This window comes from Talpa occidentalis, unplaced genomic scaffold, assembly GCF_014898055.3.
Source record: "Talpa occidentalis isolate TD23 unplaced genomic scaffold, MPIMG_talOcc4v2.1 talOcc4.7, whole genome shotgun sequence".
NCBI lineage: Eukaryota > Metazoa > Chordata > Mammalia > Eulipotyphla > Talpidae > Talpa > Talpa occidentalis.
In genome coordinates, this window is record NW_023605083.1 from 74,313,936 (window position 1) to 74,458,114 (window position 144,179).

The 144,179-nt window shown below is 40.8% G+C and overlaps 2 protein-coding genes and 1 pseudogene across 3 annotated transcripts; all 3 read right to left on the minus strand.

The window, feature by feature from the left end:
* Positions 1–600: 600 nt before the first annotated feature.
* FBP2 (fructose-bisphosphatase 2) lies at positions 601–67,213 on the minus strand. 2 transcript variants are annotated; one of them, XM_037493841.2, is made up of 7 exons: positions 66,770–67,213; positions 58,289–58,451; positions 55,256–55,348; positions 23,704–23,844; positions 14,312–14,449; positions 2,547–2,666; positions 601–1,016 (listed from the first exon to the last, which is right to left on the minus strand). In XM_037493841.2, the coding sequence occupies exons 1-7, from the start codon at positions 66,937–66,939 to the stop codon at positions 822–824; spliced, it is 1,020 nt and encodes a 339-aa protein (XP_037349738.1). In that variant the 5' UTR covers positions 66,940–67,213; the 3' UTR covers positions 601–821. The 2 variants fall into 2 exon arrangements, with proteins under 2 accessions (XP_037349738.1, XP_054545024.1); XM_054689049.1 differs by lacking the exon at positions 14,312–14,449.
* Positions 67,214–71,100: 3,887 nt separating this feature from the next.
* LOC119231443 (dnaJ homolog subfamily A member 1-like) lies at positions 71,101–72,465 on the minus strand (annotated as a pseudogene).
* Positions 72,466–93,952: 21,487 nt separating this feature from the next.
* On the minus strand, positions 93,953–122,753 carry FBP1 (fructose-bisphosphatase 1). The gene is made up of 7 exons (XM_037492054.2): positions 122,441–122,753; positions 110,609–110,771; positions 109,117–109,209; positions 101,456–101,596; positions 97,684–97,821; positions 96,541–96,660; positions 93,953–94,270 (listed from the first exon to the last, which is right to left on the minus strand). The coding sequence occupies exons 1-7, from the start codon at positions 122,608–122,610 to the stop codon at positions 94,079–94,081; spliced, it is 1,017 nt and encodes a 338-aa protein (XP_037347951.1). The 5' UTR covers positions 122,611–122,753; the 3' UTR covers positions 93,953–94,078.
* Between the last annotated feature and the right edge of the window lie 21,426 nt (positions 122,754–144,179).

Here is a 144,179-nt window from a genome sequence, read left to right on the forward strand (position 1 = left end):
ATATATGGCAATTATTAAAACTAGCTGGATTTCCTAATCCCAAACTTGACATGATTTAGACAAATGAGCAGTCATTTAATCAATGCACTCTGGTTAGGCCCTAAGATCTATTAAAACATTTCCCCCAAAAATGAAAATGCAAAGTTATAAAGTTGAGAGAAGTAAATATTAATATTTAAATATTAACACCATTTAGCATGTAGCTTTGTTAACAGGTGACCACATTTTCCCCCATTCAAACAGTTGTTGGTCATCTAAGTTATTGCCCAAACAAAATGCTCTATGTGAAATTTTAGACTTTAATAGCCCTGAGATTTCTGATTCAAAACTTATCAGGATAAGACAAAACTTCTAAGAAATTAAATCATTTAAATACATAAATTTACATTTAAATATGTATATAAAGTATACACATATAAATACATACATGTATAGTATGTATCAATTTCATGAGAAAAATTGATCACTGCAGGATAAATACTAGTTTCAAATTTTAAGCCAAACAGGATAAATTCTTAACTGATCGCTGTACTTTTTGTCTACAAGCATACAACCGCCTATTACACAGGCTGATAGACTTGGAAATACAACCCTATCTACTGATTCTCATGACAAAAGACAAATCAGCATTTTTCCCCATATGGGTTTTTATTTTCAGCCCTTTACATTGACCACTAGCTTCCAGGCATATCATGAGCAGTTTGCCACTGTTCCTTTGGATGTGATTTGGTGCATTTATCTTTTATTACTCATCACATTGCTTCCAATTATCAGTTTTAATACAATGGAAAAGACAAAGAGGGCTTGTGGGGTCAAACTCACTACCTGCCAGACTGGTTTTTCTGTACACAAGTAAGATATTCTTGCACATCATCTGGGGACCCCAGAATGAGTGGGACTCTTTGGTGAATGGCCTCAGGCTTTACGTCCAGCACAGGTTGTGTGCCTGTGGTTGCCAAGCCTCCCGCCTGCTCAATGATGTAGGCCACAGGATTGCACTCATATAGGAGCCGGAGCTGTGGAGAAACAAAGCCAGGTGGACAAAATTTGCAAATTGTCAAAAATTGCAAATCAAGCACCTAAAGTTCAATGAGGAATTCCAACTACTGACTATCCGTGTGTCTTCTTAGTGTAGGACACTGGCGCACTTCAGCTGAGTGGGCTGCCTGAGATCAAGACCCTCTAGAAGGTTGAATGAATCAGCAGGTGTTCATCACATATGCCTCTGGGGCACCTAGATCAGTCTATCTCTCTTACGAGAACCTGCCTCTTCACTTGGAAATCAAGAGATGTAGGGACTCATTTCTTGCTGGTTCCCCAATGAGATGAACTGATTCTGCAAGCCTGAAGAAGGGCCTCCAATATGTGAGGCCTAATGGCTGATAAGGAGTCAAGGTTGGATGGGATTGGAAGACACCTCAAGATTGCTAGGTGGTCTCTCTGGATTATTGTTGACTTGGGTACATGATTTGCTGGTGTTTAAATGGCCCTTTCTTTTGGCCCCTTAGAAGACGTTAACTCCCATTGCCTGCACCCCCACAGCATCCTCGCAGTTGTTTCCTCTTCCTAATAGCCATGGCACAGAAGTTTGCTTAACATCTGCCTTCCTCCCTAGATGTTCTCGCACTGTGTGTCTTGGCTCATCATGTGGCAGCTCCATTCCCAGTACTGACCAGTAAGTACATGGGGAATTGAAATGAAACAGACTAAACTCATTGTCTTTTTTCAGGTGTACTTCTGTGATGATGTAACTTTCTTCTCCCACCAAACACATACACACACATTAGATTCAGCGTGGTGTTCTAGCTGCATGTTGAATCAATATCATACTATCTTCTTCCTTTCCTCATAGATGCAAAATCCTTAATTAAAAAAAAACATTCCTTTTCTAGGATCAGCTTGCAAAGCATTTACCTAGCTCTGTGTAGCTTTTAACCTTTCTGTTCTCTCTGGAAAATGTATTTTGAAACTATTTTGAAACACTTTGATAAAGAGTCAGATCCTGTGCTGATTTTTAAATTATTGCTATCACAAGGACAGAACAAAATTATCTCTGATCTAGATTGGCAAGCCAATTCTGTGGCAGATTCTCAGGTGGACTTGGGAGCATCTGCGAATCCCCTGAAATTATCTGTAACGTGTATACAGATTACATGTGTAGGTATACATGTTAGTTTTTCTAGGAAATGAGTCCATAAATTTCAATAAATTCTCAAGGTAATCTACGATCAAAAATCATTTATGTTGAAGCTAAAAGACACAGCATATGGAAAGCAGGAAATAAACATAGCTAACTCCTGGTGAATGACAGCTATGAGATCAGTGAAGGACAGAGAAAATCACCAGTAGCAACTATTTCAGTTATTTCTTCTCCAAACCTTCTACTGCAACTTCAAAATTCACTAATGGAAGAAGTACGTTATTTCTCTTCTCCCTGACCACTCACAGACACAAGGACAAGGCAGTAGCCAAAAAGCAGACATGAAGAAAAAGGAAATTCCAACTGGTTCACTGACTTGAGGTACCAGTGGACAAAGGAGAATTACCTTGCCCTTAGGACTTTTCTGGTTCGCTGGGTACAGGAAGATTCCTCCATAGACCAGGGTGCGGTGCACATCAGCCACCATGGAGCCCACGTACCTAGCCCCATAGGGAGCACTACCATCCTAGAGGGCAGAGAGGAGAGGGGTAAGATGCAGTGGTTTTAGCCAGCACCAGCTCCAGCCAGCCAGCACCAACTTTGTTCGCATCTTTTGCCCTCCACCCACCAGTTTAGGGAATGAAAACATTGTGTCATTGAACACTTAAATTCATTAAGAGGCCCCAAAACTCAACCAGTGGTTAAACTCAATAAATATAGGACTACTTAAAGTCAAGGATAATATCCTATAGCAATCTTAAGAAAACATCTGAGGAGAAAAAAAGAATAAAGAAACCACAAACCAAAAAAAAAAAAGAAACATATAGAATATGGGACCTCAAACTGTGCCATTTTGGTAGATTGACTATTTTGAATTAAAGCTAATTGAGAAACATGTAGTGCAAGAAGGACCCTCCTTATTCCCCCTGAAAACAGTAAATAAATCTCCCACGTGAAAGGTACCCTCCATCCATGTACCAGGGGAAAAGAGATATCCTTTTACAACAGAGATGGAATTTAGGGCTGAGATGCATAGATAAACAAGCCTTGTCACCTTCTCACTAATTTACTACCACCAGCTAAAGTTGTTTGTCTTCATCAATCTTTACAGGTTTTTTTTTTTTTTTTTTTTTTAATAAATTTTATTGTTATATTCCCCATACAATTGCAGCCCCCCCATTCTGACCCCAATCCCTCCCCTCCCCCCCCCCCCCTAAAAGTGTCTCTGGTTCATAGTTTTTTGTTGATTTTGATTTTCACTTTCTTATAGTTATTCATTTTCCTGGTCCCTTATTTAAGTTTTCTAGATTCCTGCTATGAGTGAGACCATCCGGTATTTTTCTTTTTCTTTTTGGCTTATTTCGCTGAGCATGATCCCTTCCAGCGCCATCCATGTTGCTGCAAATTGCATGTGTTTATCTTTTTTGAATGCTGAGTAATATTCCATGGTATATATGTACCACATCTTCTTGATCCAGTCATCTATTTTTGGGCATTTGGGTTGTTTCCAAAGCTTAGCTATTGTAAACAGTGCTGCTATAAACATAGGGGTGCAGGTGTTCTTTGGAATTGATGTTTCTGTGTCCTTTGGGTAAATACCTAGGAGTGGAATTGCTGGGTCATATGGAAGCTCTATGTTTAGTAGGTCCAGAAATCTCCATACAGCTTTCCACAGTGGTTGGAACAGTTTGCACTCCCACCAACAGTGCACAAGAGTTCCTTTTTCTCCACATCCTCGCCAACATTTGTTGTTGCTAGTTTTTTTAATATGTGCCATTCTCACTGGTGTAAGATGGTATCTCATGGTAGTTTTGATTTGCATTTCCCTGATGACAAGTGATGTTGAACATTTTTTCATATGCCTTTTGGCCATTTGCATTTCCTCTTCAGAGAAGTTTCTTTTAAGCTCTTCTGCCCATTTTTTGACTGGATTATTTTCTTTGTTGTTGTTGAGTCTCATCAGCTCTTTGCAGATTTTTGTGATCAGTCCTTTATCATTAGTGTTGGGTGCAAAAATGTTCTCCCAGTTGGTGGGGTTTCTCTTTGTTTTTGTTATTGTCTCTTTTGCTGTGCAAAAGCTCTTTAATTTGATGTAGTCCCAGCTGTTTATCTTTGCCTTCACTATCACTGCTTTGGGTGATGTGTCTGTAAAGATGTCTTTGATGTGCAAATCACGTAGTGTTTCGCCTATATTTCCTTCTATGTATTTTATGGTTTCAGGTCTTATGTCTAGTTCTTTAATCCATTTTGAGTTGATTTTTGTGTATGGTGTGAGGTGGTGGTCAAGCTTCATTCTTTTGCATGTAGCGACCCAGTTTTCCCAGCACCATTTATTGAATAAACTTTCTTTGCTCCAATGCATATTCTTTGCTCCTTTGTCAAAGATTAGTTGACCATAAATCTGTGGGTTTATTTCTGGATTTTCTATTTGATTCCATTGGTCTGTATGTCTGTTCTTGTTCCAATACCATGCAGTTTTGATGATTATGGCTTTGTAGTATAGTTTGAAGTCTGGGAGTCTGATGCCTCCATTCCCTTCTTTTTTTTTCAGGAGAGCTTTGGCTATTCGGGGTTTTTGGTGATTCCATATGAATTTCATCAATAATTGTTCTATTTCTTTGAAGAATGACATTGAAATTTTGATTGGAATAGCATTGAATCTGTATATTGCTTTTGGTAGTATGGCCATTTTAATAATGTTTATTCTTCCAATCCATGAGCAGGGGATGTCTCTCCATTTCTTTGTGTCTTCTTCTATTTCTTTTAACAGTGTTTTATAGTTTTCTTTGTATAGGTCCTTTACCTCTTTTGTTAGATTTATTCCCAAATATTTGATTTTTTTTGTTTCAATAACAAAAGGGATGGTCTTTTTGATTTCTTCTTCTTCAGATTTATTGTTTGTGTATAGGAAGGCTACTGACTTTTGCGTGTTGATTTTGTATCCTGCCACTTTACTGAACTGATTGATGAGTTGAATTAGCTTTTCTGTGGAATTTTTGGGGTTCTCTATGTATAATATCATATCGTCTGCAAATAGTGATAGTTTGACTTCTTCTTTTCCTATTTGGATTCCTTGGATGTCTTTCTCTTGTCTTATTGCCCTGGCTAGGACTTCCAGTATTATATTGAAAAGCAGTGGTGAGAGTGGACATCCTTGTCTTGTTCCAGATCTTAATGGAATTGCTTTCAGCTTTTCACCATTGAGAATGATACTGGCTGTTGGCTTGTCATAGATGGCCTTTATGATGTTGAGGTATGTTCCTTGTATCCCCAGAATTTCAAGGGCTTTTATCATGAATGGGTGTTGCACTTTGTCGAAAGCTTTCTCAGCATCTATTGATATTATCATATGGTTTTTATATTTCTTTTTGTTGATGTGTTGGATAACGTTGATTGATTTTCGGATGTTAAACCATCCTTGTGCCCCTGGAATGAATCCAACTTGGTCGTGGTGAATTATCTTATGGATACATTGTTGGATTCTGATAGCTAAAATTTTATTGAGGATTTTTGCATCAGTGTTCATTAGGGAGATTGGCCTGTAGTTTTCCTTTTTTGTGTTGTCCTTGTTCGGTTTTGGTATTAGTGTAATGTTGGCTTCATAAAACGTGTTTGGTATTGTCCCTTCCTTCTCAATTTTTTGGAAGAGTTTGTGAAGGATAGGCACTAATTCGTCTCTGAATGTTTGGTAGAATTCATTTGTAAATCCATCAGGTCCTGGGCTTTTGTTTTTGGGGAGGTTTTTTATTACCATTTCAATTTCGCTAATTGTAATTGGTCTGTTTAGGTGTTCTATTTCTTCTTTATCTAGCTTTGGGTGATTGTAGAGTTGTAGGAATTTGTCCATCTCCTCTAGATTGTTAAACTTGTTTCCATATAACTGTTCATAGTAGTTACTGATTATTCTTTTGATTTCTGCTGTGTCCGTTGTGATTTCTCCTCTTTCATTGATGATCCTGTTTATTTGTGCTTTCTCCCTTTTTTCCTTTGTGAGCCTGGCTAGGGGTTTGTCTATTTTATTGATTTTTTCAAAAAACCAGCTCTTGGTTTCATTGATCTTTTGGATTGTTTTTTTAGTTTCAATTTCATTTATTTCTGCTTTGGTTTTTATTATTTCTTTTCTTCTACTGGTTTTGGGGTTTTTTTGTTGTTCTTTTTCTAGATCTTTGAGCTTCGAGATGAGGTTGTTTCTTTGCGTTCTTTCTTGTTTCTTGATGTGAGCTTCTATTGCTATATATTTTCCTCTTATTACTGCTTTTGCTGCATCCCATACATTTAGGATATTAGTGTCCTCCTTGTCGTTCAATTCAAAAAATTTTTTAATTTCTTCTTTGATCTCCTCATTAGTCCAATGGTCTTCCAGTAGTGTGGTTTTTAATCTCCATGAGGTAGGAAAGTTCCTTGCCTTCTTTTTATGGTTTATTTCTAGTTTGATGCCTTCATGGTCAGAAAAGATGGTTGGCATGATTTCAATCTTGGTGTATCTGTTGATGTTTGTCTTGTGCCCCAGTATGTGATCGATCCTGGAGAATGATCCGTGTGCGCTTGAGAAAAATGTGTACTCCGTTTTTTTGGGGTTTAGTGTTCTATAGATGTCTGTTAAGCCCAATTGCTCTAGGTCCTTATTTAGAGCTTTGGTTTCTTTTTTTTTTTTTTTTTTTTTTTTTTTATAGAGGCATGCTTTATTTATTTGTTTGCTGGTTTGTTTGTTTGTTTTGTTTATACATGCACTGGGTACAGTCAGAAGCGTGGGAGGGCGAGAGAATTCACCAGAGCCAGAGCGGGGAGCAGAGCAGGCAGAAGGACCGAAGCACACTGCTGAGGGGAGCAGTGGGCGGCAGGAGAGGTCTGCGCGCCATGTGGGACCCTCCTCTGGTGGCCGGGGAGCAGCCGGGGATCGAACCGGTGCCGCAGAGGCCGCGCGCAGCTTCGCAACCCAGCGCTCAACCGCTGCGCCACCGGGGAGGCCCTAGAGCTTTGGTTTCTTTACTTATTTTTTGTCTTGTTGATCTATCCATTGTTGATAGTGGTGTGTTGAAGTCTCCCACTACGTATGTGTTTTCTCTGATGTCTGTTTTCAGAGAGGACAACAGTTGTCTGATATATTTTGGTGCTCCTTCGTTTGGTGAGTATATGTTAATGAGTGTTATTTCTTCTTGAAGTATTGTCCCCTTGATCATAATGTAGTGACCATTGGGGTCTCTTTTTATCTTTTTGAGTTTGAAATCTGTTTTATCTGATATAAGTATAGCTGTTCCTGCTTTCTTTTTTGGTCCATTTGCTTGTAGGATTGTTTTCCATCCTTTAACTTTGAGCCTATTTTTATCTTTGGTAGCTAAATGTGTTTCCTGGAGACAGCAAAAGGTTGGGTTTTGTTTCTTAATCCAGGCTGCCACTCTGTGTCTTTTTATTGAAGAGTTTAGTCCGTTTACATTTAGAGTTAATATTGATATGTTAACATCTGTATTTGCCATTGTGTTTGTCTTTCCTTTGATTTTATTTATTTATTCTTTTAATAACTTTTTTTTTTTTTGGCCTTCTTTCATTGTTATTCGTCCCTCTGAGGTTCTGGCTTTAGGACTCCTTGTAGTATTTTTTGGAGTGGGGGTTTAGTTGCAATGAAATTCCGGAGTTTCTGTTTGTCTGGGAAGGTCCATATTCTTTCTTCAAAGAGGAAGGAGAGCTTTGCGGGATAGAGTATTCTTGGTTGGCATCTGTTTTCTTGGAGTCTGTTGGCTATGTCCCTCCACTCTCTCCTTGCCCGTAGTGTTTCTTCGGAGAAGTCTGATGTCAGCCTGATTGGTTTTCCTTTGAATGTTATCTGTTTCTTCCCTCTTGCCAGCTTCATTATTTTTTCCTTGTCCTGGATTCTTGGGAGCTTTACTATTATGTGTCTTGCTGTATTTTTCTTTCGTCGTGGAAGTTTGGTGTTCTTCTTGCTTCTTGTATATCAATTTTCAGCTCCTTCTTCACATTTGGGAAGTTCTCTTCAATTATCTCTTTGAATATTTTCTCTGTTCCTACATCTCTCTCCTCTCCTTCTGGTATTCCTATAACTCTTATATTTCCTTTCCTCATGGAGTCAGATAGTTCCCGAAGTCTTTCTTCGTTCTTTTTCCTTCGTACTTCTCTTTCCTTTTCTGTTTTGGTTCTTTTTATTTCTGTGTCTTCAAGATTACTTATTCGTTCTTCCATTTCATCTATTCTGCTTTCATTGCTTTTCCCAGAATTCTTTAGTTCTTCCATTAATTCTTTGATCTCCTGCATTTCTTTTACTTCCCTCTTTAGGGACTCAATTTGTTTCTTCTGACCATTGTTTTCCCTCTCTAGGGACTCAATTGCATTCTTCTGATCGTTGATTATTTTTCCCTTATCATTGTTTTCCTTTATGACTTCTGTCAGTTTTTTAATCACGGCAATTTTAAATTCTCTTTCTGGAAGGCTCAGAAATTCTTCCAAGTTATTGTCTTTGCAATCTGGGGGCTGGCTTTCTTTTTGTGGTGTGCTTTTTCTCTGGAGAGTTGCTAGGTTGCGTGTGGTTCTTCTCCTCCCTACTGTCTGTTTTCTAATTTGCCGTATGCGTTGGGACACTGTGTTGTTGGGACTGGCCAGCATCTTGGGTGGGCTTCTCTGTTCCCCTCTGGTTCTTCCAGGAGTCATCTGTCAGTTTCAAGCAGCCGGGCGGCCGGGGCTGTGTGCTGGTGCTGGTCTCCTCCTGGGGGGCGGGGCTCTCTTTAATGGCGCCTGGAGCTCACCTCCGCGGCGGATCCTGCAGGGTTCGCCTCAGCTCCCGTTCACGGGGTGTGGTGGCTGCAATAGTTCCTTTCCACTCACAGTCCCGCTTGCTGTGTCCGTTTTTCTTGTTGGCCGTTTTGGTTTGTTGTTTCCCTCCTCTCTGCCGGTGGGAGAGTGCCGACTTTGTGGGCGGGGGAGGGGAGCAGGGTTCTGCGCTTCCCTCCCTTCTCGTCCTCTTTTATGGCAACTTTCTTCTTCGGGCAGTTTGCTGGAGTCGTCCGTTTATCTTCCCTGTCCCAGTTCTCACTGGGACCTGCCGCTTTTCCTCCCTATTAACTTTTTTTAATGGGAGATCTTACTCGCAGCGTCTCCTCGCCGCCATGTTGCTCCGCCCACACAAGCCTCCTCCCTTCTGGCCTCCAGGACTGGTGCAGGCACAGGAAACACCCGCAGGTGAGGACAGTCTGAGCCAGCGCTTCCAGGAGCACGGTGAGCTGCTCGCTGGATGGACGTCAGGTGTTGCTTCCAGACCCAGGCTAATGTAGACCTCGTGGCTCACGCGGCCGGTGTCTGGAGGCGCCTACAACCGCGGCGCCCACGCGTAGCCTCGGCAGCGCCTGCGGGTCCCTGGGCCTGGTGCTCGCGCGGGTTCTGGGGGCTCTGCGGCCGCCTCCACACACCTGGGCGCTGCTTCGGCCACCCCGTGTCCCCGGGGCCGCCTCCCCAGTCACGGAGAGCAGAGGGGCCTCTTTTTTCTTTACAGGTTTATTGTTTGTCTAAAAGGTAGATGGAGTCACCTGCTTTGGTCACTTGTCTGAGTGCATATTTTTAAAAGGGATTTCTGTATGCACAAAAGGAAATTTGCTTTTCTTCTGTTAAGATGGCAAGCATTTTAGTATGACTGAAGAACAGGAGGCAGGAGGGACAAAAGTAGGGAATGAAAGGTCAGGCCCTATGTGCTCTGGCTAGGTGAGGTTAGGAAGTTTATTCTATATCCTCTATAATGTGAGACCTAGAAAGATCCCTATGGAGCCAGTATGGATGCTGAATTGAGAAAATTGGGTATTCACTACTTCCTGTTTTGTCCCACTACACGTTGCATCAAGTTCAATAAGATACATTTATTTTTATAAACATTTTATGCGTTTGTGGCATAACTTTCCACACACTCCCCAACCACCAACACCACAATGGGGTTGATTTACATAACAATCTACAGGCAAATGTCTAAAGAGAATGTAAAAAACCATACCTCAAACCACATGTCTAAAAGAATATTGCTCCTATATAGAACTCCCTAAATTATTTAATGAAATGTCTTCATTTTCATACTTCCCTTCAATCAGTCCTTTGTAAGGCAAATTAATATGAGGAATTTCCATTTTTATTTCATTTCACATTCTTGAAAAATGTCTTTGTTTACAGGGAAGATATATCTATCACATACACTAGAATGTGGGTACATAACAGAATGTCTGGGACGTGGGCATTAAGTACATCCCAGTGATCCCTTCCCAGGCCCCACCCACCACCTCTCCTTCTTCTAGTGCATCTGTGGCTCCTAACCCTGTCCTGACTGTGATGGGAACCAGCTGGGAACACAGAGGCAGATGCTTTGGAAGAAAGAAGGTCAATATTTAACTCCATATACAAAAATTAATTCAAATTGGATTAAAGAGTTGGATATAAGACCCATAAAGTACATGAAATAAACATAGGTGATACACTCCTGAATGCTCACCACAGAAATATATTGGGACTCAACTTTCAGGGCAAAGGAAACAAAAGCAAATATAAGCAAATGGAACTACATCAAACTTAAAAGCTTTAGTATTGCTAAAAAAAAAAAACAAAAACCCACAAAAACAAAATGGCAACCAATGGGTTAGGAGAAGATATTTTCACATTACATGGTGCCAAAGAGGGGTTAATTTCCAAAAACATATAAGAACTCATACAACTCAACAATAAAAAAAAAGAACAATAAAAAAATTGTCAAAATACCTAAATAGACACTTCTCCAAAGAAAACATACATATAACCTACAGGCATATGAAAAATGTTCAAGATCACTTATTATACCACTTGGGGTGGTTTTGATTGGCATTTCCCTGATAACTGATGTTGAACATTTGTATGTCTTCTTTGGATGTGTCAATATTTAACACTTCTGCTCATTTTTGTTTGGGTTTGTTTTCTTTTTATTGAGTTGTATGAATTCTTTGTGGTTGTTGGAATATTAGCCCATTGTTGGATATATGATGTGCAAATATTTTCTCCCATTCTCTAGAATGTCTTAAGTTTCACTATGTAGAAGTTTTTTAATTTGATGTAATATATTTATGTATTTTTGCTTTTATTTTCCTTGCCATTGGAGTAGTGACCCCAAAGACATCAGGGAAGCCAATGTCGTGCGGTGTTTTACCTGTGTTTTCACCTATGTATTTATGGGTTTTGGTCACAATGATATTCTTTGATATCTGGGCAGAAGTACAAAGCAAATTAGTTCTTGGAACGTTGTTCTGGTGACCCATCCCCTTTTATTTGATAGTCAGATAACAGGAAGTTGATGTTCATGTTAGTCTTTCAAAGATTTTAGTGTCTCAGATAATAAACAGCCAGTGACTTAAGCTTCAGATCTCCTAAAGCATTACCACCAAGTGGAAGAACCAGATAATCTTTGGCCGCCTTGAATTCTGCTGCTTTTTCTTCTTTAGAAATGTATTTATTTTAGCATTCATTTTTAAAAAGTGTCTACCTCATCTACATTAAAATTTTGGGCAAAATGTATCCTCCTTCATCAACCTCCCCCCCCCCCCGCCCATAAATCTGAGTAAGCAACTGTGCTTTCTTTGTCAACACTTACAAACTCACCTATTGTTTGGATGTTATACCATTTTGAATGTTACTTAAATACTAAAACTTGTGACAAAGATTTCACTTTCAGCATTAGAAATATTTTTTCTTTAGATATTCAAATAAACTTAAAGCTTTCATTTTTATAGTGATGAGTGAGGACTGATCGCTTCACTGATGGGTGTCCTCCATCCCTATATTAAAATATTTTCCATATTTTCCACTCTGCTGTTTCTATGACAGGTTAATGTTATAGCAACTACAGGTGTTACACTTGGAGCACAAGCTTTGATATTTTTGATGTTATTGCAGACAGTTGTCAGAGGTAACCAACAACTCTTGGAGCATCCATATCTCACTGTCCAAGAGCATACCTCATTAAGACTTCTAGTTACGTTTCTCATACCACACTTCTCTGTTTATTTGTGACTAATAAATAATAATTTGTGACTAATAAATAATAATTTATTTAATAAATAATTATTTATTAATTTGTGACTAATAAATAATTTGTGACTAATAAATAATAATAAAGTGCATGCACTGTGCACTTTAGATATCATTGCAATAGGGTTAAATCAGGGAGTAAGTGAGTGTAAATCAAAAATAATAAGTAGAACCTCCTATCACCAAGCAGTTCAAAAACAATAATAAATATGGCAGGTTCTCTGAGTGCTTTCTTCCCAGTCATTTATTGTTGTACATTACTGTGTACTTCTTAAATTTTTAATTTACAATAATTTGCATTCATTCACTCACTTTCCAATCTACCTCTTCCAATTCAGGTTCATGGATGGTTGGGGCCCATTCCTGTAGCTCAGGATGCAAGGTAGGCACCAGCCCTGGACAGGACAGTCTTCCATTACACACACTCAGACTAGGACAATTTGGACATACCAGTGAACCTCATGTGCAAAAACAGTAACTTTCTTTTGTAAATAAAAGTCTTGACATTGTGTTTTACACAACTGAGAGTTTGGTTAACATTCAGGGTGCCTCTGTGCCTGAACAAAAAGTGTGCTCATCCTTACAAACTGGCATATAATACAGGTGTCATATGACCCTCCTAATAACTCTTGGTCTGTGGGAGGAAACTGGCATACCCACCAAAAACCCATGGAAACATGAGGAGGATATGCAAACTCCACACTCTGTGGCCATGGCCAGTAATTACATTTTTCATCAATATTATAACAAAGCAACATTGAACAAACCACACGTTATTTGAGGACCAGCTACACTATTCGTGTGTGTGCATAAATACATAAACAGAGACACACACACATATATATATTTAAATATGAGATTATATTTAGTTCTGTAACCTATTTATTTCACTATTAATACATTAAGAAGGATTTGCCTTTCCAGTGGATGACTAGATGGGTAGTACGGTATTCCACTGGAATATTATGGATGCCCCACAATATAATAACCAGCCTTTCCTGACATACTTCAGGTGCTCCTTCTGTTGTTATCAACATTGCTGCAAAGACATCTTTTTGCATTTATATTTCTAATTTTTTCTTATTAATTTCTTAGGATAAATTTCTGTGGGACTTCAGGACAAACTGCTGAGTCAAAAGGCATGGATATTTAATATTTGAAATCAGATTGCCAGATTGCCATCTGGGAAAGCTGTAACATCTTTTTTCATTAATAATTTATGAGAGTTCATGTTTTCTCACACCAGTAAGCACTAAATCTTTGCAAATCTCATACGCAGAAAGGATGTTGCATTTTAATTTTTATTTCTCCTTTATAAGCATATTCCCACATTTGTTGATGGGATGTTGATGTTTCCTCTGTGACTTGTATTGTGCCCTACGCCTGATTTTCTATTTGGGTGCTCATCCTCATGTTACGTTTTATAAAGGGTCCTGTGTCACTAGACTATTGACCTTGGTAGTCATGTATGCGATGACTACTTTTCTCAGTTGGCAACTGTCCTTTAACAAGATGTACCATATTTTTTATATAGTTTTATTTTTCACTAGTAAGATAAGTATTCTCCTTTATGAGTTGGTCAACTGTGCTCCCATACCAGTCTTATAAACTCTTTTTGAATGGTAGACATATTTAATGAATTTCTTGGTCTATATTAATCATAACAGGAAGTCCAAAAATCAGTGTTCAAATTTTGAACCAAAGGGCTTATATTTAAAGTTTCCTAAAACTTTAAATATAAATTGGACTTTCCATTATCCCAGCTAGAAGCAAATATAACAAGTGACTAGAATCTCTATAATTAGTAGTTCAGTAAACAAATAATATGAGAATGGTTCTGAACTGAAATTCTGAATTTTGAAAATGAAATCTCCACCTTCTTTAAAAGCAATTTCTCCTGGGAAAACACAAATATAGTATTATCTTTAGTAGGCAAAGTTTGGCTATAAAATAGATACTAATTGCTTAAGAAGAAAGACAGGGTCTACCTTTCTTATACTGACCAAGCCACAAACATGGGCACCAACCTCTTCCAGCCAGGTTCTCAAAGTCACCATTGAAACATGAACCCATGTTCGCAAGGAGAATGGGATACCATTCTCTCTGCTACTGCCTCTGGCTTTCTTCACTCACCTCAGGAAATTTCTTTTTCTGCACATATTCCGTGGTGGCAGCATCAAAGTACTTGGCATAGCCCTCATTGAGGCTGTAAATCTTTCCTTTCTTTTTAATCTTGACATCTTTTTCCACTAGGACAAATTCACCAAGAGCCTAGAGAGATGAAGACAAACAGGAAGAAGAGGGATACCAGAAAACAGAAGCTGATGGCATACTTCCCAACAATCAAAGAACATTAGAGGATATGGGCTTGCTGGAAGGGCCAGGGGTTTGTGAAGTCTTTCTATCTCCCAATCATTGAGGTGCTGATGAGTTGTATAAAGAACAGTGACAATAAAGAATCTGCACAGGAAGCTCAAACAGTACCATAACAAAAGTTAAAATATTTCAAAGGAATAAGGAATCTTTTATAATTTTCACTATCTGAAAAACATTGATTCAAAAGAACAGTAACATTTATTCAAACATTTACTCTTCAGTAAGAAAATGTATTTACTCATCATAAGAAATAGTTGATTGCTATGAAATAAATCCTGAGAATTATTTAAAAAAAAGCTGTGCTCACAGAAACATTTATTCAAAAGAACACCTGTACCCCCACGTTTATTGCAGCACTATCTACAATAGGTAAAACCTGGAAACAACCCAACTGCCCAAAAATAGATGACTGGATCAAGAAGATGTGGTATATATACACCATGGAATATTATTCAGCATTCAAAAAAGATAAACTCATGCCATTTGCAGCAACATGGATGCAACTAGAAGGAATTATGCTCAGTGAAATAAGCCAGAAGGAAAAAGAAAAATATCGGATGGTTTCACTTATAACAGGAATATAGGGAAACCAAATGAGACATCAGTGTAAAAAAATAATAAAAGTACAAAACACAACAAAGCAAAAACAGACAATTATAAATCAGAGACATAATACAGGAGAGGAGGGAGAGGGATCAGAGGGAGGGAGGAAGGAGCACAGCGGACCGAGGTGATGGTGCACGGGTGCATTGGTAAAGGAAACTCCATGGGGACTACACCTGAGGGGGTGGGGGGAAGCAAATATTGTTTAAAAATGAACAATGACGTAAAAAATAAAAAAAAGAAATGGATACTATATAATGATTAATGGTTAACACAAGAAGAAGAAATAACACTCATTAATATAGATGCACCAAAGGATGAAGCATCAAGAAACATGAGCACAGATGGTTCCTCATGTCACTTGTTGCTCCTCTCAGCAGCATATTTCAATAAATCTGCCTTTTCTTTTCTCTAAAAAAAAAACCCAAAAACCAAAACTGTGGGCCTCCCCTGGTGGCGCAGCAGTTGAGAGCTGGGCTGCGAGGCTGCCCGCAGCCTCTGCAGCACCGGTTCGTTCCCTGGCCGCTGGCGAAGGTTACACACACACACACACACAATAAATAAGTAAATGAACTGAAATACTTTAAAAATAAATAAATAAATAAATAAAACCAAAACTGTGCCTAACTCATGTAGCCACTATGGTCTCTATCTGTGTGATGTCCCTCCGATATCTGAGTGCTGGTGATATTGGTCACCATAGACATGATTAAGTAGTTGTAGATGTTACCTTAAAAGACTGAATGTGTCTCTAAGTTGCTAGGAGGAAAATCAGGGCTGAAAATCTATTCAGTTTTGGTGAACTTCAAAGATGGATGAAGTGAAAATCTCCCAGGATGGCAGCTTACAACTGCCAGCAAAACTAGAAGGTTCCTAATGAACACAGACTAATATCCACCCAGAATGGAAAGACATATGACCAAAATGTCTGAAGTAAGACAGTGACAAGGATGCTCAACAACAATAAAATAACAACACTCCTATCCTCTGCTGTACATTACTGGTGACTGCTTCTTTACCAAGGAATCTCTACCCTTCCTTTAAACTTCCCAACTCCTAAATAAAAAATGTTCTATATAATCATCAATTGCAGTCACTTCTTCCCAATCTAGAACTGGCCCTTTCTTTAAGCCTCCTTAGAATCATCAAACAAAAGTCCATGTGATAAAAGTCCATCAAACTCCCTCCTAGCAGGATACTCTAGAGTATATTGTCCTTTTATCAGTATCCAACTTTTGATTATATAGTATGTTCTTGATGGTCTCTGGTCATGAGCTCTAATAACTTGTCGTGACATCTTATGCTGAGGATCAGCACAGCATGCAGTTTTTCTTCCTAAAATTACTCTAAATTCCTGGAAGAATTTGCTCTTTGTGTGGGGTGTGAGTCTAGGAATACTCAAACCTGGGCCTCCTTTAGCCCAACATCAGGCACCTGACTTAGCTTGGCAAATTAGATACTCATGCCTGGCTCTACAATCTGAGCAAGAGGCACCGAATCATAGGTAGTGTCCATACAAGACTGGCCATGAAATGAGACCATTCCTGTGGTTCTTGCTTTCTGATCCTCTAGATCTGCCTACTCCTACCCTTGATCCTCAGCTTTTCTATTAGTGTAGTAATATCCTTTATTTAATTGAACCAGTTTCTCTTCTCCTTAGTATAGCTTGTCTGAAAAATGATATTCACTTTTTTATCCATCGCTGGGCCTGGGGAACTACAGTTCTTTATCCCACGAGAACTGTTTCCTATTGTGGGACAGAGAGGATCATGGAGCTTTACCTCACCCTCAAAAACATATTCCTTTGTTATGATTATGTGAATACTAGCAGCCACTGATTATTTAAGTAAGCTCTCACATGATCTGAGAAAATAACACAGCCATACCTCATTTTATTATGCTTTGCTTTACTGCACTTTGCAAATATTGCCTTTGTTAAAAGATATCCACCAGCAAAAAAGATTATAATTTGTTGAAAGCTAAGATAATGATGAGGATTTTTTTTAAGATTTATTTATTTATGCATAAAAGAGCTGGGGTAGAGGCCAGAGATGTGAGGGGTGAGAAGATCCACCAGAGACAGAGTGGGGAACAGAACAGGCAGACTGACTGAAATACACTGCTGAGGGGAGCAGCTGGTGAGGCAGGAGAGGTCTGCCTCACCATGTGGGTTTCTCCCTGGCCGGGGATTGAACTCATGCTGCAGAGGCTGTGGATTGCTTCATAGTGCGGTGTTTAACCCCTTGTGGCACCAGGGAGGCCCTGATGAGGATTTTTAGCAATGAAATATTTTTAAATTAAGGTATGCACACACACATTGGGGTTCTTTTAGACATAGGCTATTGCACACTTACTAGACTACAGCATATCATAAACATAAATTTTAAATGCACTAGGAAACAAAAAAATTCATATGACTCACTTTGTTGAACTATTAACTTTTCTGTGATAATTGCTAAATTGTGGGCTCTAGAACAGAACCTGAAATATATATGAGGTATGCCTGTACCTAATTATCACACAGCAGATCCCAGAAACAGTAACTACCATTTGTAAATGAAAACCTTGACATTGTTGTTTATACTGCAATAGACAGTTTGGCTATCATAAGCTGGCATCTCTGTGCCTGAAGAAATTGTGTGATTGGACAAAATCAAATTACCAGTTATACAAGCTCACGTATCATACAAATATTGGTTGACCTACCAATAAATCTGTCTTGGGGAGACTCAGCCTAAATATCCTTCAAGCCACCCTCCATTGTATTTCCATCTATAATAACTGCCAGAAGTTTCTTCAAGTCAACCTCACAAACAGGCCCTGAGGTTTTATATACTGAATCTTTGTTCAAATGTCCTAAAGAGTAGGGTGATGTGACCCAAATGGTTTTCTGATGTGTAGACAAATTCAAGCCTACCTACACCCAGAGTGAAGACAGAAAGCATGTGCTGAGTCTGCAGAATTCTTTGTTAGATACCTGAGTCTAAGTTACCTCCCTATTTCCAGAATATTCTTGGGGATATTTAGCTTGTACTTAGAGCAGTTTACTCAAAATTCATGCTGGTATTATATAGTTAAGCATAAGACAGTGTGAGAATAACTACTGGCTCCACCAGTAACCATTGAATTACATATCCTCTCTGTGCTTCCTTTCTTCATTTCAAAGTAGGAATTACAGTAGGACTAACTCCTAGGGTTGTTGTGAGGTGTAAATGTTGCAAATTACTTACAACAGATATCTACCCACCACTTAATAAGTGCCGTCAAGGTGCTAGTTAATATTCTAGAACCATTTTAGAAAGGGCATTGTAGTGCAGGCAGGCAGCAGGGAGGGCCGAGGGTTCTGGGGGGGCCAGGAAGCTGGAAGGTCTCCCAGCCCCTGGTGAATCTTTCCTCTGGTCTTATCTCCGGTGTCCTCTCATGATCTCTTCCTCTCGCAGCAATCCTTGTCCTCTGCCACACACCATCCTCTCTGTGATGCTGCCCTTACATGCTTAGTCTCTCAGCTCAGGTGTGTCCACTTATCCATGCCCACTCCATACTCCAGGTACCCTGAGCCCACGTTCCCAAGCTCCTCTTGCATTCAAGTCCCCAGGTGATAGCCACAGAGGCCAATGGAGCAAAAGCCTGAGCATCTTCATTTACCCCCAAAGGCTTGCTATTGTATGAGAATAATATCTGGAAACTGTAAAATTTCTCCAGTTTTACCTCTTGTTCATAAATATGAAGAAATCAGGGCATCAGCAAACTGACACAGAAATGTATTTTTTTTCCAAATATAATATCTGAAAATTTTTTTATTTTATTATTTTTTAAATATTTTATTTTATATAATTCTTACATCATTTTTCATTTTTGCACAATGTAGGCATTTTCATTTTGGTTATATTTCGCATACAATTGCACCCCCCCCCTTATTTTGACTCTGATCCTTCCTCTCCTTGCCCTCCCCCCCACCCCGTTGTATGTCTCTGGTTTATATTGCTTGTTGATTTTGATTTTTACTTTGTATTAATTAGTCTTTTTCCTGGTCCCTTATTTAGGTTTTCTAAATTACTGCTATGAGTGAGACCATCTGGTATTTTTCTTTTTCTTTCTGGCTTATTTTGCTGAGCATGATCCCTTCCAGCTCCATCCATGTTGCTGCAAACTGCATGTGTTTATCTTTTTTGATTGCTGAGTAATATTCCTTTGTGTATATGTTCCACATCTTCTTGATCCAGTCATCTATTTTTGGGCATTTGGGTTGTTTCCATAGCTTAGCTATTGTAAATAGTGCTGCTATAAACATACGGGTGCAGGTGCCCTTTGGAATTAATGTTTCTGTGTCCTTTGGGTAAATACCTAGGAGTGGAATTGCTGGATCATATGGAAGCTCTATGTTTAGTAGGTCAAGAAATCTCCAACACAGCTCTCCATAGCGGTTGGACCAGTTTGCACTCCAACCAGCAATGCAGGAGAGTTCCTTTTTCTCCACAACCTCGGCAACATTTGTTGTTACTAGTTCTTTTAATATGTGCCATTCTCACTGGTGTAAGATGATATCTCATTGTAGTTTTGATTGGCATTTCCATGATTACAAGTGAAGTTGAACATTTTTTCATATGTCTGTTGGCCATTTGTACTTCCTCTTTGGAAAAGTTTCTTTTTAGCTTTTCTGCCCATTTTTTGACTGGATTATTGTCTTTGTTTTTGTTGAGTCTCATCAGCTCTTTGTAGATTTTTGTGATCAGTCCTTTATCATTAGTGTTGTGTGCAAAACTTTTCTCTCAGTCGGTGGGGTTTCTCTTTGTTTTGGTTATTGTCTCTTTTGCTGTGCAGAAGTTCTTTAATTAGATGCAGTCCCAGCTATTTATCTTTGCCTTCACTCTCACTGCTTTGGGTGATGTGTCTGTAAAGATGTCTTTGAGGTGCATGCCATGTAGTGTTTCGCCTATATTTCCTTCTATGTATTTTATGGTTTCAGGTCTTATGTCTAGTTCTTTAATACATTTTGAGTTGGGTTTTGTGCATGGTGTGAGCTAGTAGTCAAGTTTCATTCTTTTGCATGTAGCGACCCAGTTTTCCCAGCACCATTTATTGGACAAACTTTCTTTGCTCCATAGCGCATATTTTTGCTCCTTTGTCAAAGATTAGTTGACCATAAATCTGTGGGTTTATTTCTGGATTTTCTATTTGGTTCCATTGGTCCGTGTGTCTGTTCTTGTTCTAATACCATACAGTTTTGATGATTATGGCTTTGTAGTATAGTTTGAAGTCTGGGAGTGTGATGCCTCCATTTCCTTCTTTCTCTTTCGAAGAGCTTTAGCTATTTGGGGTTTTTGGTGATTCCATATGAATTTCATCAATAATTGTTCTATTTCTTTTAAGAATGTCATTGAAATTTTGATTGGAATAGCATTGAATCTGTAAATTGCTCTTGGTAGGATGGCCATTTTGATAATGTTAATTCTTCCAATCCATGAGCAGGGGATGTCTTTCCATTTCTTTGTATCTTCTATTTCTTTTAACAGTGTTTTATAGTTTTCTTTGTATAGGTCCTTTACCTCTTTTGTTATGTTTATTCCCAAGTATTTGATTTTTTTTTCAATAATAAAAGGGATGATTTTTTTTTTATTTCTTCTTCAGATTTATTGTTTGTGTATAGGAAGGCTACTGATTTTTGCATGTTGATTTTGTATCTTGCCACTTTACTAAACTGATTGATTAGTTGAATTAGTTTTTCTGTGGAGTTTTTGGGGTTCTCTATGTATATGATCATATCATCTGCAAATAGTGATAGTTTAACTTTTTCCTTCCCTATTTCGATTCCTTGTATGTCTTTCTCTTGTCTTATTGCTCTAGCAAGGACTTCCAGTATTATATGGAAAAGCAGTGGTGAGAGTGGGCATCCTTGTCTTGTTCCAGATCTTAACGGAAATGCTTTCAGCTTTTTGCCATTGAGAATGATACTGGCTATGGGCTTGTCATATATGGCCTTTATGATGTTGAGGGATGTTCCTTGTATGCCAAGAATTTCAAGGTCCTTTATCATAAATGGGTGTTGTACTTTGTCAAATGCTGTCTCAGCATCTACTGATATTATCATATGGTTTTTATATTTCTTTTTGTTGATGTGTTGGATAACATTGATTGATTTTCAGATGTTGAACCATCCTTGTGTCCCTGGAATAAATCCTACTTGATCGTGGTGAATTATCTTATGGATGCATTGTTGGATTCTAATAGCTAAAATTTTATTGAGGAAATTTGCATCTGTGTTCATTAGGTTTATATGTGGAAAAGTTATCATTAAAAAGGCACTAGATTGCATACAGTAAATTAGTTTAACTCTGTTCTGTAAGTTTGTCACCCTGTTCCCTCCACACACACATCAACATTTAGACTCCAAGGGATTGGAATGTTTCTCTGATTAGTGCTATATTTACACTCCTAGGACTGTGATTTGGGGCATACCAGATGCTTAATAAACATATGTACATTGAAATTAAATTGAAATATAAATCATTAAATTTGAATCATTGAACATTGGAAACTTTGATATGGACTTTGGTCAAAATTATTTGAGTTTTTATAAGACCTGACAGTACTTGGCAAAAGGGATAAGCACTCAGCATTTAAAAGAGAAATTCTGTAAGTTACAAATATTTTGTTATTGAAGTACCATTGGTTTAAGACAATAAAAGAGAACACTAGCAATAACAGAAGTATGAACAATTTTATCCCAACAAATTAGATGAACTATATTCAATAGATGATTTCCTAGACACATAATTGATAGAATTCACAAGTGAAGGTATTGAGTGTCCTGAACATTTCTAATGCATACTTACTAGGAAGGCCCTGATGTACTTTTTGAACTCTTGTGACTTTAATCAATTACCTCTTCCTTCAATCACCATTTTGCTATACATTTCTTCTACCCTGGAGTTGTATTCCTTCCCCTTCTACCATTGAGCATTTTCTCATTGTGGAGAGTGAGGCAAATAATGCAGAATCTAACAAAATAATTTTCTACCATTTATTCCTCCCAATGGGGATAACATATATATTAGAAGTCCTCCAAGTCCACACTGTCCAGTAGGTAGCCACTAGTCACAGCTAGCTACAAAATTTAGAGAAAATTAAATAATTTTCATAATCCAAGACTTGGATATAAGATCTGAAATCATCAAGTACTTAGAAGAAAACACAGACAAAACCCGCTACAACATTGACTTCAGTGAAGTCTTTGAGGACTCAACTCAAACAGTAAGGAAAAAAAGCAAAAATAAATAAATGTGACCTCATCAAACAAAAACCTTCTATACAGTAAAAGAAACTATCACTAAAATGAAGACATCCCATGGAGATATGGAAGAATATACTTGCACATCACATAGCTCACAAAGGGCTGATATCTACAATCTACAAAGAACTCATATAACTCAACAACAAATAATAATAAAAAAAAAATAAAAGAAAGATCTACAGAGAAACTTCTCCAAAGAAGTTCATGGCCAGTGGGCACATGAAAAACATTCATCACTTGTCATCAGGTAAACACAAATCAAAACCACAATGAGATACCACCACACACCTGTGAGAATGATCCATATCAAAAAGACCAGAAACAACAAATGTTAGAAAGGATGTGGGAAAAAAGAAACCCTCACTGTTGGGGGAATGTACACTGGTCAAGACCCTATTAAAAACAATATGAAGGGTCTCAAAATATTAAAAATAAGTAAAACGTATGATCCAGTGATCCCACTTATAGGTACCTACCTGAGAAATACAAAAAACACTAACTTTAGGGATATATGCACTCCTATGTTCCTTGCAGACAACTTATGGAAGAAACCTAAGTGCCTAAGAGCAGATGAGTAGATTAAGATATCATATATACACACAATGGAATACTACTCAGCTATTTAAAAAAAAGATGAAATCTTGCCATTTGTAACAACCTGGATGAAACTAGAGGGGAGAGGAGTATACTAAATGAAATAGGTCAAAAGAAGAAAGACAAATACCAAATTATTTAACTCACATGTAGAATATAAGGGAACAAAGCAAAGGAATGAACAAAGCAGAGGTATGATCCTAAATCATACCTAGAAACCCATGTTTTTTGATTCAAAAAATGTTTAAATCCAGTTTCCCAGTCACACTATACACACTGCAAGTAGTAACAGTCACAAGAGTTTAGTGCCTACTATTCTAGACAGCAGAGGACAGATTTTGCTGCTCTGTCAGGATATCAGTGGCATTGGGATTCTTAAATCATTGAATTCCCATAAACCAGTGAGGTTGAATGCATTTTTAGATAATAAATTCTTTAAGGACAAGGCCTAAATGGATACAACTGACCCTTGTAGAATACCACAAATATCATCAACTGAAAAGGTCTTTAACATTTTTGATAATGGTGTTGGCTACCCAACTTAGACTCCTGGCCCTAAAAGCAAATATTAGGGATAATCAGTAAATTCGCCCCAGTACTGGAATTAGAGCACAGTAGTCCATGGAGCCCAAGTGCTGATGCCATCATACTGGATACCTACTGGGTCAAGCATGAAGAGGTCCACTCCTTGCCCTGTGGAAAGAGCCACCAAGGTCGCACTACCATAGAGAGCATAACCTGCGGCCACAATATTGCGGCCAGGCTGTAGGGCATCCTTTTCGGAAGGCTCGTCCTCTGACATCTGTGGAAGAGAGAAGAGTAACAAAATTTATTTTTGCCTCAGAAGACAACACTTTGCCAGAGGTCTGGCCTTCAGCTCTCCTTCAGTCACTGAAGGAAGTGCAATTCTCAGAAGTTCAAACCACAGCAAAGGCATCTGGAGGAAATGAGTAGCTGTGTTAATGAATGGTTGTAGTTGAACCACTGCCAAAGGCCATTCTTGGCCTTTTCTCTACTTTTTGAACACACTTTCCTGCATTCTGACCAAAAAAAAAAAAAAAAGCACCCCAATGTTCTAAAACCGCAGTCCCTCTTAATAGCCATAAGTCATACTCCTTAAACCTTATAAAAGCAACTGAGATTATTGAGCTCTGATTTTGTACAGTATCACATTCTATATATTCAACAGCCTCTGGTGTAGATATTATCATCTAGATTACTCATATGAAGACTCAGAGTCTGAGTCAGCAAATGGATAACTCACCCAATGTCAGGAAGCTGGGGTCAAACCCAGAGAGCTCAGTCCAGTTCCCCACCTTCCCATGAGCTGCTGATTGATGACACTGTCCCTTCTTGCCCACACTCACCTCAAGAGCCCCTGACTACTATCCCAGACATTTTATAGATGAAGTCTTTCCTTTTGGCATAGCAACACTAGCAATGTTAATGTGAGTGGAATTCAGAAACAGGACAAGGCAGGGATGCTGGGAAAGGAACAACAAATCTTCTCAACTAAGGGACAACTGAGATTAGATTTCATATCCTACTTTCCCCATTTTCTCTTGAAGATCCCTCTCCTCCCCACTCATTGGACTCTAAAAGGCCAATGAATCAAACCTTATAAATTTGGAAAAATAAACAGCAAACTTCTGGCCTCTGTTATAAGAACTGAGTAGGGGTGGGGGAGACTAAGGGACAAGGTCACTGGGTACACTCAGTTCTTTCTCCTCCTTAATCTGAAATTTTGGCCAGGCAGCAAACCCTTCAGGGAGCGGCCAGAATCCTGGATAAACAGTCCGGCTCTAGTTGTGCAGCTTAACTTTACTATGGGTGGCAAATGAGAGTTTGATGAGAGTTTTGAAGGAGGACTTCAACCAACTGTATTCAGATCAAAAGATCCAGATAGATAGACTAGCACAAATGGGTATGGCATATGTAATGAGTTGAGGCACCAAACTCCCTTCCTACAGTCCACCACACACCAAAATTGTGGTGCAGGTGTCATTTGATTCTCTATTGTCTTTGTCTAAAACATAGGTCCATAAATACTACATATAACTTTCCTGCTATACAGAAAATTTTAGAGACTTGGGAAGTGATGGAGGAAAAAATATACTTTTAAAATTATGAAGACACATTTAGTGATTATGTAAATAGGAAACAGAACAGCATCAATCCAAATATACACCAATGGGAAATACACCAATTATGCTAATTAACTCTCCTGAAAACTAATTTCTTAAGGATTTCCCATTAAACTTCTGAGAAACAATGTAGAAGTCATCTAACCCCACTTGAAAGAGAGGCAATGGAAGTTAGGAAAGGTGTTCACGCTGACACAACATCTTAAAATCAGTGAGTGACAAGCTGCGATTGGACCCACACCTGGATGTTAAGTCAGCATTCTTCTCAATGCCAACAAGGAATATGGGGCCAGGTTGCCTTATGCTAGGCATATCCTAACAACTTTATTATAAAGCTAAACCTTATCCTTCTCAAAAAAATGGTACATTCCCTTTAATAATTGTCCTTGCTTTCACAATATTTCTTTCTAATTTTTTTTCAGCTATATACATTTTCATTCTTGTAGGGTAATTAATGATTGTCAGGTTTTTCTGTTCTCCCACCATTAGGATAGATGGATCCCTGCAGTCCTGAATGCATGCTTGATGGCGGGCACCTGGAGTAGGGTGTGGGCATGCGCAGGTGGGTTCACCTGGGCTGAGAGACTGAACCCATAAGTGTGGTGTCACGGGATGCCAGAGGAACAGAACCACCAGAAGGAGAACAGAAGACAGTAGAACCAGCAAAAGAGAGAGAATGAGACCATGAGAGAACATCAGAGAGTCCAGAAAGAGGGAAGATTCACCGGGGGCTGGGAGGCCTGCCAGCCTCCTGGCCCCCCCACAATGCTGCCTGCTGAGTACCTGGTAAACTCAATAAAAGCTTGAAAAGGCCACCAAGGGCTCCAGGACTCCTCCTTTACCTGTCTGCTTGGATCACAGAGATCCTGCACTGTCCATTCTTGCCACTACAATCCTACTCATTCCTGTGCTCAATAAATTAGCTTTGTTTCCAGATTCCCATATCTAGTTTCTGAGAACCAGGCCCTAAAGTAGTGATTCTCAATGTGGACCAGCAGCATCAGTATCACCTGGGATCTCACTGGGAAAGCAAACACATGGACCCTTTGTAGGGTAAGGTAAAAAGTATCAGGCTTTTCTGCCCTCCTGCCATTAGGATAGATGACGGAACCCTGCGGTCCTGGAATAGGGTGTGGGCATATGTATCTGGGATTCACCTGGGCTAAGACTGGGCTTTTACGGGTGGCATCACTGGGATGCCAGCAGAAGCAGAGCAGCAGAATGGAGCAGAACCACAAGAGAAGCAGAGAGAAGCACCAGAGAACGCCAGAGAGCCCAGACAGAGTGAAGACTTGCTGGGGGCTGGGAGGCCTACCAGCCTCCTGGCCCCCCAGCACCTCTGTCTGCCATATACCTGGTTAATCCCAATAAAAGTCTGCAAAAGCCACTGAGGGCTCCAGGACTCTCTCCTCCTTTACCCAGTCTGCTGGATCAGAAAACCTGCTCCGTGCCATTCCTGCCCCTAGACCCTTCCCACAGAATCAAAAGCCCAGAAATCTGTGTTTTCATAATCCCTCCAGGTGATTCTGATGCATGTTAAAATTTTGGAACCACTGCTTCTAAGGACGTCTTAGGAACCTTCTTTGGAAAAGTGGAAGGCAAAGGCAGTTATAGCGCCAGCAAGGCACAGAGCAGATTTTCTATGATCTGCGCAGACAGGAAAAGGAGAGTCCTGGAGCCCTCAGTGGCTTTTCAGGATTTTAATGATCTTTCTACACTATTTGTAGTGATGCAACCAGGTGCAGGGCAGCCTCTTAGACTCCGGTAATCTTTACTCTCTCTGGACTCTCTTGTTTTCTCTCCTGGTCTCTTTGCTGGTCTCTACTGCTGGTCCTCTGCTCTCTGCTGCTGCACCACTGTGACTCTGGCCTTATAGGCGGTCTTTAGGCTCAGGTGCACCTACTTACGCACGTGCACACTGCACTCTGCAATATTGGATCCTTGACTGTTGCCTTCTTGAGATTTGTGTCTCCTGAGTTTCTGCTTTTTTTTCTAATTTTCTAGATATGCCTTCTCATTTGCTTTTGCTACTCTTCTTCTTTAACCCCTTAAATGTTATGCTCCCCTTGTGTAGGGTAAATGGAAGTTTTCAGATTTTTTTTTCTCCCTCCTGCCATTAGCATCAATGTGGTCTTACCTGTGGTCTTACATGCAGGCCCGATGGTAGCACCTGGAGTGTGGTGTGCGCCTGCATGAGTGGGTGCACTGAGAGATGGAGCATATAAGGGCAGCAGCAGAGGCCAGGGTGGCAGAGTGCAATGAAGAGCAGTGGAGAACAGGTAAGAGAAAAAAGAGCGTTTGGGATTCACGGGGGTGGGGGGGGTGGCGAGATGGGGGGAGCAAGTTGCTGTCTTCCTGCTGGCTTGTTTCTCCTGACCTGTGGGGATGATGCCAAGGGCTCCAAGGTTCTCTTTCATCTGCATGAACCGATGATGAACCTACACAGCCTGGGATGGTTGCAGAACACCCTGGCTCCTTCCCAACCTTCCAGTATCTAACCAGTGTAAAATGGACTTTCTTAATTACCAACCTATGCAAAGCAGCAACTCTCAGCAGCTCTGTGTTTGTGTTATAAACCTCCCATACCTCCACAAACTTAAGGGTATGAGATAGAGTCTGCATCCAAATTGGCTTGGTCAGTCTCTCCTCCAGAGATTAGGGGTATCACAGAAACATTCTGGTTGATGCCAACATGGGAGAAAACTGAGAGGAAGGAGTGAGGTGGCAATGTGGCAGGAAGGCAGGATGAGAGACTTTGAAGAAAAAAGCTCTTTTGGTCCAACTCTTTTCAGGTCCGACTCTTCAGAGCACTTCTTTGAAGCTGACCATATTGCTGCCTGGGGATTTCCTAATCCATCCCTGCCATCAATACCAATTCTCTTCTCTTTTCATTCTGCACACTCCTGGACAATCTTACTCACAAGAGTTCCAAGCACAAAGATGGCAATGCCTCACAGACCTCCATCTTCATCTCCCCTGAAAGTCTAAACTTGGAGTCACCTATCTACCAGACATTCCCTACCAAGTCTCCCACAGATACCTCTTAACACATCTAGAGTGGAACTCATCTATTCATTTTACCTCCCACAAGACCACAGTCTTTTCCAGTCACTCCCTATCTCAGCAAATGACACCTACAATACCAGAGTCACCCTTCCTTCCCTTACCTTCACCACATTCTTCATCCTCACCCATGACCTCCATTCAGTTACTAACTCAAATCAATTCTAGCACCCATACTTTAAGTTCTATGGCCCTCTTCTAGCCTCACCACTACCACTTGATCTGAGCAACCACCACCACTTCCCGTCTGGCCTCCCACTCTATGCTTGGCCCACTCATATCCATGTCAATTCTCTGTTGAAACCACTTCATTTAAATCATTTTACCAGATCTTCTATGATCTGGCCCTGCTTTGTCTAACACCATTCTCCATCCCCTAGTCCCAGGCCATATATTGCAGCAAGACCAAACTTTTATCTTCTTACAGGTCTGGACACTAGGACTTGTTCTATGCCTTTCTTTCTTTCTTTCTTTCTCTCTCTCTCTCTCTCTCTCTCTCTCTCTCTCTCTTTCTTTCTTTCTTTCTTTCTTTTCTTTCTTTCTTAAAAGATTTATTTATTTATACAATTACTGGGTACAGTCAGAAGCAGGGGAGGGTGAGAGAATTCACCAGAGTCAGAGCAGGGAACAGAACAGGCAGACCAAGGAAATACACTGGTGAGGGGAGCAGTGTGCGCTGCAAAGAGGTCTGCGCGCCATGTGGGACCCTCGCCGGCGGCCGGGGATTGAACTGGCGCTGCAGAGGCTTCAGGCAGCTTCGCAGCCCAGCTGAGCCACCAGGGGAGGCCCTATGCCTTTATTTCTAGCCAGTATGGCCTCCTCCTTTCTCTCTAAACCTTTTGCATGAAAAATGCATAGCTTTCAAGTCTCAGGGGAAATATCAGTTTCTCCACAAAGCCCTTACCTGATCTCATGGTTTGGTCTTGCAGGTATTTGGTGCTTGTCCTCTGAAGCTACCACTCTCATTAGTGTGTTTAATATACTATGAGATCCATAGCAGCAGGTCTTGAATGTCTTGTTCATATTGTACGGTAAGGTATAAGTATCAGACTTTTTCTGCCCTCCCACCATTAGGATAGATGAGGGAACCCTGTGGTACTGAATGCATGCCTGATGGCAGGCTCCTGAAGTGGGTACACCTGGGCTGAGAGACTGAGTTTATAAGGACGGCATCATGGGGACAACCAGCAAAAGCCAAGAATGAACTGAAGTTGAGAGAAGAAGAAGAGAAGCAGAGAGAACACCAGAGAGCCCAGATAGAGTGAGGATTTGCTGGGGGCTGGGAGGACTGCCAGCCTCCCGGCTCCCCAGCACCTCTGCCTGCCATATGCCTGGTAGATCTAAATAAAAGACCTGCAAAAGCCACTGAGATCTCCAGGACCCTGACTCCTCCTTTACCTGGTCTGCATGGGATCACAGAAAACCTGCTCAGTGTCCATCCTACCCCTACAATGTCTAATTTCCTACCACTTAGTATAAACTGGATTATTGTTGTTGCATTAAATTAACACACACACACACATATATACATGAAGACATGTGTTTTCCTTAGCTCCCCCGAATTTAATCTACTCCTATGGTTTAAAACTGTTTTTTTCTAAATGTGAATTTTTAATTTAAAAATATATATTCACAGGAAGCTTCACAGATAGTACAGAGATCCCCTGCATTTTGCACCCAATTTACCCCAATAGTTACATTTCATACATTTTATTATAGTACAATATAAAAACCAGGAAACTAGTCATAGGGTAAGTGAAAAAGTATCAGGCTTCTCTGCCCTCCCGCCATTAGGATTGATGATGGATCCCTGCGGTCCTGAATGCATGCCTGATGGCAGGCACCTGGAGTGGGCTGTGGGCATGTGTAAGTGCACCTGGGCTGAGAGACTGTGCTTATAAGGGCAGCATCATGGGGACGCCAGCAGAAGAGCCATGAGAGCAGAGAGTAGAGCAGAGAAGCAGAGAGAACACGAGAGAAAGCCAGAGAGCCCAGAAAGAGTGAAGACTTGCTGGGGACTGGGAGGGCTGGGAGGCCTGCCAGCTTCCCTGCCCCCCCCAGCACCCCTGCTTGCCATGTGTCTGGTAAATCCCAATAAAATCCTGCAAAAGCCACCGAGGGCTCTAGGACTCTCCTCCTTTACTCCATCTACTTGGGTCATAGAGATCCTGCTCCATGTTCTCCTGCCATCTACACTAGTATAGAGTATGTGCGTTCTGTGCCACTTTCACACATGTAGATTCATGTACCACCAAAATTCAGGATACAGAACCATGCCATCACCACATATACCCTTTTCATGCTACCCCTCCCCAACATTCCTGACTCCTGACAACCACTGATCTCTTCTCCATCTCTATAAATGTCATTTCAAGAATGTTACATAAATGACCTTTGAAATTGACTTTTTTCACTCAATAGCCATGAGATCTCTTCTTTGTTGAATATATCAGTAGTTTTTTTCATTTTGTTGCTATTTCTCCATGGTATAGGTGTATCCCTGTTTTGTGTTTGTCTTCTTGTGGATATACAATTGCTCCCGACTGTTTGCTGAAGGAACTCATTCTTCCATTGGGTTGCTTTCAAAATCCTGTCCAAAATCTGTTAGCCGTAAATTATGTGAAACCTTTTCTGGGTTCTCTATTCAGTACCGTTGATCATATGTCTACCCTTCTGTTCTAACAACTATGGCTATGTAAGTTTTGAAATTGAATAGAGTAAATTCACTCTATTTACACAAAACTAGTTGTTTTAAATATTCTAGTTTCTTTACCTTATATGTATTAGAAATATATCCACCAATCTACAGCTGCATTTTCACTCCGTAGGGTCAGGTCAGGACACGAAGCAAGTTTTCTGATCCAGCAGACCGGGTAAAGAAGGAGTCAGAGTCCTAGAGTCCTCAGTGGGTGTTCAGGCTTTTATTGGGGTTCACCAGGCATATGGCAGGCAGGGGTGCTGGGGGGCCGGGAGGCTGGCAGTCCTCTCAGCCCCCAGCAAATCCACACTCTATCTGGGCTTTCTGGCGTTCTCTCTGCTTCTCTGCTCTTCCGTTCGTTCTGCTGCTTCTTGGCTTCTCTTTTGGCTTCTGCTGGCGTCCCCATGATGCCGCCCTTAAAAGCCCAGTCTCAGCCCAGGTGATGGAGGAAGGGCAGAAAAGCCTGACATTTTTCCTTACTCTACACACTCCTTTAATGTTGTCTTTTGATGAGCAGACTTTCTCTTCCTTGGAAATAATATCAGAAGAACTCTATTGTTATTTGTACTTGTAACTGGTGGCAACCGGTAGCTGAAGCCAAAAGACTGCTACAGGTGGTGCCCCCTGGAGGAGGTTGCTGGTAAAGATAGCCCTAAGGAAAATGCTAAAAGTGGGGTGGAGTGACAGATAAGTAATGATTGAAGAAGGGGCTCGAGAGCAGTCTTTATGGGGCAGTCTTCATAGCATTTGGAGTTAGTGGATTTGGGCCCCCACTATGCCGATCTTTTCAAAAGCTATTGTGGCCTGGCAAAGAAGACAGGAGACCTGGGAGCCAGATGTCTAGTTGAGCTGTGGCCAGGTGGAAGAGACAGCAGACCAGGGAGCCAGGTGTCTCACTGAACTGTGGTCTGGTGGAGAAGATGGAGACCCAGAGCCAGGTCTCTAACTGAGCTGTGGCTTGGTGGTAAAGGTGAAGACCTGAGCCAGGCATCTTGTTAAGATGCATGAGCATGGTGCTTGTCAATTCGTTCAGCTGCTATTGTTTTGAGTGTCGCTTGTCTGGTGCTGTGCTGGGGCATCCCAGCAGCTCATGGAGCATCTCCTGTTGTGTTTTCTGCTGTCTTCATGAGTCGAACCTGGCCTATAGTCTGACTGCAGCATGTCCACAGTGGCAGGAAGATGCCATCTTAGACATATGGCCTATTGTTTGAGACAGGAGTTCTGTATCCTCAGTGGCGGGAAGACACCATTTTAACTGCCTTTGTGCAAAACTGAGTAACACTGCACATGTCTTTGGCAAGGTAAAGGCCATTTTTGGTCATAGTAACCCTTTGTTTTCCCTGGTTTGTTAAATAAATCCCTTTGTTGTTTCCTGAGCCTGAGTAGTCTTACGATTTTGCGCTTGGGTAAAGAACTCTGACAGTGATGGGTAAACTATTTGGGCAGTGTCCTTGGTCCTTGGCTAGTTTAGTGCCCCTTGCTGCCCTGTAGCATTAGCCTCCACAGTCTGTGCTTTATTTAAATTTTTTGTTTAAGATTTATTTATTTATTCATACAAGCACTGGGTACAGTCAGTAGCGCGGGAGGGTGAGAGAATTCACCACAGTCAAAGGGAAGAGCAGAGCAGGCAGACTGACGAAGTACACTGTTGAGGGGAGCAGCAGGCAGCAGGAGAGGTCTGCGCGCCATGTGGGACCCTCACCCTGTGGCTGGGGATCGAACCGGCACTGCAGAGGCTGTGGGCAGCTTCACAACCCAGAGCTTAACCGCTGCAGAGGCCACTGGGGAGGCCCAAAATCTTAAGATAAAAATATCTTTCAAAATCAGTTAAATTCAGGTGTGAATACTATATTTTATGTATAATAATGTTCCTCTTTCTTATTTTAAAAAATGTATTTTTAGGGCCTCCCCTGGTGGCACAGCGGTTGAGCACTGGGCTGTGAGGCTGCTGGCAACCTCTGCAGCACTGGTTCGTTCCCTGGCCGCCGGCGCGAGAGTCTCACAAAAAAAAAAAAAAAAAAAAAGCAACTGTATTTTTAGAGCAGTTTTAAGTTCACACCAAAATTGAGATGAAGATGCAGAGATTTCTTTTATATCTCCTTGCCCCACATGTGCATAGCTCCCCTATTATTCTCCTTTTTCTTTAAACCAGTTGGTCTTAAGAAGACATTAAAAGCATCAACATAATGAAAAGGCAACCCACAGAATAGGAGAAAATATTTGCAAATCATACATGAGTAAGGGACTAATATCCAAACTCTATTTTACAAATTCTTATAACCCCAATAAAAAAAACAAAACAAAATACGATTTTTTGTATGGACAATGGATCTTTATAGAAAATGTTCCAAAAGATATAAATATGGTCAATGGCCAGATGACAAATCATCATCACTAATAATTAGGGAAATGGAAATCAAAACCACAATGAGGGATCACTTCAAATCTATTAGAATGCTATCTTTAAAAAAAAAGAGAGATCTGCTCTTGAGAAATGCATTACAGCCAGCGCTCAGTCACCAGTGCCTCAGGAACAGACACACAACCTAGTCTGGGCCATGCAGGTCCTCACCCTACATCAGGGATTTTCAGAAACCCTCCAGTAAAAACCCATGACCCCAGTCTCAATCATTAGCTCCCCAGATGCAGGCTCATGCCCCTTTCTGGGCATTGCAGGGCCTCACCCTTTACCACCAAACTCCAGGCACTCTCAGAAGTGCAGCCATCGACACACGCAGCCGCCAGCATATTAGGAGTAGACTCATGCCCCACTATGGACATTGCAGGCCTTGCCCAACACCATAAACTCCCAACTGCCATCCAGGAAGCATCGCCAACCATGGGACAACCCACCAGCAACTTGGGAACCTGTATAGGTCCCAGTCTGGGCCACAAGTAACAAACAGAAGATTGGAATTGAAACTTTGAACAACAAAATAACAGAATGGCAGGATGTAAGATCAATGGAGATTTTAAAAAGTCAGGAGAAAGCCATGGAAGTAGAATACCGGGTGGAATTAGTGATCTCAAAGATAAAAATGAGGAAAGAAGCAAGATAGAAAAAGGAAATATACAATGGAAAAAGAATGAAGAAGCAACTTAAGAAGTATCTGACATCATGAGGAAAAGAAACATAAGAATTATAGTAATTACAGAAGGAGAAGAGAAGGAATAGAACTGAAAAAATATTTAAAGAAATAATGGAAGAAAACTTCCTAAACTTGAAGAAGAATCTGAATATTCTTCAATACAAATACAAGAAGCAAAAATAAAAAAAAAAAACAAGTAAACAAGTTATCCAAATAAAAGGGAAGAACACAAGGGAATATGGTGATGGTTTGTGGGTAAAACAGTAGCAGGAGAACCGGAGTCTACACCTGAGGGCAGAAACCAATTACTATACAAAAATGAACAACAATTTAAGATAATTAAAAAACATTAATGATAGATAGATTGATTGATATATTGATAGACGACGCCTACAGCAAGACACATCATACTGAGGCTTCCAGGAATACAAGACAAAGAAAAATAATGAAGCTGATGAGGGGCAAGAAACACATAACCTGGAAAGAAACACCCATTAGATTAACATTGGATTTCTCTAAAGAAACTGGAAAGCCCAGAATGAAAATTGGTAAGAAGAGAATGGAATGACATATTGAAAATACTGCAAGACAAAAAGAACTTTATCCAGCCAAGAATACTTTATTCCACAAAGCTCTCTTTCCTGTATGAGAGAGAAATAAGATACCTTCTCAGACAAAGAAAATCTTAGGAAGTTTGCATCCACTAAGTCCCCCTGTTCAAGAAATATTAAAAGGAGCTTTAGGCTTTAAACCAAAGAGCAAAATTATGGGATTCCCTGGCCCTCTTTGTTATCAGGGCTATTGTCTTGCTGCCCAGGGTTCCTGCTGGTCAAGCTAAAATGCAGAATCAGGCAGGGGACCTCTGACCAGGGCAAAAGTCCTGGTTTAAGGAATATACTGGGAAACCAGTGTCTACTGAAAACAGCAGGCAGACATTATGGCCAGTTTAGTAAGATCAGCTAGAATACCTTACTTGTAAAGATTAGCAGAAAGTTAGGTAAGAAAAGGGACTAAGGATAATATGCTATGATTAACAGGAACTATGGAGCCCCTCAAGCAATAGCCCTGATCACTCCACCCTAGATTACCCCAGATGATAAAGCATCCCTCATAATGCACCCCCATTCATGTATACTCCTTCACATACTTGCCCATCTTCTCTGAACCTAGTTCTAAATAAATATGAAACTACCCATAGATCGGGGCTGCATTTTTTAGCTGAAAGCCCCTCTACACATCTACCTGGATTTTGAGAAGTCTTTTCTTTGTCCCATGCCTCTCCCAACATTGCTGTCCCACAAGGTGGCAAATGGTGACCCCAACATGATCACCTTGGAAGAAAAGTATGGGATATCAACCTCCTATGCCCCAAGAAATGGGGAGCCTGAGAAAATGGTAGAAATGTCCCAAGAAAAGGGGAGCCTGACGAAAGTGTGGAAACACCCTGAGAAAACAAAGGACGTCCGATTTCATTTTAGGGAAGTAAAACAACAGATGGTGGTAGATTTAGCTCTGCTCTTCTGCAGGAGGTCGTTAGGTTTTTTCACCTAGAGGTTTCTTTTTTCCTTCACTCTGTCTCTTCCTCTCTCCTTTACAGAAAGTAGGCTGGAAAAGCCATATGCTGTATGCTTCTTTTAAGTGGGCTGAAAGGTTCACCTGGTGAATGTTTCTTTCTCTTTCTAAACATTTCCTTTATTTCAGAGACAATTAAGAGACCACACACACAAAAAGGGCACGTGTTGGTCACCAATGGAGTGGCCACCATAAGAATCCCATGACAGGATAAACTGGTAACTGGACCAGGTTAGGGATTAGCTCATGCACCAGTTGGAAGACAAAGTCCAGTCATCCTATGAGGGAATTGGGTCTCCAAAGAAAATAGGCACATTTACCATCTATAAACATGTGCAGGGGTTGGCCATAAAGGATTGATCTCCTAGCAGCCTAGGTTATTTTCTCTTACTCTCAGCAGGAGGATTCAATTCTGTGCCATGAATTTGAAAGTGCCAGCCCCAGTGTGACAGATGAGGAATCTGTTTTCTCATCTGAGCACCACACAAAGATCTGATACAAAAAACAAACAAACAGAAACCCACCCCAGGCCCAGATCTTCTCTCAGCTATTTAAATGGCTCCTCTTGTCTCTTTTTGTTTCCTCCCTTTTCTTAGAGACAAATTTAACTTCTTGTAGAATGGGGAATACACCAATGTGTGGTCTAAAAATGACATAGAAAGCAGTTGCCAGATCTCTTAAGGGGCCTTCCTGGTGGTGCAAGGGGTTAAGCATAGCACTATGAAGCTATCCGCAGCCTCTGCAGCATGAGTTCAATCCCTCGCCAGGAAGCAACACACATGGCACAGCAGACCTCTCCTACTCCGCCCGCTGCTCCCCTCAGCGGTATATTTCAGTCTGCCTGTTCTGTTCCCCACTCTATCGCTGGTGAATCCTCTCACCCACCACACCTCTGGCCTGTACCCCAGTTCTTGTATGCATAAATAAATATATTTTTTAAAAAGATCTCTTAAAAGTGGCAGGCTATATAAGGTAACAAGGCAGCAGTTATAAGATCTCTTGATAACCACTAGGAAGAGATGCCTTTGGTATTCTAGTGAAAGAATCTTGGATTTTGCATCCTACTTCTTATTAAATAATTGGGGAAATGTACTGTAATGGCTAAGGCAATCAGCCAGCCCAGTAAAGATTCTCACCTTTCCACATGGAATCTGTATCAATTACCACTAAGACCCATTCAGGGGAATAAAAAGGTATTATATCCAGAAGGCTCAGGGACTTCTGCTCTAACTTGTCCTCCTCTTCCCCTTCCTGTGCTGACATCACAGTATGGGTGTGGCCAAGATGTAAAGGCGGGTCTACCACCGCCAGCAGATTTTGAGCCACTCATAGAAAAATGTTTTCATGAAAAACAATCAAAGGGAGAAAGGCTCGAACTTTTCCAGTTAGTTATTTGAGGAGAAAGCTAGGGTCCCTGACACTAGAGTTTGCCATTTTCTGTTTTTAAGAAATTTAGAAAAGGCATTTCTAAAAATGTCAATCAAAGCGCATTTACAAAATGAATTGTTAAAGTTATAAGAAATGGATATAATATCACTATATGGGACAGGAAGGTTCATATCAAAACAGTACCAACTCATTGCAGCTGGCTGGTAGGGGGGATGCCTCTGGTCTCAACAAGCAGCTGCCTGGACCTTTGCTACAGTGCTGGAAGCATTGCCATGTCTCTGCTGCCTTCTTGCTGTGGTGAAACTGGACTTTCCCTTTGCCCACTTTAACAAACTGTTTTAGTCTGTTCTATGTGTGGAAAATTCTATTTCCCTAAGTTCTCCTTATCTTCAAGTCTAGGCAGTTTAAGGCAAAAGCTGCTAAATTACTTTAGACTTGCTACAAAATGCTCATAGAGTAAAAACTTCTAAATTGCTCACTGAACCTGTGAAAATTAGCTTTCTTATTAAAATTAATTAACATGGTAAAACTATAAAGTGGAAATGTAACTTTCTTTGAACTAAATTCCAAACCTCAGATTTCTAGAGTCTAGAAATAGGCACACAGTAGATAAAGATCTTAATCTATCTCTTCTCCTGTACTCGGGAAAGCGTCTTTTGTCTTTAAAATATGCTTGGTTTCAGTGAGATAGTGACACAGTTAACAAGTTTGTCTTTCCCGTATTTCTTGCAATTGCTCCCTTGTTTGATATAGGTGATGCCCTGTGAGAAACTCACAAGGGCATCAAAGGGGGAAATGTTGTCCAAGGAGAAGGGAGTTAAGCAGCAGAGCAAGCTGGCGCCCACCCATCTCTGTGCCGACCCCTTCCTCTTTGCAGACCCTTGCCCATCTCCCCCTTTTTTTTACTTTGTAAAAGTCTCAGGTTCCACCCTCTTGGTGCATCACTCCAAAGTGAAATGGGCCTACAACCCAGAAAAAGGACATTTCAGCCAGAGGATGGACAGCAGCCCCTGATCCAAAGAATCCCCTTCGCTCTCCTGCGCACAACATGCAAGACTTGCTCCTTTACATCTACTTGACTAAGTACATGAGGGCTCAACTGCAAGCGGTCAAGTTAATGGTCCTTAATATTCATTATCAGCCCATTGATAGTGATGAGTCCATGATTTGACTCAGTTACATAAAACTAGTGGGGAATGTGAAATGGAAGCAATGTGAAATGTAGCAGAACACGCAAGGCTTGAGCTATCTCAGGAGGATAAGTTTGGACTGTGGGAAAATTCCAGTCCAAAACAATAGCGGCTGGGTTCCCATCAGAAAAATAAAATGTATGTACCCTTTGTACCTGGGACCTGGGATGTGGTGAAACACTCCGCTGCTGGTAACAGCACATTTTGGCTTCTGTACTCTTGTTCACTCAGGCAACTGCAAACTCCTGGGTACGGTTTTCTGCTTTAAAAACCCTTATCACCCACTGCTTGGGGCTGCTCCCTGCAAGAGGGACCGTCTCCGGCTGGCTAATAAAGGCTTTTTCTAAATCTGATTCAGACTCAGGTCTGTGTCTAGGGGGAGTCTCTACAACAATAGAACAGAAATAATATGAATACAAAGGATCATTTCTTAAAAATACAAACTCAAAAATGTTTTCTGGTCTTTACAATTGTTGTGGTCATGGGCCCTAGGTCTTTGGTAATGGTTAAAATAGGGCAATTATGCTATGTAAAAATTTTCGCTTCTATTTCATTAGAAATCTCCTTGTTATAAAAAGATATTGAAAAATTGGTTAATTAGGGCTTCCTTGGTGGTGCAGCAGGTTGAGGGCAGTGCTGTGGAGCTGTCTGCAGCTTCTGCAGTGTGGGCTCGATTCCAGGCTGACCAGGGAGATACCCATATGGCACAGCAGACCTCTCCTGTCGCACCCACAGCTCCCCTCAGCAGTGTTTTTGGTCCGTTTGCCTGTTCTACTACCCGCTCTGTCTCTGGTGAATTCTCTAACCCTCCTGTGCCTCCAGCCTGTACCCCAGTTCTTGTATAAATAAATAAATCTTAAAAAAAAAAACAACTTGGTTAAATAGATATGCCAAATGTAAACTAATATCTAAGTTCAAGCCAAAGGGTTACTCTTAATTTGATGTAGTACCAGCTGTTTATCTTTGCCTTCACTGTTTATCTTTGCCTTCGCTATCACTGCTTTGGGTGAGGAGTCTTTAAAGATGTTACTGAGGTGTATGTCATATAGTGTTTCGCCTACATTTCCTTCTATATATTTTATGGTTTCAGGTCTTATGTCTAGTTCTTTAATACATTTTGAATTGGTTTTTGTGCATGGTGTGAGGTAGTAGTCAAGCTTCAAATTGCTTCAACCACCGTGGAAAGCTGTGTGGAGATTCCTCAACCTGCTAAAGATGGAGCTTCCATATCATCCAGCAATTCCACTCCTAGGTATTTACCCAAAGGACACAGAAACATTAATTCAAAAGGGCACCTCCACCCCTATGTTTATAGCAGCACTATTTACAATAGCTAAGCTATGGAAACAACCCAGATGCCCATAAAAGATGACTGGATCAAGAAGATGTGGTACATATACACAATGGAATATTACTCGGCAATCAAAAAAGATAAACTCATGCAATTTGCAGCAACATGGATGGAGCTGGAAGGGATCATGCTCAGTGAAATTTGCCAGAAAGGAAAAGAAAAATACTGGATGGTCTCACTCACGGCAGGAATTTAGAAAACCTAAATAAGGGATCAGAGAAAAGACTAATTATAATAAAGTAAAAATCAAAATCAACAAGCAACTATAAACCAGAGACCCATCACAAGGGGGTAGTGGGGAGGAGGGATTAGGGTCAAAATAAGGGGGGGTGGGAATTGTATGAGGATTATAACCAAGATTAAAATACGTACACTGTGCAAAAATGACAAATTATGTAAAAAAATATATAAAAGAAAAAAAGAGAAAAAAGTAAAAAAGAGTTACTCTTAAAAATACAAAGCTCGTTTTACCTAAAGGAGTTACTAAAAAGCTGAAATTTAATCAATTAAAGTTTCTCAGTGTCTTCACAAATAAAACAACTACTTCTTAAGATTAATACACATGGCCAAGTTTTTAAATGAAAATCAAGAGTTCTCTGTGTCTTTTTTTTTTTTTTTTAACCTCTGGAGGATTAACTACAAATGGCACCTATAAAAAATCCCAAATTTTGAGATCACAATTTAGAACTTTGGTAAACAAGAACTAGTTAAGAATTTGATGGTTTAGTGTGAAGCATGCATGTCTTAAGATTATAATTTTGGGTATCAATACTTCTATGTTTGAATATACTTAAGAAAAGTTCATGGTATTCAACAAAAAAGGAGTAATTAATCTGTTCTATATATTAACAAAGTTAATATCTAAACTTTTCTTGATAAAGTTCCTTTCTAGAAAGATTAAGCCACTTATCTTTGCCTCTTGGAGAAAAAATAATTTTGTTCTCTGGGTAAATGCCCCAATTTGCTTTTTTCTTCCCCCTTGTCCTAGCCAAAAAACTGAAGGTGAAATCTAAAGCCATATGAATGAGCTACTCAGCTATACTGAGACTCTTACAAAAATGCAGGAAATGTACATTCTCTGATTTTTCTTGTTTTTATCGATCTATCTAGTGCTTGCCTAAGAAGAAACTTGGTGTATGGGATTGTTACATATTCAACTCCGCAATTAATTTATAATTCCAGTCCTAAGAAAAAACTAAAGCCACAACTGATATCTTCACTTTAAATTTGTTTTTTAATCATTATTTAAATAGTGGCCAGTGGGCCTCCTCAGTGGTGCGGTGAGTTGCGCTCCACACTGTGAAGCTGTCCGCAGCCTCTGCAGCACAGGTTCAATTCCTGGCCGGCCAGCAAGAAACCCACATGGCGCAGCAGACCTCTCCTGCCTCGCCCGCTGCTCCCCTCAGCAGTGTCTTCCATCTGTCTGCCTGTTCTGCTCCCCACTCTGTCTCCTGTGAATCTTCTCACCCTCCTGCACCTCTGACTGTATCCCAGTTCTTGTATAAATAAATCTTTTTTAAAAAATCTAAAAAAAAGAAATAAAAAAAGAAATAGTGGCCAAATGTCTTATAAAACTAAGGTTTTACTAAATTTAACAATGAAAATTTGTAAAATATATAAAATCATTTAAACTAAAAATTGTTGACTTTTCAGATTTACATTTTGCTCCTTATTGCAGGAAACTAAAATTTAATATCATATCACCTGAAATAAAATTAAAACATGTGTTTATATGTAAGTTGTCTAATCTAAAGGGATGGATAGCTATTACAATATTTTACAATCCAGAGATTAAAAACAATGATGGGGCCTCCCTGGTGGTGCAAGGGGTCAAGTCTCAGCACTGTGAAGCTGTCTGCAGCTACTGCATCATGAGTTCGATCCCCAGCCAGGGAGCTAACCCACATGGCACAGCAGACCTCGCCTGTCTCACCTGCTGCTCCCCTCAGCAGTGTATTTTGGTCAATCCATCTGTTCTGCTCCCTACTCTGTCTCTGGTGAATCTTCTCACCCCACCCCCACACCTCTGGCCTGCACCCCAGATCTTGTATGCATAAATAAATAAAATAAATCTTTAAAAAAATAAAAACAAGGATGTAATAACTTTAAATCCAAGTAAATGAGGTGTGTGTTTTAAATGGAAGGGCTGTAGTGGGAATGTACATTTTAAAGGTCCTGGAAAAAAATTAAATAAAATGGTTACCTTTGAAATGAAATGGTATTTAAAAAAGAAAAAAGAATCTGTTGAAGGTTTGAAAGAGGTATCTTAGGAAAAGAAATTTGATGTGCGCAAATGACTTGGTATTAGAATATTAACTTTAATATCAGCAGTGTACCTATGTAATACCAAACTTTAGTTCCTTTTTACATATGAAAAAATTAAGGTATTCTAAAACTGCTTTCACTAGCTTCCCATAATAAATTAAATACTGTTCAGGTAACCATGGAAAGCCTGGTGTTCTTTTACCCTCAGGTTACCTGAGAAAATTCTTACCCTATCAGCACTGCTGAGCCTTATCATAGAAACAGATCTATTCTTTAAAATCCTTGTCACTATGAGTAATTAAGTATCTTATAAAAATCTGTAAGTTTGTTAGTCCTATGACAGTATTTGCTAGACAATATTTGCTTCCCCTCACCCTCTCAGGTGTAGTCCCCATAAATGACACTGCCCATTGGTTGAACCCACAAAACTGGTTCTCAGGTCTCAAAGCTAGAATTTGGATTTAGGGGTATAGGGATATTATTTTTGTTACTTTTTCTCCTAAAAGACCTACTTTTTCTCCTAAAAGCCCTTTTTTCTAAAAGCCCTATGCCACCTGTTCCAGAAAACTCTTCCTGCTAAAGCTATGCTCACCTTCCTGCAACTCTCCCAATACCAGCCCTTACCTGTCTCTCCACTAAACTCCTATCCAGAACTTAAGTTTGAATAACAAGAAAGGGGAAGATGTGGGATCCTCAGTCCTCTTTGTTATCAGAATTATTGTCTTTGTGCCCAGGGTTCCTGCTGATCAAGCTAAAATGTAGAGTCAGGTAAGGGGCCTCTCACCAGGGCAAAATCCTGGTATGAGGAATATACCAGGAAACCAGTACCTACTGAAAACAGCTGGCAGACACTATGGTCAGATTAGCAAGATCAACTAGAATCTCTTATTGGTAAAGATTAGCAGAAAGTTAGATAAGAATAGGGATTAGAGAGAGTATGCTTTGATTAGCAGGAAGTATGGAGCTCCCCCAAGCAATAGCCCCTGGTCACTCCACCCTAGCTAGCCCCAGACCATAACACATCCCTGATAACACACCACCACACATGTACATTCCTCCATATACTTGCCCATCTTCTCTGAACCTGGTTCTAAATAAATATGAGACTGTCCATAGATCAAAGCTTCACTTTTTTAGGTGTAAGCTCCTCTTTGCTTCTCTCCACTTGGACTTTGAGTTGCCTTTCCTTCACTCTCCCACTGCTCCCAATGCTACCACTCCTCAAGGTGACATATAATGAACTGGATTGAACAAGGAATTAAATGGAACTGTAACAGGGTGGTCCCCAGGAAAGGGGGAGGTTCCCTGCCCCACCCAAGGGAGGGTGGAGCTGAGCAGGAAGAGGAGAAGCTGAAGAAGAGACTGAGGAAGGAAGCAGGATGGAGCCAGGAGACCTGGAGGAGGCGCGTGGAGCCTAGAGACACGTGAAGAAACTGTGCTTGTCTTTTGGTCGTGGACGGGGTGACACAGATGTGGGTGAGACCCATGGGGAGGTGACCATGGCAGCTTTTATCTTGATGTTGATTTTGCTCTTTTCCTTCCGGGCTTGTCTGGTTGTTTCTGACTCTTTTCTGTGGGTCCCCACTGGAAGATGCTTTAGACTTGTGGCAGGCTTTGGGGCCTTGCTCTGGGCCATTCCCATATGGATGGACTTTTACCCACGAGGGGATGGGTAACTTGTGGAACCAAGCTTAGCCGAGGTTTCGCCATTTTGTATATCCTCCACCTTAATATGTTATTCCTTGTCCAGCCGCATTCCGGAGATAGTTTCAGCAGTCACAACCCTCACTCCACTTGGTGACGAAAAAGCAGACCACACCAGCCGCCAATGAGGGCAGTCCTGTCCATAAATGGGACAGCATCTCTAACAGTCCAATCAGTTTGAAACTGTAACCGCGCGCGCCAAAATGCCTTTGTAGTAGCCAGTGAGTAATTGCCAGCTTCTTTCAAAGTCCGCGCCACTCGCGACCCTATAAGATACCCCTGCTTCCTCTGTTCGGGGCTCTCGACCTCTGCTGTTGCATCGGCGCGTGTCGAGGGCCCGGTCTCGAGCCCGTAATAAACTCCCTTTTGCATTTACATCAGCTGTCTTTGGATTCTTGGAGGCTATGCTCGCCGAGTCTGCTGATCTTGGGCACAACAAACTTTGGGTGCTTCATTTAGAAACTAGACTCTTTGCCTTACCTGTATTGTTTCCTAGTTTTATTAAAGTTCCTTCCCATTAAAGTCTCATATGTTTTGTGTTGATGCGGCGGATGGCAGAACCCATTTAGAATAGGCAGGTTTGCGGGGTTTGGGCTGCCCCTCTCCCTGCCCTGTAACAGATTTGGCGTCCAACGTGATTTAGGACAGAGCCATCTGTGGTTAGTCAGCCCCATGGGAAAATTGGGCTTCCCTATGGCACTGGCTACCATAAGCGCAAATGTGATTTTTGGTTTCTCCAGTGTGTTTGTTTCATATGTCGATTTGCTGTTGAAAAACTGGCTTGGGCTTTGTAAAGATTCTGTGTGTTTGTGTGTAATTTGTTTGTAGTGACTTGCTAAGAGATTTTAATTTGTGGATATTGTTCTGTGCCAGTTTTACTCAAAAGATTAGGCAGTACATTGGACCATGTGGCCAGATCAAAGATGGCGTCTGAGGCCACTTGGTGTGCTCTTGTAAAATTCAGAGGTTCTTGTTGCTAGGACTTTGGAACCTTTTTTTTTTCTTCCTTTTTGTAATCTCTGCTGTCTCATTAGCATTTCTAAAGGCAATAATTGTTCTTCAGTGGTATGTTGCTTTGTCTTTGGCTACTTCCTGCCCTCTGCCTGATGGATTTTGCAAGCCAATTGTGGAGCAGTGGTGTTTAAATTAGCAAATGTATGCCTGGGTGTTAAGGAAAGAGTAGCCTTAAGCAGTAACTGGTAATTGCTGGTATCCTTGATGGATTCTTGGAGATAACTTGAATTTTTGCAAAGTCTGGATCAGAAAAATTAACAAGATTTTGTCTGAGTCTGAAAGGATTTGCTGCTGTGAATTTTGTCTACACAATTTGTTTTGGGCATGTTTGCCATTTTGAATCCTGGATTTGTTCAATTGCTGGTGTAAGACAAGATTCTAAGTTTCTGCTTCCTACTGAGGAAGGTCTGTTATGGAAAGCACTCTTTAGGGTGCATCATGTAACTGTACCAGGTTTTCATACCTGTGTTGTTGTTGTCCCTCCCTAGTGTGGGGGAGGTGTAATTTGTGCTTAGATGTTTAATCTGCTCTTTCAGCTTCTGTCCCAGAGTGGCTAACAGAAGTAAGGAGATGACTCCTTTTAATTGAAAGTTAATTACTGATAATTTGATTTTGCTTTTTCAGGTTCTATTCCAGGAAACCCAAGGATTTCCTGCTTGGTGGCTAACAAGAGATGACTCCTTTTGCTTAAAAGTTTACTTTTGCTCTTTCAGCTGCTGTACAGAATACCCCAGGATTGACTTCTAACAAAAAGTCTTCAACACTGAAAACCCTAAGGTGATAAACAAGGTCATGTAACTCTTGTGGTTAATAAAACTTTTCCTTCCTATTTCCAAAGTCTTAGGTTTGTAGGATGACAACTGGAAATTTTTCTGCCAGCAACACTCCACATTTTTTTTGGACTTTGACATTTTTTTTTCTGAGCCTATGGAGTAAAACTGCAGTTACATAACATATTCTACGTGGCATAACTAAATAAAAAAAACTGTCTTTGTCTATATGTTGTATGTCTGTATGTCCTTGTGTCTAACTGTCTTGACCTCCAGTGATTGACAAATTGGTATACATGGTGCCCATAGACATTGAAAAAAAAAAAAAGAGTCTCCAGTTAAGAGAAAAACTAAAAGTTATGGTTTGATTGTCAACATTGTGCTACTGAACTAAGCCGGTGCCTTCATAGAGATTGAATATTGTTTCTGTTATTTTTCTGATATTTATGGCAAAGCTTCCCAGAAATCTAAATTCAAGTACAAATTTGGTAGCCTGTCATTTGACTGATGCAAGGAAATTTTGTGGAACCTCAGTAGAGCTCCTGAGACACTCCACGAAGTTTCTCCTTTTCCTCCTGGAAAGGCATTACATGAATTTGTTCTATTTGGCTTTTACCTAATGAAGTAAAACTGGAAGGGAAGCATTGTCACTTGGGAAAATGGTAAAACTTTGGTATGTACAAAATGTTAACAGTAGTTTTCTAAAATGTGTATGAAAAAACCTCTCAGTATCTGGTATGTATGTAAATTGTCAATGGTGATTGTCACCTTGTAATATTGTCTGATTCAATTGTTTCACATCTACAGAAATTGTTTCTGGAAATATAGGGAGAAAAGGTCTCAACAGATTCCTATTGATGGAACTGTTGAGAGTAAAAAACTTTCCTACAAAGGACTGAATAGACCTGGAAATACACCTGACATTTACTAAGGTTTCTTTGACATAATACTGGAAATTTTTTTATGCATTCTGTCCTGAATCCACGTAGTTTTTGTTTTGTTTTATTTTGAGTAACCAGGATCTGCAGAAAGGTTGCAATTTTTTTTTCCAGCAAAGCTAACTTGTCACATTTTCTCTCCCCTTGATACCAACACGGCATACAAATAGTGGTAGTAATTTTGCTACTTATCTTAGAGTCTGTTTTTGCATAACTTACATAGGGATTTTGCCTGTTTTAACAAAAAAATTGGACGTGAGTTTGATTGTGTGGCTTTGTATGGAGTTCTTCCAAAAAGTTGAAAAAGAGCTGAACCAAGAAGAGGAGAACCTGTTTGCCTTGTTTGTAGGGTTCCAGAGACCTCCAAAGAAGGTGAGGAAGCTTGCCTCCATTGGCAGGACTGGACAACCCGGCCAACGAAAATGCCCTGGTACCCTCGAGAAGAGGAAAGCCCAGGTGGAGTCTGATGAGACCAACTTTATACCCGAAGCATACATCGACTGGATGTCACCGGTTCGCTCTGATCCTGTATGGAGTATTTCAGCAAAGCCAGCTAAACATTGCTGTTAGTTATTTCTGCCCTGTGATTTTATGCAAAAATAGGAAAAATGGTTTAAAAGTAGATTTAATTTGCAAACTTTTGCTATGTTGTTAAAGTTTGGGATCAAGGTTGAGAGAATTCATTTTTGCATTAGTTGAACCATTTTAACATTTTTTCCCGGTGATTTTGATATATTTGCTATCTTGTTTTAGCCAATGCTCCAACTTTTTTTCTTTTGGCTTGGATAATGGACTATTTTTAAGTAATGAAACTGTCATACTGGACATTCATGGACAATGCTGCTGACTAATTGTTGCTTCTCTTACACACATTGTAACCCTGAAAAAAGACTGTCTCCTAAGACTACACCCTGAGATCTGTGCCACCATAGATATGGTGGAATAAAAATTAAAAGGGGGGATTGTAACAGGGTGGTCCCCAGGAAAGGGGGAGGTTCCCTGCCCCACCCAAGGGAGGGTGGAGCTGAGCAGGAAGAGGAGAAGCTGAAGAAGAGACTGAGGAAGGAAGCAGGATGGAGCCAGGAGACCTGGAGGAGGCGCATGGAGCCTAGAGACACGTGAAGAAACTGTGCTTGTCTTTTGGTCGTGGACGGGGTGACACAGATGTGGGTGAGACCCATGGGGAGGTGACCATGGCAGCTTTTATCTTGATGTTGATTTTGCTCTTTTCCTTCCGGGCTTGTCTGGTTGTTTCTGACTCTTTTCTGTGGGTCCCCACTGGAAGATGCTTTAGACTTGTGGCAGGCTTTGGGGCCTTGCTCTGGGCCATTCCCATATGGATGGACTTTTACCCACAAGGGGATGGGTAACTTTGGGTGCTTCATTTAGAAACTAGACTCTTTGCCTTACCTGTATTGTTTCCTAGTTTTACTAAAGTTCCTTCCCATTAAAGTCTCATATGTTTTGTGTTGATGCGGCGGATGGCAGAACCCATTTAGAATAGGCAGGTTTGCGGGGTTTGGGCTGCCCCTCTCCCTGTCCTATAACAGAACCATAAAATTTGGAACAAAATGGCAGTAACAGATTTTACATATTAATAGTCACTCTAAGTATCAACAGCCTGTACTCACTGATAAAAAGATATAGAGTATCTAGTTGGATTAGGAAACAGAATTCAGCAATCTGCTCCTCCCAGTTCTACAGAGAGCCTCCTGTTGCTTTTGCAGTGCCAGTGCACACCTCAGACACAATGGTGATGTTCCGTGTGAATAGATTTGGCCAGATTTGGCATCTGGTCCCCAGGACTGCTTTTATTTCTGGGAAAGTAGATATTGTTGTCATCAATAACCCCCTCATTGATCTCAACTACGTGGTCTACGTTGATCTCAACTACATGGACTACACATGCAATCATACTGGAACCATAGTTTAATGGCATAGTCAAGGCAGAAAACAGGACAGTCATCAATGAATAGTCCATTGTCATCTTCCAGGAGTGAGATCCTGCCAGCATCAAATGGGGCAATGCTGGTGCTGAATATGTTATAAAGTCAAATGCTGTCTTCACTAGCCTAGAGAAGAGTGAGTCTCACCTGACGCATGGGTTGAAAAGGGTTATCTTCTCTGCCTTTTGCAAATGTCCCACATTAGTGATGGATAAGAAACACAAGAAGTGCAACAAGTCCCTCAAGATTTTTAGCAATGCTTACTGCACTATGAACTGCTTACCCCCTAAACCCCCACCCCCAGCCAAGGTCATCCATGATAACTTTGGCATCATGGAGGTATTCATGACCATAGTCCATGCCATCACTGAAACCCAGAAGACTGGGTATGGCCCCTCTAGAAAGGGCTGCCCAGAATACCATACCCACTTCTGGAACCACCCAGGCTGTGGACCAGGTCATCTCTGACACACCAGTGTGTTAGTTGTATATCTGACTTTCCACCTGAAGAAAGCTTCCAAATACAATGACATCAAGAAATGGTAAAGCAGGTATCACAAGTCCCCTGAGGGCCAGGTTGTGTCCTGCAATTTTAACAGTGACACTTACTCCTCTACCTTCAATGCTGGGGCTGGCCTACCCCTCAATGACCACGTTGCTAAGTTCATTACCTTGTATGATGATGAATTTGGCATATAAGGTGGCTGACTACATATTCCACATGGCCTTCAAAGAATAAGAGTTCCTGGACCACCAGCCCCAGTGAGAAGACAAGAGGAAGAGAGGTGCCCTCAGCTGCTGAGAGTCCATCCCCCAATCATCCACACTGATAACCTGACATGTCACAGTTCCATCCCAGACCCCCTGAAGGAGGGAGGAGCTTAAGGATCTCTGCTCTGTCATGCATCATCAATAAAGTGCATTGTACCCAGCAAAAAGAAAAAATGGGATGGGGAAGGCAGAATTCAACCTTCTGCAGCTGCCAGGAAATGTACCTTAGTTCCAAGGATAAACATGCACTGAAAGTAAAGGATGAAAAACAATCCTGCAAGGAAATGGCTCCCAAAGGAAGGCAGGAACAGCTACACTTATCTCAGCTAAAATAGACTTCCAGCTTAGAAAGGTAACAGGAGATAGGGATGGATGCTATATAATGATTAAGGCATCAATACAATGGGAAATCATAACACTCATCAATATTTACTCATCAAACAAAAGAGCACCAAAGTACATCATACAACTACTATTATATCTGAAAGCAGACACTGGAGAAAACATATATGTGGTTGAACACTTCAACACACCACTCACTCTCACCAATGGACAGATCAATGAGACAGAAAATAATTAAGGACATATTTACCCTAAAGCAAGAACTAGACTGCATGAGTTTAATAGACATTTTAAGGACACTGCTTCCCCCAAAAAAAGCCAAATACACTTTTTTTCTCAAGAGTACATGTGTCATTGTCTGAGATTGACCACATCCTGGATCACAGGGGAAGCATCAACAAATTCATTAAGATTGAAATCATAGCAAGAATATTTTTTTTTTGACCATAATGGTACAGAACTACAAGTCAACTTCAAAAAGAAAACAAAGAAATAACTCTAATGCGTGGTGAATGTACAATACACCACTGAACAACCACTGGATTAATGAGTAAATCAAAGAAGAAAACAAAGAAAATACCTTTAGACAAATGATAATGAGGACACACCCTATAAGAACATATGAGACAGGGCCTCCCTGGTGGTGCAGGCAGTTGAGCGCAGCGCTGTGAAGCTGTCTGCAGTCTCTGCAGTGTCGGTTCGATCCCTGTTGACCTCGGAGCAACCCACATGGTGAGCAGACCTCTCCTGTCTTGCCCACTGCTCCCCTCAGCAGTGTATTTTGTCAGTCTGCCTGTTCTGTTCCCTGTTCTGTCTCTGGTGAATCCTCTCACCCTCCTGCGCATCTGGCCTGTACCCCTGCTCTTGTATAAATAAAATAAACCTTTTAGAAAAAAAAAAAAAGAACATATGGGACATAGCAAAAGCAGTTCTAAGAGGGAATTGTATAGCAATACAGGCCCACATTAAGAAACTACTAAGAGTCCAGATAAACAAACTTGTCTCTCATCTCAAGGAACTAAAAAAAGAAGAACAAAGAAATCCAAAGCCAGTAGAAGGAAGGAAAAAATAAAAATCACAGCAGATATACATGAAATAGAAATTTAAAGGTACAGCCCAAAAGCTCAATGAAACCAAAAGCTTGTTCTTTGAAAAAAATAAACAAAATATACAAACCTCTGGCTAGGCTTACTAAGAAAAAAAACAGAAAACTCAAATAAATAGCATCAAAAATAAAAGAGAAGTTACAACAGAGACTGCAGAAATTCAGAGGATAGTAAGAGATTACTATGAACATTTACATGCAAACAAATTCAACAACCTAAATGAGATGGACAGATTCTTAGAATTATATAATCATCCAAGACTGAATAGGCCAGAAATAAAAAATCTGAACGAACTAATTACAAGTAAGGAAATAGAAACAGTAATCAAAATTCTCCCAGGAAACAAAAGTCCAGGATAAAATGGCTTCACAAGTGAGTCCTACCTACCAAACCTTCAAAGATAAACTAGTATCTACTCAAACTCTTACTCAAAAAAAAAAAAAAATCTTCCAAACATATTTATGAGATCAACATTACGCTAATACCAAAACCAAAGACAACAGAAAGAAAGAAAACTACAGACCAATCTCCCTAATGAGATTTAAAAATCCTCAATAAAGTCCTAGCCAAATAAATCCAACAATGCATTAAAAATATTTCACACCATGACCAAGTGGGAATTATACCAGGAATACAAGGGTGGCTCAACACCCAAAAATTAATCAATGTTATTCACCACATAAATTAAAGGAAAGGAAAAGCCACATGATAATATTAACAGATGCTGAAAAGATCTGATAATCTTCAGCATCAATTTATGATGAAACCCTTAAAACACAGCACATCCTCCAGATCCACTCATCTGTTCTGGGGCATTTAGGATGTTTCCATATCTGAGTCATTTTAAATAGTGCAGCTATGAACATAGGGGTGCAGCTTTCCTTTTGAGTTAGTGTTTTTGTGTTCTTTGGGTAGATACCTACGAGTGGAATTGCTGGACCACATGGTAAATCCATTTTTAGTCTTTTGAGGAAATACACACTTCTTTCCTTAGGGGCTGGACGAGTCTACATTCCCACCAACAGTGTAACAGTGCTCCCTTTTCTCCACATGATGGAATACTACCCAGAAATAAAAAAAAGATAAACTCACACCATTTTTGTCAACATAAAGTGATCCAGAAGGAGAAAGATAAATACTGGATGATGTTACTTATATATGGAATATAGGGAAACCAAGCAAAGGATTAGACAAACTTTAAAACCAATCCTTGAAAGCTTGCCAGAGATCTGAGCATCCAGGTGTACAGAGGAAGGGAGAATACAATGGGTGGAGGGAGGAAGACAGAGAGCTCAGTGGACTATGGTGGGGGACTACAGGTTCTTTGGTGTTGAGAAAGCTATGGTGACTACCCCGGAGAGGAGAAAACCTATAAAGAAATAGCCAAGGATGTAAAATCATGGTGTATCATTAATTTCAAAGTAGCTTTAAAGTAAATTATATGCAATTCTGTAAACCAATGTTATCTCAATAAAAAAATAAGAAATCACACGTTAGTATGTGGAAAGGGAAACTCTTAAGCACTATTGATAGATATACAAATTGGTGCAGTCACTCTGGAAAACAGCACAGAGTTTCCTCAAAAATCAACTACTATATAATTCAGCAATTCTATATCTGGACTTATATCCAAAGAAAATGAAATCACTATCTCAAGGAGATACCTGTACTCAAAGAGATACCTTCTTTATAGAATTATTTACAGTAGGCAAGATTTGGAAATAATGTAAGCACCCATTACTGAATGAATAAAGAAAATGTACATACATACACACATACAAAATTGTCCAGCCATTAAATAAAAAAGAAAATCCTGCCATTTGCAACATGGATAGACCTTGAGGACAATATGCTAAGTGAAATAAGTCAGACATAGAAAGAAAAATACTGTGTGATCTCACTTCAGTGTGGAATCTGAAAAATAATGGGCTCTTAGAAACAGAACATATTGGTGGTTTCCAGGCAGAGGGAGAAGTGGTTGAGGGAGAAATGGATGAATATGATCAAAAGGTACTAATTTCCAGTTATGAGAAATAAGTTCTGGAGATATAACATACAGCATGTGACTATAGTTAATAACAATATATTGTATATTTGAATGTTGCTATCAACAGTCTTTAAAGTTCTCATGGTAAGGGAAAAAATGTTTAACTATGTGTTGGATGTTAATTAAATTTATTGTGGTGATTATTGTGGTGATTAACTTGCAGGTGAACAGAGCAGCACCTGCCTCATGCTCAGCAGAATCAGACATAATGATGAAACTGATATTTAAAAATACCTCAAAGATAACTGGTGTCTTTTTGCAGAATATCATGGCTATCACACCATCTATCCTTTAATTTTTATTTCTAAGTTGTAAGTAAAATGCAGAAATAAATCTACTTTCCTTACAAAGCTTATTTTTGCTTAACCTTGAACCATCCTCTTAGTTTCTAACTTTCTCAAATAACAGAGAAAATGTCTTGTGTCATTCTCTCTGGCTCCCTCAGCAAAAACCTTTTCTCTATTCACAAGTGAAAAAGAGAAATACCAACTGGTTCAGCAACACCCACTAAGGTTTCTTGTAATACAGGCTGGCTTAGTTTCCATTTTGCTTTTGAAGATGAGTAATAGAGCACTTCCCTATCTCTTGCTACTCCTCCCAAAAAGATAGTTCAGGTTAACTCACATATTCTGCTAAGGTTAGTTTTCTGCTAAGCTTTTACCCCTGAAAACCAACTTCTGGCACTCCTTTTTTTGGACCACTATCAGCCAAACACAGATATATTACGTTATCAGTATCAACAGACAAACATTAGATGGTATGGCGCATGCCCGATTCTCCCAAGTTTATAATCTAGGAGTCCTAAGAAAGTCATACATGGAAAATTAACTATACATAATTAGTGCCAAATCAGTAGGAAAGCGTTACCTACAGTTTGTTTGCTGGTTATTAGTCTAGTGGAGATGTCGTATTCACATGGAGTCAGGGATGGGTCTCTAAGACCAGCCAGAAGGCAGGAGTAGGGTAAGGAAAAATGTCAGGCTTTTCTGCCCTCCCACCATCAGGATAGATGATGGATCCTTGCACTCCTGAATGCATGCCTGATGGCGAGCACCTGGAGTAGGGTGTGGGCATAGGTAGATGGGGGATTCACCTGGGCTGAGACTGGGCTTTTAAGGTCAGCGTCATGGGGACGCCAGCAGAAGCCAAAAGAGAAGCCAAGAAAGAAGTAGCAGAAGCAGAGAACACCAAGAGCCCAGATAGAGTGAAGACTTGCTGGGGGGCTGGGAGGACTGCCAGCCTCCCGGCCCCCCAGCAACCTTGCCTGCTGTGTACAGGGTAAATCCCAATAAAAGGCCTGCAAAAAACCACTGAGGGCTCCGACTCCTCCTTTATCCATTCTGCATGGGATCATAGAAAACCTGCTCTGTGTCCATTCCTGACCTTACAGCAGGTCACCAGCTGGACCCTGAAGAAACACAAGTGCCCTTGGCGTCCTCCAAGAAGCCCCAAGGGCAAAGACACAGCCACTCTGATTAGACTGAGGAATAATCCCTAAATTAAAGCTTATTCGGGATTATGTAGCCTGACATGAAGTTTCTGTTCCTACCGACTGGCCACAGACCAACCGATAAGATCATTTCTGTCATTAGATGTGTGGATAGAGGTGGGTATGTTCCAACACCTGGCAAAGGAGAGCTCTGCAGATGGCATTAGGGTTACCAGTTCAAACTAGGGAGAGTAGTCTGGATTATCCAGGAGGACCCAATTAATCCAATGACTCCTTAAAAGCAGTGGCTAGAGGAAGCGTTGATGAGGCAAAGTGGGTGTGTTAGAGAGCACTTCTTTAGAAGAATGCAAATGATTTGGCCTGCCTGTTGGCTTTCAGGACATAGAAGTCAAATACCAGGGAATGCAGAAAATCTCTAGAAGGTAAGGCTGGTTAGCTGGTTAGCCCCAACACTGGTTAGCAAAAAATAAGGATCTCCATCCTGTGACAGAATGGAACTAATTTCTGCCAACAACCTAAATGAGCCTGGTAGCTAATTCTCCTTGAACCACACCCTCATCACCCCTCAAAAAACCCCCACCACCTGGAGTCTCTCACTAGGAGGCCAGGCAGGCTGATACCTAGGTTGTAGCCTTATGAGCCCCCAAGCAGAGGATCCAGATTTTCCTGTAGACTCTCAACCTACACAACTGGAGGATAAGAAATGGGTGCTATTTTAAGCTTCTAAATGTTTGGCAAATAGGGTCTCCCTGGTGGCACAAGGGGTTAAACACAGCACTATGAAGCTATCTGCAGCCTCTGCAGCAAAAGTTCGATCCCTGGCCAGCCAGCACAAGTTCGATCCCACATCGAGACCTCTGTCTCACCTTTTGCTCCCTTCCAGCTGTGAATTTCAGTCAGTCTGCCTGTTCTGCTCCCCACTCTGTCTCTGGTGAATCCTCTCAACCCCCACCTCTGGCCTGTACCCCTATTCTTGTATGCATAAATAAATAAATCTTTAAAAAATGTGTGGCAAATTTTTACAGCAACTATAGAAAACAAATGTGGTAAGACTGGAGATACATCAATAAGAAATAACGGGACCTTCAGAAGCTGCCTGGAACCTAATACATGTCTAACATTGAGTTCCATCCATATTTTCAAAATAAGGCCCCATTTACCATGATGAATATTTTAAAGTTAATGCTGTGAAGAAAGTAAGGAAAATTTACCAATTCAGTTTTCCAATGAGGAGCCCTTTGATTGGACCAAGGTTGGTTATCTGCAGTAGTGGAAGGACAGAAATTAGAATTCCAGACTAGATGCTCCTACTCAGGAACCTTCCAGAAACTGCCAGAGGAGGGAGGCTTTAAAGATCTCCTTACCTTTCTGTAGATGGCAAATATGGTTCCAATGGAGGCTAAGCAGTCGATGTTGGAAGATCCATCCAGAGGGTCAAAACAGACCACATATTTCCCCTAAACTCAGAGCAGAGAAGAAATACCTGGTCAGATCATCTTCTGATCAACACTTCACATAAGTTGCCATGTGCAGCAAATAACACTACAGCAAAGAGAAGTGTAGGGCAAGAGGATACCCTCATCCAAATATGCAATTTCTTCAGGTGGGCAGAGTGTATCAGTATAAATGAATTGTGCAGCTTGGGTTCAATCTGTCCATAAACAGATTAGTTGAACCCACAAAGGGTCTGCATCCCCACCCCAAATAGCTCCCCCCCACCAAAACTGATCTTATTTCTTTACTATATTGGTCTGCTCTGGCTCTGCCTCCTCTCCTGCACTGGGGACTTAGAGATATGAGGGTGAAAGGAAACCAGGTTTGAAAGTAGTACCTTCTGAGGAAGAGATAAGGAAGCTAGGACTAGCTTTAACTGTGTCAACAATCAGGTTAGTTCTTGATTTAGTTCTTTCTATTTTTTTCCTTGAGCAATAAGGGAGGGGGTAGGATTATTCATAAACTTGGAAATTCCCCATCCTCTCTGTCCAACTTTGTCCATTCATCCATATATGCATTCTCTCAACATATTTATTGAACATCTAGAATAAGTTTGAAAGCAGACATGGCACATTCAAGAGCTAGCACTGAAGACCAGTGAGGCTCAGGTCAATTGGGAAAGAGCACAAGAATGCGGCAGGCTGTGCCTCCCAGGCTGTCTCTTGACATGGTCCGGGCATTGGGGGAGACTCCCGAGAAGAGGGGAGTTCCTGTGCTCCCCCAAAGAGGGAAAGTTGTACTTCCCAGAAGAGGGGAGTTCTTGCACTTCCCAAAGAAGATCTGAACTAGGGAGTCTCCATGGCAACACCTGCCAATGCTCCCCTCTTTGTTCTTGGTTAATGCTGAAGTAAGTTAGTTATAAATTGGCATGTGAAAACCTAATTCAGAACCCAGGTGACAGTTGGCTTATTGTTCTTACGCATGAACTATCACAAAAGAAGTAAAAATTGTTAAAGATATAGTTAGGAAAGAAATGTTTCGGCCCTGAGAACTATGGAGAACAAGCTTCCCTGAACCAGCTGTGCTTGGAAACCATAGTCTAACCTGGGGGGTACCTGTTTGAGGCAACAATACATCTCCTGGTGTATGCGAAAGGCCAACAGTTCTCAGGGTATGTGGAGGTTAGGAAATTCTAGTTAAGAGTTAGACTTCAGTAGAACTTACATATATTTGATGAGTTGTTTTAGATTACTTTGAAGTAATTGATATTAGGCTAGATGAATTGAAGACTAGAGAATGGGTTGATTTTAGTAATATAGCATAACAATGGACTTTCATGTCTACTCCAAAATTAGGAAGGCTTGACAGGATGATTGATTGTTACTGAACATTGTACTGTCTTAGACAATTGATTATGTTAGAAAAAGAGTTGTACCTAGGAGAGCAATTGTCCCTGTTGATTTTCTTAATCAGATTAAAGAAGTGTCCTTTTGTAGTATGAGATCAAGAGGGTCTTTGTATATTCATGAGAAAATATGTAATGATTGTCTCTGTTCTGCTTTGATGCTTATGCTGATGTAATCTCACCTTAAGGTATAAATGCTTATGCTGATGTAATCTTACCTTAAGGTATAAATAAAGACCTGCTGAGACCCTCAGTAGGAGATACTTGCACCAGAGAGGGTGTCTGTGTCTACCTCACTTCTACCTCTCTCCACTTCCCCTCAGCCCTCCGAAAAACTTCACCGATGCCGTCCTCTCCTTTCTGAGATCCCTGACACGACATCTCGCTGGAGCTGGTCTCCAGCACAAGAACATAGTGGTCTCAATTGCAGAAAGCACCAAAGATCAGTGCAGTGTGAATTTAAAGTTGAAAGTGATAGGTATGATTTAGCTTAAATTACGTGAGACAGCAAGAGTATGCACAGTACTTAGCATACAGAGAAGCTTAATAAATTTGACTTTACCCTTCCTGTCCTTCTGCCCATGCATCATGAAATGGTAGCTCAACCAGTGCCCAGCATTTATTCTGCCTTACTGTATCACAGCTGAACATGGGCTGAATTTTTTGACCACCAGCGAACCTCTCTCTATACTAAACTCTTTGTCAAACCATAGTAAATATGGCTACATTAACCAGGATCTTTATAGCTTCTTTACTACATTATTCCAGTAGTTTGTCAGATATGAAGAAATCTTTGCTGAAACCATCATCCCTTGGTGAAATAGGTGTTGGGGGCAGAGGTGGAATAAAAGTGAGAAGGGAAGAGTAAAAGACTCTTGCCAGGAACTCTACTTTTTACTGAACTTGAATTTAAAGGCCCCAAATTGCACTTGTTTGTTTTTATATATATATAAACTATTTTGCAATAGAGTCTTATTTATTTATTTAAGATTTATTTATTTATACAAGAACTGGGGTACAGTCAGAGGTGTGGGAGGGTGAAAGAATTCACCAGAGACAGAGTGGGAGCAGAACAGGCAGATGGACCAAAGACACTGCTGAGGGGAGCAGCGAGCAACGCAGGAGATGTCTGCGGCGACATATGGGTAGCTTCCTGGCCGGCGGGGAATTGAACCCGCGCTGCAGAGACTTTGGACAGCTTCACAGCGTGGTGCTCAACCCCCTGTGCCGCCGGGGAGGCCCAATTGCACTAGTTATATGTACATTAGGGGAAAACCCTTGAGCCCCACCACTGAGGTATTTCAGTAAATCACTCTGATGTATTTCCTGAGTGAGTCTCTGCCCTGCTATGGAGTCTTTTTTTTTTTTTCTTCACCAGACAGCATACCTCCAACTAAAAAAGTAGGCAAACCATTGATTCTGGAAATTAAAAAGTAAGCAATAAAGGGAAATCCAAGAAATGAAAGAAAAGCAAAGCAACCAAAGATTCTTCCCAGCTCAGTAGCGCCACTGCTACTGATAAAGATGGACATGTATCTCAGACCCCCTGCACACGTACCTGCCTGTCCTTGTTTGTGATAATCGCCTCCTTATTCTCTTCTGAGACCAGGACACAGGTGCTGTAGGAGGACTGGAGCATGTTGATCACCAGGGTATTGGACAACACGTCCAGTTTTTTCACCTCATCCCCTGTCACGTTCACACTTCCCGCAATTCCATACCTAAGAATAGAAAGGTTGAATGAAATAACTAAGTGAGCTGAAACTGGCAGAGATGCCCAGATGTTAAGACCACTGGCCTTCAGAGTTCCAGAATCTTCAAATTATCAATCCAGTTTCACAGTGCTAATTCTCAGCCTTGCTTCCTTCATACCTTGGGGATACCATCATTGTCCTTTATTCTCCTGATAAGCCTCACCGGAGTTCAATCTTACAGACCTGCATTGTGCATTGGAAGATGAAGACAATGTACATGAAGTCAGACACATTGCCATAATTAATGACTCCAGAGAGTAAAGGACCACAGTTTCCCAGCACTGGAATTTCACATATTTATTGATTATCTTGCCAGGATAGTGGTCTGCTGGGTGGGAAGGAAATTTGGGGATAAACAATAATTTAATTTGGTTCTTCACAATATTTTCATACAATATAAGAAATAACTCTACTATAAAAAGTCTAGCTTTCTGTTTTAGAGTATTAGTATTAAATAAAAATACAGCCCAGTTAATTGTGAAAACCTGATTGGTTTAATTAGACTATTTCTGAATTGAACAAAATCCCATCTAGCAAGTAGAAGAGAGCTCCAAAAAGCTATACAAGAGGAAAGGCTCTTACGGGCAGAAAAGGGGCGACATGGGGGAAGAGGGTGTTATTTCAGGATTAGGTAACCTACCTATGGGGAAATGGGAAAAGGCCTTGTGACAAATTATCTAGTCTGTCTTTGGGGAATAGAAAATATTTCCACATTGATGCTGACCAGAAAATCCTACAATTGTTAGGGGGAAATGATGTCCTGAGCTAATCCCATACAGGCTTTGTGGACTCCAACCCCAACCCAGACCAAAGCCATCAAGACTTTGGGAAAGACAAATCCCGTCACCACCAAAGGGAAGGTGGCTGGGACCTGAGGGTGGAGTTAAGCAGCCACGTTGGGTATAAAAACCAAACACATGGGCCTTGGGGTCTCTGGCTCTGTCGCTCGCCTCCTGGCTTCACGGCTCCTGGCTCACAGCCAGCACTCAGAGTGCCATTCGGGATTCCTGATCGGCGGATCGGGTAGGATGCATTTAAAATTTTGTCTCCCACTTTTCTCCCTGAGCTGTACATTTCCTCATTTGCCCTTCCCTTGTAAATAAACCTTTTATTAACCTTTCCCGTGTGCCTGCAGTAGAGCATTGATAAGTCCTTTTAAGTGCGCGGGTGAGGACCCACAGTCAGGCACCCCGTTTTGTATCGGGGCTGCCCTATAACACAATGACCAGTGAAGACTATATTCCTAGGCTGGGGGCAGGGCGGGGGTTGGCAGGAGGGGTGTTAACTCTTGGAGGGTTTGGCACACTTGTCTCCTTTTGGGGGCTTTTCTCATATCTCTTGTGGGAGGGGCAGTTTGAAAATGCCTGTTAGATCACACTCATCTCATCTAATTCCTGCAACCCCTAGAGTAGACTGCAGGTTCCAGCAAAGAAGCCCTGGCCTCTGTCCCTCGCCCCTTCACTCACTCAGTAAGTCTCGGTCCCCTGAACGACAGGGAACGCACTTGCCTTACACCCTGGATTTGCTGTCTTCCGCTCCAAGCTCTTCCCTCCAAGAGCCAGTCTATCACCCCATTTAAGCCTTTTTCATTCCAATATCTGCAAATATCCTGCGACCACCAACTCTCAGCAAGCTGCTCCTCTCCTTTTCACCTTCACTCTGGGCATTCCTTCCATGGGAACGCTGTCCACCACTGTCAGATTTTTCCTTTGTTCTGAAGCTTCCATGGTCTACCTTCAAGTTCCCACCACATACCAAGCACACTCCTGTCATTTCTGGCTCACAACCTGTTCAAGGGAATGTTCTTCCTGCTGGATTATCTATTCAATGAGGGCGGCAACAGTGACTTACTGCATTTGTTATCACTGGGTCTGAGGACATAATAGATGTGTGTCGCCTCCTCTCCTGGTGGCAGCATTGGGAGCAGAGTGGGTCGAAGGAAAGACAACTCAAAGTCCAAGTGGAGAGAGGCCCAGAGGGGCTTACACCTAAATAAGTGCAGCCCCAAACTATGGGCAGTCTCATGTTTATTTGGAACTGGGTTCAGAGAAGATGGGTAAGTACATGGAGGAAGTACATGTGGTGGTATATTATTATCAGGGATGTGTTATTATCTGGTATACTCTAGGGTGGAGTGACCAGGGCTATTGCTTGAGGGCTCCATAGTTCCTACTGATCAAAGCATACTATCTCGAATCCTATTTTTACCTAACTTTCTGCTAATCTTTATCAGGAAGATATTCCAGCTGATCTTGATAATCTGACCATAATATCTGCCTGCTGTTTTCAGCAGATACTGATTTCCCAGTATGTTCCTCATAGCAGGACTTTTGCCCTGGTGAGAGGCCTCCTGCCTGATTCTACGTTTTGTCTTGAGAGCAGGAAACCAGACAATAGCACCTATGTTAGGGGGAAAGGATATTCTGAGCTAATCCCATACAGGCTTTGTGGACCCCACCCCCACTCCAGACCAAAGTCATCAAGACATTGGGAAAGACAAATCCCGTCACCACCAAAGGGAAGGTGGCTGGGACCTGAGAGTGGAGTTAAGTAGCCAGGGTTGGTATAAAAACCAAACACGTGGGCCTTGGGGGCTCTCCCTCTCTCTGTCGCTCGCCTCCTGGCTTCACGGCTTCTGGCTCAGGGCCAGCTCTCAGAGTGCCATTTGGGATTCCAGATCAGCGAATCGGGTAGGACGCATTTAAAACTTTGTCTCCCATTTTTCTCCCTGAGCTGTACATTTCCTCATTTGCCCTTCCCTTGTAAATAAACCTTTTATTAACCTTTCGTGTGTGCCTGCAGTAGAGCATTGATATGTCCTTTTAAGCGCGCGGGTGAGGACCCACAGTCAGGCACCCCGTTTTGTATCGGGGCTGCCCTATAACACCTAGAGCAAAGAGGGCTAGGGAGTCCACTGACATCACTGAATTATGAAGGATAGCATGAAAGTAATTTCCCTTCCATTACTTTTTTTTTTAATTAATAAATTTTATTTTTATATTCCCCATACAATTGCAATCCCCCCATTCTGACCCCAATCCCTCCCCTCCCGCCCCCCCCCCCCCAAAAAGTGTCTCTGGTTCATAGTTTTTGTTGATTTTGATTTTCACTTTCTTATAGTTATTCATTTTCCTGGTCCCTTATTTAAGTTTTCTAGATTCCTGCTATGAGTGAGACCATCCGGTATTTTTCTTTTTCTTTTTGGCTTATTTCACTGAGCATGATCCCTTCCAGGGCCATCCATGTTGCTGCAAATTGCATGTGTTTATCTTTTTTGAATGCTGAGTAATATTCCATGGTATATATGTACCACATCTTCTTGATCCAGTCATCTATTTTTGGGCATTTGGGCTGTTTCCAAAGCTTAGCTATTGTAAATAGTGCTGCTATAAACATAGGGGTGAAGGTGTTCTTTGGAATTGATGTTTCTGTGTTCTTTGGGTAAATACCTAGGAGTGGAATTGCTGGATCCTGTGGAAGCTCTATGTTTAGTAGGTCCAGAAATCTCCACACAGCTCTCCATAGTGGTTGGACCAGTTTACTTTTTGAATGGCATTTATTTGTTGAAGGAATAGGTGGTTCTATTAGGTAGCCAGGTTTGAGAATGACTGAACAACTTAAAAGGAGAGTGGTGACAGCCTCTCACCTTTCAACAAATTTCCCCTCTCTGATATCTGATGTAGGTCATGAGTTGAGTTGGCTGCCTTGGAAAATATTACTGTTGCCTGGCTTCAAAAATTATACCCTCTGATTCAAACCAGAAGAAAACAAACAGCAGCAGCAGCAACAAAACTAGTTTATTTTTGTATCAGATTTTAAAGGAATCACAAACCCAATCCTTGTATTTAAGATGGAATCTTGATACTGCTGCTGGCCGGAGAATGAGGAGCTAGGATGCCCTCGCCTGTGGTGAGCAGAGCCCAGATAGAGGCTCTCTAGCCTAGCAAACCCCACCAACCCACCCTTCAACTGGCCCTCAGCACCCTCCTTTCAGGCTCTGGGCATCCCACTAAGTCTACCTGTCATTAACACTCCCCCTTCCAGAAAGAGCTGAAACTCATCCACAGTGAGATCTGATTGCCTATGAACTGCTCCAAGTGAGACTGTAGGTAATACAGTGCTTTACACCCACAGGGAAATAATTTTTAACATGTTTAACTAGCACTAAAACTCAATGATAATTTTTAAATGGGATGTTCTAGCACTGCAACAGTAGAGAGCCATGGAGAGGTTTCCAGGGGAGGCGTTCTAGCATTCCCTTCTTCCTACAGCAAGGAGTGGGAAAGAGACCTCCTGGTCACTTTCAAGTTCCACTTATTAAGCCTGTGCCTAGAAATGTCTTACCAAACAGAAAAACCAAAGAAATGAAGGGTTTGAGTCCCTCTGATTGGGAAAACAGTGGGAATATGTGAAAGTCCCATTTCATGAGCAGAACTGCGCCAGAGTACAGCCTTTTAGTTCTCCAAGATATAATACCAGGGTCCTCTTAAAATAATCTCAGCATCTTAAAAAGAAGGAATTTCCATTCAGAGGGCTTCTCCTGTGACAATCTTTGGTGTCTGTTACTGAAGGCCCATAAGAAGGATGGTGTTTGAACGGAAGGACTACTGGTTCCTCTGCCAGCGGTGGGACCTCTCACCTAGCCCAGAGAAAGAGCAGAATTCTGACGTGTGTTTCATAGGCTGTGGCTGCCACCTAGTGGTCAGTGACTGTTATCGACCAGTCAGGTCTTGACTGAATGGTAGTAATAAAAAGCGTTTACTGAGCATTTCTGATAGGACCAGCACACACAGAGATGAAGTTGTCATCATGTGGCCTTACTAAGGTTTAAAAAGGCTCTACAAATTAAGACATATCAGTACTGAATGAGTTTCTGGACCCAGTACCAGCAAGAGAGAGTGTGTGCCTCTCCACACCAACAATTCTCAGACTCAGACACCTATAGAATATCTGAAAAGTGGGCCTCCCCTGGTGGCGCAGCGGTTGAGCTCTGGCTGCGAAGCTGTCAGTAGCCTCTGCAGTGCAGGTTCGATCCCTGGCCACCGGCAAGGGTCCCACATGGCGCACAGACCTCTCCTGCCGCCCGCTGCTCTCCTCAGCAGTGTATTTCGTCAGTCTGCCTGTTCTGCTCATCGCTCTGGCTCTGGTGAATTCTCTCACCCTCCCGTGCTTCTGACTGTACCCAGTGCTTGTATAAATAAATTAATTATTAAAAAAAAAGAATATCTGAAAAATCAACTCAATTCTGACAGTGTCTACCTCAAGATGGCATCAGGTCCACAGGTAAAGGGGTTAATCCTACAATTCTGTCCCCCCTACACACACACACACACACACACACACACACATACTTCAGATGCTTATGCAAAGCACTGTATTTTTGATCAACTGAATATTAATTAAGAGTTCCCAATGAAATAGAGGATGTGGAACAGTGGGGACAGGAACAAGTCAGACCAGTCAACAGCCACCCTGCCATCAGAGGGTCCTGAGACTGGGAAGACATGATGGACATCAGAGATACCACATTTTTAACTACTCTGTTAATGCCCACCTTGTTCTAACTTAACATTTTTCCACTTATGCTTTCTGTGCTCTCGACCATACAGGGGCAGTTCCCAGGTTTATGAGCAGCCATGATGACCATGTAACTTCTGGAGCTATGAAAAATCAAACACGTATGCTTACTCTGGAGGATCACCCAAAGAAGGATACAAGATCTTTGAAGACTGCTTAAAAACTGGTCTCAGACTCACTTTGGAGAGTCAGCCTCGAGTCAGATCCTCAGGCTGCCTCCCTTGTACTCTTTGAGTACACGTCCTCATAAACTTTGCCCAGATTAACTACAGCCAACATTCTCTGTGGGTTTATTCTCTAGAGGGCAAAGGACTCACTCCTTTGGGTTGGAGTCTATAAAACCAGGACCCTCTCCTTGAGTTGGGCTAATTTGCTAGAGCAGCTTACAGAACTCAGGGAAACATTTTATCCCCTGGACTACCAGTTTGTTATAAAAGGATATGATAAAGGCTATACATGAACATTCAGAAGGAAGTGATACCTGGTGCAAGGAATGGAGAAATGACACAGAGCTTCCATGACCCTTCCCTCCACTCTCTCCCAAATCTCCACATGATCACCAACTTGGAAATGCTCTAAGCCCCAGCTTTTTGAGTTTTTGTGGAGGCTTCATTATAATAGCCATGGTTGATTAAATCCTTGGTAGCAGATCGTCAAACGATTCAACCTCCAGGCCTCTCCCTACCCTGAGCTCTGCGGATGTGACTGAAAGTTCCAATATTCTAATCAATTGGTAGATTCTCCTAGCATCATCCTTAGGTGCTTAACAAAAACCACCTCATTAACATTAAAAAACACACACACACACACACACACATTTATCTCTCGGACTTTTAGGAAATTCCAAGTGCTTGAGCAGCTGTAAGCTAGGAACTATAGATGAAGACCAAATGCATATGAGAAATATATTTTCATCATCTGAATGACCAAATAAAATCTGTTTATAAATCACAATATCACAAGAATCTTCTCCATTAGATCATTGCCCATTATCACATGACAGGAAAAACTAAGTCATATGATTCTCATTATGCAATTCCTGAGCCACTTCATCTGGACACTCACTGTCACAGTGGGCCTCCCTGGTGGTGTAGCAGATTGAGCGCTGCTCTGTGAAGCTGTCCATAGCCTCTGAAGCATGGGTTCGATTCCCGGCCGGCCAGGGAGAAACCCACATGGCATGGCAGACCTCCCCTGCCTCGCCTGCTAGTCCCTTCAGCAGAGTCTTCGGTCTGTCTGCCTGCTCTGTTCCCTGCTGTCTCTGGTGAATTCTTTCACCCTCCCACGCCTCTGACCTATACCCCAGTTCTTGTATAAATAAAACTAAAATCTTAAAAAAAAAAGCAAAAACTCACTATCACAGAGTTCTGCCAATGATTAGCACAGTGTCCCCACAGCGTGGCTGCCTGGCCAGCACCCTATAGAAAAGGAGCCTGATGAGTGGGGTGGATAACACTGAGATGCCCAGGAAGTGGCAGTGAGTTTAGCATGGCCCAAACACAAGGGGAAGCAAAGTTGCTTCAGGGGGTCCAGTGTAGTTTTGTTACAGAGTTGGTGAGGGGAAAAATTGTCCGGGGGCCTGATGTTGAAGGAAACACTGTATTTGAAGATCTGGCTTCACTATAACTCCTCTCTCAAGGTTGTAGTTTCCAAGAACCTATGAAGGACTTAAAGTGAGTATGCTCTGTACTTGGTGTCACTCAACGAGTCCACCACCTTGTAGGAGCAGAACAGGCAAAAGGCTGCATCTCACATACATGAGGGTCCTTAAATGCAGAACCTTACAACAAATGAGGCAATAACAAAGTTATAGCAATAAGTGGGAGTGTGTGGGGGGGAACCCAACTATAAAGCATCCTATTACTTGTTCACAAAGTCACATAAATAAATTCTATAATTACATTCTGAGTTAATTCTATCAGTCTTTTTTGTTCAAAGCACTAAATTGTTAAGAAATATTTTAAATTATCGTATTTTGTTATTTCTTCATTTTGAAACCTAAATAATAAGTCCCTTCGAATGTCTGAGAAGGCCTCTGTTGGAAAGTTCAAAGAAAGAAACTGCTTTTTGAAATCACATACTTAAAAGTGGACACTTGGCTGGGACAATCAGCAGCCTTGGTGTGAACTTGGCCTCTTTCCGTGCTTGGATAAAGTACTGCAGAGCACAAAGTGAAAGCAAGCTCTGCATTCCCTCCTCCCAGGCCTGTGCCTCACATTTCTTACACACCAAATGGAGGGCATAAAGAAAAAGCCAGAGAAGAAATGTTTAAATGTGGCCAGCAAAAGATTCCTTTCCATTGTGAGAGACATGATGTAGGGCCTGGCCCTGGAAAGTTACCTATTTTGGAAATGATTGCTAGCTCCCAAAGTCCTGACATGAAAATGCTCCTATCTGCAAATGAGAGAAAGATACTTCCCAAGTCTCCTGGCTGTTGGTTTGTGCCAGGGAGAATGCCAAATACAAGTCATGATAGGCAAATACATATTTGTATTTTTTTTCCTCTAAAGCAATTCGCCAACTTCCTTTCTTGACACAAGTATCATATATATGCCTTTATCAAATCACATGTGACAGAAACTTTAATTGCAACTTCCTTCCAAGGCACAGAGACAAACAGATTCAGTTTGGGTTTCTGACCCTAGGACTGCAGCTTTACTCACATCCCACCCGACCTCAGATCCCTTTGTCTGCACCCCACAACTCACAGGTTGGCTAGACCGGCCTTGCGCACTGCTGAGGAAATGGCTTTGATGGCTGTCAGCATGGAGTTCAGCAGCTGCGTGAGCTCCCCTGTCCCTTTGGCCTGACGTCCTTTCTCCATAACATAGCGGGTCAGAGTGAGCATATCGGTTTCAAAGGGGCTTCTGTCCGTCATTCCTGCTGGCAATTCTTCAAATCTTTCTTTTCTTTGTGCAAAAAGCCTGATTATCTAAGAACTGTGTCTCCCTGATATCAGTGCTTAGAAATCCCGGACTGCAGTAAGGACCTTTAAGGAAATGTGCCTCAACCCACGTGGTTGAAATAACTGGGCGAGGCCTCAAGGAAGTTTGCCCGGCTTGGTTATCCTGAAGGATGCCTGGGTGCCCTAAGCACCCAGGAAATAGAACCTAGCAGCCCGGTGAAACACAGACCTACTTTCTCTGGACGAAACTTTTTCAAAAGAGAGATGGAGTAAAGAGGCCGGGGGCGGGGAGGGGCGGGGCCGCGGGGGGGGGGGGGTAGCGGAGAGAGAGCCTAAGAAGCAAACTTTTAGTAACAGATGGGAAATGGGAAATCCAACTACTAAAAAAATGATCCATCATACTGTCATATTCAAAGATTCAAAAGGGCTGTTAACATATATTTTCTGTAGACCCTGATTCTCCCATGATTATAGGAGGCAAATTAGCAGCTATTTCCCCTGGGGTATAGATCATATAATAAAATAATATCAGTCCTGGAACTTCTTACAACTTTAAAAAGGTTGCTTTTTCTTTCCAGAAAGCCGGTATGATTAGATGAATATTCATAACAGATAACCATGTCTGGAAAAAAACATTCTATTCCTAGCACAATGACTAACACCAGGGTTATTTTATCAGTTTCTTTAGATTTGTACATTTATAACAAAAATAGTACTTTCTGTTTATAACAAAAATAGTACTTGCTAAAGGAAAAACCAAGGAAGTATACAAAGAAAAAAAGAAAGTCCTCACTCCCAACCTACTGCCTAGAAGTAATTGTTATTACAGGCCTTGGGGGATGTATATTGTCACAAGGCACCCATAGGTGACTGTACAGGGTTGGGTGAAGGGATTCCTGGACCCAATTTCAGTATGTTTGGAGACCTTCCTACACCAACAAGCAGTTCTCAAACATGAGCAGGGTAGCCAGGATTTCATCTCAATTCTGACTATCAGAGATAGTGTACGATTCCACTGATAAAGAGCTCAATCTTCCAATATCAGCCTCAACCGAAGACCCCAATTGCAAGTCCAGATTGTACCTGTGTCTCTGACCAGCCAACTACAGATTGGAAGTTCTCACAACCACGTGATCAACTCAGAAAGTCAGTTGCAAGTCTAGGTTCTTACCTGTACTTCTGATCTACTGGCTAAAAGCCAGGAGTTCCCATGACCCCATCCTTGGCGTCAACTAATTTGCTAGATGACTCACAGAGCTGAAAATTGGTTTACTCTCTAGATTACCAGTTTATTACAAAAGACATTAAAGGATTCAAGTCAACAGCTAGATGAAAAGATACCTACATAAGGTCTGAAACAAAGGCGTTTCTCTTCTCATTGGGTCCCAGCACTGTATTAAAAGGACATATTATGGTTCCCCAACGATAAGTTCTGTGAATGCCCTCCTTTTGGGTTTCTATGGATGCTTCATTATGAAGAATAGCTCCCCCCCAAAGATGTCCAAAACAGGCCTCTCCAAGACATGTCGCTTTGGCATGTGCATTGCTTTGAATTGAGGTCAATCAAGATCCTGCAGTCTCAAGAGAAACTTTTACTACTCCCTTAACTACCTAAAAGAATGAAAATTGGGGAATACTAACCAGATTTTGAATTATCTCCAGAAATAAATGTTCTATTGGAGAAACCTTTCTATATGGCAGACAAACATGTAATTATAGAGCATTTGGTCCTTTCATCATGTGAGGCCTTCTACTCTCTATTACAAGCCCCAGGCCCCTATCACCATAAATACCCTCTTTTTATCCCATTTACTTTAGAATTTACATCAATGCACATTCTCCATGCGTATGTAATTAAATTTGTTCTTTTCTCCCACTAATCTGTTTGATGTTTATTATGATTGCTGCACCAATCTGAGAAGAACCCTGAGGGGCCTGGGGAAATCACCTTTCCTCCCCCGGACAAGTATAAAGAACTCTGTCTCCCTTCCTGCATGAGAAGAGGAAATGACCAAATCTTTGTAACGCTTATCAGTGGAGAAGATGGCAACTTAATTCACATAACAGTCATATTCTTGTTTGCCTGTGCCTTTTCCAGGCAACGTCCCGTAATTGGTCTTCTCCTCCACCCCAACATCCTTTGTCTTTAGCTGAAGGTGTTATTTAGTGATGTAGCTTAGACCATTTCGACAAATTACTCCATTTTGCAGGGGTTCTCTAAAAATTGCAGGAGGTTTTTAAACTTTGGTTTGTTTTCATCTATTAAGCTGTATTTTATTATAGCAATGTCTCAACTAAGAACCTAGAAAAAGTGGGCGTCCCCGGTGGCGTAGCGGTTGAGCGCTGGGTTGCGACGCCGGTTTGATCCCCGGCTGCTCCCCGGCCACCAGAGGAGGGTCCCACATGGCGCGCAGACCTCTCCTGCCGCCCGCTGCTCCCCTCAGCAGTGTACTTCGGTCCTTCTGCCTGCTCTGCTCCCTGCTCTGACTCTGGTGAATTCTCTCGCCCTCCCGCGCTTCTGACTGTACCCAGTGCATGTATGAACAAAACAAACAAACAAACAAACAAATAAATAAATAAATAAATAAATAAATAAATAAATAAACATGCCTCTATTAAAAAAAAAAAAGAACCTAGAAAAAGTAATGGGAAAATTAATTTTCTCCCCTACACTCACAACTTGATTTTTTGCCCTTAAAGGATATTTCACTCACAATATATTGAGCTACAAGTAATAGAAAAATAGTGATTTAAATTATGTGCAGGGATATTGTTATATTTCCATATGAGTTCATTTGGCTATATTTGTTATGTTTCCATATGAGTTCATTCATTTAGCTATTCAAATGTTCCATTGAGAAAATTTAGTTAAAGAAATTAACAGTAGGTAGTTTAAGTTGCTCCAAGTCCTGTTTGACCTTTGTCCAAACAATTTGGTCCACTGATCACAGGATGCCATTTAAGACAAAAAGCATTAGATCCTTGGATGGGAGAGAGCTCAGACACATATCAGGAGGGTGCCAGAGGGGCCAGAGACTTTGTGACCTTCTTTGTAACACTGCCAGCCCCAGCCCAGACCAGCAGAGGTCTCACGGCTTTCTGCAAGACCCACCAGTACACACCCAGACTGGTGAGATGCTGGACCCATGTTGGGGGTAAGTCAGAGTGGCCAGAGGCTCAAGACCTCTCATTAAACTCCACTAGAGGCTTGCACAAATAGATGAGAACACTGACCAATCAGGGGGGAGAACCATGCCCAGAGGAAACCCCACATACAAGAGCTGGGTTCCAAAGCTAATAATGGACAGGAGGAAAAATCCAACAAACAACATGAGTACCCAAGTAAATAGTACAACACAGAGAAAACAAATCTCTAGAACCCTAATTCATAAATATGGAAACTATGTTCTCTCTATTAGATATAGAGTTTAGAACTCCAATGATAAAGAAATTCTAAGAAATGGAAGAAAACACAGAAAAACAAATGAAGATCCCTGGAACTGGATCAAAATGGAGTTTCAATATTTCAAAAGAGAAATACAGGAGGTGAAAATTGAGGAGTGGGGCCTCTCCGGTAGCCTAGGGGTTAAGTCTCAGTGCTATCACAGCTACAGACTGAGTTCTATGCCTGGCAAGGAAGTTAACCCACATGGAACAGCAGACCTCTCCTGTCTCACCTGCTGCTTCCCTTAGTGGTGTATTTCAGTACACTGATCTGCTCCCCACTGTCTCTGGTGAATCCTCTCACCCTTCATCCCCTACCCCCCCAACTCTGGCTGACACCCCACTTCTTCTACATACAAAAAAAAAGAAAATATCTTTATAGAAAGTAGAGTGGCACATTAAAATTTAAAAAAGGAAAAAGAAAAATTCAAGAGAGAGTTGTGGAAGTAGAATAGATCAAGAGGAACAATACTGCTCGCCAAGAAAATAAGGGAGAAATCTTAAATAAACAGATAATTACTATGGTTCAGTTGTCAATAACAGATATTGCTAATGTTCTCTTTTGTTTTCCTTGCTATTGAGGATGACTCCCTAATGCCATCACTAAAGGTTATGTCATGAAATATTTTGCCTCTGTTTTCTTCTATGTATTTTATTATAATCCCCGTAAGTGTCTCCATTGTAATGGTGTTATCTTTCTTGATTTGAATCAAAGTCCCTCACTTCTGCCTGGTCCATTTCATCAGGTTCTTCTGCTTCTTTTCTCTCAGGTAGGAGTTTTTCCAGCAAACAGTTTATCAGGAAAGAAAAAGCCACTCTGAGGAAAGTTTACATTAAATTCAATGATTATGCAATCCTTTTCATATGGTCCATGATAAATTGCCTTCATTTAGCACACACCTGTTATATCCATTTTTGACAATCTGATCTGACCTGGATAAGAGATAATTACTGTGGTTCAGTTGTCAAAAGTAGATATTGGCTTTTGGAAGCCAACAATGCTTCAATCAGTAATAAAACAATACAGTCCTTCAAATCTAAGACAGTGATATTGCCTCCTGGCTACAGTCATGGTTCTTGGCCTCCTTCACTGTGGAATGTCACCTTCTGGCCATCTTTCATGCCTTTGCTAATATAAACTTCTAGAATCTTCTTTTACACTATCTTCCTTCCACAGGAGCTTTTACGTCTATTGTTAGGACTGATCCATTCCCCTGGGCCCTGGAATTCCATGGACACAGACTACATTTGCTGAGCTCTTCAAGGTCCTATAGATTAATTCTTATTTGCATTCCAGTACCTCAGCGTTTGGGACAGCACTCTACGTTCCTTTCTTACCACTTCAGCCTTCACATTTGTCAAATCACATTCTTTTGTAGAACGAGCTTTCTCATTGCACCACTACATAAATTTACTAATAGTTGATGTGCAACATTTTTACCTCTCCTTTTTCTCTGCATACTTCCTCCTTCTCCAAAAAACATATCAAAGATGTCCATGGAGGAGCCAAAACTGACACCTTCTCTACCTTATTTAATAGCCTGTTCTCTTTTGTCATATAAGTCCCTTTTCTCTGCATCAGAGAGCTCTTCATAATTTTGAGAAATCTATTTGAACTTCTCTCCTTCATTTGGATTCTTATCATGGTAGTATTTCAAGGACAGTTTCCTGTAAACCATTTTATTTTACTTATTTTTTTTAAAAAAAGATTTATTTATTTATTTATACAAGCACTGGGTACAGTCAGAAAGGCGGGAAGGTGAGAGAATTCACCAGAGCCAGAGTGGGAAGTACAGCAGGCAGAAGGACCAAAGTACACTACTAAGGGGAGCAGCGGGCGGCAGGAGAGGTCTGAGCGCCATGTGGGACCCTCCTCTGGTGGCTGGGGAGCAGCCAGGGATTGAACCGGCACTGCAGAGGCTGCAGCGAACTTCGCAACCCAGCGCTCAACTGCTGCACCACCGGGGAGGCCTTCCTGTAAACCATTTTGAACTCTTCCTGGGTGGCACTGGGTTTGATCCCAAAGACATCATAGTAAATGGTTTCTTTCACCATTTTCTTTAGCCAGTGAGCAGACTGAGGTCAGTGTGGAAAAGTAGGGGGAGCACAATGTTCTGCCCAGCTCAGAAAACTGCTGTTCCTTTCTGATTATATTGATCAAAATGCAATTTAAATTTAATAAAGTGCAATTTAAATTTAAATGAAATTAGGGCCTCCCTGGTGGCGCAGCAGTTGAGCACTGGGCTGCAAAGCTGCCCGCAGCCTCTGAAGCACCAGCGAGGGTCCCACATGGTGTGCAGACCTTTCCTGCCGCGTCCGCTGCTACCCTCAGTAGTGTACTTCGTCAGTCTGCCTGTTCTGTTCCCTGCTCTGGCTCTGGTGGATTCTCTCACCCTCCTGTGCTTCTGACTGTACCCAGTGCTTGTATAAATAAATAAATAAATCTTTAAAAAAAAAAAAACAAACTTGAGTATTAAAAAAAAAATTTAAATGAAATTAGAATCTAGTCTAACACTGAAGATTTCAGACCTATAGTGTATGTATTTGTTTATTTCATTTTTCCAGTAATTTGTTTTACCACTTTAGCTATTTAGAACTGTACAGTGCAGAGTATTAAGTATATTCATAGTGCTGTGCAGCCATCAGCAACATTCATCTTCAGAACTTCTTCTTCTTCCCAAAGTGAAATGCTGTTACCATTCAATACTAACTTTCCTTTCCCCTTCAATTCCCCCCGGAAACCTCCATTGTACTTTCAGTCTCTATGAATGTGATTGTTCTATGTGCTTCATATAAGTGTAGTCATAGAATATTCATCCTTTTGTATCTGGCTTATTTCATTTAGCATAATGTCTTTAAGTTGTATCCATGCTGTGTCTGAAGTTTCTCCCTTTTTAAAAAATATTTTATTTTATATAATTCTTACATCGTTTTCATTTTTGCACAATGTATGCATTTTCATTTTGTTTATATTCCCCATACAATTGCACCCCCCCTTATTTTGACCTTAACCCTTCCTCTCCCCGCATCCCCACCCCCGTAGTGTGTCTCTGCTTTATAGTTGCTTGCTGATTTTGATTTTTACTTTGTATTAATTAGTCATTTTCCTGGTCCCTTATTTAGGTTTTCTAAATTCCTGCTATGAGTGAGACCATCCGGTATTTTACTTTTTCTTTCCGACTAGGTATTTAATTCCAAAGGGCACCTGCATCCCTATGTTTATAGCAGCACTATTTACAATAGCTAAGCTATGGAAACAACCCAAATGCCCAAAAATAAATGACTGGATCAGGAAGATGTGGTACATATACACCATGGAATATTACTCAGCAATCAAAAAAAAAAATAAACACATGCAGTTTGCAGCAACATGGATGGAGCTAAAAGGGATCATGCTCAGCGAATTAAGTTTCTGCCTTTTTAAGGTTGAATAATGTTCCATTTTATGATGTATAGTTGGTGTGTGCTAGAGACAAATTTCCATCAAGGGCATGAGTAGGAGCTTCCCCATAGAATTCAACTCTATTCTGATACTGTATTTTGGAGATAGCATCAGTTTGGACAGGTTAAGAACCCATTCTTCCAAGACCACCTTCCACTTTGGACTCCAGTCACAGGTCCAAGATTTCTTGACCATCTTGTAACAGATGGGAGGTTCCCACAACCTCCTCCTCAAACTTCAGTTTCCCTTCATGGGCCCAGATTATTATTTGCACTATGACAGATATAAATCAGAAATTGCCAGGACAACTTCCTGAAGTTCAATTAAAAAGTTAGACTGGCGCACAGAACTCAGGAAGTCCATTTACGCATTAGACAACAAATTTATTATAAAGGATACTAATCAATAGCCAGTTGGAAGATGAATAAGGCAAGGTACAGGGAGAAGCACAGAGCTTTCATGCCCTCTCCAAGTGGCCATTTTCCCCCTTATCCACACATTCACCAACCACCAACTGGGAATTTCTCTGAGGCCTCTTCTGTTAAGTATTTAATGGAGGTTCCATTACAAAGGCAAGAGGTGATTAATTTATTGGCCACTGACAACTGAACTCACTTCCTGCCCTTCTCCCAAGAAATCAGGGAGTAGGGCTGGAAATTCCAACCCCTCTCTTCATTTTGGTTTCCCTGATAACCAGCTCACATTCTCAGAAAGTTTCCAAATATTTCCTTCATTAACAAGGCAAAAAATACCTTCAACACTCAACACTTCAAAATTTAAGAAATTCCAAGGGGACCATGTGCTGAGAATTCTGTATAAAGACCAAATATGTATAAGAAATATATTTTGGCTATCTGAATGACCAAACATATATATTTCCTATAAATAACAATATTGCATATCAACATACCGTATTTAGTTTATTATTTATATATTGATGGACACCTGAGTTGCTTCTATATTTTGGTTTTTGTAAATAGTGTTACTATGATGAACATCTTTTCAAGTACCTAATTTCAATTCCTTTGGGGTTCATACTCAGAGGTGGAATTGCTGTATCATATGGTAATTCTATGTTGAAATTCTTAAGCAATTGCTACTTTATTTCCCGCAGTGTCTGCACCATTTTTCATTCCCACCAGCAGCGCACAAGGATACCAATAATGTCTCCATAGTACTGCCAATACTTGTTACTTTCTGCCTTTTTTTTTTTTTTTTGATGATAGCCTTATCCCAGTGGCTATCTCATGGTGGCTTTGATTGGCATATCCATAATGATTAGTGACATTGAACATCTTTTCATGTATTTATTGGCCTTTCTGGTAATTCTTTTTATTATATTTTATAATAAAAGCATCTATTCAAGCAGATTGGAAGTGAAACAAACTAACAAGGGCTTTAGCACAACTATCCAGAGAAGCACTGTTGTCCAGCACTCTATGGGTGTTAAAAATGAGCAAAACACTGGATGATTTGGGGATTAGGTAGAAGTGTTGACTGGTGTCATTTATAAGCAGTCAATGTCACTTCTTCAAAGTGTTATGAGGAAGGGTCTGCTATTTCTGCTACCATCTAGTTCAGGCAGACTGCTTGGAGCAGAAATCATACTCCTTCACCACTACATTTAAATGTTACAAGTTCAAGTTACCCCAGTCTAAAATTGCAGCTGTTGACAGTTCAGTAAATGCCAAAGTTCTTTCAGGGCACATGCCAAGCTGGAAATTTATAGAACAGCTGTGATAAAAAGCCCAGAGGAAGGGAAGGAGTATTTATTTTACATTTGTTTCAGTGTCACAGATATACTGTTGACCACAAAGTTATCTGTGGCCTTATTATGCTTTAATGAAAGATGTTCTCAGACCTGATTCCCAGTAGATAAGGACAAACAGACTCTCCTAACAGCCAAGGCAATCTCTCACATTACCCAAAATCAAGGATCTAGAATGTGACTGTAGAATACCAACTGAGAGACCATTCTTTGTTACCATTTTTTGTTAGCTGCTAAGATGCATTATGTACCTTCTCCCACATAATATAAAATATTTCTTTTGGGGAAAAGGAAGCATTAAACCATTTTAAATTGTTTCACATGGGAAATATGATTATTGGCTGATCATTCTCACTTTTTCTCATGCACCAGTGAAATCAGATTGGTGCTTAAGCATTAACTTTGTAGGATAACAGAAAACAAAGATGGAAAATAAAGAATACAGTTTCTATTTTCTTATAACATAGCTATATCAAGTCCAGTTTTCAATGTGTAAAACATATATAGAAATTGCCACATACATTCTTCAAATGTAAAAACAAAGTTAAGGTAAGACTGACAAATGTTGGATCTTTTAATTCTGCAGTATTTATTGTACCATTTACTTATATTCTTGTCATACTATGCTTTTTTCTTTTGCACTTTTAATAAATACTTTTAATAAATACTTGGGGTTTAGAGCATTTTAGGTTTACAACAATAATGAGAGGAGGTATCAAGATTTCTCATTTTCATCCTGCCTTTGCACACACATTTCCTCTCCTGTTATCAACATCACTTACCAAGATGGTATGGGTTTTGTACATTATATGGTATGGGATGAATTAATGACATACATCTATCATTAGAATGTCATACAGTGTATTTTCACTGCCCTAAATATTTTCTGTGCTCAGTCTATGTGCTCTAACCCATATCTGCCTCTCTGACCTTACTCATGGCAACCACTGATCTTTTATTGTTTTGTCTTTTCCAGATGTCATGCAGTTTGAATGACACTACAGCTAATTTTTTCAGATTAACTATTTATTTAGTAATATGTATTTAATGTTCCTCCATGTCTTTTCGTGACTTTATGGCTCAATTATTTTTGCACTAATAATATTCCATTGTCTGAATTTATCATAGTTGTTTTTGTTTTCTTTTTTTTTTTAAGATTTATTTTATTTATTTATACAAGCACTGGGTACAGTCAGAAGCGTGGGAGGGTGAGAGAATTCACCAGAGCCAGAGCAGAGAGCAGAACAGGCAGACAGATGAAGTACACTGCTGAGGGGAGAAGCGGGTGGCAGGAGAGGTCTGCGCACCATGTGGGACCCTCGCTCGGTGGCCGGGGATCGAACTGGAACTGCAGAGGCTGCGGGCAGCTTTGCAACCCAGCGCTCAACTGCTGCACCACCTGGGAGGCCCAGTTGTTTTTGTTTTCAATCCATTCACCTATTGAGGGATATCTTGGTTGCTTCCAAGTTTTAGCAATTATTGATAAAGCTTCCATAATAACATTTTTTTGTGCAGACATTAGTTTTTGACTCCTTGAGTAAATAATGGAGTGATTGCTGGATCATATAATGAGAGTATGCTTAGTTCAATAAGAAATCTGTAACTGTCTTTCAAAGTGGCTATACCATTTGAATTACCATCAGCAATGAATGAGAGTTCCCATTGCTCCACATTCTCATGAGCATTTGATCATGTCAGTGTTTTGGTTTTCTTCATTTTGATAGGTATGTAGTGGTATCTCATGGTTTCAATTTGTATTTCTATGATATATAATTTGAAACATTTTTTTCATATGTTTATTGATATCTGTATATCCTCTTTGGTGAGGTGTCAGCTGAGGTTTTTGGCCCATTTTTTAATCAGGCAGTTTGTTTTCTTCTTATTGAGTTTTAAGAGTTCTTTGTATGTTTTAGATAGCAGTCCTTTATCAGATGTATGTTTTTCAGATATTTTCTCCCAGTCTGTGACTTGTCTTCTCATTTTCTTGATATTCCTTTACCCAGAACAGAAGTTTTTAATTTTAATGAAGTCCAGCTTATTAATTATTTCCTTCATGGATTGTATCCTTGGTGGAATGATATTATCCCTCTCATTTTATCTAAAAAGGTAGCACAATAACCAAGGTCATGTAGGTTTTCTCCTATTTTTATCATATAGGTGTTTTATGGTTTTGCATTTTACATGTAGGGCTATAATAAATTTTGTGGTGATAATTGCTATGGGTATAAGATTTATTTTTCTTAATATTTTATTTATTTATGCATACAGGAACTGGGGTACAGGCTAGAGGTGTGTAGGGTGAGAAGATTCACCAGAGAGACAGTGGGGAACAGAACAGGCAGATTGACTGAAGTACACTGCTGAGGGGAGCAGTAAGCGAGACAGGAGTCACCTGCACCATGTGAGTTGCTCCCTGGCCGAGGATCGAACTCATGCTGCAGTGGCTGTGGATAGCTTCACAGGTTATGTCTTAACCCTTTGCGCCACCAGGGAGGCCCTAAGCTCTGTGTTTAAATTCATTTTTTTGCATGTGAATAGTCAGTATTATAGTTTCATTTTATAAAGAGATTATCTCTGCTTCATAGTGCTGCTTTTTCTCCTTTGTGAGCGATCAATCAATTATATTTGTGAGAATCTATTTCTGGGCTCTGTGTTCTGTTCCACTGATCTATTAATCTATTCCTTTGCCAATACCTGATTATCTCAATTAATGTATCTTTGCAGTAATGCTTCAAGTTGGGTATCACCAGCCCTCCAACTTTGTTCTTCAACATTGTGCTGGCTATTTTGAGTATTTTGCTTCTCCATATAAATTTTATTTTATTTTATTTTTTTATTAATTTTAAATTTTTTTTACATCATTGTTAATTTTTAAACAATATTTGCTTCCCCCCCCCTCAGGTGTAGTCTCCATAGTTTCCTTCACCAAAGTATCCGTGCACCATCACCTCAGTCCCCCTGTTCTCCTCTCTCCCTCCCTCTGATCTCTCTTCCTCCACCTCCCCTACAGGATGTCTCTGATTTATAATTGTCTGTTTTTGCTTTGTTGTGCTATGTACTGTTATTTTTTTATACTGATGTCTTATACTGTTCCCCTATATTCCTGCTATAAATGAAACCATCTGATATTTTTCTTTTTCCTTCTGGCTTATTTCACTGAGCATAATTCCTTCTAGCTCCATCCACGTTGCTGTGAATGACATCAGTTTATCTTTTTTGAATGCTGAATAATGTTCCATTGTGTATATTAACCACATCGTCTTGATCCAGTCATCTATTTTTGGGCATTTGGGTTGTTTCCAGGTTTTACCTATTGTAAATAGTGCTGCAATAAACACAGGGGTGCAGGTGCCCTTTTGAATTAATGTTTCTGTGTCCTTTGGGTAAATACCTAGTAGTGGAATTGCTGGATCATATGGAAGCTCTATCTTTAGTAGGTTGAGGAAACTCCAGACAGTTTTCCATAGTGGTTGGACCAGTTTGCACTCCCACCAGCAATGTAGGAGAGTTCTTTTTTCACCACATCCTCTCCAACATTTGTTGTTGCTTGTTTTTGTTTGTTTTTTAATATGTGCCATTCTCACTGGTGTAAGGTGGTATCTCAATGTGGTTTTGATTTACATTTCTCTGATTATAAGGGATGTTGAACATTTTTCTTATATGCCTGTTGGCCATTTGCATTTTCTCATTGAAGAAATGTCTTCTAAGTTCTTCTGCCCATTTCTTGACTGGATTGTGTACTTTGTTTTTGTTGAGTTGTGTGAGTTCTTTGTATATCTTTGTGATCAGTCCCTGTCAGTTGACTGGAGTGCAAAGATTTTTTTCCCAATCAATGGGGTATCTCTCTGTTTTGGTTAATGTCTCTTTTGCTGTACAGTAGCTTTTCAGTTTGATGCAATCCCAGACGTTTATCTTTTCCTTGACTTTCTTTGCTTTGGGTGATGAGTCTTTAAGGATATTTTTGAGATGTCTTGTAGTGTTTTACTTATATTTTCTTCTATATATTTTATGGTTTCAGGTCTTATGTCCAGTTCTTTTATCCATTTTGAGTTGATTTTTGTGCATGGTGAGAGGTAGTGGTCTAGTGTCATTTTTTTGCATGTGGTTGGTGGTCCAGTTTTCCCAGCACCATTTGTTGAACAAACTCTCTGTGTTCCGTTGCATATTCTTTGCTCCTTTGTCAAAGATCAGTTGTCCATATAAGTGTGGCCTTATTTCTGGACTCTCTATTTGGTTCCATTGGTCTGTGTGTCTGCCTTTGTTCCAATACCAAAATACCAATACCAATACTGTTTTAATTATTATGGCTTTGTAGTACAGCTTGAAGTTTGGGAGTGTGATACCTCCTTTCTCTTTTGTTTTCATCATTAGGGTTTTGGCTCTTCGTGGTTTTTTGTGCTTCCATATAAACTTCATCAGTATTTGTTCTATTTCTTTGAAGAATGTCATTGAGATTTTTATTGGAATAACATTGAATCTGTACATTGCTTTTGGTAGGATGGCCATTTTAATAATGTTAATTCTTCCAATCCATGAGCAGGGGATGTCTTTCCATTTGTTTGTGTCCTCTTCTATTGCTTTCAAGAGTGTTTTATAATTTTCTTTGTATAGATCCTTTACCTCTTCTATTAGATTTACTCCCAAGTATTTGACTTTCTTTTGTTTCAATACTAAAAGGATGATTTTTTTTATTTCTTCTTCAGATTTATTGTTTGTGCTGTCTTTGTTTGGTTTTGGTATTAGTGTAATGTTGGCTTCATAGAACATATTTGCTAGTATTCTTTCTTTTTCAATTTTTTGAAAGAGTTTGTGTAGGATAGGCACTAATACACTGCTGAATGTTTGGTAGAGTTCATTTGTGAAGCCATCTGGACCTGAGCTTTTGTTTTTGGGGAGTGCTTTGATAATTGCCTCAATTTTGCTGCTTATAATTGGTTTGTTTAGGTGTTCTATTTCTTCTTTGTCCAGCTTTGGGTGATTATATCATTCTAGGAATTTGTCCATCTCTTATAGGTTATTGAATTTGTTTGCATATAAGTGTTCATTGTAATCTATGATTATTCTTTTGATTTCTACTGAGTCTGTTGTGATTTCTCCTCTTTCATTTATAATCCTATTTTTATGTGTTTTCTCCATTTTTTCTTTGTGAAACTTGCTAGAGTTTGGTCTATTTTGTTTCTTTTTTCAAAGAAGCAACTTTTGGTTTGAGTGTTCTTTTGGATCGTTTTTTTAATTTCCATTTTGTTTATTTCTGCTTTGATTTTAATTATTTCCTTTCTTCTCCTGGCTTTAGGGTTTTTTGTTTTTGTTTTTGTTTTTGTTGTTCTTTTTCTAGCTCTTTGAGATTTGAGATCAGGTTGTTTCTTTGAGTTCTTTCTTGTTTCTTGATGTGAGCCTTTATTGCTATATATTATCCTCTTATTACTGCTTTTACTGAATCCCATACATTCTGGAAAGTGGTGTCCTCTTTGTCATTCAACTCAAAGTATTTTTAATTTCTACTTTGATCTCCTCATTAGTCCAGTGGTCTTCCAGTAGTGTGGATTTCAATCTCCATGAAGTGGGAGTGTTCCTTCTTTTCTTTTCATGATTTATTTCTAGTTTGATGCCTTTATGATCAGAGAAGATAGTTGGAATGATTTTGATCTTCATGTATGTGGTGATGTTTGTCTTGTGGCCCAGTATGTGATCAATTCTGGAGAACGATCCATACGCACTTGAGAAAAATGTGTACTCAGATTTTTTTGGGTGCAGTGCCCTATAGAGGTCTGTAAAGTCCATGAGTTCTATGTCTTTATATAGGGCTCTAGTGTCTTTGTTTATTTTTTGTTTTGTTGATCTGTCCATTGGTGAGAGTATATGTAGTTTCTTTAATGTCTGATATCAGAGTTGATAATAATTATCTAATATATTTTGGTGCTCCTTCATTGGGTGAGGATATGTTGATGAGTGTTATTTCTTCCTGGTGTATTGTCCCCTTGATCATAATGTAGTGTCTGTCTTTGTCTCTTTTTGCCTTATTTAATTTGAAGTCTATTTCATCTGATATAAGTATAGCTGTTCCTGTCTACTTTTTGGTCCATTTGCTTATAGGATTGTTTTCCAACCTTTGAGTTTTCAGTCTATATTTATCTTTTATGGTTAAATGTGTTTCCTGCAGACAGCAGAAATTTGGATTTTGTTTTTTAATCCAGCCTGCTACTCTTGTTTTTTATTGGTGAGTTTAATCAATTTACATTTAGAGTTAATATTGATAACTTGGCATCTGTATTTGCCATGTTGTTTGTATTCTTCGTGATTTTATTCCTTGCTTGGGTCTGTTCTTCTTGTTCATTCCTCTGCTGGTTTTGACTTTAGGATTTCTGTAGAAATTTTTGGAGTGGGGGTTTAGTTGTAATGAATTTTTGGAGTGTCTGTTTGTCTGAGAAGGTCCATATTTTTTCCTCATAGAGGAAGGAGAGCTTTTTTGGGTAAAGTATTCTTTGATTGCATTTGTTGTGTTGAAGCTTGTTGAATATGTGACTCCATTCTCTTCTTGCCCATAGTGTTTCTTCGGAGAAGTCTGAAGTTAACCTGATTGGTTTTTCCTTATAAATTATCTGATTCTTTCTCCTTGCCAGTTTCATTATTTTTCCTTGTCTAGGACTCTTGCAAGATTTACTATTATGTATCTTGCTATAATTTTCTTTTCATTGTGGTAATTGGTTGTTCTTCTCACTTCTTGTATGTTTATATTTGTCTCCTTTTTCATGCTTGGGAAGTTTTCTTCAATTATCTCCTTGAATAATTTCTCAGTTCCTTTGTCTCTCTCCTCACCTTCTAGAATGCCTATAACTTTTACATTTCCTCTCTTCATGGAGTTTGGTAATTGTTGAAGAATATCTTTATACCTCTTCCTTTGCACTTCTCTCTTCTTTTCTCTTTTGGCTCTTTTTTTTCTGTATCTTTGAGAGTACTGATCCATTCTTCCATTTCATCGATTCTGTTTTCATTGCTTTTCCCAGAGTTCTTTATCTCCTTTAGTAATCTTTTAATCTCCTGCATTTCTTTTCTTTCCTTTATTGAGGTCTCAATTTTGTTCTTCAGTTCAGTGATTATTTGTCTCAAATCATTTTTTTTTCCTTTTCATTTTCTTTCTGCTTTTAATCATAATAATCATTAATTCTCTATTTGACAGGCCGAGATAGTCTTCCATATCATTGTTGAGCTCTGGTGACTTTTTCTTCTTGTGGTGGGTCCTCCTCCTGCGGGCTTGCTGGTTATTTATATTTTTCCTTCTCACTGATGTTAGTTTTCTAATTAGTTCTATGCATTGGGACGTTGTGCCACTGGTGTTGGTGGGTATCTCTTTGAGGTCCTCTTTTGTGGTGTTGGAAACTGTTTACCAGACTGAGTCCAAAACTCCAAAACTCCACCAGGGTGTTGATGCTGTGTTGCTGGGCACTATCCCTTGCAGTTCCCTCCCTCTGTATTCACTGGGTTCCAGCAGGGAATCAGTTAGTTGGTGATTTTGTTCTGGTCACTAGGTGACGCCAAAGACCTGCACTTGCTGTGCTTTTTCTCAGTGGTTCTCTGAGAAAGGGAGGGGGGGAAAGGAGCACCTCAACACAGGGCTATTGTTCAAGCTGGGTGCTGTGTCTGCCCCGTGTTCATCCAGCGTTGTGCCCACAGCTGTATGGATCCCGCACCCTGAATTCTGCCCTCTAGGTCTCAGTTCCAGGGCTATCAAATCAAAACGATGGCCATCACCCTGTGCAGTGCCCACTGTAATGGCATATCCCACACCCTGGATCCTGCACCTGCTCTCAGTTCCATAATGGGGATGTGCTCCATGCCTCGTTTCTCTTCTTACCCCTGTTTGGTTGGCCCACTCCCTCTCAGAGCCTGAGGGTGGTTTTAGGATCCCTGGCTTCCAACTATCAGGAAGTTGGTGATTTTGTTCTGATCACTAGGTGGCACCAGAGATCTTTCTTAGTATCCTTCCAGACCTGTGTTTTTGCCCCTGTGGGTCTCCAGGGAACAGAGTGGGTGTGGTGTGGAGTGACTCAGCGACGTGGGGGTGCTGTGTCTGCCCTCTGCCCCATCATTGTGGGGATTCCACACCCCAAATTTCCTGCCCTGGTTCTCAGTTCTGAAGCCCTGAGATCCAGGATGCGGGCAGTAGCCCAGTTCAATCTGCAGAAACGGCGCCTTTTGCACCCTGCTCCTGCGCCCAGGCTCTGGTTTTTAATTACTCCGTGAGGGTCATTCACCTCAGTGTCGCAGGGCGCGGTGACCTGGGCAACCACGATCCGGGTATGCTTTCTGAGTGTGCATGCGTGCTTACCGGCAGCTTACCGGCAGGCCTTTGGCTATTTGCAGGTCTCTGCAGAGTCCTTACCTTCCTCTAATGGTGCCCAGAGCTGTTGGCTCACCTTCATGGCAATTCCCGTACCATTCTCCACAGTAACTATTCACAGGGTGCGGTGCCTGCAATAGTTCCTTTCCATTCAGTGTCCTGCTTGATCTCTGGTTCGTTGTTCTTTTTTTTTTTTTTTCTTTCTCCTTTCTGTTGGTCAGAGTGTGCCGGCTTTGTGGTAGTGGTGGGGGGAGTTTTCCTTTCTTTTTCGTCCTCTTTTATGGCTACTTTCCTCTTTGGGCAGTTTGCTAGAGTTGCCTGCTTATCTTCCATGTCCTTGTTCTCACAGGGATCTGCCGCTTTTCCTTCCTATTAACTTTTTATGGGAGGACTTACTCAAGCATTTCTCTGCCGCCATATTGATCCTCCTTCCTCCATATAAATTTTAAAATCAACTTGTTGGTACCCATAAAATATCTGGATTTTGATTGATATTTTATTGAATTTATTGATCAAGTTGGGAAGACTGACATCTTCACAATATTGAGTCTTCCTATCCATGAATATGCAGTAACTCTTTATTCTTTGATTTCATTCATGAAAGTGTTGTCATTTCCCTGTAAAGCCAGTGCAAGGGGCCTGGTGAGGGCCCCAGGCCGTGGGCACAAGGAGGGGCCTTGAAACTGCAGACAGTATTCCACCTTTGCCTCAACTCCTGGAACCAGAGGTCTCCACCCAACGCAAACAGGATTTGATAGTGATCGACCAAAAACCACCAGCAAATAAAAACAACTTCCGTTCCTCATTCCCAGTTTCCCGCCTAACATTTCCTCACCCTATAAAAGGACATCGTCCCCCCACAAAGGGCGTGACTTCTCCGACCCCCGCAGGGGTCTGCAAACCCTGCCAGGGGCGCAATAAAGTTTCTGCCTTTGAGAAACTTAGCCTGGCTTTCCTTTTCTTTACTGTGCCAATCCTTTCCTTTCATTCTCCCAGATAGACCTTGTACAGATTTCACTAGATTTATTCTTAAGTATTTTATTTTGTTGAATACTAATGTAAATAAAATTGTGTTTTTAATTTCAACTTCCACTGGTTCATTATTGGCATATATTAATTTGAATCTTGCTCCAATAGTTATTTTTTGTCAATTCTTTTGAATAATTTATGTAGATAATTGTATCATCTGTAGACAAAGGCAGTTACATATCTTTCTTCTCAATCTGTATGCCTTTTGCTTCCATTTCTTGCCATATTGCATTTACAAAGACTTCTAGTGGGAAAGTTTTGAGTTTCTCATGCACTAAGTATATTATCTGTAGTTTTTTTGTAGATAGTTCTTATCAAATAGAGAAAGCTCCTCTCTATTCCTAGCTTACTGAGAGTTTGTGTTTTGAATGGATTTTTAAAAATGATTTTATGCATCTGTTGATATGATCATTGATTTTTCTTCTTTGATCTGTTGATGTGACAGATTCCATTAAATGATTTTCAAATGTTGAACTAGTCTTGCATACCCAGATAAATTCCAAATAGTTGTGGTATGTTGTCCTTTTTATACTTGATTTGATTTGATACTATCTTATTGAGGAGTTTTACATCTATGTTCATAAAATATTGGTCTGTAGCTTTCTTTTCTTGCAATGTCTTTGTCTAGGTTTAATAGTAGGGTAATATTGGCCTAAATGAGTTATGAAATATTTCTGCTTTTATCCTCTGAAAGAGATTTTAAAGAATTAGTATTATTTCTTCTTTTCCTTTAATGTTTGGTAGAATTCACAATCTTGTCCTTCTGCTTTCTCTTTTGGAAAGTTTTTAATTATTGACTCAGCTTCTTTAATAGATAAGCCAGTTATAGTGTCTATTTTTGTGTGAGTTTTGTCAGATTGTGTCTTTCAGAAATTAATCCATTTTGAGATCCATTTGAATATTTAAAAAAATCCCTTTCCTATTTAGCTAGAATGAATGGGATTTTCTTACTTACAGTGAAAATGGTCTTGGCTTATAACAAGTATTACAATTAACATTTTATAAATGAAGAATCTGAGTTCAGAGAAATATAAAAAATTTCTAAGTTCAATCATAGGATGTTCTAGGTTATGTTGCAATAAAGAATATGCCCAAAATAAAGGCTTGTTTCTCTTTCCTATCACAATCCGATATAGACAAGGTGGTGCCTCAGGCACCCTGGCTCCTGTTTTTATGTTGTGATGCTGTCATTAAAATGCACTGTTTCAGAGGTTACATGGAAGGGAGGAAAGAGGACTGGATGTTCAACCTAAGAGGTAGTGAAATACATTTCTATTCATATCTTTTTGGTCTAACCTCAGTTACATGGCTCTTACCTAAATGCAAAGGATACTGGAAGATGTAGTTTCCCTATGAACCTAGGAAAAACAAGCATTTTCCTGGCTCTAGCAGGTTCACACATTCATAACACAGGCAGGACTGGATCTCAGGTCACCCTGATTCCAGCACGAGGCATCTCAAAGTCAGTCTCTATTACCCCACTGCCTTCTCTGCAGCTTGCCAGAACTCCCAGCCGACAGAGGTGTGCACTTCATGCTTCACCATCATCTGTTCCCTTCTCCACCCCAGTTTGTGCAAATAATGGGGCACAATTACACTTTAGAAGTATCTTCTCAGACCTTCAGAGAAACCAAAAGTAGCTTTTCAATGAAAGGTCAGGGCCATTTTGAGTTTAGCATTCCAAATCTCCAGAATTGTGTAGTCAATAGTTTGCGCAAGTCCAAGGACTTATTCATTGGGAAAGGACCTATGAAGGAAGAGCCTTGTTGTCTAGGCTCTGTTTCATGAAGGGTCTTGAATTATGTGATTAGAAAACACACACAAAATCATCATCATTTCAAAAAGGGCTTTACATTACTTTTCTAGGGTTATCTCAACAAATTTTCTCAAAGTGGATAACTTAAAACATCAGAAATTTATTCTTTCGCTTGTGGAGTCCAGAGTCAGATATCAAGTTACCAACAAGATGAGGATCCCTCTGGAGACTCTATGGAAAAATCCTTTCTTGGCTCTTCCAGCTTCTGGTGGCTGTGGATATTTCTTTGGTTTCCTTGACTTGTGGTCAAATCACACCAATCTTTGCCGCTGTCTTCATACTGCCTCTCTGTGTGTATCTTGTAAGGATAATCATCATTGCATTTAGGATCCACCCATGTAATAGCAAATAAATACTTCTCAAAATTCTTAATTTATCTACAAAAATATTTTTTCTAAATAATGTCACATTCATAGGTTCTTAGGATTTGGAATGAGGACCTGTCTTTTACAGGGGTGAGGCCACCATTCAATAGACATCTCAAAATTATTCCTAATTCATAAGTTGGAGACTAGGTCACAGTCACTCTGGAGATTTGGTAAACCCGTGGTGTTCACATGGCTAATAGACCCCCATGCTGGTCACAGGTGCTCTAGAGAGTGCCCAATGGTGTCCGGGCCAGCCGGGCAAATCAACGGGGTACCCGGGGGAGGAAGCAGGGGCTTGGTATGGGACAGGGGTACGCGAGGAGTGGAGACAAAGCCAGGATCATCGCCAGTCTCATTTATTCAGGAATGTGTACAATGTTATAAAGGGTTCAGAGGGGGAGGTCTCTCGTTATCTCGAACAAGGAGAGACCACCGATGCAAACAAGCCACAAGGAGCAAGCAGGGGGAAGGGTTCAGTCATCACAATAGGAAACCTGAAACCTTCACTGGAGCTAACATTCAGTACCTGTTTCAGGCAAGAACCCGGATGTTCAGGTCTGGGCCCCAGGTCTGGGCCCCGACAGATCCTCCTTTTCTATTATTTCTAATGAGAGAGCGAAAAGACAGAACCCCTCGGGGACTGCGCCTGTCTTAGGTCGTCAGGAGTCACAGACGTGTGGCGATTTAGCACCTCAAGCCATTTTGAGTCTGCCCCCGATCTTACCCGTCATTGGCTGACCAGTCCATCGCACAGGGGAAGGGGGTCTTATTTCTTCAGACTGAGCATAAGTCTGAGTAAGAGCCTCCCTTATCTCGCATCTCCAACTTATGGTAATGTACCTGAATGGGTTTTGCCTGAAGGGCCTGAATCTGTTGTCTTACAAAGGTGATTATTCTGTTAAAAATGTAAGGACCCACGACAACCAATATCAAAAGGGTTAATAGGGGACCCATGAGGGGAAGAAGGTAGGGTAGGAGTCCATTGAGACCGGTCCAGAGTGGATTTTCAGCTAGTTCCTGGCGTCTTCTTTCCAGGTCATCTTGTAACTGTAGGATTTTATTGTGGACGATTCCTGATTTGTTGGCGTAGAAACAGCATTTCTCCTGTAGGACCAAGCAAATACCCCCCTTTTCCGCTGTTAGCAAATCAAGGCCCCGTCGATTTTGAAGGACCTCAGCTAAGGAATCAACCTGATCCTAAAGATCCTGAATAGTACTAGAAAGAGCATGAACATCATTAATAAGTTGTTGAGACAGTTTAGTATATTGTGAGAGAGATATGCCTAATCCAGCTGTCCCTGAGGCCACGGCGGCAGTTATACCCAGGCCTGTAAATAAGGGAATAAGGTGTACTGGTCTTTTAATTTTACTGAAAAAATGGTAAACCGTTGGAATAGACATAGGCTTACTTCCAGGAACAACATTTATGCCGGGTAGGAGAAAACCCAACACGCATTGACCAGTCTAGTTAGCCGGCAATGGATGCGATTCATTTCCAGAACGCCAGAGGAGCCTCTTTCTGTGCTCTGAACGATACCGACCTGGGCCGGCCGGTTTACGCAGGCTGCCTGGTGTGGTACCCCCGCCCCCGGAGGGGTCACCATGTCTGAGGAGGTGAACGTGCGGACACACGTGGGTGCAGCGCACTGTGGCCCAGAACTGCCGATCAAGCGATCCTCCTGCCTCAGCCTCCCATGTAGCCTGGGATTACAGGTGCGCGCCACTGCGCCCGGCGTGTCAGAAAACTGGATAGGCTGAACCAAAATGGGAACAGTGAAGGAGAAATTACGGTCGGGTGCAAGTGAGGAATTGGTTGTTGGAAAGGCCAAAGGCACAGGGAAACCCATTTGTAAGCATTACCAACAATTATTGGCCAGTGAGGAATTTGTTAAATTAAGTAGATTGAAAAAGGAGTGGAGGATATTAAAAGTATTGTAGTCAATGCCCAACTTTTGTCTTTCAGCAGGAAGGGCAAGTGGATGGTAGCTAAGCGCGGGGGAGAAGGCACGGTGCAAGCTGTTTTAAGATTGTACTGACAAAATGATCTCTGGCTTTGTCTTGAGGACCTCCTCCATCGGTGACATGTACTGGGGCAGTAGTTGCCCGGCACACTGTGTCACCCACCTTTTTGTTAACACCACAGGTGGTCAGCAAGGAAGAGGCCTGTGGCTGACTTGCAGGGGATGTCCTGATAAAAACAGCAGTATAATAAGTCGTATTATTATTGGCCGTGCATTGAGAAAATGTGTTGTAACACGAGGAGTGTACTGACTCAGCAAAGAAAGTGCAGGTACACTGCCCTCCGTGTGAGGGGCCACCTATAGTTGTCCGGAGGCATTTATAGCGGGACTTACGGCTGGAGCCTGCAACAGTGACCAAATATGCGATGTGGCCAGGGCAAGTAATGTAAGAGACATACCCATTAGGAGCGGTAGAGAAATAGCCCCACCTGTACTCACAAGGTTTACCATGAAGATGTTGAGTCAAAGACACAATCTTGCCTGGATCCTTGAAGCCAAAAGCCCAAGAGAAAAGTAACACCTCAGCATAGAGGATGAGCCAGGAAGCTGTCACCATGCTGTAACAAATCTGTAACAAATCTGACAAGCTGTTCAGGCAACCATCAGCCGGCTGCATCATGAGTCTGTGAAGAGACACATACTGATCCCCTTCCCCAGACCAGAACTGGGTTAGGGCCGTACAGAGATCCTGAAATTTAGTCCTCCAAAGTAAATGATCTCCGCCGTCAAGGACAGCCTTTACTAAAGTTTGCCAATCTAGGGGAGTGAGCCACCCTTCTGCGATAGAATCAAGAATTGTGAGAGTGAAAAGGGCACTAGCACCATACTGGGTAACAGCGGTTTTTAATTCCTTTAAATGTTGGAAATTATGTGGTTGGTGATAACGGCGGCATTGGCCTTAAGCATCTAGAGCTTCAATAACAGGAAAGACAGAAGCCGCGAAAAAGGGCTTTTTGGGAGGCGGGAAAGCAGACAAAGCGGCAGGAGCCGTGGGGGGAGGAGATAAAATGACCTCGGCGCTAACCCCGCCCCATAATGGCGGCTTTAAGGTGATGTCGGCTTCAAGCCCGCCCCCGTAATGGCGGCTTTGAAGTGGCCTCAGCATCACCCCTCCCCCGTAATGGCGGAGCGGGATCTGAGTTGGATGAAGAAGTTAATTGGATCTGTTGAAGTTGAAGGGAAAGTTTATGATAACGAGCCTGTAGGCAGATGCGCTCCTCAAGGTGGGCGATTTTTGGTTTTAAGGTCGAGATTAGGGCAGCGAGTCGTGAGGGCGCAGAGGCAACAGCGGCCGTGTAATAAGGAGGAGAGTGGGGATTGTAACGTGCAGCCTCCTCCTCCAGGTTGCCCCAATCTGCTTCGCCCGCCTCAGGATCCTCCCCTTTTGCGATAGTGGGGGAGGTTGCGAAGCAACTTTGATTTCGCTTTTGGAGTTAAGCAGTGGAAAAACTCCGTCCTCTACTTCAGACGAGCAAGGAGGGTTTGTAGCTACAGAAGTAAACTTGTTCAAAGAGGGATAAATTCTGTTTTTCTTTTGTATTTTGGGCCGGTCAGGAGAGGCCCTTTCATTTTTCCCTAAGGGTTCTTTTTGTTCTTCTTTGGATGGATTGTCCTCCGCATCACTGTGAAACGGAATTAAGTCCTCACAGTGATCTTTGGGGGATGGGGCCCCTGCAGTGCTGGGGGAAGCACTTCTAAGCAGTTGTTCTGTTTGGCAAATGGTATCTTTAATATCAGGGTAGGCTTCCTTTTTTGAAATTAAATCATTAATTAGATTCCAGTATGAGAATGTCGTCACTGGAATTTTTTCGGGCCCAAAGGCTTCATAGAAGTCATTTAAAGTATCTCCTACCCGTTTCCACCTTTTTTGATCTATTGTGCCCTCTTGAGGGAACCAAGGACACAGGTCTTGAACAAAATCCAAAAAGTGGAGTAGATCCTTTTTTGTGACCCTGACACCTCGCGTCCTGAGTGCCTCTTTTAATTGCTTCACATATATCTCATGCTGGCTTATTGCCTGTCCCACGATTCAGACACTGTACCTGAGCTTACCTTATCCACGACGTAGCAGGGTCCCACATCGGTAAGGCTTCCTCCTGAGCTAGCTAGCTTCCTTTTCGGCGTCTTCTCCCTCTGTAGTTCTTCCTCGTACCCGGGCCACACGCTGGGCACCAAATGTCCTGGCCAGCCGGGCAAATCAACAGGGTACCCGGGGGAGGAAGCAGGGGCTTGGTATGGGACAGGGGTACGCGAGGAGTGGAGACAAAGCCAGGATCATCGCCAGTCTCATTTATTCAGGAATGTGTACAATGTTATAAAGGGTTCAGAGGGGGAGGTCTCTCGTTATCTCGAACAAGGAGAGACCACCAATGCAAACAAGCCACAAGGAGCAAGCAGGGGGAAGGGTTCAGTCGTCACAATAGGAAACTTGAAACCTTCACTGGAGCTAACATTCAGTACCTGCTTCAGGCAAGAACCGGGATGTTCAGGTTTGGGCCCCAGGTCTGTGCCCCGACACAATGGCATAATGTGGTGGCTAGCCAAGGCAGGCAAATCATACTAGGGTCAAACTGCAAGGTTGTTTTCTTAAGTTTTGGCAAATTACAAAAACAAGCAAGTATGCCTTATGGAGAAACTCCTCTGTTGATTTGTTTTAAAATATTTAAAATTTAGTCTTAGCACTAAGTATGGATCCACTTTTGTCCCCTGATTGTACCCAAAGCCCAGTGTATCTCCTGTTCCATCTGTGCCGGGCCTTCTTAAGAATGTCCTGGATTAATAAAGCACCTTTTTATTGTTGACCTTCTTATAAGTCAGTTGACTCTGGTTCTGAAAGTACTAAAGGAGTCCTGGTAATCCAGGAGCCATTTCCTTTTATTAAGACAACAGGATGGGAAATTGTACTCCCCTACCCCAATGCCATGATGAAACAAAGTAAAAGCACAAAAAGATCCCTTTCTTCTGGTTTTGCTTGAGGGACAAAAGTGGACCCAATACACAAGCACAAAATAAATTTCCTGTTAGAAAAAAACATAGAATTAATGGGGATTGTTTTTACAGAAGGTGATGGCTCTGGAAACTCTACCAGCTACAGTCACACTTGTAGGAGGGAACAGGAAGAACTGGGGACCTCTTTACAAATCCTAGTGTTTTTACTGACAAACTTAAGAGAAAATCCCTAGTAGCCATATATGAGAGGGGGGTGTGTTCCTTTGCAAAGGGAACATTGTGTATCTTGAGTCTGAGTAGAAGGAGTTCCCATTTTCAGGGCAGCATGACATTGTGCAGCCTGACAATCAGCTCTCACCATGTCTTCCCAAAGCTCAGTGAAGTCAGTCTCATTGGTGAAGTATATTCAAAGAGCTCCAAGTTCAAATTCAACTTTGAGATTCCAAGAATCATCAAAGGAGAATCACTGTTTGTACTTCTGTTTCTCTAAGTTTATCTGCTTTGTTTTGTTTTGTTTTTTTCAGAGAAAGACCATGTGCATCCACATGAGAATGGAAATAAGTGTCTATTGAAAACTCCCAGTTAAAGGAACCAAAGCCTTCATCAAAAGTCACCACACAGAGCATAAAAGCAAAAACCAGAAGAAAGGGATCTTTTTGTGCTTTTACTTTGTTCCATCATGGCATTGGGGTAGGGGCGTACAATTTCCCATCCTGTTGTCTTAATAAAAGGAAATGGCTCCTTGATTACCAGGACTCCTTTAGTACTTTCAGAACCAGAGTCAACTGACTTATAAGAAGGTCAACAATAAAAAGGTGCTTTATTAATCCAGGACATTCTTAAGAAGGCCCGGCACAGATGGAACAGGAGATACACTGGGCTTTGGGTACAATCAGGGGACAAAAGTGGATCCAATACATAAGCACAATTAAGTTTCCTGCTAGAAAAAATATGGAATTAACAGGGATTGTTTGGAAGGAAAGAAGCAGGATTTACAGAGATACCTGCTTTTTTAGATTCACACATCTAGAGCTCAAGAAAAGTCACAGATGTTTCTTAACCCTTGATAAAAATTGCCAGGATCTTGGAATTCAAGTTTAGAAAGAACCAGGGTGAGTTAACAGTTATATAGAGTTCAATGAGAAACATACTTGCTTGCAAAAAACTGTATTTTCTTAAATCTCCTCATGACAAATCCTTTTTCTTATGTTAAGTCAACCCTTGGAATTATAAGGCATAGTTAGTTCTATCAAGTGTTATATTTTTATCAAAAAGTCATCATTAAGTAATAGCATAAACCTCCATCTGAAACTAAAATGGTTACACCTATGTATCAGAGGGTAAGAGCTCAGATGCCAGTATCACCACTAACTTAACAGCTTTCCAGTTCCCAGGAAGACATAAACAGCCTTGTTCAGGGTAGTTCTGCCCACCCACACCTGAGCGGACAACACACAAAAGAAGCAATACCTGGGTTTGCAATCTAGCTCTGCTGCTTGTTAATTGGAGACCCTGGGTATCTTACTTCACCATTCTGTCTTCATTTCATCATCTGTGAAATGGATTAGTCATAGCACCCAATTCATAAGGTTGTTATGAAGTTTAAACGAGTTCTCTAATGTTATATGAATTACTTGTTACCATTATTATTACTACTATCAGACATAAAGGAATGTTCTTTTTTTAATTAAAAAGAGAATATGTTTCTTTTTCCTCTATCCACTCAAAATATATCTTGACCATCAATGGCATTATTGAGATGGCATTTTAGTTAAGCAGCACCACGCAGTACACAGCATTTGATGGTGAAAATACCCATGCTTTTTATTTCTGTGTCTAGGAATGCATGATGAACAGTCAGAATGGGGTAGTACACCATGTGAGAAAAAAGGTCCAGATAAAAGGCAATTTGTTTTGCTATGAGCAAGGCCAGCTCTTTATTTGGCAGCATGCTTCTTATATATCCCCAGGAACTCATTCACATCTTCAGGAGAACCCAGAATGACTGGCGCCCTTTGGTGGATATCAGTTGGAACAATGTCCAGTATAGCTTCCTTCCCAGTGGTAGCCAATCCTCCGGCCTTCTCCATGATGTAGGCCATTGGGTTACATTCATATAGTAGTCTCAACTGAAAAACAAGAGCCAAGAGTGGTGTCCTCATACCAGTCATTATTACATAGAGAGGAAGCTTCTTCTATAACAAAACCTTGTGGCACTGGTGGGCGATTCCAAGATACTTTTCCATTTTTTATGAGGTTATAAAAGATTCCACCTCCCCTCAAATCAGAGATCTTTAATTTAACCATTTGGTTAATTCAACCATTCATTAGGCCAGAGCCAGCAAGTGACTACCTGATGCAAATGTGAAACAAACCACCTGGATTCAGAGCTGAATGACATTTTGGCAGAACTGATAGTTCCCTTCTTGTTAAAGCATGGAAACTGGTCCTAATGAGTGATTCTATGTGTGCAGAATTGGATGGAGCAGTGCTTATTCTAAAAGCATTAAAAATTCCATGGTAGTGTCTGGCTACAGACATCTGGAAAGCAAGCTAACACCTCCAAACACTTAATATTGTTTGCAACTCTGTACACATTCCTTTTACAATTCTCCTAAGGCTTCAGGCAGGATTGGAATTGAGTATATTATAGCTCTTGGCATTTACTTGTAAATATTAACTTTTTTATTGTATGCATTTTCATGCAGTCTGCCTACTGAGCAGACAGCATTTTGCAGGTGTTTCCTGGCTCTATTTCCACATTGTTATCACGGCAAATTTGCAAAACTGAAAAAATGAGGAACTCCAATTTGTGTTAAGGAACAATTTTTTGAGGCACTAGAGAAAAGTACAATAAAGTAAGCTAATAATATATGTAGGATGCCTGAGGTGTCTATGGCAAGAGTGGTATTTTAAATAAATAAGAATGCCTTCAGTGAACAGGACATTATGCTGTAAACAGAGATCTAAACATATCCGAATACAGATGATCCTTGCATAACACAGTTATGAACTTCTCAGGTCCACTTTTACACGAATTTTCTTGTAAACAGATGATGTAAACTTACAGTATCAGTAAAGCATTACAATACAGTAACTATTTTCTCTTCCTTATGATTTTTTTAGTATTTTCTCTCTGCTTTCTTTATTGGAAGAATACAGTATACAATATATATAAAATACATGGTATGTGTTACTTGACTCTATGTTACCAGTAAGGTGAACAGTAGGCTATTAGTAGTTAAGTTTTGGGGGTGTCAAAAGTATTAAACAGGAGGGGGAGTTAGTGTCCCTGACACCCATATTGTTCAAGAATCATATAGGTTTTTAACTATCTTAAGGAGATCCTTAGTCCTTCATTCACATTTTTTTTAAAGATTTATTTATTGCAAAATGTAATAATGTAAATAAAATGGGCACTTAATTTTTAAAAATAAATTTTTTCTCATGTCAAAAAAAAAAGATTCATTTATTTATTATATACAAGAACTGGGGTACAGGCCAGATGCGTGGAAAGTTGAGAGGATTCACCAGAGACAGAGCAGATAACAGAACAGGCAGACAGACGAAATACACTGCTGAGGGGAGCAACGGGCAAGACAGGAGAGGTCTGCCGTGCCATGTGGGACCCTCGCCGGCTGGCTGGGATTGAACCGGCGCTGCAGAGACTGTGGACAGCTTCACAGTGTAGCACTCAACCTCCTGCACCACCAGTGGAGGCCCCCTTTATTCACATTTTTTAAAGAAAATGTGTCCATGGGAAAAGCAAAGGGACAACACTTAGGAAAGCAACAACCCACTCTAACTGTGTAGAAGAAAAGTGGAGCATCCCTTAGCCAGCATAATCAAACATACCCCACGCTTTTGAGAACACTGTGGGCATCAGACCTGTGCAGTCAGTGCTAACAGCTTACCTGAAAGCTCTAGATTTTCCAGAGATTCTTTCCAAGGAGGAAATGTTGGCTTATTACTTATTTCTATTTTATGCCTTTTGAAAGCAATCAAAGAAAACCTCTATTTGGAAACTGTATTTGATATGCTGCCTTAGTAATAAGGCTGTACTATTGCACTCACCTTATGAATTTTACTCATTTTATCAAAGCCAAGCCATTACCAACCAGAAGCTTTTAGTCCCCTTCTGACCATAATACTATTATTGATCTTTAGCAATGGAAATGTTCTCAAGGGATCGATTTTAGCTGATTTCACCTGGCTTTAACCAGGATAACCTCTAATCTAGGAAAGAATATGCCACAAACATCCTAACACCCTACTGCACAGTATGCTACCACATCCTTTCTATTTTCCTGAGTCAACCAGTCCCCCACCTCACCCACACCGCCCCTGGCTGCAAATGAAATTCACTGCCTCCCAAACACTTTTCAGTGGACTTGTTTACCTTTCCTTTTGGACTTTTCTTGTTCGCTGGGTACAAAAAGATCCCTCCATATACCAGGGTGCGGTGCACATCAGCCACCATAGAGCCCACATACCTGGCACCATAAGGGGCTGAGTTATCCTGTAACATTAAGAGAAACAAAAATTACAGTTGCAGAAAAAGAAAGAAAGGGAGTTCAATTTATTTCCTCCAAACTCATTTGGCTCAATAATCAACTACTAAGACCCAATGAGGTATGTGTTTGGGAATGGGCTAGAAAGGTGTCCAAAATTTTCCCAAGGAGAGGAAGATAAAATAATGGGTACAGCCTCTTATACATCTTACAATAGTCACATTACCTCAAGAAGCCTGGAGGAGGGTGTGGCTGATTCTGGCTTTGGGGTTGGGACAGGTATCACAAAAATTGTACCAATAAGATGGGTCTTGAAGGTTCGGAAGGATTTATCCAAACAAACCCTAGGTAGGGTTTTCACCTCTCAGGAGAGAAAACTACCCATGCAAAGCCTTGGCAATATAGAAACAAGTGCTAGGTACACTGGTCTGGCAGAGGAGCCAGATGCAAAAGAACTTCTGTGTGCAGAGTTCTGGGGTTGGAGGGGAAACTGATGAAGGTGGAAAGAGAGATAACAAAGTCAGACAAGGCCTGCGGCCAGCTTGGAGTACACTGGATACCACACTAACAACACCTGGTTCCGGCCCCACAGCACAGCAGCCGTCACTGTCTTATAAGCAAGATGATGGCAAAATTGGATATTTAGATCCATAGGCAATGATTTCTTTGTTTTTTCTTCAGTAATTTGTAACCTTGGTACTAAAATGGACACGCTTAATCTTGAGAAAATTGATAGAAAAATAACCCATCAAATGATGTGGGGCTGACCCCTAGGGGCAAGAACCACATCTGTGAAACATGTTTTCTTGTCATAAACTCATTCATCAGTTAACTTTATTATCCTGATTTCCCTCTGCCAAAAGTAAGTGGCAAAGGTGGACATGAAGCCTTAGATTTTGACATCTCAGGGCAAGGGTTCCAGTTCTCAGTACATAAGTGGTGACTTAATTATGGGTCATTGCACAGTGGCACCCAAGCCACTTCGAGGGTAAATCATGAACCAACACATTTCTGCAGGGGCCCTCACTCACTGAGGGGAACTTCTTCTTCTGGATATACTCAGAGACTGCTGGATCAAAGTCCTTGGCGTAGCCCTCATTGAGGCTGTAGATGTTCCCTTTCTTTTTGATCTTCACATCCCTGTCCACCAGAATGAATTCCCCGATGGCCTGTGAATTGGAAGGAAAGGAAAGGAGAGGGTGAAAAGCTGTCTCCTCCAGTCCTGAGAGGGAAGGCGTGGATTGGTCCATGGGTCACACGGTCATGAGTATCCATGTCTGGCAACCTTCTCTGAGCTCTGGAGCACCAGGTACTCTCTGGCTCACCTCCCTGATGACTATGAAGCAGGTCAGGGAATGTCAATGGTCAGAATTGGAGAGGACAGGCATGTGTGCTGATGTTGTGGAGGACATTTTTTATTTTCTTTTTAAATGGTTTCAGTAAAACAAGAAAGAAAATCATATACAACTAGAGAGGGCAGAAATATGTAAAACAGCAACAAAACTAAAAGAGAGTAAAAATAGTGTGTCTAAAGCAGCATAAGATACCTATGTCCTGGGGGGGAAATAAGATTGTGGGTGTAGATGGGAAGACAGGGAGCAGCTGAGTGACAACATGTTGTTTTTAATTTCCAAACTAAAAAAGTGAAGTAATATTGGTTTACAACACTGTATAAGTTTCAAGAGTATAGTTTCACACTTCAACATATGTATTTGCCACACCACACCTACCCCCAAAGGTCCAGTTTCCACCCAATTGACTCCCTCCACCCATTCCTCCAACCTACACCCCAGAACCCTATGACAACCACCATTCTGTCATCAGAATCTAAGGATTTGTTTTGTTCACTTGCTTTTCTTTTTATCTTCCACATATGAATGGAATCATACAGCATTTGTCTTTTGATATAGAAAGCCTTATTTCCCTAAGCAAAATCCCCTCAAGGGCCATCCATGTTGTATAAACACTAATTAGGAAAGACTGCTGTACCCCTATGTTCATCACAGCATTATTCACAATAGCCAAGATATGGAAACAATCTAAGTGCCCAATTATCAATGGATAATTAGATAAAGATGTGGTACATATACTTGATGGAATACTATTCAGCTATAAAAAAGATAATCACAACAACAGGGATTGTCCATTTCTCCATTGATGAGATTTTCTCTTTAATGTGATGCCATAAAAAAAAAAAATCAGAACCTTGACTTTCACTGCCAGGGAGTGTTTCTCATCATGGTCCTCCTTTCAAACTTAGTGCTGTGCTGATGTGTATAGTCTTCAAAGGAAATTCAAATCAGAGGAAAAGGTCACTTTACTGCTGCTCTGGACTGAGGATGATTTGGGGCTCTTCTGTGTCACTGGCCAGAGAGTGAGGCTCTGCCCCTGTGGGTAGGGCATACACCTTGGAAACAAGAATTAAGATTGGTTTCTAAAGATATGGGTGATGTTGGAACTACTAAGGAAGGAGAAGAAAAGGTAGGACAAGGGAAGTAGAAAAAAAGGCAGGCAAAAAGAGGGAGGCAAGAGGAAAATGATTAAAATTGATAGTGGTCACTTGAAAGGTATTGTGAGTGATTCTTTTGTGATATTAATGCTTCCAAAATTTTTTACCATTTTGTGCTTCCAAATTTTTGATTATTCTTTTATGATCACTAAACAAACAAACAAATATCTTTCCAAAACAGCTTAGGAAAAAAACCATGGCACAGTAGGTGATTCAGGGCCCAAGAAGCCAGGCTTTGCAGGCATCTGGCCTTAGCTTCCAAGGTGTGAAGGAGTGAAATCTTCTGTACCTGGAGATGGGGGACTGAGAAAGTTCCTGAAAATTAAAGCCTGCTAAAAATACCAATATAGCTGTTGCAATCTTTTCAGCAGTACCATTAGCTTCTCCTTGCAGATAGCCAAAATGAACAGATGTTGCCAAGCTGCTCTGAAGCTGACTCAGGAGGGTCAGTGAGACAGGGAGGGAGCCTGAGGGAAACACTCCAGCCAGCAGTGCTCCCACAAACACTGGGTGACTAGGAGGTATGAGGAGGGCAAACAATTGCCAAACACACAGAAACTTACTCAGAGAACCCTGTTCTGCAACCTGGACACGAGAAGAGATTTCATTTTTTCTGCACATTCATCAACTCAAAGGTAACAGCAAAGCCTCCAGAAGAATGTCTGAAAACATCAGTGATTTGGGAAACTGTACCCAGAGTTCAGAGTGAACTCTGCTCTGGTTCTGCCTCATTTGGAAGCTTAAACTGTTCCCCTCTCCTTGTTTATTTATTAAGCTCCTGTGCTTCCAAGGAGGCGAAGTCCAGTTGTGCAAGAGTGCTGGGGACAAAGGCAGCTGCCTCCCCCTTTATACCACCTGCCCACACAAACCTGGGCCTCACCATCAGCCACTCCCCTGCTTCCAGGGCCTGCTTGCACCTTATGTTCAGTTTGTCAGCAAAAAGCAAGATATGAATGAAGCCTTTTATGAATGTCATACAAGGACATTTCTAAATCTAGAAGATACTTATAAATCCAATTATTTTCCCCGGGAACACTAAGGAAAACATGTAAAAAACTTGTCAACCTACTGAAGATTATTTAATGGAGTCTATAGTCAGTGGTCAATTTAGTTGTGCCATATATTTAAATAAGATTTCTTTCCCCAATTTGTCTGCTTTGTTGAGACTCTCATCTGACTGAATACATAATTCCAACTAATAGACATGTGGAAGAAATTATCCATAAATTAAAACTGTAATGAATAGTTTTCATAGAACCTTGAACTCCTCTCCATAAGGCAGCATTTCTCTACAAGGTGTACTAAGGAATTATATTTATTTCCCTCTTTATGTTTACTTTCTTGAGTTCATCAAAGACTCATTAAAAGTGCAACAATTACCTATAGGTTTTCACACATTACACAGCATCAAATAAATTTGGTGGCTGTTTCTGAAGAAATTGTGGGGCCCACAGCTGCATTTGTTCACTTCAGGGAAATAAGCCAGTAGTGTATAGTGGGTGATAAACAGACCATGTACAGGTCCCATCTGAACCAGCGGTTTAAGCTGTTTTAAAAATCTAGGAATATTACTTATTTTTTAGAGTTAGTGTTTCTTGAAACATTGAAAACCTTGATAACACTGAGCCTGGACCTTCCCGGGTGGCACAGGCAGTTGAGCGCCGCCGCTGTGAAGCTGTCTGCATCCTCTGCAGGTCCGGTTCCATCCTGGCCAGCTGGTGAGGGTCCCACATAGCACGGCAGACCTCTCCTGCCTCTCCCGCTGCTCCCCTCAGCAGTGTATTTCAGTCAGTCTGCCTGTTCTGTTCCCCGCTCTGTCTCTGGTGAATCCTCTCACTCTCCCACACATCTGGCCTGTACCCCGGTTCTTGTATAAATAAATAAATAAATCTTAAAAAAAAAAAAGACTGAACCCTATGACTGAACAGTCACATCTGTAGGCCTCTCCAGCTCACCCTGGCTCTACAAGTGCCCCTGGCCTTCCTCCCCCAGCACACTCCACTTATTTGTATGGCCTGGCTGGCCATGTGGTAGTTGAATAATGCCCATTCTAAAAAATTAGTCTTGAGACAAACACTGCTTCTTATATTCTATACAGATATTTTTCACCTCAATAATCTTCTCATGACCTACATGTTATCTCTCTGTCTCCCCATCCACTTCTCTATCCCATAAACTCTGTCCCTCCATGAATCTCATCTTCCTTCTCTAATACCCCCTCTCATGCTCACACACACACACACACACACACAACAGACTTTCACTCACAGTCTACCTTCCACGGGTTTCCTTACCGGGTCTAGCATGAAGCAGTAAACACCACTCGCCAGGGCCAGAACCAACATAGTGGCACTGCCGTAGAGCGCGTAGCCAGCCGCCACCAGGTTCCGGCCTGGCTGCAGAGCATCCTTCTCAGAAGGCTCCTCAGTTGATTTCTAGAATAAGAAACAAAACAAAACATCTTTTTCTTCTATCTTTTGTGTGTGTGTGTGTGTGTGTGTGTGTGTGTGTATGTTTAGTTCAACTAAAACACAAATACATTGTCAAGGGGAAACAAGACATCTATCCAGAAGGTCCCTCCTCCATGCATCAGGAATATCTTGATTATATTACTACAACAGCCTTCTCACCACACTCCAAATTTACTGAACCTGGAAAGAAAGCTTTCCAATCATAGTCCTCTTCCAATGTTATTAATTTGATATTCCTTCATTGCTCCATTATCACTTTATAAAAGAACATAGCTTCTTGCCAACTCCCACTTATTTAATCTTATTATGATCATGAATGTCTTTCACCTGCCTATACCACATTTGTTTAAACAAATTAAGATTGGACTTCAGGACTATGAGTCTGGGAAAGAAATCAACTTCATGAGCTTTGCCAGTTGTGACACACATCCCACTAAGTAGTGGGCATATCACTCGCACATTCTCAGAAATATAGAAACTTAGACCATCTTTGCAGAGTCATTACAGGATAGAGCAGATGCTTTCCAATTTTTTGATCATAACCTTCAAGAATAAAATACATTTTACACCACAAACCAGTACCAACACACACATGTGTACACACACAACATAACATGCACTCTTCTATTTTTTTTCATTACAAATATAGCCTATAGGATCATATAACCCACAGTTTACCTAATATGTGTGGAAGGGAGCACAACAATAATGATAATTTATTCCTATAGTTTTTGAAAGCATGGTTCATCTGCATCAAAATCACTTGGGACCCTCATGGAAAATGAACATCGTGAGGCTACATGCTGAATTTCAGTAAGACTTCCTATGATTGTCCTGAGAATCTGCATTTTATTTTGCATCATAGGTGACTCTTTCTCTGAAGTTTAAGAACTACTGATGTAAAAGTCCCAAAAACCACTTCTCTCTTTTTTCCCTTCATCCCCATACTTCACACTTAATAAGTGGTCCTCAGCAAGGTAGGTGGTCAGCTGGTTGGTTGGTTGTGTTGAAGACCACAACACCCAAGGGGCCTTGCTATCTCTTGAGAAAAGAATTTCAAGAAGCACAGACCGAAGCCAGCAACCAAATGTATTAGGAAGCTGTAAGGCAGAAACTGCAGAAGCAGGGGGCAGCCTCAGAAAGAAGGAAGCCACACTGAGCAGTAAAGCTAGGGTTTTATTTTTTTTTGTCTTTTTATTATTATTATTATTTTATTTTAACATTTATCATTTTTTACATTTTTAGACAATATTTGCTTCCCCCCACCCCCTCAGATTGAGTCCCTATAGAATTTCCTTTCCCTAGGCACACATACACTATCACCACAGTCCCCTGTGCTCCTCCTTCCCTCCCTCTCACCCCTCTTCCTCCTCCTCCCCTGCAGTATGTCTCTGATTTTTAATTGTCTGTTTTTGCTTTGTTGTGTTTTGTACTGTTGTTATTTTTTTACACTGATGTCTTATTTGGTTCCCCTATATTCCTGATATAAGTGAAACCATCCGATATCTTTCTTTTTCCTTCTGGCTTATTTCACTGAGCATAATTCTTTCTAGCTCCATCCACGTTGCTGCGAATGGCGAGAATCAACATTATTAAAATGGCCATCCTCCCAAAAGCAATATACAGATTCAATGATATTCCAATAAAAATCCCAATGACATTCTTCAAAGAAATAGAACAAATACTGATGAAATTCATATGGAACCACAAAAAAACCATGAATAGCCAAAGCCCTACTGATGAAAACAAAGGAGAAAGGAGGTATCACACTTCTAAACTTCAAGCTATACTACAAAGCCATAATAATTAAAACAATTTGGTATTAGAACAAAAACAGACACACAGACCAATGGAACTGAATAGAGAGCCCAGAAATAAAGCCACACTTATATGAACAACTAATCTTTGACAAAGGAGCAAAGAATATGCAATGGAACATGGACAGTTTGTTCAATAAATGGTGCTGGGAAAACTGGACCTCCTCATGCAAAAAAATGAAACTAGACCACTACCTCTCACCATGCACAAAAATCAAGTCAAAATGGATAAAAGAACTATACATAAGACCTGAAACCATAAAATATATAGAAGAAAACATAAGTAAAACACTACAAGACATACATCTCAGAAACATCTTTAAAGACTCATCACCCAAAGCAGTGATAGTGAAGGCAAAGATAAACAGCTGGGATTACATCAAACTGAAAAGCTTCTGTACAGCAAAAGAGACATTAACCAAAACAGAGAGACACCTCACTGATTGGGAAAACATCTTTGCATTCTATTCAACTGATAAGCTAGGGTTTTAAAGGATGTTTCTTTTTGGTTGGGGAGGGGTCCTCTTATTCATGCACACCTTGCTCCCATCCCTTTTCCCTATTCTGACACTGATTGGTACGCCTCCCTCCCTTCCTCCTTTCCAATAGGTGGAAATTATACTTAAAAGATTCTTCCAGGGCCTCCCAGACCTGCCACAACTTATCTGGTCCTTGAAACAAAGTGACAGCACAGTTGGATTATTGGATTGTGGAAATGCAGCTGTGCTCCTCTGCTGGAGCATATGAGAGCCCTTTTCTATCCCTAAAGGTTGGTTGTTAATTATTTGGTTGCATCAAGTTTGGTTTGTATTATAGGATCATGCAATATGGCTAAATACTAAACAATGTATCAAATTTTAGTTGTTTTCCCAAACTCCAAATTTTGCCAGTGTACAACCATGAAAAAGGAATCAGTTTCCTCCCAAGCAGTGATACAGTGAGACCCCAAACTATATTCTATCATGACTACTTAACTCTGCTAGGGCAGTGCAAAATCAGACAAAAGTAACATGTACACAAATGAATTGACTGGAAGCCATCAAATTACCAAGTCCCTACCAAGAAAAGCCCCCCAGATATCCTGCTCACTCAGTGCCACCATGCTTGCCTGTGGTGAAGTAACAGGAGTAAAATGCTTGTCCCTGAAATAATGCCACCAAATAAGCTTACCCTTTGACTTCCTTACATAGAATAAGAAAAGGTAATATTGTCTATGATCTACATACTCAAAAGAAAGAAGATAATTCCATTAAGTCAAGAATTCAAAGAAATTCTTTTCTAGCATGACCCCTTTCTAATATATGAATTCCTTCCTCCAGCCCCCAGCAGTGAATCCCTCTGCTTCAGGGAATCCATTCTACAGATTCCTTCATTCAGGTGCTCACAGGTCATTCAGGTGACAGCACAGTTGGATTGTGGGATTGTGGAAATGCAGTTGTGCTCCTCTGGGGGAGTTTGTGAGAGCCATTATCTATCCCTAACAGTCGTTTGGTTGTTGATTAGTTGGTTGCATCAAATACTTGGTAAAATTAGAAAGCCAAGTATCTGGGCCCCACCTTTCTCTATCTATCCAAGGCCAGCTGCTACAGGTACTGGCTTATTTTATTCCACATTCTCCTGTAGTGAATATTAGGGAAGACACCATGGATCTTGGAAACTTGAGGTTGTAGAAGAGAAAGTTGGGCAGAAGGGGAGTGCGGCTGTCATGTCACCAGGTAGTCTTCCCTCAAAGGGGCAGCAAAACTCTTCTTAGAGGTCTCACGGGCATTTGGAAGTCAATATTGTTTTACTATTACACTAGACAACCCTCAGGCAAAACAAATAAGTAAGATGTGACCTTTACTTTAGAGAGTTTGTAATCTGTGGTGAACATCAGGCTTATTACACTTCTACTGATAACTACAACTTAATCTTCCTGAAAATACTGCCTCCTTTGCCCTCATCTCCAGTCTGGGCACGTGACCCTGGTCTGACCAACCAGATCATTGCTTGTCTCAGGCAAAGCTGATTGTTTGAAGAATGCGCACATGACCTAAGCCAAGAAAGTAGGACCAATGAGATGATATTCTTGTAGGAACTGTTGGAAAAGAAGCTTACATATTCTGCTTGAACTGCTGATAGGGAAACAGATTTCTGACTAAGTATTTGCACAAGCATTCTAGCCACTGGAGCCCAACACCACAGGGAAATTCTACCAATTCTGGGTATCTCTAGGTAGAGGCAGACTAGCCCTTGGGGGGAGCTGCAGCAGGACCTGCATGGAGCACTGGACTATGCTCCCTTTGAGGTCCTTTTACAGCCTGTTTGCAGGCATCACATGGGCAAGGCCTGCTCATTGTTACCAGGTTCTAGTTACTGATTGTGTTGTGACTAGTGTCTGAAGCCAAAGACTGTTATAGGTGGCACCCCTTTGGAGGGGGATGCTGGTGAGGTTAGATAGCCTCAGGGAAAATGTGAACGAAGTATCACATTTGGGGTGGAAACTCTGATAAGAAATATCAAATATCTCTGGTTTATAGTTGCTTGTTGATTTTGATTTTTACTTTATTATAATTAGTCTTTTTCCTGGTCCCTTATTTAGGTTTTCTAAATTCCTGCTATGAGTGAGACCATCCAGTACTTTTCTTTTTCTTTCTGGCTTATTTCGCCGAGCATGATCCCTTCCAGCTCCAATTTGCTGCAAATTGCATGAGTTTATCTTTTTTGATTGCTGAGTAATATTCCATTGTGTATATGCAACTATAAACCAGAGACACATTATGGGGGGAGGGAGAAGGGAGAAGAGATTAGGGTCAAAATAAAGGGGGTGGGAATTATATGGGGGATATAACCAAGATAAAAATGCATACATTGTACAAAAATGAAAACGATGTAAAATATATAAAATAAAATTAAATTAAAAAAAATAAGTGATACCGGACTTGATCAAGACATCATAAAATTTCTGTATTTCAATGTACTCAAAAAAATCAGATTATGCTAGAATTTTTTTCTGAGGGGTAAAATGAATAAACATCTCTGGATCATGAACATAAAAAAAGAAAAGAAAGAAATATAATTGACTGCAGAGGCAACCCCTAGGATTCGGTGTTTGGGATTCAGTGTTTGAAAATTCAGTTTTCAGAGTTTCAGCCTTTGAGGATCTTCAGCAATTCCAGGGTCAGCAATTCCTGCCCCCACCATGCAGATCTTCCAGAAAGCTGCTATGGGCCTCTTAAGGATGTAGAAAGGCTTCCAGGAGCCAATCGCAGAAAGGAAAAGTTTGGAGGCTTTGCAAGTAGCTGAGTAATTGAAACTGTCCCTGGTTTGCCTGGAGCCGGGCACCTCACTGAGCTGTATGAGTGTGGCCATTTTTTGGGTGTTTGGCTGCAGTAGTTGCTGTTTTGAGTGTCACTTGTCTGGTGCTGCGCTGGGGCATCTCAGCAGCTCTGGCGAGCATCGCCTATTATGTCTTCTGTTGTCTTTGTGAATTGGATCCTGGCCTATAGTCTGGCTGCCATGTGCTCCAGGTTTGCAGTGGCAGGAAGATGCCATCTTGGGAGGACTTGTGTTTAAGACTTTAACACACTGGACACTGTTCTGGGTGAGATGAATAACCATTTTGGGCCTCAGTAACTCTTTATTTTCCTTTGGTTTGTTAAATAAATCCCATTATTGTTGTTCTCTGAACCTGAGTAGTTTTGCAATTGTGATTGTGGGTGAAGAACTCAGAGAGCAACCGATAAATTTTTTGGGCAGTGTCCTTGGCCAGTTTAGTGCCTCTTGCTGCCCTGTATCAGTGTCACTCAGCAGGAGCATCAGGGAGCTTATTACTAGACCTAAACCATCTCTGGCTAGCTAGAAAAGGTCTTTTGTGAAGCAGGAGGCCCTCAAATGGTTTCAAAAATCCAATAAGACTTTCGAAAAATGAAATGTCTTAAAAGACCAGTTTCACACTCCTTGTCTCTTTAAGACCTTTAAGAGAGTCACTTCAAATTTATTAAGAAAAGGGTGCAGACTCATTATTGAGTTTATTTGGCATAATTCAGATTGTTTTGCAAGATGGTTTGTTTGTTTTGTTTTTTTTTTTTTTAGTTAATAGTGTCTCAGTTTTCTAGGTCATTTTTCCTTAAAAAGGTCTTTAAAAAGGAGGATTGGGGTGGAGACTGGGACAAGCAAATATTAACACTGGTTTGAGCTGAGTCATTAATCAGAGGTCTTCTTCCACAGAAGAACTTTGCTACAAACTATGTTGCAAAGCACAGATCTGACATTTTTCAGGTAAAATTAAATCCCTCTATCGTCATAACAGTATGGTATGATTTGGAAAACAGATGAACTGTTGCTTTTCCTTTCCCTCTACTACTCAAATTGACAAAAGAAAAATATATTCCAATGATAAAAAGGAACTATGCCATATGTTTGAAAGGAGATTATATGCTGTATTATGCAGAAAATTAAATACTGAAAAATAAAGTGTCAACTGCATTCTCACACCTTAGGTTATGCCTCTGTATCCTAAAATAGAGGTCAGCTGAAGTAGCCCCTTGTCCATTAAGATGAAGAAAGAGTCTCAGCTTTAATGGCATCTGTGAGGTTACTTCTAAAACAGTCAAGAAGAGCCAGAGCGAGATGACACCTTTTAGATTTCATGTTTTATGCTGGACCCATGGGTATTTGTTCTATTTTTTTAATTGTCTATATACTTGAGCACTCTTCCACCAACACACACACACATACACACACTCCTAAAGAAAAGGAAGAAATGAGAGACTTTGGAGGTACAGTGACCTGTGCAGATTACACAAGAAGACACAGGGCAGGGGTCTGGGTGTCTACACTGAAGCAGTGTGTTTTCTGTATGGTCAACAAACTCTTACCAGACAGTAAACATTCTAGGTTTTACTCTCATACAGTCTCTATCATGATTACTTAACCCTACATTGCAACTCAAAATCAGCCAAAAGCAACAAGCCCACAAATGAGTTGAGTATGTGACATTAAAACTTTGTTTATAGACATTAAATTTCATATAAATGTCATGTGTGATGACATTTCTTTAGATTTTTTAGTCACTTAAAAATGGTCTTAGGCCTCCCCTGGTGGCGCAGCACTTGAGCCCTGGGCTGCGAAGCTGCCTGCGGCCTCTGCAGCACTGGTTCGATCCCTGGCTGTCAACGAGGATCCCATATGGAGTGCAGACCTCTCCTGCCGCCCGCTGCTCCCCTCAGCAGTGTATTTCGTCAGTCTGCCTGTTCTGTTCCCCGCTCCGGCTCTGGTGAATTCTTTCACCCTCCCACGCTTCTGACTGTACCCAGTGCTTGTATAAATAAATAAATCTTTAAAAAAGGCCTTTAATTAATTGCTATGATTATTCTATGTTGTCTCTTATTTTTATTTTCATCTCCCATCATTAAGGAAAGCAAATAATATTGAAATGATAGTTCATTATTTTATATCTTTCTCTTCCCACCCACATTCTGCTACATTTCTGATAACAACTTAGTGCATCTTCATCATGGAGTTAATGCTGGAAAAGGCAAAACTTGAAAAATAAACCTATTTCAAGGCTCACTGAATTTCATGATATGCATTCTGTTGATTCCACCACTAGTGAAACAGAACAAGATATGCAACCTTAATTTTTCTTTCAATCTCAAACCATATGTTTAATATATTACATTTTACCTTCATGTAGATGCCAAAAATGGTTCCAATGGACACAAGGCAGTCAATGTTGGAAGATCCATCAAGGGGATCAAAACAAACCACATATTTACCCTGAACAAAAAAAAAAGAGACTCAATTTTACTTTCACACAATATAAATTAAACACGTTATAACAAAACAGAGAGTACACACTAAATGATGAAAAAGGGAAATCTAGAGGAAAGTTCAAGAAATGTGAGTCTTATTTATACTGTCATGGAAGGTGGCATGCAGAATGAAAATAATAAATGAATATATATATTCATTATATATACACCGATTTATTTATTTATTTATTTATTTATTTATTTATTTATTTATTTATATAAGAACCTGGGTACAGGCCAGATACGCAGGAGGGTGAGAGGATTCACCAGAGACAGAGCGGGGAACAGAACAGGCAGACTGACGAAATACACTGCTGAGGGGAGCAGTGGGCGAGACAGGAGAGGTCTGCTGTGCCATGTGGGACCCTTGCCGGGTAGCCAGGATCGAACTGGCACTGCAGAGGCTGCGGACAGCTTCACAGCACGGCTCTCAAACTCCTGCGCCACCAGGGGAGGCCCTGACCTGTTGCTCTTAACAAATCGCCCTGACTGATGCAGGAGAGACTGCATCTGGAAATGGGACTTACAGAGAATATGAAACAAACTCAATCCACATGCCTAAAACTACCCACTACCTCGAAAAGCCCAGCAGAGAACATGAACTTTGAATCCAACATGGAATAGTGTTTGAGGAATGATGTAAAACAAGTTAAATGCATGTGACTCTCTATTCTTCTTATAAAGCTTAAGACTGAGCATCAGGCAGTCTTTTTAAATTCCTCTCCTGATTATTATTTTCTAGTTCTATTCCTTCATATTCCCAAATCATCTCAAATAGGGAAAGATAATAAGCCTATATATAACTACACTTCTTACCACAGTGTTTTTAAATTATTATAGTATTGTTCATTTTTTCAACAATAATTTCTTGCTAAACCTCTACAATATGCTAAATGCTAGGACAGAGAATAGTATAGCTCATTCCCTGCCCTCAGAAAAAATAAAAGTAATAAGGATCCCAGTGGATTTCAGTGCATGGGTCAGTAATAGCAATTTCAAGGAGTTTAGATTGGCAGGAAAGTCTGATGGCTATAGATGAAGCAAAAGAGAAAATTAACGAAAGTCAGAATTAGAAGAGATTGAAAATGACAATAAAATGTTAAGAGAGGAGGTGAATGTGAGTACATGTGAGTCTGTTGCAGGTAGATGGTTACAGAGAGCTAGCGATGGCATGAACTATAGTGTGGATCCTGGAGGACAGATTTGAGATCTGGCAATAAGATAAAATCTGTGAATGATTGGGCTGATATGATTGGGGAAGAATCTCAGATAATTCCTAAGAATCCACTTTGGTTGGATAAATTATGAATCTAGCAAGAAAAATGGTTCCCTTAAAACCCCCAAGAATAGAAGTGCAGACCCACCCTTTTCTCAGGTTCTACTATTATGGCATTTTTATCTTCTTCAGACACAAGCACACAGGTGGCAAAGGATGACTTTAACATGTTAATAACCAAGTCATTGGAGAGGACATCCAACTTCTTAACTTGGTCACCCGTCACGTTTGTAGAGCCAGCAATTCCATAGCTAGAGGAAAGAAAGGTCACAGAAAATATGTTACGATCACAGGAATATATAGATATACCTATGCATCCAAGTGAAAAAAGGCATTTAGTGGGATTTAGAAGAAAATAAGCTACATTATTTGCAAGAAACAAAAAACAAGATTGGTTGGGCCTCTAGATTGGCTCCAGTGAGAAGGAAATATTGTCACTTACCTTTGTCCCAGTACTTGCACACATTTGTAGTTAAATTCATGTGTTATTTTTTTCTGTGATTTATTTTCCAATATTGCCCCTTATGAAACTTTTTAGGCTGTTTCCCTAGTTAACACTTCCCCATGAAATTTTAATTTTAATATTACAGATATAGAATATATCTGTTTATGTATATATCTATTTTATACACAAAATGATTGATTTTTTTTCACCTCCCCAAGAGCAAATTTTTCTCCCTGAATGCTTGCATTAATACATAATGAATCAGTTGAGAGACACTGCAAGCAAGCAGGGAAACCTTCTGAGTAGCAGGGAATATAAGATGTGAGCTAAGCCAAGGTAATTTATGGTTTGATAGCTAAAAATTTCCTTAAAAAGAAATATTTCCTGGCCCTACCACCTCATTTTATAAAGGAGGAAGCTCATTCTGAGACACCAATAGTCTTGTCCAAACTGAAGAGGCAAAGAAAAGGTGAGAAATTCCTTTTGACTTCCAGACCAGGGGTGATAACCCACTGCTCCTGGCACTAGGGGGATGGAGAGAGTGGGAAGGATGGAGTTTCTACTTTATTTTCAAGGTACCTACAGATCATTTAATATGGAATTCCCCAAAATTGTGTGACTTGCCCAAAATGCACCCTAGTTTGTTAAAATGAGGGAGGAAACAGGTTGAATGAGAAAACTGAAAAGTAGGAGGGGAAATGTTCCAGAGAAAGAATGCACAGAATAAGTTGAGATGGGGATGTGGGAGGGGAAAAAAAGAGCATCAAAGATTAGGTCCAACAGTTGCAAGTGGGTGATAAGGACACAATTATATCCTAGGTGGAGTCTGCTGGGAGCACTTGCCTGAAAATTGATTGTTAAGGCATCTGCTGCCTCGGTTCCCATGTATTTTCTCTGAACATCACTTTATGTCTCTGTCTAAACAAAATACTAGGAATTGTCCAAACCCAAATGCCTCGCCTGGTTTGACTCCAGTTATCTCATCCCATCCATTTTTCAAGGATGGTCACTTTCAGCATCACTGCCCACCTTAGAGAAGAGCATCTCCTCCTTCAGCCTTCCTCCCCATTTGTCTCTTCTCGCCATGTCACTCCTATGTCACATAAAAGACCAAGAGTTCGGGCCTCCCTGGTGGTGCAGCTGGTTGAGCACCGCACTGTAAAACTGTCCGCAGCCTCTGCAGTGCGGTGTTGATTCCCGGCCAGCCAGGGAGAAACCCACTCCCACACGGCATGACAGACCTCTCCTGCCTTGCCCACTGCTCCCCTCAGCAGTGTCTTCAGTCCATCTGTCTGCTCTGCTCCCCTCTCTGTCTCTGGTGAATTCTCTCACCTTCCTGCGCCTCTGACCTGTACCCCAGTTCTTGTATAAATAAATAAATCTTAAAAAAAAAAAAAACCCAAAAAACAAGAGATCTATCAGACTTGCAGCTACAGCCCTTGACCCTGGGCTTTCGGGTCTCTTGGCACATAATCTGCCTCACCTCAACTGGGAGGCCAGCACGGGTGGAGAAAGAGCAGGTAAATTCTGGGTGGAGCTACCAGGACTTGGCATGGCCCACCAACTCAAACATATCTCCCTCGCTGACCCTACTGGTGCCAATTGTCTCTCCTTTGTAGTCTGAGATTTTCACCACTGAAGTCATTTTTAATTTAGGAGGATGAATAGTGTTGATGGAAAAGAATATGGACTTCTTGACAGTGAGAGGGTGAGACTTCACTCTGCAAGAACCTTGCCATCTCTAAGTTTTCTTTTTGGTCCAGAAGGAAGGTGTCCCCAGGGCTTTATCCACCATCATATTAGCATGGTTGGTTCATCCTTTTCTTTTATAAGGATGGGGGCAGAGGGGGTGGTTTTCCCCACTGTGTCCCCAGCCTCCAGCACAATGCTTATTGGATAACTGAATGGCATTCACTGAAAAGAGCAGAAACCTGAGGCTGAAGGAGTAAGTATAGCAGCAATCAACTTCTCAGGTTGTTCCACACCTTAGAGAGCTGGAGGAAGCCATTGTCACAGCCCCCAGGGTGGGGAGGCCTACTGGGACAACCCCCACGGACTCCAGGAAAGCTGCAGCAGATGGATGAGACACTGAGGAAGGCATAGGAAAGGTCTATTTCACACTTTGGCCAAGTTTCACCCACTTGGGTATCTCACTCAGGGAGATGGGTTCCTTTTTTATAGACTCCTAGAATCCTGTTTGAGTGTTCATTTATTCCGCGAATATGTAATGGACTCCCACTGTGCCAGGAACTATTCTCTCTGCTGGGGTCACATTGCTGAAAAAGACACATGAGATTCCTAATCTCATGGAGCTTATATTGCAGGGAGGTGAAACAAACAAGAAACAAGTGCCCTTTGAATGTATAAGATACTGTCAGAACAGTGCAGTAGTTCTAATAAGATGAACCAAGATGCCAGGAAAAGGCTGACAAGGAATTAATGCAGATGATCAAGTTCTCATCTGCAAAGAGGCTGTTCAAGCCTAATGATATGTTGAATTTTTTCATAAGAAAGTGGCAGAATGAAAAGCCCTAAAGGAATGCAAAATAAGTCAGCTAAGGTAGTAATGACTCCAAAGAACAGCTCCATGTCAGCAATTTATTCAAAGAAAACAGAGTTTGTTTTTCACCTACAGTTGACCCTTGAACAACACAGGGGATAGGGGTACTGACTCTCAGTACAGTTGAAAATTTGCATATAATTTTTGACTCCCAAACCTTAAGTACTATACCCTGCTATTGACTTTACTGATAACATAGTCAATTAATATGTATTTTATATGTCAAATGCATTCCTCACTGTATACTTACAATTATGTAAGCTAGAGGAAAGAAAATTGTTTTTTTTGTTTTGTTTTTGTTTTTACACTTTATTTTTTTTAAGATTTATTTATTTATGCATGAAAGAGCTGGGTATAGGCTAGAGATGCAGGGGTGAGAGGATTCACTGGAGACAGAGCAGGGAACAGAACAGGGAGACTGACTGAAATACACTGCTGAGGGGAGCAGCAGGTGAGACAGGAGAGATCTGCTTGCCATGTGAATTGCTCCCTGGCTGGCTGGGGATCCAACTCATGCTGCAGAGGCTGCAGATTGCTTCATAGTGTGGTGCTTAACCCCTTCACCACCAGGGAGGACACTGTTTTTACACTTTAAAAAGGCAGATTTACTAGGAAAAGGAGAAAGAAAGAGAGAGGCCCCTGCATTGTCACAAGGAAGCAGGAGAGCTGCCTAAAGGAAAGAATCTTAAAGAAATACACCTACGATATCAACACTGTAAGTTTACAGTCCATTTATAAACAAATCTTTTATCCCAAAATCAAATGCTTGACCACCTTACTTACATAAATGCCACAGATATGCTACCAGAGTGCTGGCAGAGAAAGGACTTTACTGCAAAGTTAACTGAGGAAGAGGCAGGAGCCCCAAGACTCAGATCTATCTCCTCAAAAAATGGGAAAAAGACATGTGTCACATCTTGGAAAACAGGGTTTGGACAAATAGAATAGTTGAATTCCATTGGCTGGGTTGTGAACTGGGGGCACAGGAATGTGGGTTTGGCAGGAGATCATCGGGTGAAATGGACAGGGATAGAGGAATGCAAATTTGGCCATTGGTTGTGGCTCTGTACATGTGCTGCAATTAGATCCTTTTGATGCATGGATGCCTGGTGGACAAAGTACTGGACCCAGGTTACTAGGTTTTCATTATTTGAGAAACAGAATTCCTAGAGAAAAACAGGTGAGTTATGATATTGTAGCAACCTGGCCATACACTATCTGATTTAACTGACCAGGCTGAAAAATAGAAAATGGTTAGACATGGTTAACCATTTTGCAGAAAGAATGCAAGCCTAGTGTCAGGATGGATTTCAGCTTTGGGGGCTGATTTCATAACCAGTGTCAGACTAGTGACTTGTCCAATCAAGACCACCGCCAGATTCTTCACCGATGCTCCAGAGTTCTAAGGTGGCTCCTGTCCTTGGGTCACAGCAAGTGGCACTAACTATGCACAACAGAATTGGGTAGGGCCATATAACATGCTGTAGGAAGACACTAGAGGGGACATATTCCCACCTGGCACAGGAATGGCTGTCTTCATCACTTATCTGGCTCTACCTCCCTGAAGGGGTGGATGGCTACCTCTCCCTTCCTCCTATTCTCTTCATTGAAGGCCCTTCATCTGTTCTAATCAGAAGGGTTCCTCCAAGCTTCCTATAGTAGCTTGTGAAGCATACATAGATTATTCTGGACCCCTCGAACTAAAATATAGGTACTTTATCACTGTTCTAGGAAACCCACTTCTAAGAGAGCATCCCCTGCTGAGACATAGTATTAAGAATTTCTTCAAGAAAGTATAGGAAAGTGATTCTAGACAGAAACAGGCTCGGGAGGAGGCCCCAAACTGCCATGTTGATAGCAATGATATCCACACTGATACCATATCATTGATAATACCAGGCATTGGATCTCAGCAGATGAAATTAGTTGTGACTCATTTTTCTCACACAATCCTGGATTACTTTTCCAGGGAGAATTAGTTGGGCAAAAACTCTGTCAAAAATCTCCTAACATACCTCAAGAGGGGCTCAGAAAGGATATAAGATGTGTCTGAGGGAACATGTTTTCACAGGTCAATGAAGATCTGGAAACCGCCAAAAGCGTTTATAACTCTGCCAGAAGAAAAAGTTCTCAGAAATATCCTCAAGGAACTAGTAAGCTATAGAACTTTTGGAGCTTGTTTTCTCTGTAAGTTTTCAGAAATCCTCTTAGAAACAAAGAATTTCTGCATTCTGATCATTTTTTGTCAAGGACAGATAAACACTATATACTCTGATGACCACATGGAAAAAACAGTGTAACTCACCCAGAGCATCTATGGCAGGCATGCTCCTCAGGTCCTGGCAAGACAGCCCTCACCTTTGTTTGGCTCATTGAACTAGAGTTTGGACAATGAGTCAACTGTGTCCCCCAAACTAGTATTCTAGGTAGACCCCAGGAGAGTCCAGAGGGACCATCAGAAGGCATGGTTGGTTTGTAAGGAGTTTCTGTGCCAGCCATTGTGTACAGGAGCAGATGGCAATGACCACCCTGGATGAGATGCTAATGTCTGTCACACATCACAGGCTCTTTCAGATAGGTTCCCAATTTGCCACCCTTGGGGCCAAAATCAGACAGCAAATGAGGCTGCAGGTGTGTGGAAAAACCATCTTACAATCCTGCTTAAAAAAAAAAAAAAAAAAAAAAACATCCAGTGGACAACTGTGCCTTCCAATCAGTGGAGAAAGAGAAACAAACCAAAGGATGAAGAAATGGATTGACTGGGCAAGGTATAAACCTCTAGGCATTGCTTCCTCCTTTACCTCCCCCAGAAGAGGATTCAATACCAATTAGGTACTGATCACTCAGTGACAGCAAGAGTTTTGACTTAACCAAGGAAGCTTTTCTTAAATGCAAGCTGTCACAGAGGGGAAAGCACCATAATGGATTTCTCTTCATGGGCTTCAAGTCTAGACCACTGGGACTCAAATCACAACTCTGCCACATACTAACCGACACTGGGCAAGTCACTTATAATCTCTGCCCTTTGGTTCTTTCTCTGTAAAATCAGAATCTAGTATATGTACTTCATTATCTGTCAAGGGGGAGATAAAAGGGTTGACAAAAGTAAAAGGGCCTAGAACAGAGCCTGGTACACAGGCAAGCCAGGAGGGAGTGTTATGGTTCCATTCCCATCCCACATTCCCCTTCATAGTAATACCACCAGAAGTCAGGTGGGTGCTGGCAAGAAAGATCAATGTTTCAATTCTGCCTTTCCCTCTTGCTGATTATGTGACTTTCATCAAGTTGTCTAAATTCCTTGATGGATTCTTTCTGTTTCCAGGATTGGGAAGGGTAAGGGCTAATTCATATGATGCACCAGGTTCATAGCAGCCAAATGGCAGTCATCAATAATTTTTTTAAATTTTTTAAAAAAGATTTATTTATTTATACAAGCACTGGGTACAGTCAGAAGCGCGGGAGGGTGAGAGAATTCACCAGAGCCAGAGCGGGGAGCAGAACAGGCAGACGGACGAGATACACTGCTGAGGGGAGCAGCAGGCGCGGCAGGAGAGGTCTGTTGTGCCATGTGGGACCCTCACCAGTGGCCGGGGATTGAACCGGCTTTGCAGAGGCTGCGGGCAACTTCGCAGCCCAGCGCTCAACCGCTGCGCCACCAGGGGAGGCCCAGTCATCAATTTTAAAGGAGCCCCCAGGCTCAACTGCTTGTTGGTGAGGGGGAGGGGGAAACCATGACCTCTAAGCTAGTTTTGTCTGCAATTCCTGGAAAAACAATCAATGCAGAATTATGTCACAGGTAAGAGGGAACAAAGGATCATACTCTAAGTTTACCTTTGACTAAAGTCCCGCTGAGAGTGTTATTTCATTTGAGATAAGTAGGACAATTCCCTTCTCTTTAATTCAAATTCATTGCCCTACAGCCCAAGTAGTTAGAGGGAGAAATAGCATCTTGTCAAAGGACTTCAAGAACGTGTGACTGTTCCTAATGAAACTCTCAGGGACATACAAGTTCTCTCTCTGGAGTTTGGAGAGCCAAAAACCTATTTGAAAAGCTGCTGTCCATAATATCATCTCTTTTATTTTTACTGTAAAACTCACTGAAATTTTGAAAAAAACACTCTAAGTCATTTTAATTCATGGGGAACTTCTTAGAAGGACAAGTTAATTGGGCCAGTATTTTAAAATTCTTCCAAATTTGGAATAAATATTAGCATTGTTTTTCAAATTTGCATATGGTTTCTAGAATGGAATGAGCATTTCACAGCCATAAAGTTTGATAAATGATCACCAGGGAAAGGCAGCCCTTCATATCTCTGAAGCACATTCTTAGATGGGAAGATGGAAATCATGGCCACAGTTATGGAAAAATTCCCCATAACTTCCCTGATTTGATAACTTCAGACCCTTTCCTCCTTATGTTGACTGAGAGCACACAAAAGAAACAAGCGGGAAAGCCCATTTCCAGAATAGCCAACTGGAGAAAAAAGGGAGGCAGTGTATTATTTAATCCTTATCACTAAAGTTTAAGGTATAACTTGTTATTGATTGATTCCAAGGTAAATGACCAGCCAACCATCCATTCTGAAAAGTCTAAGGGTCAGATTGGAAATACACTGAAGAAGAGAGGTGCCAACCACAATAGCTTTAAAAGCCACAGCAGCTCCAACCTTAATCTGAATTTGCACTAGTCAAAAATTACCATGTAGGATGATGTGTGACTGGCTATGCTTCTAGCACGAAAAGGAATTTACAATTCGCTCTTTGGGAATGCAGAGGAGATAATTCAAGAAATATAAAATATACCTGAAAAAATTTCCAAAAGTTGACGCACACAAACTCTGCAAATTTAAAGATAAACTTAATCATGTATTAATTGACCTATAATTCCAAAATTAAAACTGAGGTTATCTATTATTTTTTTTCATAAAGCAACAGAAAATCTCCCATATAGAAAAGCAACTTTTCTGGACATCACATGAGCATAATGTGAGGAAATTTCCCGTAACTAATTTGATGGCGTAACATCATCTCAGTATATAATATTCTAGTCTGGACTATACATGTGGGCAATTACTAAGTAGTGAAAAGCAAAATATAAAGATATTAGTTTTAAAAAAATCTTCAGCCTAGGAAAACGATGATGTAATTGGAACCTATGTGATAAACTCATTCTCATTCAACACTTTGACACTGAAAAAAGTAGGCGTCTTTATATTAAAGATGAGGAAAATGAGGCTCAGGGATGTGTCAATTTCCCAAATGCTCAAGAAATTAAATAGCAGAGCCAGGAAATTCAGGCCATGTCTACATCTCTCCAAGATGTGCTGGTAAGTCCCAAATGTTTCTTTTCTGTCAAATTCAGTCCTGTTTTTCTATTTCTCTCTGCCTTGGGGCCAACATGCCAAAATGCAGTGGTCAAATCTTTAGTCAGTACTTCATGCCCACATTCTGGACTGGCATTTCCAACTGCATCTGAACAAAGTGGGCTGAAAAGTCCTCTAACACCTCAAATTCAATGTTGCCAACATATTACAATCATCTCATCTTTCCCCAACCTCAAACCTCCTACTTTGGAATTCTGTTTTGCATTGTTATTGGATGCCCCAGCCCTTCTCTCAACTGCTAGGAACACCTCCCTAGCTTCTTTGCTATCCTCACTCACTCCACACTGAGTCCTCTCCTGTACTCTCACACTTCTTCCTCCTAATGCTCTTATTCTAGCTGCTGCTTTCCTCAACTTTCCCTTTCAACTGGGTTTCCATATCTCAGTCTCCTGTCTTCTAAAGATATGCTTCCAGCTATATCTTCCCCAAATTAATCTTTAATCATTCCTCTGCCCTACTCAAAAGCCTGTATTCTGTCCCCTTTGCATATCTCCCAAATAGAAAGTATTCATTCTTGTCATTATATGCACCCCCAGTGTAACATCACCTACCACAAATGCCCCACCACATATGCTCCATGGTTCAGTTAAACCAAATGAAAAAATTCTCCAGAAATATTTGCCTACTTTGTATCTTTCATCACACCCTGAACCAGGCTGCAGTGTTCTTCACCCATGAGGCCTGACCACCACCTCCTTCCCATTGCAAATGCCCACCTTGAGGCTCCATGGTCCTTTGCATGCATATCATATATTTGCCTGAAAGTATTTTGAAGAACCTCTGTTGTATCATTTAACTAACTTTATACCATGTTTTGCTTTCCCATAGTAAGTACTGTCTCATTTTGATCTCAATCTCTTCTAGAACCTTGTAGATTGTGGGTGTTCAGTAATATTTTATTGAATGGAATGGAACCAGTGAATTCTTCAGACAGCCAACTTCACATGCCTAAGCAGGCTACTGGAGGACTGCTTTCTCCAGAATGAATTCAAATGCGTGAAATTAAAGAGACAGGGGAACAGTGAAATTTGACCCAGGAATGTATCAGATTGACTTGCAAGCTGCTATCCTCATGAGAGAATAGATGACGGTGAGTCTCTTGTCTGGACAGCATCCCATCCCTCTCTCCCTGAAGGGGAGTCAACAGACATGGGTGAGGCTTCAAGAACATGTTTACTATCACAAGTCTTGGGATACAACTCTTAATCCACACAAAAAAGTAATAAATGTAATTAATAGATGATATATAGTGCTAGGTGTGAGTATAACTGATTTCTAAAAGATAAAGGAAGAGATGCGTGGTATGATGGGAAGAGCCCAGTCATGGGCTACAGACCAAGGCACCTCATCTGTACAAAATGAGTTTGACTAAATGACTTCTGATTCTTTAAGCTTAAAATTCTAGGACTTTATGAACATCTTATTAAGAATAATGAAAGTGATTGTAACAGCAACTGTGAGGGGAGGGGAAGCTCTCCAGCTTTATTCTTAAGCTCCTGATATTTCCTTGATGAGATATCCTGGTCAAGTTACACAAACTGGTTCCCTGTGAGGTTCTGAAAATGTGCAGTCATCTTGTCCCTACGGCTACAAACCCTTGCAGGACAAATATTTAGCACAAACAAGCTGTTGGCAGGCACACTGGTTTTTTCATCCGGGATATCAAAGTCAATAATGAATGTAGTTTGGATACGTGACTTGAGATCTTGTCCTATTGGTGCCTGCCTGACTGCATGTTGTACAGAGATAGCTGAACTCTTCTTTTTCCAATGGAGTACTGAAATATCAAATCTGGCCCTTCCCCTGTCACATACTCACACCACAAAGCATCAACACCTGCTCTACCAGTACAAAGCTGCCTGAAATAGTTGAAGAGCTGTGAAATGCTCAAACACAGGGGCAGAGCTAAACAGGTCATAATAAGTCTAAACAGTGGAACATTATAAAACAGTGTTAACAAGAAGAAGATGGATTATGTATCCTGACATTGAAAGACGTTCATTACATGTTGTTGAATAATGAAAGCAAACTGTGGAAGAATATATGGTGAGATCCCACTTTGTTATTTATATATGGGCCTATGTAAATACATATTCATGTATAAATTTAGATGCCTATATAGAAGTATCTGGAAAAGAACCAGTAAATTATGAATAGAGGATACCGTCGGGAATGTGTATAACATCAGTTTCATATTTCTTTGTGTCCTTTCAAATGGTTTGAAATTTTGTCAATAAGTGTAACTTATTAAATGGTTTACAATAACAACGCCATTTCAAAAATCTGATATTCACAACTATGTAGTCTAAAAGGGTATATACTTTATATATCCAAATTAGCACATTTATTACTGATCCCACAATCAAAATCTAATGTTCCACTATCTGAAGTTATACCTCGAAGCAGATCTTAACTTTGAGTCTCTTCAGGGTTGTGGTAAGTACTGGCATTTTTAAATAATACAAGAAATAATAAGTACTCTTTTTAAAAAAATACTCCCTTGTCCTTAATGATAGGTTAAGCTGTAATTTCACCTCCACTTGTCTCAAATTAAATTCAAAGTAAGATTTTAACTGACTGTGTTTCCTAAAGCAAAGGCTCTTTAGAATTAAGTGTGTAATTAAGAAGGGCCAAGAGGCAAACAGTCATGGAGTCATGCCCTCCTGATATACCTGTCATAGTCCCTCTCTCAACAAGGCCTATCCCTGCTTGGCATCAGAAAATAAACAAGATATACTCCTTTCTTAAGAGTGAGCTCCACCAACCCACACTATTAGATCAGAGCTAACCAACTTACCAGAAAAAGGATCCAGGTTGCAGGAGCTATACTTTTTCCAATCAGCTATAAGTGCAATGCTCCCTTTTCAAAGTTTTCCTAAACATGGGAAATGTTAGAAAGAAGTAAGGGCAATCTGAAGACTTGGGTACCCTTCAGCTAAAGTGCAGACCAGTCTAAATCAATAATACATGTGCACAGAGAAAAAAACCAAGGGGCATCTGTGTTACTTACAAAAGGCCTCACAAGAAGGTGCCCTTTGAATCCCTGTGTGACCTGAACCCTTTGCTACACACAGCATGATCTGCAAACTGGCAGCTCCCGGACTACCTGTCACAGAAAACCTTCTTAGAAATGCAAACTCTGTACCACCTCAGCCTCACAGCAGGATGGCACACAAGCACTGAGACTCTTGAGTGCTCTGTGCAAGCAGGTTTCCCCTCAGCCTATTTAGGAGTTCCCTCATTCCAAACAGGTTATATTTAGGGTTAAGAAGATCCTTAATTAATTCCAAGTAGAGTGAAGAAAGACAAAGGGAAGAAAAGGGTAGGTAGGCAGCTTGCCAGCACTTTCTTGTATGAGGATAGGATGGGCATGGTGGGCAAGCAAGGTGCCCGAGGGTTAGAGCAAGGGGATGAAAGAGACGGAGATGAGGGCGGCTTCCAGAGTCAGATGGAAAGGCAGGCTGAGACAGGAGGGTCAGAAGACCTGACAGTGGACCAGATGCGGCCAAGCGGCTAGGAGGCCAGACTCACAGGTTGGCAATGCCCGCCTTGCGCACGGCGGTGGAGATGGCTTTCACAGCGGTGCACACCGAGTTGAGCAGCTGTGTCAACTCGCCCGTGCTCCGGACCTTCCTGCCCTCTTCCAGGACAAAGCGGGTCAGGGTGACAATGTCGGTGTCGAAGGCCGCCTGGTCCGTCATGCTGAGGCCGGGGAACTCCGCGCTGGGTGGCAGGTGCCCGCAGCAGGACGCTTGGGGAGGACGGATCAACCACTACCAAGGGTTCGTGCTGCTCGCAGCGTCACTGGCCCGGACCCTGTCTCCACCAAGAGTGTCCTGGGGAATCTCGGGGCGCCGGCCCCCAGGAACACCGCCCCCAGCCCCGGGAACACCTCCGCGCGCCGCCCCGCCCCCAGAAACACCTCTGCGCGCCGCCCCGCCTCTCGGAACCCCGCGACCCGGGTCACGGTTTCTCTTCCTCCTGCGGCTGGGTGCCTGAGTCCTCGCAGCCTCGCCACCCTCACTTCCTCGCGCTGTTCCCCGAGCCTCCGCGCCGCCCCGAGACTGCCGCTGGCACGGTGGAGAGTGACCCCGGGCCACTTACAACGCAGCCACGAGGGAACGCTAAAGCCCCCCAGAAAGGAGATAACACGGGAGTTTGAAAAGCTAAGTTAAGGCAGCGCAGCTAGTAGGCAGAGAAGCCGGTGCGCCTGCCTTTCTTGGTCTGGTCTCCCTCGGCCTTTCCACCCCTCCTTCCGTCCCACTGTCTCCCTATCTCCCACCCCCTCCCCACCCCTAGCCAACCCTTTCTGGCCAATTGCCTGTCTCTTCTGACCCACCTCAGGAGAAGTGCGTTCCCCTGTCCCACACCTGTCCAATGGCCCTCTCTGGATCCTTAGTTCAGGCCTCTGCTTCTCCAGATTTCTATAATTAATGAGATATTGGGGGCCTGAGTGTCCAATATCTATGTTTTGCAGAGAAAACTTTAGTTGACACAGGGAAATGTCTTCTGGACACACACTGAGGCCAGAGGCACCCTGGTAGCTCTGTAGCCACAGACCGCTGTCCTCAAACATTTCATATACTGACTCATGAACATTTTTAAGCGCTACTGTGTGCCAAGCACTGCCTGTGCCCTGGAAATAGATCCTGAAAAAAACCCAGATGAAACGCCTTCCTTTGTTGACCTTACAAGTTAACAGAGAAACAATAAAAATAAGCAAACAATAGATTAGCATATTGGATGAGCCATAAGTGCTATAGAGAAAAAAGAAACAGGGACTAACAGGGAATGTTTAGTGGGAGCCTGGAATATAGAAGTTGGGGAAAACTTTATTGAGAAAAGGACATTTCAACAAAAAGCTGAATGATGGGAGGGAGGAGTCAATGGAGATGGTAGAAGAGTGCTTTCCACAGAGATGAGCAAGCGCAAAGGCCTTGAGGTGGAAGAATGTGTGATATGTTTGAGGAATGGCAGGTAGAATTGAAGTAGAGCTAGCCAAGGAGGAGGCAGAGGAATTGGGTCCAAGAGAGGAGGGGAGGGTGTCAGTGTGGAGCCTACAGGGCCAAGTGAGGTATGACTTTAACTTGAGGGAAACCAGTGGAGAGTTTTCAATAGAAGAGAAACATGATCTGCCTTTGTTTTCATCCTCTGGGTGCAGTGTTAAGATTAACTGAAGAGAGAAAACAGATGCTCCGTGAGGTTACTGAGAGATGGTGATCCAGGGAGGCAGCAGCGGAGGTGGTGAGAAATGGTCAGAATCTGAGCAACCAGAAGGATGCAGTGGCCTTCACTGGGAGGACTGGGGAAGGGAGGGGGTGTATTATTGGGGCAGGGTTGAAAGTGAATAATTAATTATGGGATATACTAGCTTTGAAATGCTTAGTTGACATCCAAAGGAACATCAAGTAGATAGCCAGATTTATGAGTCTGGAGTTAAGAAGAGACATCCACACTGGAGAAAGAAATTGGAAAACCTTATTGATTGATGGTGTTTTGAATCAAGCATCTGGAAGAGATCACCCAGGAAGGGATGGGCTGAAAGCCCAGAGGTGCGACATCCAGGAAGCCAAATGAAGAATGTGAGTCAAGGAGCAAAGCTGACCCATGTGCCAGATGCTGCAGATGGTCCAGCAAGATGAGATCTGGAAGTGGGCAATTGGATTGAATAGTGGGAACCTGGAATGCTCATGCTTGTGCCCCAGGTTTTCAGATGGGGGAGTACTGGGTAAAGGAAGCTGGTGTACCAGGAAAGAAAGAAAGTTACTTAGAGCCTGAAGGAGCATTGTTAGCACCAGGGAGAGAGCAGACTCTTTGAGGCTCCATTTAATTCTATTCCTTGGGCAACTTTTCAGGAGAAACACTTTGGAGTGTTAAAAGTTTAAAATGTAGTCTTAGAAGAGAAATATTTTTTAATATTAAATCTGAAATGTGACAACTCTAGGCCAATAACCTAGGTGCTGGTTACGGGAGCTCTGTTCAGGAGACCGTCACTTTATATGTCAGACTTGCAGTCCCTTGGGGTTTCAGATTGGCTGAGACCATAATGTCTAACTCAGCACTTTTGAAGTTTAATCCCTTGGAAGCCATCCATGGTAAGAGGTGAAGAACTCAGGATTGGGGTTGGGCAGGCCAGCTGGATTTCCAATTACAGTCCTAACCAGTATGGAGATCTCAGCCAGTTACCCAATCTCTGCAATCCCGGGTTATTGCTATAAAGTAAGATGATTGCTCTAGCTGAGTGTGTCAGGAACATGGCATGAGTTGTCAGTTTGCCCATCTTCAACCCTGATACAAAAGAGACCTCTGTCTAGCTCAGTTATTGATCCTTGTAACTCAAAGTGATGGGAACTCCCCAATAGAAATAGTCACTTCACATATATCAAGTGCACAGACTCTAGCTAGATGGCCTAGGTCTGACTCTTGACCTTGTCCCTTACAGCAGGGTCAGCCTATGCAAGTTAGTGACCTCACTATGCGACATTTTGCTCAGCTGTAAATTAGGGTTAATGATTGTAGCCACCTCATTACAATGACTGTAGCCACTTTACTACATAAGCAATACAAGTGTTTAGAAACCCAACCTATGTCAGATAGGTTATGTTTACTTCATCAGATGGATAGTGATAACTGTTGTTTCCATCTGAACAGAAGGAAAATTCCCTTACCATCCAAAAGAAAGAGAGGGATCTGGGAATATAAAACCTCAGCCTTTGTTGACCTGCTATAAAATTATGTCCCCTCCAGCATATGAGTTGACTGCTGCTACCTCTTTTCTGGGTCAGGGTGCAAAAAAAACAGAGATGCAAGGCCTGAAGAAGGTAGGCCCCTCCCCACAGGGGATCCTCCCTCCTGCCTGCACCCACCCAGTGGCACAGCTGCTTCTTACCTGCTGTGATAATGTCTCCCCCACTCTGATCACCAAACACAGTCCAGTTCACACAACACTGCATATCCAAGTGTTGTGTGTCATGGATATTACTATTTTGCAACATCTCTAAGTCCTGTGAACAACCTTCCCCCCTCCTACCCCAGGAGGTCTGCTCTGATTCCTGTCAGAGGCAGGAAGTTGAGAAGTGTGTGCCAGATCATCCACTCCCTTCTTCAAACCCCCTTCCTTCCCTCCTCCACCAAGAGCATTAGTGTGACAGAGAGAAATACCCAGATGTTGCTCAGGATAGAAGTACAGCAGCATACCCAGCCTTAGGTGAGTCCTGATGTTCCCATGGCTTCAGTGGAGATGGGTCTGTCATTTCTGGGGCAATAGAAATTAAACAGCCAAGCCACGGAACTAACATTTAGTTAGCATTTCTAAATGGCCAGTGCTCCTGAAAGCTGCAGAGGCAATCTTGAATCAACCCACATGTCTATGAAGTTGGTCTCAACTTACTTCTGACCTTACAGATGAGGAAACAGATTTTTCAACTTGTCCAAGACCCTTGGCCAGCCAGGAAGTTGAAGGGCCAAGACTCAAACCCTAGTCTAACTGATTCCAAACCCCAAGTTCCCAATGGCCTGGTGGTTCCCTGAAAAGTAGCATTTGTTCCTGCCCCCAGGATCTAAGCCTACTGACTACAGCTTCAAAAATCTGCTCTCCAAATTGTCAAACCATTAGCTCTAGAGCTATTTCTTAGGTCTGTGCTCATTCATTCTTTCACTCAGCAAAGAACTTTTGAGCATCTGTTGTATGCCCAAATCACCCCAAATGCTGGGGCTGCATTGGTGAACAGGATAGTCCCATCTCTTTGTGGCAGAAGAGCCAGAAACAGAATCATATGATATAGATACAAAACCATCTTAGAGCAAAGAGGGCTATGAAGAACATAAAACACTGAAAAGAAGTACAAACAAATCAGTGGAAGTTATCTTAGCTTTTTTATTCCAAACTGAACAAAAAAGGAAAGGGGCATATGAAGAGCTCATAGAAAGAAATATAGAAGAACAAGCAACAAAAGTACCAGGTGCAACAGACAATTATAAACCAGAGACATCCTGCAAGGGAGGAGGAGGGAGAGGGATCAGAGGGAGGGAGGGAGGAGCCCAGGGGACTGTGGTGATGGTGCATGGGTGCCTTGGGGAAGGAAGTTTTATGGGGACTCAATCTGAGGTGGGGGGAAGCAAATATTATCTAAAAAATATAAAAAATGATAAATGTTAATATAAAAAAAATCTAAATAAAAAAGGTAGTGGGTGCAAAGGCCCTGAGATAGAAATAAACTGATTTATTCAAGGAATGTCAAGAAGAACACTGTTGCTACAGGAAGTTGTAAGGGGAGGAGCCATAGGAGTAATATGGGGAAAGGAAGCAAAGGCCAGATTATGAAAAACATCCCAGGTCTTAGCCAAATACTGATTTCTATTTATAGTGTGGTAAGAAGCCACTGGAGGGTATTAAACTGGAGAAAGATATAACCTGATTGATGTAAATGATGTGAGGGTGGACTATAGGGGTCAAGCAGGAAGACCCAGCAGAACATTTCTTGTCTCTATCTGATAATTTGACCTCTATTTCATATTCTATCTAATATGTGAAAACTGGTACAATATTCCTCATAAATCTTTACTTCTCCACTAAATAGTTTCAATTCCCTCAACTTGTCTTTATATGACAAGGTTTTAGACTTTTCCTATCTCCCTTTGCACCCACTCACTTATTGAAGTTCCTTCTTATACCACACTCTGTTTCTGCCATTCCTCTTCCCATCTGCTCCACCTCATGCCCCATGAGTAATCCATTTTTTTACATGAAAAATTAGCTTTCTTTTCTTACCCCTGCTGATAATGTAAAAAGAGGCTAATTATTACAGCAGCAGGATGGGACAGAGAGAAAGTTTTGCCATTGCAATAAAGAGTTCAGCAACTCTGAAGCTGGAAAGACCCTTCAGAGTTGTCCAGAGTTGGGGCAACAGTGCAGGAGCAGTGACTGTATGTCAGCTTGTTATTGCTTACAGGCTGCTCTGGAAAAGGGCAGGACATGGGAGAGGTAAATTCCAAGACAATAGTCCAGGAGCAGGAGAACAAATTCTTTGTCTTCCATGAAGAACTGGATACAAAGTGGAAGGAAAAATACAGCCTGTCTCTGCATCTCTCTGCTGTCTTTTTTTTAAAAGATTTATTTATTTATGCATACAAGAACTGGGGTACAGTCCAGAGGTGTGGGGGGTGAGAGGATTCACCAGAGACAGAATGGGGAGCAGAACAAAAACAGGCAGATTTACTGAAATACACTGCTCAGGGGAGCAGCAGGCGAGGCAGGAGAGGTCTGCTGTGCCATATGGGTCACCTCTATGGCTGATCAGGGATCAAACTCTTGCTGCAGTGGCTGTGGGTAACTTCATAGTGCTATCTTAACCCCTTGCACCACCAGGGGGGTCCCTCTCTGCTGTTTTTGCCTCTATGTGTCATCATGCTGAGCTCGCCCCTGGAAGTAGCATGATGGCCATTGACATTTCCAGACCTGGATTATCAACTTGTGCCAGTAAAAATCTAATGTTGAACTCTTATTGGTTCAGATAGGTGACCATTCCTCTGTAGCTGATGTTAAAGGGATCACACTGCATCTTCTAACTTATAAAAGATGTTAGTAATTACAAACCGAGTGCTTGTTACCTAAACTCAATGAAGTCATGAGTAAAAGTTTAGTATCAGAAGATTAGGTGATTCTGTTGTTAGGATTTAGCTAGGTATCAAGGCCTGGTCACCAGGATGGAATGTTCCAGAACCAAGGATAGCATTAAATACTATGAGAAACCTGAAGGGATATTTAAAGAAGCATTGAGCAAACTATATTGACTACTTGGAGAGTTTTGATGAGAAAAGAATAGTCAGTGGGCCTGGAGAATAGATTGGCTGAGACTGAAGGGTTTTAATGCACAAGTAAAAGTTTGGATGTAATCCTATGTATCATTCTACTCCACGTGGGGTCTGATCTTCAAAGTGTTTGGCTATCCATGAAAAGTGCAAAAATTGAGCAAAATTGTCATAACAATTTGACAAAATAAATATATGTCTATTGAATGTAATAATAAAAAGTGGAATCTTTATTTTATAAGATTTTAGTTTCATTATTCTAAAATACAATTTTATTGTATTCTTCTAAAGCAACTCCGATTTACTGAAATGTTTTAAAAAACTGGTTCTTCACCAGAGAGAGTTTGAAAAGCACCATAGCGGACAGCCAAGGAATATCAAAGTTTTATGACAAGTGATATGTTACAGGATCCTACTCTTGCTAGAGGAAAACACCTTAGGTAGATTGACTGGAGAGAAACAGGAGGAAGGGATGCCAAATAGGAGGACTGTTCTGCAGGAGTTGAGATGGGCCTTTAGAAGCAGAGATCTTGTGAAAGATGGAATCAGGGCAGGGACTCCTTTCTTTATCAGGGTCTTGACTACAGAAGGACTTCAAGGCATAAGGGAAATTACACTGAATTGGGTATGTAGGCATAAATCTCAAAATCCCTATACTTCAGACATCATATGGAATAAATCTGGTACTCAAAGGGTGGTATTCAAATAAGACAACTCTGTTATTTGTCTGATGAAAAAGACCTATCATACTGACCCTGTTACATTTCTGGACCCCTCCATTCTATCAGGTTATGTTCATTCTGTTCCTGAAATAGCTCTACTGTCTCTCCCTTCTTACCACACACCTTCCTCTCATCTCCCACCTCTGCCCTTAATGCTTTCTCTCTCCTGAGGCACATCTTATCACTCCCTCATTCTAAAACCTGTCATGATTCCCCATTGTCTGAGAAAAAAAATCCCTCTTGAGCAGATCATTAAAGACTACTACTGTGTGTCACCAAACTCTACATTTCAGTCTAAGTCCTCTTTCTCCCTTCAGCTGCCCCTTGTACTTCTGTTTGCCTTTCCTGCGGCAGCTTACTCTGACAATGAATTTGTACCTAGTGAGTTGGACAAGCTCTGCCCTGAAGGCCACTGTGCTGAAGGCCACTGCCCTGAAGGCTACTTCCTTCACATCCTTTCATATGTGAAGGGAAATCTTGACCATTTCACTGTCAGACTATGTGATTACCTTTGACCTAGCTTCTATTTGATGTTTTTATTTTGAGAATCAATCTTAGCAAGTGAGAGGAAAGTTCAGAAAGAGGTATAATGGTGGGCTGAGGTCCTTTGTGTGCCCTTGGTGCCTGTCATGGAGTTTTACCCCTATGACAATCCACTGAGGATTTTAGCCACATTTACAGCAGAGGAAACCAAAGCTTACACAGGTTTACTATCTTACCAAACAACATACAGTGGTAAACAGTTGAGTCTGAATTTGAATTCAGGCACTGAACATATTGCTTCTTCTGTCATAAGATGAGACAAGAAGGGTAACACCCAGAATCCAGAACTGGCTCTACTAGAAACCAGATCACCTTAGGAACGTCACTTAATCTCTTTGAGCTGAGTTTCCTCATTCATTTAAAAAAAAAAAAAAAAAAAAAAAAAAAGGATGTAGAACTAAATGTTTTTGCAAAATTCCTTCCTTCTTTTGTATTCTTGATGCTGAGAAATAATAATAGCTCATGTTCGCTGAATGCTTATTTCTTGCTTAACAATGTGCTTTTAAACAAATTATCACATGCCCTTGTGAATAAGTATGACTATGATTGCCCTCTGACAAATGACCAGTAAAGAAACTGTGCTTTGGAGAAGTTAAGCACATTTGACTTTTGAACAACTGAAGTTTAGAGGCACCAACTTCCCCCAGCACGACCATTAAGCAAATGAAAATCCACAAAATATTTTTGACTTCCCCAAATCTTAACTACTAATAGCCTGTTGTTGATTTACACCAATAATGTAAATAGTAACACATATTTCATGTTATTTGTACTAGATACTGTATTCTTAAAGTAAGCTAGAAGAACATGTTATTAAGAAAGTCATAAGGAATAGAAAATGTGTGTAAAGTACTGTACTGTATTTATTGCTACTTTAAGTTTACATCCTCTGTTTACAAGAAAATCCTCATGTAAGTGGGCCCATACAGTTCAAAAGCTCATGTTGTTCAAAGATCACCTGTAGCACTTTCAAGGTTACACAGCTAATAAGGAGGAGGGAAGATTCTGTCTCAGAGAAGCTGAGTCAGGAGTCCCTGTTTTTAGCCTGTCCAGCTTCTGGGATCTTCAAGTCTAGGACTTGCATGAGGCCCCACTGTCTCAAGTCAAGGCCACCTGCTGCTTCCCTTCCTGAAACAGTCCACCCCTTCCCCACATCACTTGTCCTGGGTAATTCTTAGGTATTAGGCAGGTCTCCAAGGCCAGCTTTCCTGTGCTGAGTCAGCTCCTCTCCTGTGGGACCTCACTACCTCTGGGCCCCCTCCATCACCCATTTATTATACTGCTTTGCAAGTTTTTGATTATTTTTCTGATCCCCACTCCATATCCTGGCTATTAACTCCAAGGAAGGAAGGAACTGTCCTTACTTCTTCCAGGAACAGAACAATGAATTGTGCATTGTGTTATAAAAGGAAAATACCTTCACTAGAGCAGCACTTACTGAGATATCAATTCAAATCTGTTGCACCTTAGCTGATTCTAACTGGCTGATGTTACCCAGGATACCAGAGTCATACTGGAATTCACTGACCACTCTTTTTTTGACAAAGGAATGATGGGACTTTTCCTAACCATTGTACCCAGGGAGCATGGTGTTAATCTTTAATTAGCATAACCACTATGAACCTTATTTTTCCTCATTCTTATAACAAAAACCCTGGGTTTTCTCCTTCCAGAGAACATGTCAGTGAGTTCCTTCACTGGTGTGTTCCCTTGGCTGGTAAGTAAATAACTTGAGCATTATTATTATTTTATTATTAAATACATGGTTCTGATGGCCTTTCTATTATTCTTTAGCAGAACTTGGTAGGCTCAATAAATATTTGATGAGTATCATAAATACAAATAACTGTTGAATCTGTAAGGGAATATAGTACAAGGATGCCTTAGGAACCAGAAGGAAGGCAGAATAGCTTCTCCCCAGGAAGACTGGGAAGCTTTCATAAAGTAAGGGGAAGAACTCATGTTGGTAGTTATTTATCCTTTACTTTTCCTAATCCAATATTTTGTTTCAGCCTTCTTTTTCCAGCAGTATATATTCAACAAGACATCATTTCAATGACATCCTTGGCTATACTCTCAATTCCTTGCCCTCTTTTCATCACCGTCACCTACATAAACTGAACTATTTTCTCTTTCCACTGGGCACTCACCAAGAAGAGATATGGGATTCATTATAATTTCATAAAACCAAACTTTGCCCTCAACAATATCTGGCATGTCTCCAATTGATTCATTTAGCTCTTCTCAACCTCCAGCCTTCACATCCAAGTTCACTGATCAAATAAAAGCTTCAGGTAGAAACTCTTCAAGTTCTCCTGCCTAAACTAGAAATTTAAGTATATGTGCCCCAACTGATCTTTCTTCCTTGTTCCAAACTCCAATCCTTCTGAGGTTCAGATCCTGTCTCCTTACCCTTCTCAGCAAACCTTGAACAACTGTTTCTGTGTCTCCTTGCATTTTCAATTACCTCCTCTCAATTAGAACTATCTTAATACCACTTAAATATGTTCAAATCCCTCTTATATTAATATAAAAACAAACAAAATCTTTCTCCTTGACTCCCTTACTCCTTTCCATCTATTATTTATTAATCAAAACTCTTCAGAAGATGGAAAAATGGTCAAGGAGAATAAAAACTACCCCCGTTTTCTCATCCCATTGCAGGTAATACTTGGCCTCCATTCACCCATTGAAAGAACTCTTGCCAGGGTCACTGACAACTTCCTTTATTGCTAACCTCAACAGACATTTTTCAGTTCTTCTCTTTACTTCTCAGGAACATGAAGACATTGTTGACTGCTCCCTTTTTCTTGCAACACTCTCCTGGTTTCTTTGTCATATACCTCCTGTCTTGCATTTCATCTCTCTAAAGTTCTTCATGGACCCCGTCAGTAGATAGTATCCCTAAGTTAGCCCATGACTTTAATTACCATCTGTTTTGAAAAGTTTCAAAACTCCAACCTCTATCTGGTCCACAGTCACCTCTCCTGTGTCATCACCATATTCTCCCACTAACCCTCTTTCTAGTCCAGACAAATGGTGTTCCTTTCTCTAGAGGGTCTTTACACATGGGGTTTCTTCTGAGTGGGTCACTCTTCTCCACCTGCTCTTTGCTCATCTCAGTCCTACTCATTCTTTCAGCTCAGCCAATATCTTGTCCTCACCAAAACATTCATAATCTTGGTTTAGACCAGCTTTTACACATCACATAAACAAATGTTCTTCCTTCAGAATCCATATAACAATTTGTAAGACATAACCATCAACATGCACTGATGTAATTACATGATTGGAGCCTCTTTCCGTCCACTACATTCTTGCTCACTGTTTTGTCCCCAAGTATTATTAATGTTGAGCCCACAAGACTCTAAGCCCTCAATAAATATTTTTCAAGTGATGATTTAATGTGGAGGACCAGAGATAGAAATTAAGCTTGGTTTTGAGTTCTCTGAGGGAGAGGACTATGATGAGTTCTCTAAAGCACCTTTGTGAAATTACTTGTGAAATTACTGGCTCAGTGTCTTGTACATAGTGGGGTTAATACACATTAGTAGGACTGGACTGAATTAAATTGAATTGAACTGAACTGAACTAACGCATCATACCAGCTCCACCCAGAAATAAGTCTTGATTTACAATTTACTGAGCATATGACTATGCTGAACTCTTCATGTGTTATCCCATTTAATCTTGTAGGCACCATGAAATGGGCATTGTTTTTCAATTTTTACAAATGAAGGACATATATCAGCCCAGGTCTCTGAGAAACAGATAGCACACTTAATTTAGGATGATTTAAGGAGAATTTCATAAAAGATCAGCTGACAAAGATGTGGGGAAATGAAAAAAGTTAGCCACATGAGGAGATGCACTACTCCAGGTGTGTAGGGACTGGGATGATGCCATTGTTACCGCTAAGCCTGAATATTACCAGGAAAAAGGCACCCAAAGAGCATATGTAGAGAGGGCTGCCTGGGGCTGAGACCATGAGTTAGGGGATGTGACCAACTTACGGTAACCCTGAAGGAACGTGAATTAAATGCCCTTACTTTATTTTCCTCTCTCTCTTTGAGAGTCTGTATTAGCTAAATTCAGCTGGAAACCAGAAAGCAAGAGAATCCTCGATGTCTTATAGGTCAGCCTCTCTGGGCCTACAGCAGCTGGAGAAGAATGGAGAACAGGGCAGGAAGTGTGAAGTGAAGTCACCCAGCAGAGTCAGGAGCACAGCTGTCAGAACCAGACCTCTCCTCTCCAAGGTCCAGGTTTCCTACCTCAATAGTCCTCAGAGAGCTCTGACTGACTATGTACATACCACCTACTTGGAACAAGATTCTTCTCCCAGCCAAATTTTGGTGAGTAGATGTTCTGAGACTGAGTGATTGACTGGGACAGCATGAGCAATGATTCAAGGAATATACAAAGTACAGAGAAGACATATTAGGATACAGGGGTGGTCACCAGCCCAGCAACTTCCCATTATCTGTGCCTTGGAGGATCCAGTGTATGGGAGGGTGGGAGAGTCAGCCTGGACCTTATATAAGTGCACAGGCTGGAGGTAATATGGAATCCAGACACCTAATGACTCGTGCTATGGACCCAATCCTATACTTTATTTTTTTTTAAATATTCATTTATTTATGTGTACAAGAACTGGGGTACAGACCAAAAGTGCAGAGTGGGGGGTGAGAGGATTCACCAGAGACACAGTGGGGAACAGAACAGGCAGATCCACTGAAATACACTGCTAAGGGGAGCAGAGGGCAAGACAGAAGAGATCTGCTGGGCCATATGGGTCAGCTCCCTGGTAGGGGATTGAACTTGTGCTATAGTGGCTTCGGGTAGCTTCATAGGGCTGCAACTTAACCCCTTCCACCACCAAGGAGTCCCTCCAATCCTATTCTTTAAAACAAAAACTGAGAACAGGCTAGCTCACCCAATGTCCATTTCATCCTGAATTAACTCTGGTGGATGTGGTTTGCATAACACATTCCATGTCCTTTGACTTACTTAGTGATTCAATCTCTAATATGAAGATGAGAGAACATGGGGGTACCCCAATACTCACATAATTTTAATGACTATTTGCAAGGAAATGCATCTATTAGTAACACTCTAATATCCTCCTCAATATACCATTTACTGTAGCTTTTTGGACCAGTAGACATATGCCTATTGTATAAGAAATCCAAAAACCACAAACCCAGGGGCACAGATTCTAGAAAACTGGTTCAGTAATTGTTCCTTTAAATCCAGCTCATTTCCGGACGCACTTTTTTGTGTTGCTGTTATGATTCCACAGGCTGCTTGAAATTCTGTTTCTCTGTTTAGTTTGCATAAACTTGTTATCAGTAAGTTTTTGTCCCGCATGTAGCTCCTATTCCCACTGTTACAAATTACTAGATGTTCTTTTTCATATGAAGACATTGAAAAAATATGTATTATCACACATTCTGAGAATGGCAGATTTGGTTATTGCTTTTATATCGATCAATATATTGAAGTGCAAAATGTCTAAAGTTATGTTGAAACAAAGCCTTTGTAGCCTGAAAGTTCCAGAGAGTAACTAATAGAGTCTCAAGGCCACATGCCTGACTCATCCAAGATAACTGCTTAGAAGGCTCTTGCTTCTGTACTATCTGCTGGCTTTTAGGTGCAAATGGACTCCTCCTAAGACAGTAAATATCCTGTTGCCTAATTGCTTGGGGCTCAGACTTTGGAGAAGTATCTCCTCTGAGCCCACTAGTGCCAGTGTTAATAAAGAAATTCCCTCCTCCTCTCCCAATGCTGCTTGGTTTCCTGACAAAATTTCTGCCGTATCAATATAAGTCAAACTGGCTAATGTTTAGACCAGATGTTAATATCCAGAATAAAATATTAGGACAGTAGTGCTAAGGCAGAGTGTAGTGGATTGAATGATAGCTCCTTCCAAGATATACACCCAGAACCTCTGAATGTGGCCTTCTTTGGGAAAAGGGTCTTTTCAGATATAACTAAGTTAAGGATCTTGAGATGAGATCATCCTAGACTACCCAGGTGGGCCCTAAATCTAATGACAAGTATCTTTATATGAGAAAGGCAGAGAAGAGCTTTGAGACACACAAAGGAGTCTGTGACCAATCAAAGTGATGCAGCCAACAAAGCCAGGAATGCCTAGAATCACCAGAAACTGGAAGAGCAAAACCTTCTCTAGAGCTGTGGAAAGAAGTTCGGCCCTGCTAACACATTGATTTCATATTTGGCTTTTATAAATATGAGATAATAAAATTCTATTGTTTCAAGTCACCCCATTTGTGGTTTTTTATTATGGCAGCCACAGGAAATTAATACAGGTCCTATTCAAACCCCTGATTGAATTATTTCATTTTACACATGAAAAAATAATAACTTTAGCAAGAATGAAATGGTTTTGCACAGGCAATCTCATACAACCTTCAGAGCAGCTCAAAGATACTCCTCAAGAAGAGGGATCTGATACCCAAGGTGATTCAATGATTTTCCCAAGAATAAATGAGTAATAGCTGGTGGATTCTTCTTGCAAAAGTCATTCTTTCACAACCAAATCTCTGCCTGTGACTCAGAGAGATTCAGCAATGTGTCCAAATCACACCCCACCCCATACCCATACCCAGCCTTCCCCTCTCTTGTACAATAAACTCCAGGAGTCTTCCCAGGAATAACAGGCTACATCTCAAGATCAAACTGTTCAATAATAAAGAAATTGGACAATGGCATGGTCTCATAGCTTGTAACCTCAATTCTGGAGCTCAATAAAAATTAATGTCTCCACTGGGCTTTGGGTTATGGGTGTGGTGTAACATTTCTGAGTGAGAAACTATACACTTGAAACCTAGACAGTGTTGTAAACTAAAATTACCTCAATAAAATATAAAAGTTTTGTAGTTCATCAAACCATGATTAGGAATCATTTTTATTTTGGTTGCTATAGCAAACCCTCCTTCAAATATTGTACCTAGTATTTGCTATGATCATTTCTTAGATTCAGAAAGTGATTGTGCCAACCCTTGTACTTATTTTCTTTTCTTATGTCATTCTACCTTAAGTTATTTAAAGTAAGATATAAAAACAACATTAAGCCATTATAAAAAGAATACAAGAACAATAAAAAATTTTGTCTCCGAACACAGGTATATTTGTAAACTGCAGGTTCTTTGAAAGAGTAATTCATTTGTTTATGAAGCAAGATTTAACACTTTTCCAACACTCAGAAGTCAAACTAACAACAGCTCTCCTAGGCCAAGCTAGTTTGGGGGATCCTCCACCCTGGTCTGACTTGTAATTTCATGCTTCATTTATGTGTTGCAGGGGGCACCTCATCAAAATCTCAATGATTCTCAATGTTATCCAACACATCAACAAAAAGAAATACAAAAACCATATGATAATATCAATAGATGCTGAGAAAGCTTGGGATACAAGGAATATACATCAATATCACAAAGCCCACATATGACAAGCCCATAGCCAGTATCATTCTCAATGGCAAAAAGCTGAAAGCATTTCCATTAAGATCTGGAACAAGACAAGGATATCCACTCTCACCACTGCTTTTCAATATACTGGAAGTCCTAGCCAGAGCAATAGGACAAGAGAAAGACATACAAGGAATCCAAATAGGAAAAGAAGAAGTTAAACTATCACTATTTGCAGATGATATGATAATATACATAGAGAACACTAAAAACTCCACAGAAAAACTAATTAATCAGTTGGTTTAGTAAAGTGGCAGGATACAAAATCAACACGCAAAAATCAGTAGCCTTCCTATACACAAACAATAAATCTGAAGAAGAAGAAATTAAAAAAACCATCCCTTTTATTATTGAAACAAAAAAAATCAAATACTTGGGAATAAACCTAATGAAAGAGGTAAAGGACCTATACAAAGAAAACTATAAAGCACTGTTAAAAGAAATAGAAGAAGACACAAAGAAATGGAAAGACAACCCTTGCTCATGGATTGGAAGAATTAACACTATCAAAATGGCCATCCTACCAAAAGCAATATACAGATTCAATGCTATTTGAATAAAAATTTCAATGATATTCTTCAAAGAAATAAAACAATTATTGATGAAATTCATGTGGAATCACCAAAATCCCTGCAGAGCCAAAGCTCTCCTGAAAAAAAAAGGGAATGGAGGCATAACACTCCCAGACTTCAAACTATACTACAAAGCCATAATCATCAAAACTGCATGGTATTGGAACAGAACAGACACACGGACCAATGGAACTGATTAGAAAATCCACAAATAAACCCACAGATTTACAGTCAACTAATATTTGACAAAGGAGCAAAGAATATGCACTGGAGTAAAGAAAGTTTGTTCAATAAATGGTGCTGGAAAAACTGGGTCATGACATGCAAAAGAATGAAGCTTGACACTACCTCACACCATACACAAAAACCAACTCAAAATGGATTAAAGAACTAGACATAAGACCTGAAACCATAAAATACATAGAAGGAAATATAGGTGAAACATTACATGGCATGCACCTCAAAGACATCTTTAAGACACATCACCCAAAGCAGTGATAGTGAAGGCAAAGATCAACAGCTGAGACTACATCAAATTAAAGAGCTTCTGCACAGCAAAAGAGACAATAACCAAAAAAAAAAGGAAACCCCAAGAACTGGAAAAAAATTTTTGCACCCTACACTAATGATAAAGGACTGATCACAAAAATCTACAAAAAGCTGACGAGACTCAACAAAAACAAAGAAAAAAATCCAGTCAAAAAATGGGCAGAAGAGTTAAAAAGAAACTTCTCCAAAGAGGAAATGCAAATGGCCCACAGGCATATGAAAAAATGTTCAACATCACTTGTAATCAGGGAAATGCAAATCAAAACTTCAATGAGATACCAACTGACACCAGTGAGAATGGCACATATTAAAAAAACTAGCAACAAATGTTGGTGAAGTTGTGGAGAAAAAGGAACTCTCCTGTATTGCTGGTGGGAGTGCAAACTGGTCCAACCACTATGGAGAGCTGTGTGGAGATTTCTTGACCTACTAAACATAGAGCTTCCATATGATCCAGCAATTCCACTCCTAGGTATTTACCCAAAGGACACAGAAACATCAATTCCAAAGAGCACCTGCACTCCTACGTTTATAGCAGCACTATTTACAATAGCTAAGCTATGGAAACAACCCAAATGCCCAAAAATAGATGACTGGATCAAGAAGATGTGGTACATATACACAATGGAATATTACTCAGCAATCAAAAAAGATAAACACATGTAGTTTGCAGCAACATGGATGGCGCTGGAAGGGATCATGCTCAGCGAAATAAGCCAGAAAGAAAAAGAAAAATACCAGATGGTCTCGCTCATAGCAAGAATTTAGAAAACCTAAATAAGGGACCAGGAAAAAGACTAATTAATACAAAGTAAAAATCAAAATCAACAAGCAACTATAAACCAGGGACACACTACAGGGGTTGGGGAGGGACAGAGAGAGGAAGGACTAGGGTCAAAATAAGGGGGGGTGCAATTGTGTGAGGAATATAACCAAAATGAAAATGCATACATTGTGCAAAGATGAAAAATGATGTAAGAATTATATAAAATAAAATACATGTAATTGTATGAGGAATATAAAAACAAAATTTAAAAAATAAATAAAAATCATGCTAAAAAATAAAAAATAAATTAAATTTTTAAAGTCTCAATGATTCTCATGGTAATGAGAAAATAATCCAGTCTAATAAGCAATTAAAGAACAATAGCAATTGTTTTGCTATAAAGTTTGCAATTACTTAGCAGTTTAAATTCACTTCATTTGGAAAATTTTGCCTCTGAGGCACATTGAGATTCTCATTCAGAGGCCAATTAGATTAAATTAGGAGTAATACATTACCTGGGGAGACCTCATTCATTTTTGGGTTCTTTGCAGCTTTAATTATAATCCAAACTCAACCAGAGCCATCCTTTGTAGCATTTTTTGCCTCAGTGGCTCTGAAAGTGATTGAACCCTGGTAGAGATGCTCCTGGTGGCATGTGTGACCAGTCGAATGACACAAGGCTACTTTGTCTAGGCAGACTCTGCTGTAGACTCATTCCCCAGGCTACTATGGAGGAGTCATGGTAAGTGAGGAATCCCAAAAAGATCATCTTTTCTAAAAGATAGCTTTTCTAAGATATAATTAATAGACAGTAAACCGCAGGCATGCAAAATTTGCTATTTGATAAATTCTGAAATATATATAGACCCATGGAACAACCCTCACAATCAAGATAACAAGTGTATCAATTGCCCCATCTTATTACCTCCTTCTCTCACCAGTGGTCTGCATTTTTGTTACTACAGCTTAGCTTGCATTTTCTAGAATTTCACATAAATGAAATCATACAATAAGTACTCTTGTTTTATTATTTAAAATAACAAATTATTTTGAGATTCATTGAAGTTTTTGCTGCGCCAATTATAAATCCTCTCTTTTGCTAAGTGGCGTTATGGTATGCATATGCAACAAAATGTCAATGCATCTTTTGAGAAATATGGGCTGTTCCCCGCCTGAGCTGTTAGAAATAAAACTACACACATTTGTGTACAAGTTTTGTGTGGGGATATGCTTTTATTTCTCTTGAGAAAATACTAACAGTGGCATGATCCAAATACCTCAATCTTAAGCATATGGCTAATTTTTTCTGAAATCACAAAACTGTTTTCCAAAACCATTGGACCATTTTATGTACCCATCAGCAATATATGAAAATTCTTGTTGACCAACATCCTCACCAGCTTTTGTTATGGTTTGTATGGTTTGTCATTTTAATTTTAGCCATTTTATCTTATTTTTTAATTTTAGCCATTTTAATAGGTGTATAGTGGTGACTCATGATTTTAGCATTTTCATAATGATATTGGTGTTGATCATCTTTTCATGTCATTATTTTCCAATAATACATCTCCCTTAATAAAGCAGCTCTTTTGCCCATTTTTAAAATTGGGTTAGTTGGTTCCTTACTGTTTTTGAAAATGTTGATAGTTCTTTACACATTCTGCACACAAATCTCTTATGAAGCTTGAGATTTCTAAGTATTTTCTCCTAGACTGGTTTGTCTTTTCATTCTCTTGGCAGTGTCTATTGGAGGAATGAAGTTCTTAATTTTGATAAAGTCCTGTTTATGAATTCTTTTCTTTTACAATTGGATTGTGTTTTGGTGTTATGTATAAAAAAGTGCTAGCCTATTTACAATAGCTAAGCTATGGAAACAACCCAAATGCCCAAAAATAGATCAAGAAGATGTGGTACATATACACAATGGAATATTACTCAGCAATCAAAAAAGATAAACACATGCAGTTTGCAGCAACATGGATGGAGCTAGAAGGGATCATGTTCAGCGAAGTAAGTCAGAAAGAAAAATAAAAATAAAAATAAAAAAATTTCTCACTCATAGCAGAAATTTAGAAAACCTAAATAAGAGACCAAGAAAAAGACTAATCAATACAAAGTAAAAATCAAAATCAACAAGCAACTATAAACCAGAAAAACACTACAGGGGAGAGTGGTGGGGAGAGGAAGGACTAGAGTCAAAATAAGGGGGGGTGCAATTGTATGGGGAACACTACCATAATGAAAATGCATACATTGTGCAAAGATGAAAAATGATGTAAGAATTATATAAAATAAAATATTAAAAAAAAATAAAAAAATAAAAAAGTGCTAGCACAAGCTCACAAAATTTCCTCATGTTTTTTTTTTTTCTAGATATTTTAAAGCTTTAGGTTTACTTATAGATTTTTTTATACCTTGAGTTATTTTTCTTATATGGTACAAGGTATGGATCCAAGTTCAATTTCTTGTACATGGAAACACAATTTATTCTATCATCATTCTTTCTCCACTGAATTGTCTTTGCACTTTGTCAAAAAGCAATTGTCCATATGTGTGTGCATCTTATTTTTTGGACTCCGTTGCCTATACCATTGATCTATTTGTCTATCTTACATGAAAACCACGTATTTTGATTACTTTAGCTTTAAGAAGGTCTTGAAATCAAAGAACATCAGTCTCCAGATTTGTTCTTCTTTTTAAAAGTTGTTTTGGCATTTCATTGGCATTCTTGCATTTCCATGTATACTTTAGAGTCAGCTTGTCAATCCCTTCAAAATCCTGCAAGCATTTTGACTGGCATTTTGACCCACGAGTACAGCACAACACTCAATTTATTTAGACATTCTTAAATTTCACTCAGCAGTGTTTTATATTTTTCAAGTGTACCTGTTTTTCTCATCTTTATTCAAATTTATTCTCAATATTTCATATTTTGATGCTATGATAAATAAAAAACTGTTTTTCAAAATTTCAATCTCTAATGGTTCATTGCCAATATACAGTTAAACTTGGGGTTTTTGTTGATCTTGTATCCTGCCTCCTTGATACTTTTCTAGGTGTTTTGGGTTTTTTTTTTTTTAGGTGGTAGAGAAAGCCCAGTTTGGTTACCTCTTGTTAGCATTAGAAATTCCAACATTCCTTTGGGGTTTTGGAGGGGGGATTTGTAGGTTTCTTTTTATTTTTTTTAATTGCGATAACATTGATTTAGAATACCTATATAATTCAGAGGTATAGAGTCCAATTTTATTTTGTGATAGTTGTATAGTTTTTTTTTTATTTTTTACACCATTGTTCATTTTAAAACAATATTTGCTTCTCTCCCCTCCTCAGGTGTAGTCCCTATAGAATTTCCTTCACCAATGCACCTGTGCACCATCACCTCAGTCCCCTGTGCTCCTCCCTCCCTCCCTCTGATCCCTCTCCCTCCTCCTCCCCTGAAGGATGTCTCTGATTTATAATTGCCTTTTTTTGTTTTGTTTTGTATCGTTATGATTTTTTTACACTGATGTCTTATTGTTTCCCCTATATTCCTCCTATAAGTGAAACCATCGATATTTTTCTTTTTCCTTCTGGTTTATTTCACTGAGCATAATTCCTTCTAGCTCCATCCATGTTGCTGCGAATGGCATGAGTTTATCTTTTTGATTGCTGAATGGTATTCCACTGTGTATATATACCACATCTTCTTGATCCAGTCATCTATTTTTTGGGCATTTGGGTTGCTTCCAGGTTTTACCTATTGTAAGTAGTGCTGCAGTAAACATAGGGGTACAGGTAGTCTTTTGAATCAATGTTTTTGTGTCCTTCGGGTAGATCCCTAGGAGTGGAATTGCTGGGTCATATGGTATCTCCATTTTTTAGTAGACTGAGGAACCTCCAGACAGCTTTCCATAGTGGTTGGACCAGTTTGCACTTCCACCAATGATGTAGGAGAGTTCCTTTTTCACCACATCCTCGCCAACATTTGTTGTTGCTAGTTTTTTTTTTGATATGTGCCATTCTCACTGGTGTAAGGTGGTATCTCAATGTGGTTTTGATTTGCTTTTCTCTGATGATAAGGGATGTTGCACATTTTTTCATATGCCTGTCGGCCATTTGCATTTCCTCTTTGGAGAAACGTCTTTTAAGTTCTTCTGCCCTTTCTTGACTGGATTGTTTACATTGTTTTTGTTGAGTCGTGTGAGTTCTTTGTATATATTTGTGATCAGTCCCTTATGGAGTGCAAAATTTTTTTCCCAATCATACGATCCAATACTCTTTTGAAAGTTCCTGATTAGAATTTAGATGCCTCTCTTCCCCAACAATAACTATCATTTTTCATTCCTAGCACCTGACTGCCTTTTATTATATCATTATTATAATCAGCATCATTTCTCCCCAGTGTCAAAGCAAATGACAGGTAGTTGAGAAAAATTTTTTTCTGACCAGAAAAAAGGCCACATTTTTTATCATTTTAATCTCCTCTTGAAATTCTGCAAAGCTTGGGGAATGTCATGGTTTCTGGGTCCTCATCCATGCAATTACAACTCCAAGGCATAACTCAGGCTCAGAGTGAAACAACTGGGTTTATTAGCACAAGAGAGATTGGGAAAAGAAAGCATTTCTAAGAACACAAATGGCCAGCAGTCCTAACCCAGATACTGTCTATAATGTCCAGTAACCCAAAGCAAAGTTTACTCATGCAAAATGGTGCTGTCCCTTGAATGAGAACCTGGAGCACATCAGGATCCAACTCATAATGGCAACTAGAAGAAATTCATAGGTGGCACTGCTGAGGTGGTACCCATGGCAGGCAACAAGACCTATCTGTTAACTGGG

What these genes read in the sequence shown, in the direction of transcription:
- FBP2 (XM_037493841.2), bottom strand. Translation starts at nt 66,939, where the DNA reads ATGACGGACAGAAGCCCCTTTGAAACCGATATGCTCACTCTGACCCGC. An exon ending in ACCTCTTCATGCTTGACCCA is followed by an intron (nt 14,450 to 23,703) that starts GTAGGTATCCAG and finishes TCATCTCTCTAG; the next exon opens with GCTCTTGGTGAATTTGTCCT. An exon ending in AGAAAAGTCCTAAGGGCAAG is followed by an intron (nt 1,017 to 2,546) that starts GTAATTCTCCTT and finishes GTTTCTCCACAG; the next exon opens with CTCCGGCTCCTATATGAGTG.
- FBP1 (XM_037492054.2), bottom strand. Translation starts at nt 122,610, where the DNA reads ATGACGGACCAGGCGGCCTTCGACACCGACATTGTCACCCTGACCCGC. An exon ending in TAGTAGAACCTGAGAAAAGG is followed by an intron (nt 109,210 to 110,608) that starts GTGGGTCTGCAC and finishes TTTTTTGTTCAG; the next exon opens with GGTAAATATGTGGTTTGTTT. An exon ending in AGAAAAGTCCAAAAGGAAAG is followed by an intron (nt 94,271 to 96,540) that starts GTAAACAAGTCC and finishes CTTGTTTTTCAG; the next exon opens with TTGAGACTACTATATGAATG.